General features: G+C 39.7%; 1 protein-coding gene across 6 annotated transcripts; it reads right to left on the minus strand.

Moving 5' to 3' along the window:
- Positions 1-2,416: 2,416 nt before the first annotated feature.
- On the minus strand, positions 2,417-99,133 carry LOC126213262 (uncharacterized). Of its 6 annotated transcripts, XM_049940920.1 has the most exons (6): positions 98,369-98,509; positions 97,901-98,021; positions 97,321-97,409; positions 80,345-80,407; positions 56,759-56,836; positions 6,794-6,975 (listed from the first exon to the last, which is right to left on the minus strand). In XM_049940920.1, the coding sequence occupies exons 3-6, from the start codon at positions 97,390-97,392 to the stop codon at positions 6,847-6,849; spliced, it is 342 nt and encodes a 113-aa protein (XP_049796877.1). In that variant the 5' UTR covers positions 97,393-97,409; positions 97,901-98,021; positions 98,369-98,509; the 3' UTR covers positions 6,794-6,846. The 6 variants fall into 6 exon arrangements, with proteins under 6 accessions (XP_049796881.1, XP_049796877.1, XP_049796876.1 ...); XM_049940924.1 differs by lacking the exons at positions 6,794-6,975; positions 97,901-98,021; positions 98,369-98,509 and adding exons at positions 2,417-5,193; positions 99,018-99,133; XM_049940919.1 differs by lacking the exons at positions 97,901-98,021; positions 98,369-98,509 and adding an exon at positions 99,018-99,133.
- Positions 99,134-144,179: the final 45,046 nt, after the last annotated feature.

Below are 144,179 nucleotides of genomic sequence, written 5' to 3' on the forward strand. Positions count from 1 at the left end.
TTGCTGGCCAGGGTAGTTGACTTACACCTTCTAGAGCACGTTGGGTGGCACGGGATACATGCGGACGTGCATTGTCCTGTTGGAACAGCAAGTTCCGTTGCCGGTCTAGGAATGGTAGAACGATGGGTTCGATGACGGTTTGGATGTACCGTGCACTATTCAGTGTCCCCTCGACGATCACCAGTGGTGTACGGCCAGTATAGGAGATCGCTCCCCACACCATGATGCCGGGTGTTGGCCCTGTGTGCCTCGGTCGTATGCAGTCCTGATTGTGGCGCTCACCTGCACGGCGCCAAACACGCATACGACCATCATTGGCACCAAGGCAGAAGCGACTCTCATCGCTGAAGACGACACGTCCCCATTCGTCCCTCCATTCACGCCTGTCGCGACACCACTGGAGGCGGGCTGCACGATGTTGGGGCGTGAGCGGAAGACGGCCTAACGGTGTGCAGGACCGTAGCCCAGCTTCATGGAGACGGTTGCGAATGGTCCTCGCTGATACCCCAGGAGCAACAGTGTCCCTAATTTGCTGGGAAGTGGCGGTGCGGTCCCCTACGGCACTGCGTAGGATCCTACGGTCTTGGCGTGCATCCGTGCGTCGCTCCGGTCCGGTCCCAGGTCGACGGGCACGTGCACCTTCCGCCGACCACTGGCGACAACATCGATGTACTGTGGAGACCTCACGCCCCACGTGTTGAGCAATTCGGCGGTACGTCCACCCGGCCTCCCGCATGCCCACTATACGCCCTCGCTCAAAGTCCGTCAACTGCACATACGGTTCACGTCCACGCTGTCGCGGCATGCTACCAGTGTTAAAGACTGCGATGGAGCTCCGTATGCCACGGCAAACTGGCTGACACTGATGGCGGCGGTGCACAAATGCTGCGCAGCTAGCGCCATTCGACGGCCAACACCGCGGTTCCTGGTGTGTCCGCTGTGCCGTGCGTGTGATCATTGCTTGTACAGCCCTCTCGCAGTGTCCGGAGCAAGTATGGTGGGTCTGACACATCGGTGTCAATGTGTTCTTTTTTCAATTTCCAGGAGTGTATATGAGGGAAATTGGGAGACTTTGTAGAACCTATTGTAGCCATAAACATCCAACCTGGTTTGAGCACATTCGAAATTTTGAAGATATTATGAATAGCCTACAACATAATTCCACAGGATTTTCACCGTATGAGATTATGTTTAATATTAGGCCTCCAAATCTTATATCAGAACTTATTGAATTTCCTAAATGTACACCTTTAACTATGCAAGAGAGAGAAGATATTGTCAGGGAAACTATGAAGAAACAAGGGGAAAAGAGGAATAAAAGACATCACAATAGGGTAAAATTAACCACTCTCAAAGTTGGGGATCTTGTTCTGGTCAGATCTCATGAAAAATCAAAAATGTTAACTTCAGAAATTAAAAAATTCTTTGATATCTATATTGGGCCTTTTGAAGTCATAGAAAATCCACACCCTAATGCTTATCGTTTGATGTATCCTAAGTCAAAGAAATTATTTGGTCTCAGGAATGTTGCCTCTTTGAAACTATTTAAACAGAAATCGTAATTTCAAAATTTAAATAACCTATTATCATCTAAAACAAAAGTCCTCCACTGGAATATGCTTGTTAGAACAAAACTACCTGTACAACCAAGTATGTATATTTGCATGTATAAATTAATAATTTGAAGTCACATGTTAATTGAAACTGATGAAAAAACACTGTTGTAACAAAGAATGAGAGAAAGATTTATTTTTACTTTTTTACAAAAAAGAAAAAGTCTCCCTAGTGAGCATTTCTGAGTTTTTCTAATTTTTGGAAGCTAAGTCTTCCATGTGGGTGAAGGCATGCATGTGAGGACATGCATGACAGGTATACGTTTCAAAACCAATTTTAGATAAAGCCTCATGATATATGAGCAATTTATTGTTGTTTATACTGATGTTGTCGGGAGCGAAAGTACTCCTCACAAGAATGTGACTTGTAGTAATATTGTAGTAGAGAGGCAAGTGTACATAAATAATTGCAAAAAATTTAGATAATACTGATGTATCTTTAGCTGTACTAAAAGAAGAAAATCATAAGAAAAAAATAAAAAAAAACATGAGTAAAAAAATTTAAAAAGAAAATCACAAGCAAAAAATATACAAAAAACATGAGTAAAAAATTTTTTAAAAATCAAAGTAAAAAAATATATATATAAAAGGCAAATATATAGAAAAAACAACTACACTATATATGACCAGTATCATTTTTACTGTACAATACGTAAGCATAATGAAATTAACATTAATATAAAAAAAAAATTTAATCTTATTCTAGGAAATGAGTTTTACTTATCTATTATTTTCAATCTGTATGCTGTATGTTAGAATATTTCTCATGTATGTTTTATACCATGTATATTTGTCATGTCAAATAATTTCTTTACTTGAATTTTTTTGTGTATGAGATTGATGGGGAAGTATCATTGCAACAACAGCCAGTAACAAGTCCACAGATTCAAAGAGTCCAAATTTGGAAGAGGTTATCAGACTGCATCATTAATGTACTAATTGTGTAATACAGATCCATTACTTAGTGTGGTCGGGATTTTGTTGTATATGTCCATAACAACAAAAGCCCTAGGGAGCAGTTGTAATGGGTCTGGGAGATGTTATTTTTTTACCGTATTTGTCGATACCAAATTGTAAATGTTTTCTTATATTTTTGTCAGAATTTTTTTATTATAATTTGTCTTATTATATGTTAATTTACTTATATTTTTGAGAGTGAAAGCATATTGTTTACTATTAGTAAATGTATCGAAGAATAGCAAAGAGACTGATTACAAGTGAAAGCTTGTGTGTTGTGTAAAATATTTTTGACCTTGGAGTCGTCTTTGACTATACTGTCGGCAGTTAACTCTTGGTGTGTGTTGACGGAAGAAGAGTGTGCAGGTCGCCGTCATAAATAATTTTGAATTATGTTACTTTTTTTTATATAAACTATAAGAAGAAACTACATTTGAAGAAATGGTATTTGAAACACCAAAAATCTGGCAAACACATTGAACCAGGTCATTTCTGCAACCGACAAAGATGCATAGTGGAATCATACTTCATTAGACAACGGAAACCAAGACTAATATTGCCTTGCAAATGACTAACGGAAAAGGTACTGTCACGAAATGTGGCAAATTTAAGTAAATAAAAAATAGTGAGCATATTTCAACTTTGTGTCTCAGCCGGGATACCATAACTTGTACAAAAAAGAGCCACCACTTATAAAAAACTATTAATTGGTGGGATACCCAGTTAAAAGAGACTGTCAGTTTGTTGATGAACCATGTTCTGGTAGGCATTCACTATGCCCCGAGTCCGTAGAAGCTGTACAAGTTAGCTAACTAATGAGAACCAAAAAATCTGGTGTGTCTAGCATTGATAATTAGACCTAAAAAAAAAAAGATCAGTTCATAAGGTCTGAAAAAAAAAGGATCATATTTTTAGGGTTACAAATTGTGGTTGTTGCACAGTATCAAACTGATTGATAGGTCCAAACGATTGAAGTTAATTACAGAATGCTTGATGAGATCATTTATGATGAACAATTTATGAAGGAGATTGTGTACAGCAATGAGGCACATTTCATTTCATGTCTGTCATATTCATCACTGTTCATCAGAATATGGGCTTCAGAAAATCCTTGTGCCTATGCTGAACACAAGGTCAACACACGGTGTGACCTGATGCGTAAGTTTTAGGCCAATTTTTCTATGTGGAGCAGACTATGATGTCAACAACTACCTTGATGTGTTGCATTGAATGAAGTTGCAGTGCCACAATTTCCAGAAGGTATCATTTCTATTTACCAAATTTAATATCACTTTTCCATTATAGTACTCCCTGCACAAAGTCACTTCATTTAATGTGTAGCAAACATCAACAATTAATTTCTTTACTCTATTCACCAAAACAAACAAATTTACCTTAAAATATATTAACCACAGCCCACCCTAAGATAAGAACTGTGTGCTGGTGATGAGTTGTGTGCTGGTGTGCTACAGACATATCACATCAAGCAACTGTCACAGGCTGCTGTTGTAGCGTGGCTGGCAACCAAAAACTGTGTGATGCCGTAGTGTGCATGCTGAGTCGAGAGGCGCACACAATGTTTGTAGACTGCCATTCTGTCACCATTCTTCTTCTTGGAACTCACCACAACATCTTCCTTATCGTAACACCAACTGTATAAGGATTGTAGACCTTTTTCTTTTGTCACACATTTACAATCCTTAGCGATGGACTTTTGTTACTATGATCAACTGTGGTCTTCTGTTTAACCTTTATTAGCACCGTTCTTTTACTTCCCAAATTCTTGGCAATTTATTATCCCCTATTTCTTTACCAATTCTTCTTATCTGTTTATACTACGTGTCTACAGCTAGATGCTCCACTGTTGATGTCAGTTGCCCTTGGCAACTGTACTTCTCCTTGAATATAAAAGGAAAATCTTTCTTAAATTGATGTTCTTTTTCGATTTTCCACTCTCCTACTACCATATTTCCTTTCTCCTGGCCTATATTGTCAACATATGCAACTTGGTTTGGGTCTTAGTTTGTCCTCAGACTGGATGTGTGAGTATCATGTTCACACACAGGGAGGTTCACACACAAAGGCTGTAGTACTTTCTTTACTCCTTGAATTCCATATATGCCCACACAACAAAACTTCTCTGAATATACAGTCACCTATATTATTTATTACAGGATCCACACTGGTCCTGCTATTCACTTCCAGCTTCTCTTCTTCTTTGTGCCTTGATGGGGACCCCTACTTCGACAATTTAAGAAATACACTGAAAGAGAGGTCAATTCTGATCTAGCACCTCAAACGCCTCTTTCCACTTAAAACATGCATTCTCTCATCTGTTAAGAATACAACTTGGTCATATTACATCATCCAGTCTTGCAGACCTCAATTTAAATATTTGCCTCCACCTCAAGTACTTGTTCCATAGCAAGATCAACAACAAGAAGAACAAGAACAACTGGAGAAGATATCAAAGATACATTTTTACGTTTTTAATGCAAGTCTTATGTCTTCTCCATGAACATTTCTCATGACACTTTCCACTTGTGGCTGCACAGAACAACATACGCCCACTACAGCAGATGGAGACATGCGCTGACTATCCACTTCCACCAGACGGGCAGCTCTGCACAAACAGAAAGCCAAGCGGCAGTCTACAGCTCTCATTCATTCTCCCTTAATTTAAAACTTTTCTCTTTATTCACATGGATATTTTCATCTCTTGCATAGCCTAAGAGATGTACATTGGCATTTTCCATTCTAAATGACACGTAACACTAACAGTACCACTATCTCCATTTGCCTACATGTTCTTTTTTATTATTTCTTTTTTTGTGCCATTATTAATTGCAACTGGGAAAGAGATCAGTACATGTCAAGCACGTCTGACAAACATATCACTAACAAAACATTTCATTGAGACCTGTAAAGATAAACCAGGCAGCCCGAAATGGCTAACATGTACTAATATTTTTCCTAGTTGCATTTGGTAATGGCTCAAAGGCCTAAATTTGGGAAATAATAAAAAAAACACACAGGCAGATGGTGGCAGTGTCATCATTTTAAAACTTTATTATGACTTTGGTACAAGAGTTGAAAACTGAACAACAATAAGCTATTTGTGTGTTCCAAGAAGAACCAAAAGTAACAGAAGTGGTTTGTTTGCAAAGCACTTTCACTTTCAAGAAAACAGTCGCTTACTCCTTTGGTTACAGTGTAAATATTGTAACCTTTGCATTCTAGAAACAATTAATGCTGAATATCACCACTGCAGAAAAAAACAAATTGCTACTTACCATAAAGAACACACATTAACTTGCATATTAATTATGCCTGTCTGCAACTTAATGTGTCTCCTTTACAGTGAGTAGCAATCTACCTTTTCCTAAATTGTTGATATTCCTACCTGGAGTTTCCATTCTTTAATTCGTTCCAAATGGAATACAAGAACTTATATGCCACAAGTCATCAGAGAAATCAGGAAAAACCACACAATAATAGCCAGAAATATTTTAATAATTGTGGCATTTCAGCTGTGAAATTGATAATTCAATACTTTTTACATCACCAAACGTCGTTAATATTAAATATGCAAGACCAAAGGGAATTAAAAACACCATGAAGTTGCTAAAAGCAGCAACATTTTTCTATGACAGTGTTTCTAGCAGATTAGTAAAATCTTGTGAAAGGCTGATACAATTAACCTTGAGCCGTATTCATAATCAGTCCTTAACTCAAAAAAAATTTGCTAAATACTTTTCAGTTTCACATGTAGCAGCCACCATATACCCTTATGAATGAAAACCTAGCAGAACTAAAAACAACCAAAATAATCCTGCTGGTATATTTTGTGATCTTACTGAAGCCTTTTACATAACTAAATGGTTCAATTTTGTTGAACAAATCTGCAAATTTACTTCACAATGAACAGCTAACTGCATGTTCAAAAATGGTTCAAATGGCTCTAAGCATTATGGGACTTGACATCTGAGCTCATCAGACCCCTACACTTAGAACTACTTAAACCTAACTAACCTAAGGACATCACACACATCCATGCCTGAGGCAGGATTCAAACCTGCGACCATAGCAGCTGCGTGGTTCCGGACTGAAGCACCTAGAACCACTCGGTCACAACGGGTGGCCTACATGTTCTAAGGTGAGTTTTCAGCTTCAAAGGACCTGATGACAAGTCATATACTACTTAATCACAAAAAAGAGAAATATAAAATCAGTTAAATATCAATGTAATCTACATTTTGAACGTGACAAAAGGCAGTCATTGTAAGCAACATGTCAGAAACAAGTGAAATTTCAAACATGCTTTCTTGTTCTCCACAGATCCCTGAATGCAGAGATCAAGTTCATCTGTTAAAACACACCACCATCTTTCAAAGGTCATCACTTTCTGGAAATAGAGGAAAGATAAATCTTAATTATTGCATAAAGTATATCATTGATCTAAGTTTTATTTATACAGTGATCATTTCTTACTCGTGCAATTACACTCCTGGAAATTGAAATAAGAACACCGTGAATTCATTGTCCCAGGAAGGGGAAACTTTATTGACACATTCCTGGGGTCAGATACATCACATGATCACACTGACAGAACCACAGGCACATAGAGACAGGCAACAGAGCATGCACAATGTCGGCACTAGTACAGTGTATATCCACCTTTCGCAGCAATGCAGGCTGCTATTCTCCCATGGAGACGATCGTAGAGATGCTGGATGTAGTCCTGTGGAATGGCTTGCCATGCCATTTCCACCTGGCGCCTCAGTTGGACCAGCGTTCGTGCTGGACGTGCAGACCGCGTGAGACGACGCTTCATCCAGTCCCAAACATGCTCAATGGGGGACAGATCCGGAGATCTTGCTGGCCAGGGTAGTTGACTTACACCTTCTAGAGCACGTTGGGTGGCACGGGATACATGCGGACGTGCATTGTCCTGTTGGAACAGCAAGTTCCGTTGCCGGTCTAGGAATGGTAGAACGATGGGTTCGATGACGGTTTGGATGTACCGTGCACTATGCAGTGTCCCCTCGACGATCACCAGTGGTGTACGGCCAGTGTAGGAGATCGCTCCCCACACCATGATGCCTGGTGTTGGCCCTGTGTGCCTCGGTCGTATGCAGTCCTGATTGTGGCGCTCACCTGCACGGCGCCAAACACGCATACGACCATCATTGGCACCAAGGCAGAAGCGACTCTCATCGCTGAAGACGACACGTCTCCATTCGTCCCTCCATTCACGCCTGTCGCGACACCACTGGAGGCGGGCTGCACGATGTTGGGGCGTGAGCGGAAGACGGCCTAACGGTGTGCGGGACCGTAGCCCAGCTTCATGGAGACGGTTGCGAATGGTCCTCGCCGATACCCCAGGAGCAACAGTGTCCCTAATTTGCTGGGAAGTGGCGGTGCGGTCCCCTACGGCACTGCGTAGGATCCAACGGTCTTGGCGTGCATCCATGCGTCACTGCGGTCCGGTCCCAGGTTGACGGGCACGTTCACCTTCCGCCGACCACTGGCGACAACATCGATGTACTGTGGAGACCTCACGCCCCACGTGTTGAGCAATTCGGCGGTACATCCACCCGGCCTCCCGCATGCCCACTATACGCCCTCGCTCAAAGTCCGTCAACTGCACATACGGTTCACGTCCACGCTGTCGCGGCATGCTACCAGTGTTAAAGACTGCGATGGAGCTCCGTATGCCACGGCAAACTGGCTGACACTGACGGCGGCGGTGCACAAATGCTGCGCAGCTAGCGCCATTCGACGGCCAACACCGCGGTTCCTGGTGTGTCCGCTGTGCCGTGCGTGTGATCATTGCTTGTACAGCCCTCTCTCAGTGTCCGGAGCAAGTATGGTGGGTCTGACAGACTGGTGTCAATGTGTTCTTTTTTCCATTTCCAGGAGTGTAGTTGCACAACCAAGTCTCTTTTCTTTGCTGCACTAAATGGATGGGATAATTGTACTGAGATAATCAGAGTTGGTTTAAGGCCAAAGTGACTCAAGTGACCATTTGCAGCACTGTTGGTGCTGGTCATCCAAAATTTGTAAACAAGGTGTCTCATAATAAGTAGCAAAAATAATCAGTTTCTATGCTCACTAGATTTAGATTTAGATTTAAAGGTCTTACAAAGCTATGGTAAGTAATGTACGAGGCAAGAAGTGAAAGGAAGAGGGGTGATACAAGGTGAGGAAGGGGGGGGGGTGCTAAATGTTATGCCACTTGTGTGGGAAAATGTTTTTGAAATAGCACTGGAGATAACACATATGACATATGAATAAACAATACTGGAGCATTATTTTACAATGTTTTCATTGCAGTGCTCCCCCCCCCCCCCCCCACACACACACACACTTTTTCACTAGCACCCCCCCCCTCTCCCCCCCCCCCCCCCACACACACACACAAACACACACACACTTTTTCACTAGCACACAATATTTTGTATAAATGAATTTTCGTACCGGAATACAACAAATTGAAAAAAAAAATGTTATGTCTTCTTCTTCTTAAAACATTTAAACAAAAAATGGTCTATTTACTAACACACTCCTTTACTTTTATCTTGTACACTCAGGGTGGCTACATAAACATGCTATTTACAGAACTCTTTTTTTTAACTATGACATCCCTCGGATATTGACTGTAACCTGCATAGGACTGAGAGCTTCATAAGAAACAGATGGTGTTCTCCCAAGTTCCAACCAGTTACTAAACTGCTGAACAGGTGATTGTATGAAGCACGAAGGCTTTCTGCTACAACTGTGGGGAACGTGCAAATAAAAAAAGAAAAAAACACACAACATAGCTACAATTAAATTGCAAAATAAGTAAGTCTCTTTTATAGCAAATTGTTTGCCTTTTAAGCAAACTTAGTCTAAATCAATCACAATGGCACACACATTGACGTATGAATAGCCACATAAAGCAACAAAATTACTATCCTAGCAGCTGTCCTGTTTTGGAAACCATTAACAACGAGCTACCTCAATAAAAGCAATTTTCCTTGTGGCAATCAGCATAGGATGATTTTTGAAAGTAGTGATAAAATAATCTGGTATTTGTGATCAAACAATTTGGTATGTGGAACATCAACTCCTACAGAAACTGTGTACCTCTTTTTACAGAAAACACCACAATTGCAACCACAAAAGCAACGGGGTAAATTTTGTCTTGGTGCTATCTTACAAGATTCAGGAGTGGGTCAAGAGGCAGGAAACTGCTTGATAAACAGGAAGAAAATAACATCTAAGGCCTAAGATGTAACTTCCAAATGCTTCAGGATAATGTGTCAGACTTAGTTACATTTTATATGAACAATGAATAACATGCGAAGGCTATATTGCTATTCATCATATAGAGGCAGCATTGAGCTACATTTTTTACAAACAATGAATAACATTAATATGGAAATAATACATTGCTATTCATCACATAGAGGCTGTGTTGAGCCACAGAGAGGCAAAATGAGAAGCCTGCTAAGATATTAAAGATTTCAGACAAAGTCCTTCTGCATTAAAAAAAACACACACACACACACACACACCCTAGCACAGCTCATTGCTCGCACACACATGACCACTGCCTCAGAGCACTAGAGTTCAACTGCGACTGTGACTGCATCTGCGTCTGATGAAACAGCAATCTGCTCGGATGGGGCGGTGTATGGAGATGTAGGTTGTGGAAGGGAGAGGGTGGAGTATCAGGTTACGGGTGGGGGATGATGCTGGTGCTGCCTGTGAGACTATCCAAGTGGGTTGCTTGGAGCAGCATCAAGAGACTGTGCTGGAAGAGTGTGGAAATGGGGAGGAGGAAAGGGAGGGTACAGAAGTACAGAAGAGGGAAAGAACTTCTAGGTGCATTGGCAAGATAGGTATTGCAGTGGGAGTTGGGAAGGGGATAGGCAGGTGGAAGAATGGAAGGTGGAGGCGAGGGGGGATTCAGGAACAATGGATATATTGTAGGAAGATTTCCCTGCTTGTTAGCCTGTTAGTAGTCATGCCCATGTAGAATGCGGCACAGTGGTTGTAACTAAGTTTGTAGAGCTCACAGCTGCTTACACAGGTGGTCCTGCCTCAGATGGGGTAAGAGAGGCCAGTGATATGATTGTAGTAGGTGGTAACAGAAGGATGTATGGGACAGGTCTTGCATCTGAGTCTATTGCATAGATATGAGGCATGTACCAAGGAGTTGGGGACTGGGGCGGACTAGGGATGGACAAGTATATTTCATATGTTGGGTGGGTGGTGGAATATCACTGTGGGAGGGATGGGGAGGATATTTGTCATTTCAGTTTTGACTGTCTCCCGACCTGTCCTGAAATATCCTCACTACTGTCTTACTCAACCCTCCCATAATGATATCTTTTTGCCCACCAGTCCTAGACAATACTCTTATCCATCACTACTCCTCTCTTGCTCCTAGCCCCTTGCCTCAAGGCTTATATCTCTGCAACAGACCCAGAAGCCATATCTACTCCAGTCCTATCACTGGCATCTCCTATTTGATCAAAGACAGAGCCACCTGTGGAAACAGCCATACAATCTACCAAATAAGCGGTAACATCTGTAGCACATTCTATGTGGGCACGACCACTAACAAGCTATCTGTTTGCAGGAAAAAGCTACTTTGTAAAAGGGGAGAAAGGGATAATGTGACCAATTTTAGACCTATTTCTATGCCAACAGTGTTTGCTTAAGTTATTGAAAAGGCTGTTTATGTAAGGATAATTGATCATTTTATTTCATATAATTTGCTATCAAATGTCCAGATCAGTTTTAGAAGTGGTTTAACAACTGAAAATGCTATATTCTCTTTTCTCTGTGAGGTACTGGATGGATTAAACAAATGGTTTTGAGCACTAGCCATCTTTTTTTAATCAACTAAGGTGTTCAGTTGTGTTGATCACAAAATATTGATATGGAAGTTAGACCATTAGAGAATACAGGTAGTAGCTCACAGTTGGTTCACTTCTTCCCCAACCCCTACCCTACTATCCCTCCCACTCCTCAACCTGTGCCGCCTCCTTTTTTTTTTACCTGTCACTCACTTTAGCAGTTGTTGCTCATGTCAAACACAGTCACAGTCGGGCCTTAATAGCCACAGACAGTAGCCGTGTGTGTGTGTGTGTGTGTGTGTGTGTGTGTGTGTGTGTGTGAGAGAGAGAGAGAGAGAGAGAGAGAGAGAGAGAGAGAGAGAGAGAGTGAGTTCTACTTCTGAGGAAGAACTTTGTCGGAGATTGTGCATACTTCCAGTGTCCTTTTCATTGTGCCGGCCCGCAACTCGATGACTCTTCTACGTTACGAGTAGAAATCTATCCTCTATATTATTGTTCTTACATCCTGGACCTTCCATTGATCAATCAATAATATTTATAACTATACAAGCTCTCAGGTAATGTAGTTACCATTAACAAAAAGTTATATCAAATGAGTATGTGAAGCAACTACCAGACCACATTAAATGAAACAACTGAACACATACACTTGACAGCACAAAAAGTTCCCCACCCCTACGAATTCTAAGCCTTGTCATATTCATGATTTGACAACACAGGATGCAGAAACTGTAAGATGTAGACATTGTCTTTCGCTTGAGTTGTTAGAGTGTTGTACCACTCGTGGTCTAGCGGTAAATGTCATGCAATGTAGATGCAAAGTTGTATGCTCCAGTCTATTCATTCCTTTATTTTTTAACTGCAGTTCGACTGCCTGCTAAAAATGTGAACCTGATGAAACCTCAAAGGTAATCTGCTTCACTTTCTAATCACACAGTAATAACAAAAGAGCCTTTGGCTGCATCAAGATCACAACCGTTTATGCTTAAACGTTTCCTCACCCTACATAACTACTGCAACCCAGCTGCTCGCCACCAGGCATCTGACACTGATTGTAGTCTGAACAGATGAATGTGGTGCATCTGCGTTTGGAGTACATTTATGCTCTCACACTGATAAGCATGAAATTATTTATTAGCATAGTTGGATTTTCTGCAGTAAATAACTTTAGTAAACCAAGTGAAAATGGAGCTACACAAAAGGTATGAGTGTACTTATCAACTGTCATTTTCTAATTTAAAATTCTAGTATTTGACTTGCAGTTATGAATTGGATTTTTCATAATTTGATCTTTTTAACATTGTTTATGCATTATAAACTAAGTAGCACGAGGAAGATGTCTAATATATGCGACATACTGTTTTCTGTGGGTTTAACAGAGGGGTGAACGCACCTTGAAGCATTTGTGTGAAGTGTGGAACGAGTGATATTAGGAAAACCACATCAGAAAAGGATTTTCTTGTTTCTTTCATTCTGGCATGAATGAATTTCCACATTCATGAAGTTTCAATAACTGACATATGTGATGAACTGTTACCATTTAACTGTCGTGCAACATTTGCATTCAACTGCCAAAGTTAATAAGTCAATAGCAGAAGTACAACATGCCACAATTAACAGCAACAAAAATCAAACTGGTGTCTATTACCGCATTTTGGTTTCAGTGTCATCAGTTCACTCATAGAGCTTCCCTATGCCATAGCTATCAACATTGAGAAGATGCTGTTAGTAAAGACATGGCAAATATGGAGGCTCCTTCACATGTCAGTAAATCCCAAAATGAAAAATATGTCAGAAGTGTTAGACCCTTTCCTCTTGCATCTATTTCATAACACTTAAACAATATTCATAAGATTCAACTACACACAATCCAGTTCATAACTACACATCAAATATTGGAAGTTCAAATAATAAAATGGCAACTGATAAATATATTCACAATAACCTACACATGTGTAACTGCATGGTGTCCACCCCATTTATCAAAGTTATTTCATGCGGAGAATCAAACTGCACAAAGAAACAATTTAAATGCGAGAGCAGCAAGGTGCCAAAAATACGTCGCAATGAGCTCAACTGGTCAGATTGTGGCTGGCATCAAGAAACCAGTGGCAGATGGCTGGTTGCTGCTCCATGGAAAGAAAACTCTCGACTATAATATATTCCGATCTTGATGCAGCCATGAGCTCTTGCACAGAAGATTAGAAAGTGAAGCAAATTATCCCTGAGTTTCCATCTGACTGATACATTAAGTACACAGCCGAAATGTGGTTAAAAAATAAAAGAATGAGAGGACTTAAACTCTCAACTATGCATCTACATTGCACGACATTTACTACCAGATACAATACTGTAACAGCTCGAGTGGAAGACAACATTTCCTCCAGACACATACACATACGATAGTGTTGCCAGATTGTGCAGACGGCCAGACTTAGAATTCTTAGAGGACAACTAATTTTTGTGCAGTCAAATGTAAACAATAGGTTTATCTGGGCTTGCCCAACTTATACAATACAGTATTACAGAAAAAGTATTCAGTACTATATTTACAGTTGCAAGAATGAAAAACATAAGCAAGATGTAGACAACATTTTAAAAACCCGATATGTCTGATAATGTTAGTAATCTTCCAAGGTGTTGAGATGCCTCAGATCACCAGTTATTTTGGCAACAGAGAATGTTTCTGTCTTCAGCTGATTTCTGTGGGATGGACTGTTACACAACTGAGTTCACTTGGTAAAAATTTAGCTGTCTATTGTGTTGAAACTAAATGATGGAGGAGGAGGAGGAGGATATTAGTGTTTAACGTCCCGTCGACAACGAGGTCATTAGAGACGGAGCGCAAGCTCGGGTGAGGGAAGGATGGGGAAGGAAATCGGCCGTGCCCTTTCAAAGGAACCATCCCGGCATTTGCCTGAAGCGATTTAGGGAAATCACGGAAAACCCAAATCAGGATGGCCGGAGACGGGATTGAACCGTCGTCCTCCCGAATGCGAGTCCAGTGTGCTAACCACTCCGCCACCTCGCTCGGTGAAACTAAATGAAACAGCACGCATCTGCAGGATATGTGCAACAAGGAGTGGGAACCAACTGCTGATTGAAAACTACCTCAGTATGAAAGCCATCTTGAAATACAAACTGTGGTTGGTTAGGTATCCCATAATGAAGGAAAGAAAAAAAAAAGTTCGTGTCCTGGCAGAGAGTTGACAATGATATGAAGAAAAGTTTGTTTTAGTTATGCTGAATAAAATTTGTGTGAATAGTTCTATGTTCTAGATTTGACCAATTTATTTTTACTTGGTGAGTTAATTGTGAGCAAGTTTTACCATGCATTCATACTATTGATTCACCTCAATAGGTAATTAATTTACTACCTTTAGTGTGGATGTACAGTTACATTCGACCTCCAGTGTGAATATAAAATCAGCGAGAAAGTAGGACATTGACAGAGTCTGCAGATAAGTGCCACTGGGTGGCAGTGTGAGTCTGCTCGGGAGCACGATGAGATAGTCTGCATTTTTGCAATAAACACTGTGTCCAGGTGACATTGCGGTTAATGTGACTGCCTAGTAACCAGAAGATCACGAGTTTGAGTCCCTCTACAGCACGCATTTTCACTCATCGCTGCTGACTCTGTGTAAAGTCTCGATACAGCTAATATCATTAGTCCCTTCCCTTTCTCTGCCTTCCTCTCCTTCCAACTACAATTGCTGTCATAGCTGCGGATTCAGTGTGGTGTGTGTTCTTCCAGAAATGTCCAAAACAATAAACACCATGCTCATATAATAACTGAAAGTACTTCCTCAGGCTTCACTACTTCGGAAAAACCAGAAGAAGAAGAAAATGAACGTTATATTTTTAGGTAATGCCTGCTGAAATGGTTATCAGGGGGATGACACACAATCCCCATGTGTGGCATTTTCTTTATTTTACACTGACAGTACCATATTAAGTGGTGTTGGCCATTATGACATATTTTTTGATTTAGGAGATTTCCTTCTGGCGGCACACAGTCCACCTGGTTTCATTTTGAATGATCCTCTGTTTATGTGGTTTGTTCTTCTTCAGTATTCTAGTGAGACAGTACTTAATCTTAACATCTACATTTGTCAAACCATTGGTCATACTTGCATAACCAGTTGATATTATCATTCACAGACTCAGTAGTTGTAGCTGACAAGCTATGGAAGAAATACATTTGTGCAGATGCTTCAGCTGTTGATCTGCACCTTCCCCAACATGCTGTGGTTGTCCACAACAAAGTCTCCATAACTATTGTTGTCCTCCCCAACCACGCCATCTGCACAGCAGCTATGGTCTAGGTTATTTTGTGTACACTGAGCAAGACTTCAGGATGTATTGTAAGCTATTAGAACAAAGGTGACTGACTTGTTTATCCAATGAACCTTCAGTACCTTCAAAGCCACCATAAGGGTAACTCTTCAAATTATGGACCAATTTCATACACTTTCCTGCTTAAGGAAGTACCAAGATCATTGTGAAACGTAGAAGAGACCATTCTCACCTAAGGGAAGAATGCAGTTTTCAACATGTGATTTGATCACATAGTGTAAATATTTGAACAAACTATCTGTTGAGGATATAAATCATACATAAGCTTCAGCATATACACATGTAAGAAATAAGCAATTCAATCTAGGCTCAATGCTTCAATGAGGAGTATTCAAAGGAACATTAATTGCTGTGTAACAAATGAAAAGTATACAAACAGCTTTAAGGTATTCCAAACAATGTCTGAAATTTATTTAATCATCCTGTGAGATGCAGTAGTCATCTTACACTGTCAAAATGTAAGCATATGACAAAGCAAGCCGGGATCTTCTTACTTCCTCTTGTTTTGTTATCTGCCTCTTTAAATTCATTTTTTTTATTTTTGACTAATTACCATCAAAATATGTAAGTATAATCTGCAGAATTCATAAAAGAGAAAGGTTGGCCCTCAGTTTTAAAGAATATAGCACCAGATCTAAATTTGTGCTCCATTTTATGTCTGTAATTGATTTTCTAATTTATTTGGACAATTTATTGTTAATATCTTTTGTTATAGGATGAAATCAGTAATTGTTTTGTGGCTTAGATTCTATTGCTGACTTACAAACAAACATAAATTCTGTACTAATTATAAACATTTGGAAAAAGAATCACTAGGATTCTTGAAGTATTTATTTGGCTCTATTTGAAAATATATTAACAAACCCAGCCCTTCATTAATTCAAAAGTAATTAACAGGTTTGTGAAAAGTATTGTTTCTATATCTATATCTGTTAATTTCATAATTTAAACAAATAATTCAGCTTAACCCCTGTGTAGAACAAAATGTTAAAAAGAACCAATTTTTCAATGTATTCAGTTAATTTAATGATTTATGTTTTAATTTTAACTTCTGCAACTTAAACACTAAACAATGTGTAGTTTCAGTGCCTATTACTGAGATGATGTATAAAGGCCCAATTTTTTGTCCTGAGACAATCAGCCCACGGGCGATTTTCAGACGAGAAACCAGTGCTGGTTAGGTCAACAACAATGCATCAACGTAACTGTGAAATACGTGTAATAGGTCATGTGTTAAAACAATGACAGTGTTTATTCAATATGTAGCATATTATTCTGCAATAACTGTGTGATCAGGTTTTTACTGCTCATAGGTGTTCAACAGTAAACTACGGTAGCAGTATGCTGATGTTTGCCTGAATACTATTAATGAGGTTCATTCAAAGTTAAACAATAGTGCACTGGCCATATTAACTGTGTTTATTGGCAGGTCGTGAACAGTGAAAGTAAAGAACTAGGAACGCAACTGTGCACCTGTTGGCTACATTATTTACAGTAGTCAGTGTTGAAATTCCACTCCCCATTTTTCAGTCAGTAACACAACGCAATATGTTGACACCAAGGACCATCAACAAACAAATAAAGCAGGTGAACATCATGTATGGTTCCCTTCTGGGTGATGATTATCGTAATTGGGCACAATAAACTAGGACTCACGAACTATGAACACTAACTCAAGAACAGTTTACAATACAGTGAATATAATGAAGGAAGTGCAACAGCAAATCAGCGAATGGGTTTCATGGCCACAGTATGACAGCAGCCAATCAGCTAGTGGGTTCTACGGAAGCAGCCATTGAGTACAGGAGCAGCAAATCAGCACGCACATAGACGCAGCTGTGCAGACGATGAATCAAGATGATGATTACTGCTGCTGCAGCAGCAGCAGCCGCAGAAGGCGAGTGAATAAGAATAAGGTAATTTCATAAAAAAAGTCATTTTATATTAAATTATGCATAATGAGTGGCCTTAACGAACAAGACAGTGTGATGAGAGAGAAGGGACAACAGGGAACTGTTTCTGTAAATGACATGCATGTAACTTTGAATGATGGGGACGAAAGCCCTATTGCAGATGAAACGATAAAAGTGTCATGTACACTGCATGGTGATGGAAGTGAAATGGATGAAAACATCACTGAAGTGGATGAAATCATTAAGGTTAAGGGGGAGTAGTGAAAGACAGTGAGGACAACAGGTTAGGACTGACGAAAAATTGGAATCAATGTTAAAAGAAAATATGAGTAGTATGTGTACGAAAGAAGACATTATTAAGGTGGAAAAGAAAACTCATAGCATTAGAACTGACATGGGCTTCAAGGATGAATTGGAGAAATAAATTAAAAAGGAGATTAAGGTAGTCAGCTCTAATCTTTCAGAATTAATTAAGAAGGTTGAGGCAGTAGCTAACGATTGTGATGAAAAGATAAAGAAAGTAGCACATAACACTAATGAGAAATTAACATTAATTAGTAGTCAATGTGTAGAAGACAGAAAGAAGCTTTGTGATGACTATAGTAGGAGGGTGCATGCTTCCGAAAAACAGCGTAAAGATGAAGTCAAAGCAGCCAGGAAATTTTGTGCTGAAAACAGGGTTAAACTTGAACCAATTCAATCAGATTAAAAATGATTTAGAAACAGAAGTGGAAACCAAGTGTGCTGTAGTGGTAGAGGAAAAACTGGTAAAAGTAAATAATAATGTAGATTCCAAATTGGCTGATATGGAAAAAAAGATGGAAGAAATACAAAATCTAAAGTATAGAATATGTAGTGTCCCAAACAGAACTTCATTTGTTAGTTGTAACAAATTTAATAATTTTGAACCATATGTTCAAGTGCATCCATAGGATCTCATTAGAAAATTTAATAATTTACTTGAAACATGCTATCACAAGGGGAAAATGTCATTTGTGAGAGATTTTTTTAAAGGGGTAGCTCACGGGTGGGCAGCTCAGGTAGCTGATAGTTGTACTTCAGGCATAGTACATAACAATACAGGCAGGGTAGGAAAAAATGTTGTCTTCATAGTCTCAGATGTTATTGAATTTAGTTTATATTTCTGCTCCAAAAATGACACTGTGCATACCATTTTGAAGATGTGAATTTTTGATAAAATTTTAAAATCTCTGGAACATCTCTAGATATCTTATTGATTTTTTTATTGGAAAGCTAATTGCTTTATGATTACAAAGAAATTCTCCATTTGGACTTATCTGACAAAGTTCTTTTAGTATAGCATTCTGAACTTTTTTTATTTAATTTATGGAATTTTTTTTTCAGAAATTCCAATCCGTAAAACTTTGATTTTTTTCTGTTGATTAGTACCATATTATTTTACATTCCCTGAAAAGGGGAGCCTCCACTTTTCAGTTGAACAGGTTTCACAAACAATTGAAATTTTTTCCATACATAAAGCATGCTCTATTATCACATTATATCATAACAGGCTCATAAAAATCAAAAACTACACTTATTTAACAAAATTTTAGTAAAATGTGATTTGAGACTTTCTCGGCATATTCCATTCCTGAAATCTTCTCGGGTGATCAGCCGAGTAAAGGCGTCGTCTTCTCGCAACGTTTCGAAGGGTTTCGTACCCATCATCGCTTGAAGATGATGGGTACGAAACCCTTCGAAACGTTGCGAGAAGACGACGCCTTTACTCGGCTGATCACCCGAGAAGATTTCACGAAAATTTTAGTAGTTTGAAAGATGAGTAAGAGACACATTTTTCAAGCATTTTAAATGATTCCAAAACGTATGTGAAAAATCCAAAGACTTAAAAGCTTCAATTTATATAACTTATGTGTACTCTGTTTTGTACCGAAATTAGCCAGTTAATGAACCAAAAATGTGTTCCAGTGCTTCAGTATCTTCCTTTAAGATAGAGTGATGCCTTCCTGTTGAACCAATAGGAACTGGAGAACTTGAGAACATTGTGAACAGAAGGTGAGCACTGATGGCATTGTTGCTGTCCTTCAGCTGGAAACTTACATCCAGCAACTGGTCCATGTGGTAGCATAAATTTCACTACAATTTCGTTTAACTCATAACTGGTGTCTATAAATCTCTGCAATCCCAGTCACACACACATGCCACAGACATCCCCCTTCTCAGGTTGTGAACCTGAATATTATCCTACTGTTTCTGAGGTGTTGGCTGAATGAATGAAATGTCTTCTTTCTTGCTCTTTAAAGTGAGTCCTAAAATGTGTCTTCTGAATTTCTTTCACAGGAGTAATTTTTTTGGACCATTCTTCTTTTTTCTGCTCACAGAATTCCTTGATTTCCTCTTTGGACAAAAGAATGAGGGCTGTGGATGTGTAAGATTTCACAACTCTCATAAAATCCTTAGCATTCTGTATTGCAGCTGTATTTGGAATGGAAAGATTATGTTTTGTAGCATGGTGCTTCATCAGGCCTCCTACAACACAAGACCCCTTCCCGAGACCAGTAGCACTGTGTACCCAATCAGCTGGCACAAGTGACTAACTCAATTCAAACAGCTGGTAATGATTTTTAAAATGATTAGGAGCACCATCAGAAATAAAAACAATCTTCTCTGTTTGCATCATCATCATCATCATCATCATCATCATCATCATCATTTAAGACTGATTATGCCTTTCAGCGTTCAGTCTGGAGCATAGCCCCCTTATAAAATTCCTCTATGATCCCCTATTCAGTGCTAACATTGGTGCCTCTTCTGATGTTAAACCTATTATTTCAAAATCATTCTTAACCGAATCCAGGTACCTTCTCCTTGGTCTGCCCCAACTCCTCCTACCCTCTACTGCTGAACCCATGAGTCTCTTGGGTAACCTTGCTTCTCCCATGCGTTGAACATGACCCCACCTTCTAAGCCTGTTCGCCCTGACTGCTACATCTATAGAGTTCATTCCCAGTTTTTCTTTGATTTACTCATTATGGACACCCTCCTGCCATTGTTCCCATCTACTAGTACCTGCAATCATCCTAGCTACTTTCATATCCGTAACCTCAACCTTGTTGATAAGGTAACCTGAATCCACCCAGCTTTCGCTTCCATACAACAAAGTTGGTCGAAAGATTGAACGGTGCACAGATAACTTAGTCTTGGTACTGACTTCCTTCTTGCAGAAGAGAGTAGATCGTAGCTGAGCGCTCACTGCATTAGCTTTGCTACACCTCGCTTCCAGTTCTTTCATTATGATGCCATCCTGTGAGAATATGCATCCTAAGTACTTGAAACCGTCCACCTGTTCTAACTTTGTTCCTCCTATTTGGCACTCAATCCGTTTATATTTCTTTCCCACTGACATTACTTTCGTTTTGGAGATGCTAATCTTCATACCATAGTCCTTACATTTCTGATCTAGCTCTGAAATATTACTTTGCAAGCTTTCAATCGAATCTGCCATCACAACTAAGTCATCCGCATATGCAAGACTATTTATTTTGAGTTCACATATCTTAATCTCACCCAGCCAGTCTATTGTTTTCAACATATGATCCATAAATAATATGAACAACAGTGGAGACAGGTTGCAGCCTTGTCTTACCCCTGAAACTACTCTGAACCATGAACTCAATTTACCGTTAACTCTAACTGCTGCCTGACTATCCATGTAAAGACCTTTAATTGCTTGCAAAAGTTTGCCTCCTATTCCATAATCTCGTAGAACAGACAATAACTTCCTCCTAGGAACCCGGTCATATGCCTTTTCTAGATCTATAAAGCATAGATACAATTCCCTGTTCCACTCATAACACTTCTCCATTATTTGCCGTAAGCTAAAGATCTGGTCCTGACAACCTCTAAGAGGCCTAAACCCACACTGATTTTCATCCAATTGGTCCTCAACTAATACTCGCACTTTCCTTTCAACAATACCTGAGAAGATTTTACCCACAACGCTGATTAAAGAGATACCTCTGTAGTTGTTACAATCTTTTCTGTTTCCATGTTTAAAGTTTGGTGTGATTACTGCTTTTGTCCAGTCTGATGGAACCTGTCCCGACTCCCAGGCCATCTCAATTATTCTGTGTAGCCATTTAAGACCTGACATTCCACTGTATTTGATGAGTTCCGACTTAATTTCATCCACCCCAGCTGCTTTATTGCACTGCAATCTATTGACCATTTTCTCCACTTCCTCAATTGTGATCCTACTTCCATCATCATTCCTATCCCATTCTACCTCGAAATCTGAAACATTACTGATCGTATTTTCACCTACATTGAGCAACTCTTCAAAATATTCCCTCCATCTGCCCAAGGCATCCACAGGATTCACCAGCAGTTTTCCTGACCTGTCCAAAATATTTGTCATTTCCTTCTTACCTCCCTTTTGAAGACTGCTAATTACACTTCAGAATGGTTTTCCAGCAGCTTGACCCATAGTCTCCAACCTGTTTCCAAAGTCTTCCCAAGATTTCTTCTTGGATGCTGCAATTATCTGTTTGGCTTTGTTTCTTTCTTCAACATAACTTTCTCTGTCTACCTGAGTTCTAGTATGTAGCCATTTTTGATACGCCTTCTTTTTCCTTTTACAGGCTGCCTTGACTGTGTCATTCCACCAAGCTGTTTGCTTCATCCTACTTTTACACACTACTGTTCCAAGACATTCTTTAGCCACTTCTAGTACTGTGTCCCTGTACCTTGTCCATTCCTTTTCCAATGACTGTAATTGACTACATTCAACTAACTGGTACCTTTCTGAGATCGCTGCTATGTACTTGTGCCTGATTTCCTTATCCTGAAGTTTCTCCACTCTTATCCTCCTACATATGGACCTGACCACCTGCACTTTCGGCCTCACAATCCCAATTTCACTCCAGATTAAATAATGATCAGTGTCATCAAAGAATCCCCTGAATACACGTGTGTCCCTCACAGCCTTCCTGAATTCGTGATCTGTTATTATATAGTCAATGACAGATCTGGTTCCCCTGCCTTCCCAAGTATATCGGAGAATGTTCTTATGTTTAAAAAAGGAGTTTGTGATTACTAAGCCCATACTGGCACAGAAATCCAAGAGTTGCTTCCCGTTCCTGTTGGCCTCCATATCCTCTCCAAATTTTCCCATAACCTTTTCATACCCTTCTGTTCGATTTCCAATCCTTGAATTAAAATCACCCATGAGCAGAACACTGTCCTTGTCCTTTACTCTAAGAACTACGTCACTGAGTGCCTCATAAAAACTATCCATCTTATCTTGATCTGTCCCTTCACAATGCGAATATACTGACACAATCCTAATTTTCTTGCTAGACACCGTCAAATCTATCCACATCAGTCGTTCGTTTACATACCTTATTGCAACTACACTGGGTTCCATTTCTTTCCTGATGTAAAGCCCTACACCCCATTGTGCTACTCCTGCTTTGACTCCTGACAGGTAGACCTTGTATTCTCCCACTTCCTCTTCCTTCTCACCCCTTACCCGAATGTCACTAACAGCTAAAACGTCCAGCCCCATCTTACTTGCAGCCTCTGCCAGCTCTACCTTCTTCCCAGAGTAGCCCCCATTGATATTAATAGCTCCCCATCTCATTACCATTTGTTTGCCAAGTCGTATCTTAGGAGTCCGTGGTTTGTCAGTTAGAGGTGGGACTCCGTCACCTCCAAAGGTCCGAGGCATTTTGCTCTGATTGTTGCCAGCATCATATTTAAAGTACCAGGGAAGCAGGTTGCTAGCCTTACTTGCCCCAAGTCCCATTGGGTTATACTCATAACGGTTTTGGGACTAACCGGCAGATTTGGTAGTCTTTGCCACATGAGCACAAAGGTGACCACAACTCAGAATATGTCCGAGATGCCCAGCCTTATTCCAAAGTAACTGGTATCCTGACTGTCGGGACCACTTACTTGGCCACTCATACGTTGCCCGTGGTTCATGAACTAGGACATGACTACAGGAACCCACACCATGAAGTAGAAGAATTTTGCTCACTGCTAGCAAAGCATGTGCTGAGTCACATCCTGTGTCATCACTTATAACTGTAAAACTTGTGGTCTTGTTTTGAAAATGTCACTCCTGTAAAAACTGAAACCTGGTCATTACACCAATGGTACCCTTGTTTTATGTTACAGACTACTAATGAGTTCACACGCCTAACAGAGGCGTCATATGTCATGTGCTCCAGTAAGTTCTTCAAAGTTACCACACAAAGTTCAAAATTCATGCTGTACACACATAAATAGACATCTCTGAGGTGGGTTGGAACTACCCACTTAAGTCGTAGTGCATAAAATTTTGATCTTCCGATATGTGAAGTTGTATTGTTGCTCTTATAAATTGCAAAAGTTTCTTTAATACTGTAAGTCATGTACCTCTACACTTTCACAACTTTTTGACCTTCACCTGTTAGTGTTATAGTGTCTTTTTTGTTGGCACTCTGACAAGAAGAGTCCCATTTATCTTCCAGATAAAATGACTGCACTATAAGAACCTGAGCTGCTTCTACAGGATGACAATAATAGGGATCTGGTCTTCCAAAGATTCCTTTTACAGACTTCACATTTCTTGATTTGTCTACCATGTACTTTGATACTGATGGAAAGTGGTTCAAAATTGTTTTCTTTAAAAATGTCTCTGGAATAATAGTTAAAACTTGCGCCTTTTCACTGTAGGATGCACAGTATACAACAGCTGAATTGATATTTGTGAAAAATTCCTGGCTAGAGGTGCAAGAGGGCTTTGATTCATTTTCTTCTGAATTTCTACTTTCGAGAGTATGGTCAGTTTTGCTGTAGTGTATTCATCCATAGCTTTAGTAATTTTTCTGCACTTTCTTGATGCATAGAACTGCTGATTCGACTTCACTGACCACGGTTTCTTAACATGACAAACATCTACCTCTGTAGTTGACTGATTCAGGGTATTTAATTTTTCCTTTACTGATACAAAATTTGCATCATCTGCACCATGGGAGGCTTCACATTGTTCAGATACTATCATTGTTGTTATTCTGTCAAAACATTTAGAACACAAAAAGTCATCGCTGGAAACATCTTTACTTTGAATAAGAGTCTTGAAATGAGAACACTTATTCCCAACCTGAACAAAGTCTGCTTTTTTTGTTTGTCTTATATTTCACTCTTTTATGAATATCCAAATAGTCAGCACACTTCACTCTCCTGTGGCCCCAGTCAGAAGACATTTCAAACAGTCAATTTCAAAAAACACGCTGCAGCTGTGTCGACTGGCAAATTCCTCATGAAAACACAGAACGCACTGGATGGTCTCAGATTTCGTAGAAGCCTCTTCAGTAAACAAATTAGCACTGAACAACTACAATACAGAAACCTGCAATAAACACCCACAACAAAGAAACTGACAAGAAACTACCACCAAGTGTAAGAAATATCTTCAACAATGAAAGTGAAAAGAAGTAAATGCAAAGAAGAAAGCGATAAAAAATAACTGCAACAAAGACAATAGAAATAAACATTGTAACAAAGAAATTAGTAAGAAACAACTTCAGTGGAGTCATACATTACCCATGAAAATTGAAAAAAAATGATTTTTTAAAATAAAACCTGTCCAACTTAAAAGTGGAAGCTATCCTTTACAGAGAATACTACATAGTACTAATCAACCAAAAATATCTAACTTTTCTGGATTAGCATTTTTGAAAAAAAATAATCCGAAAATTATTAAAAAAATAAAATTCAAAAGGCGACAGTAAAAGAACTTTGACAGATATGTCCAAATGGAGGATATCATTGTAATCATAAAGCAATTATCTTTTAATTAAAAAAAAATCTCTTAAAATGTCTAGAACAGTTACAGAGATAAAGCGTTTCTAAAATTTTTCGTAATTCGCATCTTCAAAATGGTGTTCGCAGTCTCATCTTCGGAGGCCTGTATCTCGGGGCAGGAATTTTTTTTGGAGAAAACAAAAAATTATTGGTTCTTTACTTACTCCTGAATTTTAGCAGATGCTAAATTCAATAACATCTGAGCCTATGAAGCAATACAGATCATGCCTTCATGGCACAGCTTTGAAAAGCCAATTCTAGACGAATATTGGTCCAAAGAGAAGCAGCAGAGAATTTTGAGTGAATTTTGTGGAGGAAAGAGATTTGCCTGTAGGAAGGGTACTATGGAAGGATTCTGTCAGCTTTGGATAAAAAAAAAACGAAATATTTGGACAAAGACCTAGCTAGTGGGTTTAGAAACTAAGTTGCCTCAGAAAGTTAGAGAATTGCTTGTACCTGCCCCTACAGGTAATATTAGTGATATCTGAGTCATATTGATAAAGTGGAGAGGGTGAAGCCCTCAGTGGAAGATCGTAGGAGGAATTTTGATGACAATAATCAATTAGGGAGATTATTTCAGGTAAATAGGATGAACAGGACTAATTACAGTAGAAATTCAAGGAATGGTTGGGTGGAAGATAGCCAGAATGGACACGGAAATAGTAGGAGAAATTCAAGTAAAAGAAATGGAGCAGATTATTTTAATTCTGGATCAAACCATTTAAACTAGATAATGCTTCAGTTTTGGCTCGCACTAGAGCAGGTAGTGATGAAGAACCATGTGTATATAAATGTGCTGTAATCACAGGTAAGGGTAATGTAAATGATAGTAGTAAGATGAGTGTAATTTCTAATTCTAGTGAGATGTTGAATGATGGTGTGGGTAGCAATATTTATCCCATAAAAGTAGAGGAATGTACTATAATAAAATCAAGTGATGAAACACAGTGTGTTGCTATTGCCCAGGATGTCCAAAGTGTCCAGACAGTTGGTAAATTTTTAAGAGAACATAAGGAATTCAGGTGTATTGCTTTATGGTCTAATACTGGAAACAATAATCAACTAATAAGCCAAGTATTTGATGACAATGAAAGAGACAGCGGGTCTGATTCTGACAGTAGCTGTAATGATGATAGCAGTGACAAATTCAGTAGTGACGAGGATGAGGTATTTAAATTTATAATTGATAATGATGACAATGTGTTACGTAAAGAAAGAATAAAGGAAGATAATGTTAGGTGTAATGAAGAGTTGGAGTTTGAGAGTGGTAATGAGGAAGAGAACCATGCTATTTGTCATTTGACTGTGTTTGGTAATTAATTTGGTAATCTGGATTATTGTCTTTCCAGGCAAAGGATTAATGAGGATTTGTTGTATGAAGAAGATCAAATGGTAAGTAAAAAGGAAGTGTGGCACCCTGTAACAAAAGCAAGTGATGGTAAGTGTTTACTGCACAATGGTAGCGATCTGAATGGCATCTCACAGGCATTTTTTGAAGCTATTAAGAACACAGAGGGTATAGTGGTGATGCATGTTTCTGGAATAAGAATTATTGGTGCTACTGGTAAGCTACCAAAGTGTGTTAAACAAGAGGTATTATTAACTGTGAAATACGTGTAATAGGTCACGTGTTAAAACAATGACAGTGTTTATTCAATATGTAGCATATTATTCTGCAATAACTGTGTGATCAGTTTTCTACTGCTAATAGATGTTCAACAGTAAACTATGGTAGCAGTATGCTGATGTTTGCCTGAGAACTACACTCCTGGAAATGGAAAAAAGAACACATTGACACCGGTGTGTCAGACCCACCATACTTGCTCCGGACACTGCGAGAGGGCTGTACAAGCAATGATCACACGCACGGCACAGCGGACACACCAGGAACCGCGGTGTTGGCCGTCGAATGGCGCTAGCTGCGCAGCATTTGTGCACCGCCGCCGTCAGTGTCAGCCAGTTTGCCGTGGCATACGGAGCTCCATCGCAGTCTTTAACACTGGTAGCATGCCGCGACAGCGTGGACGTGAACCGTATGTGCAGTTGACGGACTTTGAGCGAGGGCGTATAGTGGGCATGCGGGAGGCCTGGTGGACGTACCGCCGAATTGCTCAACACGTGGGGCATGAGGTCTCCACAGTACATCGATGTTGTCGCCAGTGGTCGGCGGAAGGTGCACGTGCCCGTCAACCTGGGACCGGACCGCAGCGACGCACGGATGCACGCCAAGACCGTAGGATCCTACGCAGTGCCGTAGGGGACCGCACCGCCACTTCCCAGCAAATTAGGGACACTGTTGCTCCTGGGGTATCGGGGAGGACCATTCGCTACCGTCTCCATGAAGCTGGGCTACGGTCCCGCACACCGTTAGGCCGTCTTCCGCTCATGCCCCAACATCGTGCAGCCCGCCTCCAGTGGTGTCGCGACAGGCGTGAATGGAGGGACGAATGGAGACGTGTCGTCTTCAGCGATGAGAGTCGCTTCTGCCTTGGTGCCAATGATGGTCGTGTGCGTGTTTGGCGCCGTGTAGGTGAGCGCCACAATCAGGACTGCATACGACCGAGGCACACAGGGCCAACACCCGGCATCATGGTGTGGGGAGCGATCTCCTACACTGGCCGTACACCACTGGTGATCGTCGAGGGGACACTGAATAGTGCACGGTACATCCAAACCGTCATCGAACCCATCGTTCAACCATTCCTAGACCGGTAAGGGAACTTGCTGTTCCAACAGGACAATGCACGTCCGCATGTATCCCGTGCCACCCAACGTGCTCTAGAAGGTGTAAGTCAACTACCCTGGCCAGCAAGATCTCCGGATCTGTCCCCCATTGAGCATGTTTGGGACTGGATGAAGCGTCGTCTCACGCGGTCTGCACGTCCAGCACAAACGCTGGTCCTACTGAGGCGCCAGGGGGAAATGGCATGGCAAGCCATTCCACAGGACTACATCCAGCATCTCTACGATCGTCTCCATGGGAGAATAGCAGCCTGCATTGCTGCGAAAGGTGGATATACACTGTACTAGTGCCGACATTGTGCATGCTCTGTTGCCTGTGTCTATGTGCCTGTGGTTCTGTCAGTGTGATCATGTGATGTATCTGACCCCAGGAATGTGTCAATAAAGTTTCCCCTTCCTGGGACAATGAATTCACGGTGTTCTTATTTCAATTTCCAGGAGTGTATTAACGAGGCTTATCGAAAGTTAAACAATAGTGCACTGGCCATATTAACTGTGTATATTGTGGGGTTGTGAACAGTGAAAGTAAAGAACTGGGAACGCAACTGTGCACCTGTCGGCTACATTATTTCCAGTTCAATCCCGCGTCCGGCCATCCTGATTTAGGTTTTCCGTGATTTCCCTAAATCGCTCCAGGCAAATGCCGGGATGGTTCCTTTCAAAGGGCACGGCCAACTTCCTTCCCCGTCCTTCCCTAATCCGATGAGACCGATGACCTCGCTGTCTGGTCTCCTTCCCCAAACCAACCAACCAACCATTATTTACAGTAGTCAATGTTGAAATTCCACCACCCATTTTTCAGCCAGTATCACAATACAGTACGTCAACACTGAGGACCATCAGTGAAGAAATAAAGTAGGCAAACGTCACAAGCTGACACATTCATTTCCAGCTGGTACAAACCCATTCAAAAAAATATGCTTGTTCTTCACTTCACTAAATTAGGTTGCCTTAGATACACTGTTCAATGAATAGATCAATAGTGAGGAGGTCCTAATGGATGTAAAGTATGTCAGAACACAAAGAAACAAGGAAAAACAATTTTCAGACCAGCCCATGATTGATTAGAAATTCACTTAGAATACCACTCCAAAAGTACCACCATGCTTTGTAGCCTACTGGATCCCTTTAATAGAACCTGCCCTTGATGTACCAGCTGTTTGTCATTATCAGTACTAGTTATATATGTGTGTGTGAAATGTGTTCCAGAACAACTGGGATATACTAATAAAATCTTCTAGGTTTCCAGAGCAGGACAAACAAGAGTTAAAACTCAAGTTTTCAAAGATAATCACCATCTTCTTCATCTGGGGATGTGCACATATGACATCTAAAGCATTCAGTGTGAGCATAGGCCATGTTACACGGAGCAGACACAATGTCGTATTCAGCAGTACTGCCTGGAGCACATCAGCTCTGGGGCAGAGAGACAAATTGGCAGTCACTGAGCAAGGTTTGGAAGAAAGCTGCATGTTATATTCTGAATGAGCAAGAGTGCTTTGTAATGCAATGTAGTTTGGGACAGCATGATAAAGGAATCCATCAAATTTAGGGCTAATAACGGCCTCAGAAACCCTCATCTGCTCCAATCTGTGCTGGGTCAAGGGGAAGGACAACTCAACTCGCTGCAGTACCTGTATAAGATCAAGCAAGATGACATTTCAACACTTTACCATAAGACGATGGTAGCAACACTCATGGAACTGTCGCATCTGGAAACCCGAGAACTTTATATTAGTTCAACACACAAGAAAGATGACGATGTTTTACATATACATGTTGACACCAATGACATTTCTTTGGTTTTACTATTTTGTCATGTATTTGGTATAATATGTGGTTCTTTAATACAGGATGTCACAATCCCTTCGGGTCAAAATAATACCAAAAGTAAAGGACACTAAAATGAGTATTTTGAGAAAAGAAACAAATGGTTGGAAGTGTGTATTTCAGGTAGTATAAGGTCTTGAATGTACAACATTTTTGAAGTAAATGTGTGTAAACTGCTTATGCTTAGTAGTAAAGCAACTGCCTTCAAACTGACAACCGTAACACTATCTTGAAAAATAATGCACTATTGGCTACACTCTGTTCACAGAGGAGTTGACTGACTGTAAAAGGTATAACATTTCTCATTACAACAAACTAAAGACGTGCATTTAATGTATGATGTTGCAGCATGCAGTGCCCAGAAAGACATACAAATGTAGCGAGAAAAGATTCATAGTACATATCTTGTCAACTGGAAAAAAAATTATCATCACAGACAGAAAATTACAAGAAATTGGATTAGTCATGCCACAGACAGTCGGCAAATGTTCTCAACAAAGATTTGTTTACAGAGTAGAATTTGAAGAGATGGTGTTGGATCCTGTGACAGGACATTAATCAAGCACTAGGGTCATTCCATTTCAAATGTATCAGATTTAAAGATGGTCCTCACTTGACCATTTCTGAATCCAATGGCTTTTTTGGAGTAGGTTCAACGATGTCTTGGATGAACATGTACAAAGTTTCAGTTTGATATTTCTTTTCGTTCCAGTTCTTCAGCTTCTCATAGACTGGGGTCTCAGTTTCCACAACCTACATGCATGCCAGAACGTTAACTGGATAACATTCATGAAAGGTGCTCTTAGCTTATAAGATCCTGCTTTTCTATACTAAACAATATTTTGTGCTGAATAAGAATACATTACAAATCACATGGAGAGCTGCATCAAACCAGTCTCAGGACTGAAGACCACAACAACTAATTACATCTTTAAATACAGAGTTGGCCAGAAAAATGTATACACAGTTTAAGGAACCATGGTTACTGTACATGTTCAAAATGTTCACCATTGGCAGCTATGCACATAACAGAATGATGAGCAGTCGCCACAACTACATCAGTCAATGTTGCAGTGGAGATCGCTGCACATGTTGATGTAATCTCCTGGCAAAGTACCTCCAGCATGTGTGGCTTCCTTTGATAGACATTATCTTTCACACTTCCCCACAAGTAAAAGTCCATAGATGTTAGATCTGATGACCATGGAGGGAACTTAATGGGCCTCTTCATCCAGTACAACGCCCCAGAAAATTGTCATACAGGAAAGCTCATGCGGCTAGGTGGTGCACCATCCTGTTGGTAGAAGACCTCTTCATCATCTCTATAAAGTGCATGTATATCTGGCAAAATTAATGTGCATAACATTTCCAGGTACACTTCACCAGTGACAGTAGCATCAAAGAAAAAGGGTCCTACAAAGATCCTAGATGATAGTCCATACCGCACATGAACCCCTCGTAGATTGACTGCTTTATCCACTTAAACATGCAGATTTTCTGGTGCCCAGTACACACTGTTATGCTGATTCATGGTTCCCTTAAGTTTAAATTGTGCCACATCATTCCACACTACCTTGATCACAAATTTTTCGTCATCTGTTACCATTCGCTGATAGGTTTCAAAAAATTGCATTCGGCGATCAGGATCATCATCATTAACCACGTGCAGTAATTGTGGAATGTAAACTTTCCAATTTGCAACTTTCAGAATTCAATTAACACTTGTATTGCTAACCCCCACTTCACGTGCACATTGCGTAGCAGACTTCTGTGGAGAATTAACAAATGCCAACGAAGCAGGAATTGTAGCTGTATGCTGTCTTCCTGATCATCCTTTGTGAATATCACAATTTGTTCCATGCAAGTAAAACTTGACAATGATGCTTTTAATTGCTAGGTGGGTTGGTGGTTCTGTTTCCAACTACTGCCTCCACTGATGTCGCACTTCAAAGTTGAAAAACAATTTCACAATAAATCTTCATTGCTCGGATGTCATGTGTGCTCCAGCCATCTTGTTTTATCAATACTGAGATGAATGTGCTAACATCTCTTGAGCCAAAGAACATACTACAACACACTCATAACTCAAATGGAACAACAATATTGATATCACGATAGAGCCTGACAAAAGAGTGTATAGATTTTTCTGGCAGACTCTGTACATGTGTTGACAGCTGTAAAACTTCAAAAATAGTAGAAAATTCACTTTGCGTCTATGAGAGTCCCTCTTTAATCAGCCATAATTCAAAATTTAATGGGCGGATTCAGCCAAGAATTGGTAATATGATGCGCAACCATGCTGTCTTCTTGTGCCTTTCTGCAATAGCCTCAGTTCCTCTCAAAGAAAATATATGCACCTGCCAGTTTAATGAAAATATTTTGGGTGCCAAATTTTGGATAATTATGGAGGTCTATATCTCAGCTGTATGTTCTTTGAACTTTTTTGTCTTGCTGTCCCTGCAAAGTGCAGAACAATTCCAACACTTCAGGTTGGACATTTGTCCTAGTATTTTTGTGTTTTACATTTAGGAATCTTAAGTTTTTGAAGCCACATTACTGTTTTAAGCAATAAAATAACTCTTTTAATTCTAACAAATACAGTTTTCAGATATACATACTAAATTGTCTGCAAAATAATAAATAAAACTAATGCATTTCAACATTTTCTGAAATCCTTTCCTTGGGAACATAAATCATTCCAGTTGACTTCATGCAGTGTCTGGCATAATGAGCAAGGTTCCCTGTAGTTCGTACACTGAAACTCTTCCTGCAGCACATCTCGTACGCTACCACTTTCACTAACAGCCGAAACACACACCTCTCGTTCTTTCTATTGCTTCCAACATACTTCCTCATACACGTCACTGTCATCTATAACATTAATTAGCCTGGGATCACTGGCTTTAACTTACAATTAATAGAATTTTGTGCCACTCTCTTTTCTTTGCCTGTACTACAAACCAATGCTTTGGTAGTATTACGGAAATTTGGAAATTCATCACTTAAACATTTAATAAGAAACTCCATATTTGCATGGTACCTTCAGGTACAGATATTACGTGGCATTTCAGATGTCAGTAAAACATTAGTGGGTATAGGATCAAAAAATTATGTTTTTTCACCGCAGTTGTAAAATGTGGAAATTCAGATTTAAAAAGTTCATATGCTTCCATTACTGTTGTCAACATTATTCGCTGCTGCACCTTATACATTTTTTGGTAATTATATCTCTATGAACCAAACAATCTCTCTTTCCTGAAAGATTTCTTGAGAAAAAATTTTGGACTTTTGAAATAAGTCCTTTAGTATAAATTTTACGCCCATGCAGTGGTATTTCCGTTCTGGAAGAAGAAGAAGCACCTTCAGTTTCTGGATACTGTGATAACAGCTTCTTCACCACAGCACTTCTTCTATTGGGGCTCTTAGGCAATGCTTCTTTGTCCACTGACTGCCTTTCCTAGTGAGTTTGCTGGCTTGTACGGTTGAACTAATGAGTTACCGGACTGTTCTTTCGTCCTCATTCTAAAGCGTTGTTTTTGTTCTCTCTTTTGTTTTCTTTAATTTATGAAGTGCTAGATTGTCATTCACTGTTTTTCTTATCATTTGGTTTCTTTTCTTATCATTTGGTTTCTTTTCTTATCATGCTTCTTTTTGTTTGCTAGAAGTAGCTGACATGCATCCTCATTGTTCAACTTTTCTCTGAACTTTTGGACTCTAGTCTTTGATGCCATTACTGCTATGTATTGTAATTTGAAATTTAGTTAAAAATATCTATTATTATGTTATTTGGCAAAATAAGTGCCCAAAACATGTACCTTCATTCTAAAACAATATTCTTCTTAACCCATTTTCTGACAAAGCTTCAAACATTGGAGAGAAAACAGTGCGTAAAGTCCCACCCATAAAATGCAAATGTTATTCTTAACATACTTTAATTTTACCAGCTGAATCCTACACGCAAACTAGCTTGCTTACACAGTGTTCTCTTGTACAACTTAATGATGTTCTGTGTTACAGGTGGGACAATTCATATTGAAATTAAAATTAATTAATTTTGAAACAATACTCATATCAAATGAACTTCTAATGCACAAATATACTTCTTTTTGACTTGGTTTTTAAGAATCTGTCTTCTGCTCTCAAGAATGGCAAACGGGGTTGCAATAATACACTGTTCTAGTGTTTTGTTCAGCAGAGAAAAGGAAATAACGGATGGTCAAATTTGTGTGTTCTACAATGAATGTTTTGTAAAGGGCTAATTACAATATAAAATATGTACTTTCAGCTTTAATTTGCCCAGTTTTGAAACTTATATTTCAATAAATATATTTTCAATGAAGTGTCCCCTGTTTTCTGGACCAGTTCAGCAGTCTTTCAGCTTCAGCAGCTGACCCGTGTCTGCTTACAGCTGTAAAACCTTGTTCAAAGTTGTAGGTTTTCATAAAGAGTGTATATGCTCAAATGTAGCATTAATGAATAAATAGAAAGTAAAATGAGAGAAAACAGCTTTTAAGCAACAAAAATATAAGTGTAGTTATGTACAATCAACTTCAAGCAATAAGCAGCAATAAAACAGCTTTTAAGCCACAAAAATACAAGTGTAGTTATGTACAATCAACTTCAAGCAATAAGCAGCAATAAAACAAATGAAAATCCAGAGAGACAGAACTTTAAACACACTGTATGACAGGAATAATGTCTTTGCACTTCAGACTAAATAAATTGCAAATGCTGTCTTATTTAGATTCTGAACAAGTATATTGCCTTCCTGATGCTACTGGTGGTGCTTTTGATTTTAAATATGTGATGATCCGGAATCCATTAAGTACCTTAGGTAGATGGACAATGGAAGGAACGGACGTGGCCACTGGGATGCAAAAAGCTGATAAGTGCTGGAATTTCTTCACCGACTTTAAACGCTTTGACTTTGAATACTACAAAATCATTCTAACCTCTGTTTCCCCTAATATTGTTTACAACAATGGGCTTGAACTGTTGATTTTCTCTTATCCTAGCAACTCTGTGGACTTCAGCAAACCTTTCTTGATCAAATTCCATTTCTTTAATTTCTTTCTCTGTAACGTAAGACAATATGATGCTTGAAATATTGTCCTTGAATTTAAATAGATCAAGACTACAGTGTAACCTATCACTTTGTTAAAGTAATGTATTGCACAGGGTATTTAGGACTGATGAATGATGACCATCAACTACTGGAGCACATTTATTTAAAATAGTTTGGATAGTGGGACATTCATGTTGACCACTGGGTTTTTCTGCATGTGTATATTGACTGAATGGTGAGGTAGACTATGTTGCTACTGGACAGAGCAACACTGGAGGTGGCTTCTGTTTGGCCACACTTGCTGTTCTTAATGTTTTCTCTGTGCAGCAGATCCCTGCTTCAGATATGTGCCAGGCTCCTAGGATGAAGACACTTGTGACAATGCATCAGACATACACAGAACCAAGAAATGCTATGGACTGTAACTTGGTTTGTTGCAAATGATGTTGAAATATACTAGCCAAGCAAACAGAACAGCTTGATATCTTTCCTGTGTGTAATAAGCTATAATAATATATGTGGTTTACAGAAGAAGAAAATTCTCTCATGTAGTAGTGTGCACAGTAGTAGTCTGTTGTTGAGTCTTCAGCACTCAGCAGCATGCCAAAAAGGAGACACAGTCAGAAATACAAGGCAAAAGGTGTTTTGACAATAGTAGCTAATGTACTGCCCTCATCAGAGAAAATTGTCATGTAGGTATCCAGGAAAAATTTCGTTTGTGGTGAATGCCTCACAGAATGGCGAATCTGCAAAAATTTGTTAAGATACTTGAAAGAAATTAGTATTTTTGTCATAATGAGTTCCAGAAGAAAAGGACACTGTCCATGAAAATGTGGTCAACTGTGAAGGTTACTCAATGCAGCAATCATTAATAATACTTTATTCAAGAAAAGTTTATGAAGAATTGAGCTGTTGAGGAGAAAACTTTATAGACTTCTCAGTGATACAGAAAGAACAGAAGGAATTTAGTTGTCAATACAAGAATATTAAGTTACTCAACAATAATTACAACACAGAATAAAATACATGTCTACAATCCAGAAGATCGAGAATTCGAGCCGGTGGCTGTTTTCTAGTCTTCAGTTCCTTGTCATCACACACCAGTTAACTGCAGTTACATTGGCGGCATATCAAACACCAGAGTTGGTCACTGCTGCAGCAATTTGTATTGTAGCCTTCCCACCATGACGGTCCCACTTCGCACTGGCAGTTCGCCGTGCCTACTGAAAGTCGTAAGTGAGCTGTATTTGAATCAAAATAATGTGCCTTCAAGTGGTACTATGTGTTGTGAGAAATTTGAAGTCAGTGGCTGGCCAAAAAGTTGTGTGTTATTGGGCTTAGAATACTGAGTCAACAGACAACTCATTAGCATTTTTACATTAATAAATTTTAGGCAACAAATGGTGGAAGACCGAATGAGGATTTAAGTGCAAAAGTAGATATCACAAATATCACAAATGGTAGCCTCCAACAGCATATTCAGGAATCTAACGAAGAGGAAAAAAAAGGAGATAAATACAAAAATAACTAACTTGCTAACATTTTACCCACTTTACAAGGGTAGTTAAGTACTAAGATAAACGAACTATGTGATCTTGTAAGAAATGCTGGTTTTGAACCATTAAAGGAGGTAGGTCAGAATGTAAAACATATGAAAGAATTAACTAAACAAATGTTTACAAAAGTAAATGAACAATTCTTAAGACACGCAAATGTGGTTCCATGTGTTAGAGCAGGGTAAAAACTTGGACATAACAGCTTTACCAGGCTCCACTTTCAGAACTTTGGAGGCATGAGTAAGTGAATTAATTACTCAAAAGGTACAAGAAACAGCAGATTTGTCAGTCAGTACACTATGGTTCACAGTTGATTTAGGAAAAACAGAAGGGGAACTAGGTAAGCTCTGGGATGGACTTAATAAAACCAGAGATAAATTAAGTAAATGGAAATTTTATGAAAGCAATCGCCTTTCACCAGAACTATCGGGAGAATTAAATTTAGATGGAGAAGATTTAAGATTTATTTACACTCTCAACCTAGGAGGTGGTGCTAGTATTTCATCTGGAGGGCATCATAAAACACTACTGACACAATGTCTCTCACATGGCCTGGTGTAGAATTATTTAGTTAATAAGAGTATACAAGGATTTTATTTACACTGGTATTAATTATAGCCACACTACTTATTTATTTATCTGTTATTTAAAAATACCAGGTGACAAGAAAAGTGGAACTCAGAATATTGGGGACAGATTAACAAACTATGCAAGGAAGAGATTGCACCAATAATAATCAAGACCCTCTTGAACAGAAAAGGAGGCCTCTACAATATCGACACTGTAAAGAAGAATATTACATAAAAACGAAGTACTAGGCTAGATGAACAACTGCTTGTCACATTCTGGGATTCTTATATACCCAACAGGTATTGCAAGTATCTTCAGATTTCGTACAAACAGTAGCTCGAGTAGCTACTGGTCTCAAATAGATTACTAATTGGTATGAAGATCATTAGGCCACTTGCTGTACTTGATGTTTTCCCTGTGCAGCAGATTCCCACCTCAGAGTTGTGACAGGCTCCTTGGAAGAAGACATTCTTGACAGTGCTGAAAAAAGTCACGGAACAAAAGAAACATGAGAGTAGGGTGTGTTCTAATCTGTAACTCTGTTCATTGCAAATGCTGTCAAAATGTGCTTATCAAGCAGACAGAATTATTTGAAGTCTTTCTTGTGTGTAAAAAGCATTACAATATTTGTCATTTACAAAAGAAGAAATTTCTCTCATTTAGTAGGGTGCACAGAAGCAGCCTGCTGTAGAGTTTCCAGCACTCAGCAAAAATGAAAGCATACACGGTATACCCAGATGTCAATTTGGGAGAGGGGGGGGGGGAGGGGGACAGCAAGGGGAGCGGTAGAGAGATAGAGAGAGAGAGAGAGAGGGGGGGGAGGGGGACAGCAGGGGGAGTGGTAGAGAGAGAGAGAGAGAGGGGGGGAGGGGGACAGCAGGGGGAGTGGTAGAGAAAGAGAGAGAGAGAGAGAGAGAGAGAGAGAGAGAGAGAGAGAGAGAGAGAGAATGGTAGCTTGTCAGACCATGACTTTTTTTTATTTATTTTCTTTTTTAAAGAACCAGTTTCTCTATGAACTCTTCTACAGTTGATTGATGCATTTCTACAACATTCTTATTAGTATAAACCCCTGTTTGTACTGTATAATTTCTTCTGGGTCATATGCTTTTAAAAACACATACTGAATAAGACTCTAGGTCAGGTTATCCATGCCATGGTTCACAATATTGCAGCATGCATTCTTTGATTCCAAATGGCACACAGTTTTCTTGATTAATTCCTCATAGTTACCATCCTTGATAGCTGCTGCAGCCAACACCAGTTGGCCATTTTGATGTATTATACATACATGAACTGAGTGTACCAGCCAGGATTAGGGAGAAAATAAAAATGGGTTTATAAAAGGAAAGAAAAATAGTTGAAATTGGATTTTATTGCTTTCTTTTCAGATTGATGATTAAACAATTCAATATAAATTCCTATTACTACTCTATTCAAAACAATAACCCATTCTTACAACTACTTTATTAGTGCCTCTTTTCATGCCCTGCCAGCAATGCACCTGAAAGAATCTTGTCCATCTGCCAGTTCATTTGGGCAAAATTAATAAAAAATTTAGGAGACAAAAGAACTGAGAAATTAGTGAAGATCTACAAATTTCTGCATGCTTCCAAAAAGTAGTTAATTGTACTTTACTCTCATGACAATTCTACATCAAGTAAGTTTCTTTTTGCTGGGAGTGTAAATGTTATTTTAGTTGCATGTCTTAAATTGCAAGAAAAGTTAAAACACAATATTAATAAAATAAATTCTTGTGACGCTACATATTTGCCTTCAGTAAATATGATGGCTCTCTTTAGTTCGTGTAAGGCTAACTATGTAACATTTTGTATGTTAATTGAATTTTCATATTAGATATAGTTGGGTTTTATTGATTTTTTTCTTTACAATGGGTTTAAAAACGCAATGTTTTTGGGTAAGATTAAATTACAACAACTCTGGTACCAGCAGCACTACTTTGGTCTGAGTTCACAAAATTTTGAGAAGACCAATTCCGGAACAATACATGTCTAAAAGTCATAAACACAACAAAACATCAGGAATCCAATATATTTACTCAGAATATGAACAAGACAGTAATAGCAATTTATTCATTCTGATGTGAAAAAGAATTATTCCAGCTGTGTTTAGAGTTCTAACATTCTGAATTTTCATTTGCTTTATTGCTGCTTATTGCTTGAAGTTGATTCGTACATAACTACACTTGTATTTTTATGGACAGAAAAAAGGTTTCACTGATTTTTCTTTCTGTTTATTCATTAAAATCATGCTTGAGCATAAAAATGTGTGTGAAAAGTAATAACTGTGAGCAATTTTTTTTTTTCAGTCATAAGTAGGCAAGAGTCAAAAATTAAACTACAGTGCCTCTGAAGTTGAAAGGCTTCTCTTTTTAGATACAGAAAGATTATAAAGTTTAAAGAACATACAGTTGAGATACAGACTCCAAAACCTACACAAATTTGGCACCCATAACATTTACACCAAATTGGTAGGAGCATATAATTTGACAGAAAAGGCCCAAGGCTATCGAACAAAAAGCACAAGAAGACAGCACAGTTGTTGACCAAATCTGTTGATTAAATTGTGAATTGTGACTGGTTAAAGATGGGCTCTCAAAGTCACACAATGAATTTTCTGTCATTTTGTAGTCTTACGGCTCTTACAGTTTGCATTTAAAAATGTCAATGATAATGTCTTCTAATTCAGCACAAAAAGTTGTTTAAGTGTACAAAAGCAAGGGCTTGTAAACTGAAAGTACCTTTCACAAAAGTTATCCAAAGTTCACACTTTGGCACGTGTGTAGGTGGTGCAAACTCGGGAACCCTATTCACGAGAGGTTGTAGAAATGAACCAAAGGAGATATGGAGCTGAATATTAGTACATGTCCATTCAAGACATTGTGGAACCTTCCAATAAAATTTCATTATATTCACAAATGGTCCAGCAGAGACTCCCGTTACACTTGAAATGGAATGAGGCAATTATCAAACTGTCCATGTACTCCACACCCTAACAAGGACTGTACAGGTGGAGCAGAAAGTGCGCTGCAGTCACAAACAATATTCTTTATTTATTCAGAAATGTATTCCGTTAGAAGTGATTTTAAGGTGGAAATCAGTTTTTAAGCACCAGACTGTGCTTCTCTCTGCGTATGTGAGTTCGGAGAAATGATGGTGAGACAAGAATTGAGGTTACAGGATGATCCAGGAAGTGGGGTGGGGGGAGTGAAGGTGGAGGGGAGGGATGTATTGTAGCATCACAGTTAGATAGAAGAGTATACCAAGTAAGGCTGGGTTCAGTACTAGTTTTGAGTTGGTAGCAAAAAAGTGTTTCCACTTTAGGGAGGAGGTCTTTAACAAGCTCAGAATGACTGAATTTGTGAATGTGGCAAAGGATAAGCCCCTTTGAAATGAGTCTTTTGGAGGAGAGGTTCACTACTATGTTACAGGACTGTTTAGGTGCTGGGTTCAGTAGGATGGTGGGCGGGAGCTTGTGAGATTGTAGCATATGTAGTTCTCTGTAGTTCTGCAAGATGGGGTCAGACATCTATTAACTGATGTAAAGGAGGTTTGACAGAGGTTTTTGTAGTGGTGCTGGATTGTGGTAGTCCAATATAAGTGTACAAAGTGAATAGACTTTACAGTTTTTAAGGTGGCACTGTGCATGCTGCTCTTGTTCCTGCAGTACGTGGGTTTCAAATTTGGCAATGTGATGTGGTAATTGGTACAGCAGAGTGGAAATATTTTACAGGCAGTGATGAGGTAGTGACAAAATGTTTAGGACTTAGTTATATATTGTGTAGGGCTGAGTTGGTGAGGGCTGTGGAATGACAGAATTATAACATAGAATCACTGTGGAAAGCTATTTGGGAGCAATTCCACAAACTAAGCAGCAACACAGAAACAGTTATGTGGGAGTGGGTTCGGTATAGGGGTAGGGGAACTTTTCTGTATTTAAACAGATGGAAGGAACAAAAAAAATTTGTAGAGAAAAAAAATAGTAACATAGCATTAAAACATATGGGAATATTCTGAAAACTGGAAAAAGACAAAACCAGATTAAGTATAGCGAAGGAAGGATAAAGCTACATGAAGCACAGTAGTAAGACATCAAGATGTAAATAAGACCAATAAGAAAACTGGATGAGATTAAAATGAAGACAGGAATAGAAATAAATAATAATACAATAACAGTGTGAGATGCATGTTGGTATGTAGGTATGAGTGAAGCAGGCAGCAGTTGTAAATGGGTTGGGCATGGTCAGTATCTTGCCTTTTCGTTATGATGCACTGTTAAGCCTGTCACACAGCATAAAAGGTAAGAAGACACAGTGCTGCCAATATACTACCAATTCACACGAGTCCATACTGTAGCCTATAGCAAACAAAAAGTGAGATACTAACTGACCTGAATTAGGAGTTAACATAAGACTAATTTCAATTAAAGTCAGTGGCTTAACAGAAAGGTTCATTTTCTTCTACCATAAAACAAAGAATGAAAATAGTCATCTACAAGCATCACGGCAGTAAAAATATTCCTCAGGATGGACGTATTTATGTGTGACATAATGTGGAATTCACAAACTGATTTAGTAACTGATTTGAAGTTTTATTTTTCCCAGAGTATTTTAATGCACTGGAGGCCACTGACGCCAATAATTTTTGGACTGGTTGCATACCAGTCTCTGCCCACCAGGTCTGTTGGGTGCTACGAAGGTCACAACTGATGCTGTGGCAGAACACTGACATTTCCTTGAAAGTGAAGGTTTCATTCTTATTTTTGCCCTCGCTAGTTTCAACACTATCTGATTTTTAACAATTAAAATCTTAATTTCAATATAAGATGAATAAAAGCCAGTTGTCATGCCATTTCCTTTTTTCATTTATTATTAATACAACAAAATACCAGTCATCGTACAGTGCAATAAGTTAAGTCTTCATGAATTTCCTTCTTTTACTTGTAGTACATTTACTAAATTTAGCATATGCTGCTCTATTTAAAAGGTTTAATTTCACATTTTTGTAAGAAAAAAAATCCTTCAGCCTGTAGCACAGAATTTCTCACTGAACAGCTAGCTAATTAATGCATCAATACCCATTTGTGACACATCAGGAGGGTAACAAGTTGTGTATCTGGGATTCTATCTGCTTTTATAGTTTGCTTCTCAGTTGGTCTTACTAGGATGATTAGGGTGTGTGCATCCTGTATGTGGATGCACGAGGAGTTGGCTGTGGTCCGCGAACAGCTTGAGGCGCTTCTGGCTACAATCGGTCACCTTCAGACTGCTGCCTCAGGGTACAGTGGTAGTGGAGAATCTGGCATGTTGTGTGGGACACTTCAGGTGTCACTTGTTCTGCCCATGGGCTCTGCTAACCAGGCACCTCCTAGTGTACATGATGCGGTGGATTCACCCTCACCGCAGGGTGAGTATAGGGAGGTAATGCATTTGCATCAGTCAAGGCGGAGAGCCAATGAGGAGACTGGTCGCTTGGACTCACCCATTCACCCTTTAAGTAAATATGTGGCTGCTGCTTCAGTAGGATATGGGCAGGCACACAGGAGGAGGGGTTTACTAGTTATTGGGAACTCCAAAATTAGGTGTGTTGTGGAGCCCCTTAGACAGACACTGTTCAGGGCTGGAAAGAAAGACAATGTGCATTCGGTAGTGTCTCGGTGAGCCTCATCCAAGATGTGGAGGCTGCTCTGCCTGCAGCTATCGAGCATGCAGGGTGCAGTAGTCTGCAAGTTGTGGCTCACATCGGCACCAATGATTTCTGTCACCATCCTCAGTTCATACAGGTGGCAGGGGAGGGGGGGGGAGGGGGAGGAGGAGGAGGAAGTGGTGGTGGTGGTGAAGACTGCTAGCCTCAGTGTGGGGTGCAGGCAGAGCTCGCAATTTGCTGCATTGTTCCCAGGGGTGATTGGGTCCTTTGGTTTGGAGCCGAGTGGAGGGTCTCAACCAAAGGCTTCGTTGATTCTGTGATTGTCTTGACTGCAGATTTCTAGACTTCCATTATCTGGTGGGGATTTGTAAGACTCCCATTGTCAGGTCAGGGGGTGGACTACATGAAGGAAGCAGCTACTCAGGTAGCAGAGTGCTTATGAAGTGCACATGAGGGTTTTTTAGACTAGACAGTAGTTTGAAGTACTCTGAAGAACACTCCCCAGTCAATACACAGCAAAGGATGTCAGACCACTTTAGATCTAAAGAAACTTCGACTGTCAAAATTTTATCAGTAAACCGTCAAAGAATTCATAACCAAATTTCTTGAATTTCCTGCCCTACAGGAAAACTCTCATGCTCAAAATATTCTTGAGACCCACAACTCACTGCAACCTAAAGTGGAAAGATCTGAGAGATTTAGAAAGTCAGGGAACATATGTCGTAAAGACAGATTAGACTCCAAGGCAGGGGGAGTGTTTACTGCAGCTGACAAAAATATTACCTCTATTGAGGTTGAAGTGGAATGCTACAGTGAAGTTATCTGGTCCCGTATAACAGATGGATGTTTTTAGTGGTGACCCGATTCCACTGTGACAGTTCTTAAATCTTCAAAGAAAGACCACAGCCAGTTGCGCATAAATTCCCAGACCATGCAATACTAGTTGGAGGTGACTTTCACCTATTGAGTATCGACTGGTATATCTATGGATTCATTGCAGAGGATACTGACAGACAGACGGCCAAAATAATTTTGAAAACATTTTCTGAAAACTCTTTTGAGCAGTTAGCTTGGCAGCCCATATGCAATGGAAATATCTTAGATCTGGTAGCTACAAACATGCCAGATCTTACTGACAATATCAGTATAGAAATGGGGATTAGCAATCATAACTAGCAATTAACCACGGTTATGAAAGATATTACATCAAGTAAGAAGGCTAGGAGAGTGTTTCTTGTAGATAAGAGTAGATAAGCAGTTGTTAGCATCTCACTTGGCTAGCGAATTAACGTCACTTAGTTCCAGTAAGATGCAAATAGAGGAGTTACAGGTAAAGTTTAAACAGATTGTAAATCACGGTCTGGAGAGTTATGCACCTTGTAAGTGGATAAAGGATGGAAAAGCCTCTCCATGGTTTAATAATGAAATTTGGAAGATGCTGAGGAAGCAGAGGTTATTGCACCCTCAGTTCGAAAGAGACCGCAAAAATGACAACAACAAAAGGTTAATAGAGATTCATATGTTTGCGAAAAGATCTATGCGCAAAGCATACAACAACTACCACCGTGATACCTTAGCAAAATATCTTGCAGAGAATCTGAGAAAATTCTGGTCCTATGTAAAATCCCTAAGTGTGTCTTATGCTTCTGCTCAGTCCCTTGTTGAATAGTTGGGTGTGGCAGTTGAAGACAGCAAAACAAAAGCCAAAGTTTTAAATTTCATATCCAAGAAATCATTCACGCAGCAAAATCATATAAATATACAGTCATATGACCATCGGACAGGCTCCTGGCACAGAGAAACAACTGAAAGATTTAAAAGCAAATAAGGCACTAGGTCCGGATGAACTCCCAATTTGGTTTTACAAAGAATACTCCACAGCATTATCCCTTATTTAGCTTGCATTTATTGTGAATCTCTCATCCAGCACAAAGTCCCAAGTGGCAGAAGGGTAAAGGAACACGCCTGCAAAATTACAGACGAATATCAGTAACTTCAGTTTGTTGCAGAATCCTTGAACATATTCCCAGTCTGAATATAATAAATTTTCTTGAGACTGAGAAGATTATGTCCACAAATCAGCTTAAGAGAGCATTGCTTGTGTGAAACTCAGATCAACCTTTTCTCACATGATATACTGTGAACTATATATGAAGGGCAACAGGCAGAGTCCATAGATTTCTGAAACACATTTGACTGGTGCCCCACTGCAGGCTCTGAACGAAGGTACAAGCAAATGGAATAAGTTCACAGATATGTGAATTGCTCGAAGACTTCTTAAGTAATAGAACCCAGTATCAGGGACAATGGTATCATCAGGAGTGCTCCAGGTACGTGTGATAAGATCACTGTTGTTCTCTATATACAGATAAATGATTTAGAGGTGGTGGTGGTGTTGGGATGTTTAAGGGGGACTAAACAGCTAAGGTCATCAGTCCCCCATTCCAAAAACAGGCGAGACAGGGTCACGAAGCAGGTAAAACCCCAAGGGGAAGGAGACTCCCCCCAGGCACTAAAAGAACACAAATGCAGCAACCAACACTACAGACAAGAAGAGGACAGACAAACACCAGACAGAAATAAACAGAAGAAAAGAAGATGGCCGGAAACTAGTTGACTGACCGCGAGACAAAAAAAAGGGAAAGAGTCAACCAGCAGACTATACACCAAAACAGCAACAAATTTGGAGAGACGCGAGGACAAAAGACACAGAGTGGGAAAGGTGCAGGACCTCCCTAAATAGAACCATAAAAAGGACTACCACGGATAAAATTTAAAACATTGTCAGCCATGGAGGCATCGTCGCATAAAATCAAAGGCAAAGTGCCCGGGAGATTAAAAGTCCGCCGGAGAGTGCACAGTCGGGGACACTCCAATAAAATGTGGGCGACCGTCAGCCGGGACCCACACTGACACAGGGGGGGGATCCTCCTGACGCAAAAGATGGCCGTGCGTCAGGTAGGTATGGCCGATGCGCAGCCGACACAGGATTACAGAGTCCCTGCGAGAAGCCCGCAGGGAGGAGCGCCACACATCGGTCGTCACCTTAACAGCCCGCAGTTTATTCGGGGATGTCAGGCCACGCCACTCAGCAGCCCACATCCCAAGCACCTTACGGCGCAACACCAACTGCTGATCTCGAGCTGGGAGGCCGATCTCCAAAGCTGGGGCGTCGATCGCCCCTTTGGCCAACCTGTCGACACGTTCGTTCCCCGGGATGCCAACGTGACCTGGCGTCCAAACAAAGACCACCGAACGTCCAGAGCGGGTAATGGTGGAAACAGACTCCTGAACAGAGGACACCAGAGGAGATGAGGGATAGCAGCGGTCGATGGCCTGGAGGCTGCTCAGGGAGTCGCTGCAGATGACAATGGACGTACCTGAGCAGGAACGCATATGCTCAAGAGCGCGCGATATGGCTACCAGCTCTGCAGTAAAAATACTGCAGCCAGCCGGAAAGGAGCGCTGTTCAACATGGGCAGCGTGAGCAAAAGCGTAGGCAGTGCGACCATCAACCAGGGAACCATCGGTGTAGACAGTCTCACAGTCCGAAAATGAGGCGAGGAGCGCAAGAAAACGGCGACGGAGGGCCACAGGCGGAACCGAGTCCTTGGGTCCCTGTGCCAAGTCCAGACGGACGGACGGACGGGACAAGCACCAGGGAGGCGTAGGTGCACGGACCCGGAAGGGAGGCAGAAGAGGGAATGACCCCAGTTCGGACAGCAGGGACTGGACGCGGACAGCTACAGAAAGCCCAGACCTAGGTCGCCGTTCGGGCAGATGGAGGACCATGGCAGGGAAAAGCAGGCGATGATTGGGATGGCCGGGCGAGCAATGCACGTGGACAGCATAGTCGGCGAGCAGTCGATGGCGGCGAATCCACAGCGGGGGAACCCCGGCCTCCACCAGTAGACTATCCACGGGGCTCGTACGGAAAGCGCCAGTTGCAAGCCGAACCCCACAGTGATGTATGGGGTCTAACAACTTCAACACTGAGGGTGATGCAGACCCATAGGCCAGGCTCCCATAATCAAGCCTGGACTGCACAAGGCCTCTGTACAATAGCAACAGCGCGCGGCGATCCGCACCCCAAGATGTGTGGCTGAGGCAGCGGAGGGCGTTGAGGTGCCGCCAGCACTTTTGCTTCAGCTGAGTAATATGAGGAACCCATGTGAGCTGGGCATCAAACACGAGTCCCAAGAAGCGGCAAGTGTCCACCACTTCAAGCAGGTGGCCGTCGAGGTAAAGTTCAGGATGAGGGTGGACCGTCCGACGCCTGCAGAAGTGCATAACTCGAGTCTTGGCTGCAGAGAACTGAAAATCGTGAGTCAGAGCCCACGTTTCTGCCTTGCGAACGGCTACTTGCAGCCTGCGTTCGGCGACTCCCGTAGTCGTGGAGCTAAAGGAGATGCAGAAGTCGTCGGCATACAAAGAAGGAGACACCGACGACCCCACGGCTGCAGCCAGACCATTAATGGCCACTAGAAATAACGAGACGCTCAACACCGAGCCCTGCGGGACCCCATTCTCCTGTGTATAGGATGAACTAGAGGCGGCACCGACTTGTACCCGGAAAGAGCGGTGCAATAGAAAGGTTTGAAGAAAAGCCAGGAGCCGACCACGAAGACCCCACTCATCCAATGTAGCAAGGATGTGATGCCTCCATGTGGTGTCATACGCCTTCCGCAGATCGAAGAATACGGCAACGAGATGCTGACGTCGGGCAAAGGCCGTACGGATAGCAGATTCCAGCCGCACCAAATTGTCCGCTGCAGACCGGCCCCGACGGAAGCCACCCTGGGATGGAGTGAGGAGACCGCGCGACTCACGGACCCAACACAAACGCCACCCCACCATACGTTCGAGCAATTTGCACAAAACGTTGGTGAGGGTAATGGGACGATAGCTGTCCACCGCCAGTGGGTCCGCACCGGGCTTCAAGATGGGGACAATAAGACCCTCACGCCATTGCGACGGGAACACGCCCTCGCTCCAAATGCGGTTGAAGATGGTGAGGATGTGTCGCTGGCAGTCCCTGGAAAGATGCTTCAGCATCTGCGCGTGTATACAGTCTGGTCCTGGTGCTGTATCAGGGCAATCGGCGAGGGCAGCGAGGAATTCCCGCTCACTGAAAGGAGCATTGTATTCCTCAGAACGACGCGTGTGGAACGATAACGGCGTCCGCTCGGCTCGCTCCTTGAGAGAGCGAAAGGCGGGGGGATAACTTGCAGTCGCAGAGCTCTTAGCAAAGTGCGCAGCAAGGTGTTCAGCAATGGCGGCAGCGTCCGTGCAGACAGCGCCGTCCAAGGAGATCCCAGGGACACCCATAGGGGTCTGGTGTCCATAAATCCGCCGTATCCGGGACCACACCAGCGAGGGGGAGACACGGGAGCCCAAGGATGAGACATACCGCTCCCAGCACTCCTGCTTACACCGTGTAATAAGACGACGGGCGAAGGCACGGAGCCTCTTAAACGCGATGAAGGTCTCGAGAGACGGGTGCCGCCTATGACGCTGGAGGGCCCGCCTACGTACCCTCCGCCACACACCGTCTGGTGGCTTGCGGAGTATGGATGTAGATGTAGATGTACGGTCGCGAATAGCCTCAGCAATCTCCGGCGACCACCAGGGTACAGCCTTCCTCCGAGGGAGTCCAGTAGAGCGGGGGATGGCAGCCTCGGCCGCCGAAATGATGGACGTAGTGAAGACACATACCACCTCGTCAATGTCACCCTGCGGGGGAGACTCAACGGTTGCCGCAGAAGTAAAACGCGGCCAGTCAGCCCTGTGGAGAGCCCAGCGGGGCAGGCGCCCAGAAGAATGACACTGGGGCAGTGACAAATAGATGGGAAAATGGTCACTACCACACAGGTCAGGATGCACTCTCCAGTGGAGGGATGGGACAAGTCCGGGGGTGCAAAGAGAGAGATTGATGGCCGAGAACGAGCCATGGGTCACACTGAAATGCGTGGGAGCACCGGTGTTCAAGAGGCTAAGGTCGAGCTGAGCCAACAAATGCTCCACGGCACGACTGCGGTCATCGGAGACTGTCCCACCCCATAGAGGGTTGTGGGCATTGAAATCGCCCAGCAACAAGAAAGGTGGCGGCAGCTGGGCTATCAGAGCAGCCAGGACGTGCTGCCTGACAGCACCATCCGGTGGAAGGTAAATACTGCAGATGGTAAGAGCCTGTGGCATCCACACCCGTACAGCGACAGCCTCTAAAGGCGTCTGGAGATAGACAGACTCGCTGTGCAGAGTGTGAAGGACATATATGCAGACGCCACCAGACACCCTTTCATAAGCTGCCCGGTTCTTAAAATAACCCCGATAGCCACAGAGGGCGGGGGTTCGCATTGCTGGAAACCAAGTTTCCTGCAGAGCAATGCAAAGGAAAGGATGTAGGCTGATAAGTTGGCGGAGCTCAGCTAGATGGCGGAAGAAACCGCTGCAGTTCCATTGGAGGATGGTATTAGCCATGGATGGGAAAGGCTTGAAGGGACTGGGGAGGCAGATTACGCCTCCAGGGCCACTGCTGCTACTGAGTCACCACCTGGACAACAGCCATCTAGTGCGTCCGAGGGACTGGCGAGATCCATGTCCTCAGCGGACGCCAGAATCTCCACCTCGTCCTCTGAGGCGGAGCTTGTAGTAAGCGGTGGGACGGGTGCCACCGCAATGTTGGTATTCTTGGGGACTTTCTTCTGGTTCTGTTTCTGTTTCTCCCGTTGTGCCTTCGGTGGGTCAGGCTTGGAGGGCTTAGAGGGCTTCACAGGGTCAGTCTCAGGGACGGAGGACGACCGGGAGGCCCTACGACCAGGGACTGGTGGTTGTTTGAGCCACTTGCCGGTGTCTGCTGTGCCGCTGGTCGGAACTTCCGAAGGGAGGTCCCCAAGGGACCCCTTCCTTGCGAGGGTAGCCGAAGAAGGCGGACGCTTCTCCGGCTGTGAAGGGGGAACTGAAGTCCCCGATCGGTGGGGGGGTGTTGCTCCCGAAGTAGATGGAGCAGGAGCAATAGGTTGTGAAGTGCCCCCCACAAGCAAGGGGGCTGGTGGATGCTGACCGATCTTAGAGCCGATTCGTGATGACGGGAGAACCGTCGTTGCAGCAGCGGCGTAGGTGGACGTCATTGCGACAGGACGGAGTCTCTCATATTTCCGTCTAGCCTCGGGATAGGTCAGGCGGTCCAAGGTCTTATATTCCATTATCTTCCTTTCTTTCTGCAATATCCTACAGTCCGGCGAGCAGGGGGAATGGTGTTCTCCGCAGTTAACACAGATAGGAGGCGGGGCACATGGAGTATCGGGATGCGAAGGACGTCCACAATCCCGACACATGAGGCTGGAAGTACAGCGAGATGACATGTGCCCGAACTTCCAGCGTTTAAAACACCGCATTGGTGGAGGGATATATGGCTTCACATCACAACGGTAAACCATCACCTTGACCTTTTCGGGTAATACATCACCTTCAAAGGCCAAGATGAAGGCACCGGTGGCTACCTGATTATCCCTCAGACCCCGATGGACGCGCCGGACGAAGTGAACACCTCGTCGTTCGAGGTTGGCGCGTAATTCATCGTCGGACTGCAGAAGAAGATCCCTGTGGAATATAATACCCTGGACCATGTTGAGACTCTTATGCGGCGTGATGCTAACGGAAACATCCCCCAACTTGTCACAATTGAGCAACCTCCGTGACTGGGCAGAGAATGCCGTTTTGATGAGCACAGAACCAGAGCGCATCTTGGACAAGCCCTCCACCTCCCCGAACTTGTCCTCTAAATGCTCCACAAAAAACTGGGGCTTGGTCGACATGAACGATTCTCCATCAACCCGCGTACACACGAGGTACCGGGGTGAATATTCTCCACCGCCTTCTTTAGCAAGACGTTCCTCCCATGGAGTAGCTAGGGAGGGAAACGATCTCTGATCAAATTTTTTCCCGTTGAGGTTAGACCTCGATCGCTTAGAGACTGCTGGTGGAGGCCCACCAGCGAGAGATGATGTACCACGCTTCATTGCGGGTCATCCGCCCTGATGCCACCTACTCCGACCAAGGGCCCTCCCCACGGGCGCCACCCAGCCGCAGCAATAGCCACCTGGCAGGACGGCCATTGCCGGGAGTCCCGATGCCCCAGGTAGATGGGCACCCACTCCTTGGCATACGTGGGGAGTTAACGGCGCAGGCATCAGTAGAGCGATCCCTGTGTTGTCAGGGGGCTACAACCAAGAGGGTACATGGCGGCCCCACCACAACGGACTGGCTACCGTGCTGGATCTTAGGTGCAAGAAAGGTCGTCGTCGCAGTTAAAAGCAACACTGCATAGTGCAGCGTGGTAATCGTACCCAAGAGATGGAAAACGAGCGGGACACCATTGCAACGACGAAAATGCCGGCGAAAGGTTGCAATGCACGACGGATACAGTGGACCATGTAAGGCGCCCATCCCCAATTGGCTAGCTCTTCGGAATAATTTAGAAAGATGGAGGTCAAACCCGAGAGGGGACCATCACATAAGGCCGAAACATTTGAGACTCCTTTTAGTCGCCTCTTACGACAGGCAGGAATTCCGCGGGCCTATTCTAAACCCCGAACCCGCAGGGGGGAATGATTTAGAGGACAGGATGGGCAGCAATCTGGGGTTGTTTGCTGATGATGCTGTGGTGCATGGTACTGTACTAATTAAAAGTTATCATCTGAAAACTTCACTATTATACGAGATAGGAAATTTAGAATAAGCTGAGTGGAATAATCTGAAGCAGTGACACCACTCACCGGAAAGCACTCATTCCAGTCTCTGTGAGAAGATATTTTAATTCACTGGAAAATAATTCAATTAAAATATATACATACTTAAAGTTTGGAACCAGGCACACTGTTTACTTCTGAAGATCACCTATGTATTATCATAGACATTATTTTTGTGGACTGAATGGCATCCTTTATTAATATGTAAAGTAATTAATTAAAAACTTAATAAAATTAACATAAGGCATTATACATTGAAATATGACTGCCAAACTTTTAGCTAGGGTGTTCCTAACATGGATGAATAAAGTGGTTGCATGAATTTTTCTAATGTAATAATCCACAACATATTTCATAAACCCAATTTTGGTCTGAGTATACAGCCCATCCAAAGTAGTAAATCTTAACCTAGTCATTTTCAAATAATTACAGGATTCCGAATGCAGCAAAAATTTTTACATCACCCTTTATAAGACCAATCCTACACAAAGTAGTCAGTCAGTGGCAATCTCTCACATGATTAACCTATCTGCATTCATATTATCAAAAGTCAGTCCACCTAACATCTTCATTAACATCTTCCGTTTCTTTTTCTACAGTCTTTGCAGTGACATGCATTACCTTTAACTTTTTGGAAACATTCAGTAGGCAGCATATGGGTTGTGTAATTGTGTCAACATTATGAAAGACAGTGTACATGGGTTACATTCCTGGAAACTGGATGTATCAAACTGTATGCAGCAGGAATACTGTGGTTATGTTAATACGTCACTCTTCATCTGATGAAATGCTCTGTGTTTACATCAACACTGTCACACTACTGTTTCGGATTGTGGTTTTTTTTTCACCGGTAATAAACATTTATCAAAGATCTGAGAGTGGTCATCAATTTGACTTCAAGGAATAGATACTCAAAATCAATTATAGTATTTATTTTGGCATACATTACAGGACAACTTTCCACAGAATTGTTCACTAATAGTGCGATCTTCTGTCAATGAGAGAGCAAATGCAGAATACAAAGTTGCAGCTAAGCAATGTCCCCAGATGGTTGTCACAGCAACTGGAAACTGTGTCACAAACAAAATTTAGTTTCTGTGTCATTATCAAAAAATAGGAAATGAAAGTCATTAGCCATTTGTGAGCAGAGGCTTCAAGCAATTCTTTTTGTGCTACACAGTTCTGTTTCTTTTCTTTCTAATCAGATTTTTTCAAGATTCTAAATAATACATGATCAAAATAATGTCTTTGCAGTATTTGCTTTCAATTCAGCACATTAAGGCCATAAATGCATTTTTCTTTGTAGTAGCATACACACAGTGGGCAATATGTGGCAAAGTAACATAAGAATGATAAGGACAGGATATGAACAACTGACTTTTGCTTTTGTTGATCTATATTGTTAACTGTTCACAAACTGTGCTCTGAGTTGTTGCTTCAGATCATCATACGTGTTTGTATTACATCTGAACATTCTATCATATAATTGTCATTAATTATTTAGATAAAAACTTTAATTTTTTTATCACTCACCTGCAGCAGTAAAGGATCACTATTCACTGTCAACATTTTTAGTTGTTGGTATTAATGTACGGGGACTATAAACAGAAAGTAGGAATTGTTATATCCTAGCCAGTAATGCCACCCGAGCCCGCTGCCAAAAGGTTGGCAGCATCCAAGTCCGGACGCCGTCCGCATAAGCAGCGCCAGCGATAAAGGAAATCGCCGCAAGTCTGCGCGCGCCACCGCTGGCTTCTGGCTTCTTAAGCGCTGGAGTCGCGAGCACTAGTTCAGTTCCGGACTCTGCCGCTCACTTGTATACTCGCCACCGCATTGTGTACTTGCTAGTCAGTGTGGGTACATCGCAGCAGAGTTGTTGTTTGTCGTCAGGCGACGCTGACCTAGCCGCCCCGGCTCGAACTAGACAGATTTCTGTAGACACAATGTTCACCACTGTGTTTCTGTATCATCGTTAATAAAGATAAGTACCGACTTTCATTCAATCCGAGTGTTTGGGTTTTCATCTTTCTGTTCACTGTTCCAGCGGACCGGTCGGCCCGCTATTAAAAGTGTGGTGGTGTTTGTCGCTACGAAGGCCGCCACAAAAGGAATGACGTGACAGCTAGCTTATATTCATCTTACATTTAAAATAATATTTTAATTGTTATGTCTATCACAGTTTTGAAACTAGTAGAGGTGACAAAAAGAATGAAATCTTCACCTCTCAAGAAAACGATCAGTGTTACGCCCACCAAACAGTAGTCACTTTCCTGGCACCTGGCAGGGCCGATGGGTGAACACTGTCACACAGCCGGTACGAGAATGGTTGGCCTCAGTGGCATCTAGTACTTCGTAATAAAGGGTGTAAAACAGGATCACACTAGTCCAGCCCATCAACACAGAAACGCTGTTATTACTAGACCAAATGGTTAGTGGTTTTTGTTTTACTTAAATGTTTGACAGTTGGAAACAATAGGAAAAATTATATGGATCTTAGTGCAGCTACAAAGACTACCTTAATACACAACATATTTCTCATATAGACATAAAATCATGTTAATACTGAGAAACAAATATGCTTTCAGTTTGTGTCTTATCCTTGTCTGGAGATGCAATTTTCAGCTCCTTAGATACTCACTGAACATCCCTCAGAAAAGTCTAATACATTCGAACTGTGGCATCTCAACTCTTGTTTGTATTATCTCCATTCACTAATACTACTTTGACATGCATGTAGAAATGCAAGTGTCAGTTGTGAAAAGCTTAAAACGCTGTAGGAGGGACAAATAAAATTGCAGATCAGTTACTAAATCCATTTACAACTCCACATCATGTCATACAAAAAGTGCAAATCAGGAGCAATGTTTTTACTGGCTGTGATTCTTGTGAATTGCTCATTTCCTTCCTTGTTTTATGGTGTAGACATATAGTTGTAAACATATAGTATGTTGACAGCACTGTCTCTCCTTTCCTGTTATGCTGTGTGACACTTTACAGTTCAGCATATCAAAAGGCAAGGGATCTTGCAACTTATGCCACTGAAAATGTGAGAAAATATGTGTGGTGGAGACAGGAGCAGGAAAATACAATGATGGTGAAGAGAAGTGGTGAGATTGGTTTGAAGATCCAGAAATAAACATATCACTCTGAGCATGCGGAGATGATAGTCGCTTTTGTGGTGTGTGTGTGTGTGTGTGTGTGTATGTGTGTGTGTGTGTGTGTGTGTGTGTGTGTGTGAGGGGGGGGGGGGGGGGGAGGAGGGCGCGCGCGCGTGCCATCACATATCTCTTTTGTGTATCTGGAGGTGGATTCTCTCAAAAAATTTAATTTAGTATTACATACACGTCAATCAAAAATAAATATAAAATTAGACTTTATTACAAATCATATAACACTGTTCCCTGATTACATAAACATTGCATTGGATTACTCAAATTTAAAGAACTTTTTTATGAATTATACAACATAGAATGCATTATTAATCATGTACAAACAAAACCAGAAAGACATAACTTGAACAAATCAGACTACAATCCAAATTTTTCTGCCTTAAAAATTAATTACGACAATAATATGATTATTACACAAAATTTTCTTCTTCTTACTTTCAAATAACGTGTTATTATCTCTTAGGAATCTTTATTACTTCCAAGCAAGTTAAAAGATTTCAGTGCTCGTTCTATTTCACACATTTCTGTACTACAGAAAAATTCATCAGATCATAATGTGGGTCACATTTTCTTCTTGTATTGTGGTTGTGGTACATTTGATTGTGAGAAAGTTATGATTGAAGAGAGAGAATGTTTGGTTGTGGTCAATGTCCCCACTTTCTTAAAAAGGCTAAGATAGGAGATTTCTCGGGTGACAAGACACATGTAACTCTTTAATAATCTCATTTTGGGTGTAGACATTTTTCATTGCCCATTAACTGCCTTAGAAAACATTCACAATTCCACAAGTAAATGAAAATATTTCATTCATATTAGGAATTATTCTGATGGCAAGTGTTGCAGAGCACATACTTTTAATTTTCTAAATTAGGAGCATGTGCAACTCCCAATTTTGCTACAATCAACACAACACATCACTATAATCCACCTATACTATACGGCTTGATGATGGCATCCCCTTTGGGGCAATATTCTGGAGGAGAAATGCTTTCCCTTTTGGATTTCCCAGTTGGTGAATACTAAGGAGGAGGTCACCAGAAAAACATTTCAATTTTGTAATGGAGGGAAGTTGGAGGGGAGGGGGCAGGGGTAACATTATAAAGGGAGAACAATTTTTGACAACAGCACACAGAGCCAAATGGATGTAGATTGCAGCAGTTATACGAAAACAAAAAGATCTGTACAGAAAAGACAAACAAGAATAGATGCACCAAATAAGTCTTGGCCTTCAAAGTAACCACTGTTAGCTACAACACACTTCTGGCATCAGTTGTAAAGCTGTTGGAAATTGTCAAAAAATTTTCTTGTGCAATCACTCAAAGCACTGTGGTCACACACCGTTGCATATCTGTGGCATAGCAGGTGATGAGACCTGGTGCTACCAATAAGATCCTGAGACCGAGTGACAGTCCGTGGCACAATGTTTGTTGTCTTCTCCATCTCCCAAAAAGAGTCTTCTGTCAAAATCCAAGATTAAAGGATGTCAATTGCTTTTTTCAAAAGCAAAGTCTTGATCAATCATGAATTTCTATCTGAGGGAGGTGAGGGAAATGTCTGTCGCTCAGTCTCCGGATCGCACTGGTAGCACCCGGTCTCACCTCCTGTAATGATGCGATAAATCCAACAACGCATGACCACGTTACTTAAAACTATTCCACAAGAAGTGTTTATGAACAGTTTTCAATAGCTTTACAATTAGTGTCACAAATGTGTTGTAGCTAATGGTGATTACTTTGTAACTCTCATTTTCTTTATTTTCTGAGACCATTCATCGAACTTTTTGGATGTACCTTGTATCTTTCGGAGTATAATAGCATACTGTAATGCATAATGGTGATAGGTTTTCATTATCATGTTCTTGTGTTTAAAAAGATGGTTTATGCCACCTTACCTTATGTAAACTGCCTTTCAAAAGAGCTGCCCTGTCTTTCATTCTCTTGTACTTCTGAACAAATCCTTCAATCTGCCACTAGAACAAAACAAGAAAGAAAATTGTTGTGAACAAAACCACAGGAATTTGCCCAAGTATTCAATCTGCAGTAAAATTAACTTGAGGAAGCTGCTTGGTCCAAAACTACTTGTAACCACCTGTCAAAAGCCCAAATAGCCATCTTTCACAGTGAGGACATGCATGGAGAGTGTCAGTGAGGTTCCAGAAGGTACCAACAGGGATGTGGACCCACTCCAGTTCCACTATCGTGGCCAAGTGTGCTATGTTTCACAGCCGAGGGCCAAAGATTCATGGCAAAAACAGTATCAAAGTAGTCACCGCATATTCTCAACTGGGTTTTGAATTCAGCCTTAGGGTAGAGGAGGGTGCAGGGAGGGGGTAGGGGGAGGCAGGGGAGCATGAGCACAGTGAACTCCCTCTGGTGCTCATGGTACTACACACTTACACTACGAAGTGTGTGACATACTCCATTGTTCTGCTGGTAGACGTTATCTTGCCAAGGGAAAATAAATTGCACGTATGAGTGGAACTGGTCCCCAAGGACTGATGCTTACTTTTGTTGAACCACTGTGCTTTCCAGAATGATGAAATCACCCAGGGAAAACCACAAAAATATTTGCAACACCATAAACCCCCTCCACCGGCCTGAACACTTCAACAATTGTTGCAGTGCCATACATGCCAAAAGCCATCTGTCTGATGGACCATAAAACACGATTCATTTGAAAAGGCCATCTTTTGCCACTCAGTGGCATGCAAATTCCTGCCTTTCTCGATGATGGACAACAGCCAGAATACATGCATGAACCAAACCATTGATGCAGAGGCCCATATGCATCAACATTTGTTGAACGGTCATTGAGGAGACACGGTTGGTAGCCCCTTGGTTCATCTGGCCGGTCAGTTGCTCAACAGTTGCATATTCATTCACCCACACATGTCTTTGCACCACAGTTGCCTGCATGCTGGTTTTGGATGGCACTAATTCGCCATGCACAGTATACTTTCACCACGGTGGCATGTAAACAGTTTACAATCTTAGCCTTTTTGGAAATGCTTCTACACTTGGCCCAAAAACCAATGATGTCCGATAAATAGCTCTGTTTCAGCATTACGACAACATCTGTACTGTTTTCTGCATCACCCCTCGACCCACTTTATATATACTCCAATGCTAATGCTGGCATCTGCCTTCTGTGAGTGGTTACTGCATGTTGATATAAAACATAGGCAGTGCTCACATTAATGTGACTGAACTGTGTATAAAATTACAAAGAGATAGATGGGGTGGGCAGTACTTACCTTTAGAAGGTGGAATTTCAAGTACTGCTGATGGACACTTGTAAGTGCATTGGGTGTGGGGGGGGGAAAAAAAAAAGAAAATTCGAATTCACTAGTTTCCTGATGTCTGAGGGACCTCTTCCAATCATCCCCAAGCTATCAATCTTTCCTCCTTGGGGAACAAACAAAGTTATGAGATATCTCCCTTCCTCAGTCCCCCTCATTTTGTGAGTGACAATCAGCAGCACTGGCAATTTCACCTCCTAAATATAAGTAGTGGTCGGCCATAGTGTATCACTGGAATTAAATATTTTTCTGCTAGCAAAAATTACACCCCATACAGAATTGCAGTCAAATAGCATTAGATGTAATTTTTATTTACCAAGCAGCTGCAGATACAGGCATACACAGTGAAGTATAACAGCGCTATTTTTCAGGTTCTTTCCGATGAAGAAAGTACAGAAGCAGGAATAGTAACTGAAATTAAATGGAAAGAATGAAAGGAAAAGCAAGTGCTCTTACTGTGTTGTTCACCTCCTCCTTGCTCCAGGAACTCTTGAGAACTTTTTCTATTTAATCTCAGTATGCATTGTTTCATCCAACCTGTCTTATCTTTTCAAATAAGGAAAATCCAGGATGGAATATAACAATATTATGGAAATACAAGTCACCACTCACCGTATGGTAGAGATGCTGAGTCACAGATAGGCACAACAGAAAGACTGTCACAAATAAGAAGCTTCCGGCCACTAAGGCCTTACTGGCCAAACCTTCTTGTTTGTGACAGGCTTTTAGTTGTGCCTATCTATGACTTAGCATCTCTGCTTTATAGTGAGTGGTAACTTTCCTTTTTTCTCTTTTGGAAGATTAATATAACTCCAGTTTCAAAAAAACAATTATGTTTTTCTTGACTAGGTTTTCCTCGTCTGTGTTAATGTCTTCCTTGATGCTTGGTAAGCAGTTTCTATCAATATTTTATATAACAATTATATGTTTGCAACTCAGGAGATTTAAAAATACAGGGTGTACATAAAGTCTAGGAACAGTTTCAATTATTTATTGCACAGAAACCAAACACTGTGCAGATATCACACATATGTCATATCGAAGAGAAACACTGAAAGTTTTTTTTCCCCCTATGTTTAGAACCAAGTATGGTAAGAAGCCAACAACAAGAAAGGCCATGTACCACTGCCACAACAAATTCGTTATGACAGGTAGCTTGTGCCTGGCGAAGAGAAGCGGACATCCTAGTGTGAGTGCAGTGAATGTGGAGCACTTACGAGAGATATTCATAAGGAGTCCTAGGAAATCGGCGCATCATGCATCCTGTGAACTGGAAATTACTCCAATGACAGTGTGGAAAGTCCTGCTACAGAAGCTGTCTATGAAACCATTAAAATTGGAGCTAGTGCAGAAGCTCAATGGCAACGACAAAGACAAGCATTCTGAGATTTGTTCACAGTGATAACAAGTGAATGGGGTGGGTATGGCATTGTTGAACACTTCATTTTTAGTGACCAAGTAACTTTTCACAGTACTGTGAAAGTGAACAGGCACAACTGTCGAATCTACGGTATGAAGCATCCACACAAATGCACTGAATTTAAGCGTATTCCCCAAACACAGGTGCCAATGCTAAGGAAAAGGTAATGAGGGTTAGAGGGCAGAAGGAAGAAGTAGTAAACCAGTTCATTCAGAAACTCGGAGATATTAAGTGGGACTGTATATATAACTGTCAAGTGGGAATAAATAAAACTGAAACTGCTTTTAAGAACTTCCTTAAAAATTATTTAAATTTGTGGTATTCTTGTTCTCCTCTTATAAAGATCAATCTTAAAAGCCAACCTATAAAGAAAAACATTAAGTGGTACACAGATAAACTTACCAATATGAGGGAAAATACACTCCTGGAAATTGAAATAAGAACACCGTGAATTCATTGTCCCAGGAAGGGGAAACTTTATTGACACATTCCTGGGGTCAGATACATCACATGACCACACTGACAGAACCACAGGCACATAGACACAGGCAACAGAGCATGCACAATGTCGGCACTAGTACAGTGTATATCCACCTTTCGCAGCAATGCAGGCTGCTATTCTCCCATGGAGACGATCGTAGAGATGCTGGATGTAGTCCTGTGGAACGGCTTGCCATGCCATTTCCACCTGGCGCCTCAGTTGGATCAGCGTTCGTGCTGGACGTGCAGACCGCGTGAGACGACGCTTCATCCAGTCCCAAACATGCTCAATGGGGGACAGATCCGGAGATCTTGCTGGCCAGGGTAGTTGACTTACACCTTCTAGAGCACGTTGGGTGGCACGGGATACATGCGGACGTGCATTGTCCTGTTGGAACGGCAAGTTCCCTTACCGGTCTAGGAATGGTAGAACGATGGGTTCGATGACGGTTTGGATGTACCATGCACTATTCAGTGTCCCCTCGACGATCACCAGTGGTGTACGGCCAGTGTAGGAGATCGCTCCCCACACCATGATGCCGGGTGTTGGCCCTGTGTGCCTCGGTCGTATGCAGTCCTGATTGTGGCGCTCACCTGCACGGCGCCAAACACGCATACGACCATCATTGGCACCAAGGCAGAAGCGACTCTCATCGCTGAAGACGACATGTCTCCATTTGTCCCTCCATTCACGCCTGTCGCGATACCACTGGAGGCGGGCTGCACGATGTTGGGGCGTGAGCGGAAGACGGCCTAACGGTGTGCGGGACCGTAGCCCAGCTTCATGGAGACGGTTGCAAATGGTCCTCGCCGATACCCCAGGAGCAACAGTGTCCCTAATTTGCTGGGAAGTGGCGGTGCGGTCCCCTACGGCACTGCGTAGGATCCTACGGTCTTGGCGTGCATCCGTGCGTCGCTGCGGTCCGGTCCCAGGTCGACGGGCACGTGCACCTTCCGCCGACCACTGGCGACAACATCGATGTACTGTGGAGACCTCACGCCCCACGTGTTGAGCAATTCGGCGGTACGTCCACCCGGCCTCCCGCATGCCCACTATACGCTCTCGCTCAAAGTCCGTCAACTGCACATACGGTTCACGTCCACGCTGTCGCGGCATGCTACCAGTGTTAAAGACTGCGATGGAGCTCCGCATGCCACAGCAAAATGGCTGACACTGACGGCGGCGGTGCACAAATGCTGCGCAGCTAGCGCCATTCGACGGCCAACACCGCGGTTCCTGGTGTGTCCGCTGTGCCGTGCGTGTGATCATTGCTTGTACAGCCCTCTCGCAGTGTCCGGAGCAAGTATGGTGGGTCTGACACAGCGGTGTCAATGTGTTCTTTTTTCCATTTCCAGGAGTGTATGTTATCGTTGTACCACATGTATAAAAATTCTCTGAAAGGTGGAACGGAGCAGAAAGATGATTTGTACAAAGCATATCTTGAATGTAAGAGAACCTACAGAACTAAGCTTAGAATGGTAAAAAGAACAGCATACGAAAGATACATTGAAGGGGCTCCTAATAAGAGCAAAGCTGCATGGAATGCTGTTGCACAAGAGCATTGCAGGAATGATGAACATCGCATAGCTCTTGACCCAGATAAAGTTAATCACTTTTTCATGGACTCTGTAAGTTATATTAGGAACAAAATTGAAACAACAACCACTAATGCAAGTGATCTACTTAAGCAACAACAACCTAAAAATAATACATTTAAATGGAGGACAATCGCACCCACTGAGATTACAAAGGTAGTGGAAAAGTTCTCAAACTCCAAGAGCATGGACTGCTCTTGGTTGTCCAATTACATAATTAAAAAAACAGTGCATATAATTAGTGAACCATTGGCCTCTCTGTTTAATAAGTGTTGAAAGTTTGGAGTCTATCCTACAACTCTAAAAATATCGAAAGTTATCCCAGTGTATAAAAAAGGGGACAAACATGATCTCAAAAATTACCGACCAGTTTCAATAGTTCCCATTTTCTCGAAAATGCTTGAATCTCTTATTTATAACCAACTGAACCACTACTTTGAGTTGCATAACTTACTCTCTAATAGTCAATTTGGCTTCCGCGATGGAAAAAATACCACCACTACTGTTCTTCCAATTGTGAATGAAGTAATAACAGCCACTGAGAATAAAAATAAAGCCTCACTTCTTTTATGTGATTTAAGTAAGGCATTAGACTGGATTTCTCATTATATCTTAATTGCTAAACTCAAATTCTATGGCATACAAGATTCTGCATTGGCAGTAATTGAATCATACCTAAAAATTGGAAGCAGTTTGCCTATGTCAGAAACAGAGACTCACAATTGCTAGAAGTTAAGACAGGAGTGCCACAAGGTTCTGTCCTTAGGCCCTTCTTTTTTATAACTGGAGTCAATGATTTACCTCATTGTATCCCCACTACTGTTATTTGGTTATGCTGATGCCACAACTTTGCTTGCTCAGCACGAGAACATATGAGTTCTGCAAGATATGATGCAAGATGGTATGGAAGCAGCACTAAATTGGTTCTCACCAAATACACTGCTTTGCAATCCTTATAAAAACCAACAGATTACACTGGGATTGTCAAAAGAGGTATAGGTGAAAGCAGTTAAAATTCTAGGAATGCATGTAGACTAAGTTAATGTGGGAAACACACATCAACTATACCTGCGCAAAATTGTCTCGAGATACGTATTTAATGTGGAAACTGAGGAGCCTGGTGACAAAAGAATATTTAAAAGTTATTTATTTTGGACTCTTTCAGTCACAGATAGAGTATGGACTGCTGATATGGGGACTCTCTCTTCACATCACTGAAGTTCTAAAAATTCAGAAAAAAGTGATAAGGCCAATGAGCAATTCTGGTAGATCAGAGCACTGCCAACCACTCTTCATTCAGCTGAAAATATTAACCATTATTAATCTTTATATATACGCCTCAGCATTGTATGCAAAAAACAATATAGCAGATTTTGAAATGGGGGAAAACATGCACCACCATAATACCAGAGGCAAAACAAAATTAGACATACCTAGGCACAGGCTGACAAGAACAGGGAATTCCCATCGAATCAATAGTCTAAAAATATTTAATAAACTTCCATTTTCTTCTCGGTCGGATTACATAAAGAGCTTCAAGAGCAAGCTATTAAATTGGTTACTAATCAATCCTTTTTACAATGTAACAGAATTTATGAATATAAAATCAATCAACATTAATTTTTAAGGATTTCATTATGTGATGTCAGTGAATGTATTTATCTTATGTTATGGTGTATGTTATCATCTATGGGCACTATTTGCAAAGCTCATTTAGCTTTAAGGTACTATTCAAGGAAAATGTTATATGATATCCATTTAAATTGCCTATTTCACCTCAGGTGGTCAATGGTGAACAAAGAATCTGAATCTGTACTGCAAAGGTAAATTCTTTTGTGTCTTGTCACGTCAAAAATTGTATGGGCCATTCTTCTTCGCCAAGAGCACTGTCACTGGAAATTCCTACTTGCACATGTTGCAGCAATGGCTGATGCCTCAAATGAGATTGGACTCTCTGTTCATCTTTCAGCAGGATGGGGCTCCACCCCATTTTCATCGTGAAGTTCGTGGGTACCTGAACACGGAGCTGTCACATCGATGGCTCGGCCATGCTACAGAAGGGGAAATCTGTTTCATGAAATGGCCCTCCCAATCTTCAGATCTCACTCTGTGTGACTCTTTTGTGTATGTACTACCTCCACCATATTATGTAGCAGAGCTCCGGGAGTGAATACGGGAAGTGACTGCCACAGTCAACGATGCCATGCTCGGATGGGTAAGGCAAGAATTCGATTACCGTATTGTCATCTACCTGATCACTCATGGTTCGCATATCAAATGTTTGTAGACAAAAATAAACTTTCAAAAAGTTTCTCTTCGAAATGCAGTATGTATGGCATCTGTACAATGTTTTGTTCTTGTGCAATAAATAATTGAAAGTGTTCCTCGATTTTATGTACACGCAGTACTTAAACGTACACTGTATGGCAGCACATTCAAGATAAGAGAATCAGGTGTAAATAATAGTGTACAACTGCGAAGAACACAATCTCAAAGAAATAAGTATTATGTTGTGGAAATAATGTCTGTCTGTCTAACAAACAGTAAGCAGAGACAGGAAAAATCCATTATATTTTATGGCCAATATCAGAGTTATTTTTGCCTATTTGTTGCTGTTTTCTGTCAATTCTGGTATTACTTTCTGCCAGTTTTGATGGTATTTTTGAGGAGTTTGGTATTACTTTCCAATAGCTTATTTTTGAAGTATCAAATGGCTTATATCACTGTTCCAGCACTATGAAAACGAAATGGCATCACAGAAGAAAAAGGAAATCATTTATATGAAACCCATTAAATGTAATCAATTAAAGAAACCATACACTGTCAAAAGGTTTTCAAATTAAAGCACTATTATAGCTTCAATGGTTTCTTTGAAACCTTTTACCACCAATTGATCAGTACTTCACAACAATGCAAAAGTAGCAGCCTAATGTGCAAATTTTTAACATGGGCAAGGAGAAGGCCACAAATGCAGTTAACCAATTCAGCTCATATTTGGCAGCCTGCTTCTATACAACATAAAATGAAGATCAGTTTTGAGAACACCATCCCTACAGTTCAGTTCATGATGTGAATTTGATTCAAAACTGACCAGATCGATATACAATTGAAAATAGAACACTTTTAATCATCATAGGTGGTGTCCAGAAGCAAACTTTTTTCCTAGGGATTTGCGAAAGAAACTATTACAACTGCCACTTATGTACCAGTAAAGTAAATGCTATTCAATGAAAGTACTGCTGATGCAACAATCAAGGCATCTGGCTGGGGAGCAGAGAACCTGTGTTCAATTCTGAAATGCATTCTGCTGGATTTTTTGTCATCTTTCTTTTCCTTATTAAAATTAGTAACAATAGGAGGGTTAATATGGCAGTTATTAAGGAATAACAACAAGGAGGTAAATAAATTTCTCAAACAACTTGGATTGGTGAAAAATTAAAATTTGAAGCCTCATATGAAAACAAATGTCACGAGGGACCACAGACAGCTGAATATGCTATGCTAGTTTACAATGAGCCGTGGTACAGAACTTTATTTTGAGGTTTCAAAACTGCAATGTACATTTGGAAATCCAGCAGGAATTTCACAACTATCCACATTCCACAACAATTCATAGCATAATTCATGATCAATTTTCAGCACCAATTTTTTAGGTGTGTTGCAAGCATGGTGTGCATTAGAATTACACTGGAGATCCAAAGAAACTGGCACACCTGCCTAATATCATGTAGGGGCCCACAAGCACGCAGAAGTGCTGCAACATGACATGGCATGGACTTGACTGATGTCTGAAATAGTGCTAGAGGGAACTGACACCATGAATCCTGCAGGGCTGTCCATAAATCAGTAAGAACACAAGGGTGTGGAGACATCATCTGAACAGCACATTGCAAGGCATCCCAGATACACTCAATAATGTTCATGTCTGGTGGGTTGGAGACCAGTGAAGTGTTTAAACTCAGAAGAGTGTTTCTGGAGCCACTCTGTAGCAATTCTGGATGTGTGGGGTGTCACATTGTCCTGCTGGAATTGCCCAAGTTCTTCAGAATGCACAATGGCCGTGAATGGATACAGGTAATCTAGAAAGAATGGTTACATAAGTGTTCCCTATCAGAGTCGTATACAGACATATCATGGGTCCTGTATCAGTCCAACTGCGCACATCCCACACCATTACAGAGCATCCACCAGCTTGAACAAGTCCCCTGCTGACAAGCAGTGTCCATGGACTCATGAGGTCAGTTCCATACCCATACACATCTATACACTTGATACAATTTGAAATGAGACTCATCCGGCCAGGCAACATGTTTCCAGTCATCAACAGTCCAATGTCGGTGTTGACGGATCCAGACGAGGTGTAAAGCTTTGTGTCATGCAGTCATCAAGGATACACGAGTGGGCCTCAGCTCCAAAAGTCCATATTGATGATGTATCGTTGAATGATTTGCATGCTGATACTTGTTGATAGCCCAGTACTGAAATGTATGGCAATCTGAGGAAAGGTTGCACTTCTGTCACATTGAACAATTCTCTTGTCGTCATTGGTCATGTTCTTGCAGAATATTTTTCCGGCCACAGCGATGTCAGAGATCTGATGTTTTACCAGATTCCTGATATTCAAGGTACACTTGTGGGATGGTCAAATGGAAAAACCTCACTTTATCACTACCTCAGAGATACTGTGTCCCATCACTAATGCACCGACTATAGCAACACGTTCCAACTCATTTAAATCTTGATAATCTGCCATTGCAGCAGCAGTAACCGAGCTAACAACTGCGGCAGACACTTGTTATCTTATACAGGCACTGATGACCGAAGTGCCATATTCTGTCTGTTTACATCTCTCTGTATTTTAATACACATGCCTATACCAGTTTCTTTGGCACTTCAGTGTAATTCCCAAAAACGAAATACACTACTGGCCATTAAAATTGCTACACCAGGAAGATGACGTGCTACAGATGCGAAATTTAACCGTCAGGATGAATATGCTGTGATATGCAAATGATTAGCTCTTTAGAGCATTCACACAAGGTTGGCGCCGGTGGCGACAACTAAAACGTGCTGACATGAGGCAAGTTTCCAACCGATTTCTCATACACAAACAGCAGTTGACCGGCATTGCCTGATGAAACGTTGTTGTGATGCCTCGTGTAAGGAGGAGAAATGCGTACATCACGTTTCCGACTTTAATATAGGTCAGATTGTAGCCTATAGCGAAAGCGGTTTATTGTGTCGCAACATTGGTGTTCGCATTAGTCGAGATCCAATGACTGTTAGCAGAATAAGGAATCGGTGGGTTCAGGAGGGTAATACGGAACGCTGTGCTTGATCCAAATGGCCTCGTATCACTAGCAGTCGAGATGACAGACATCTTATCCGCATGGCTGAACCAGATTGTGCAGCCACGTCTCTATCCCTGACTCAACAGATGGGGACGTTTGCAAGACAACAACCATCTGCACTAACAGTTCGACGACATTTGCAGCAGCGTGGACTATCAGCTTGGAGACCGTGGCTGCGGTTACCCTTGACGCTGCATCACAGACAGGAGCACCTGCGATGGTCTACTCAACGACGAACCTGGGTGCACGAATGGCAAAACGTCATTTTTTCGGATGAATCCACGTTCTGTTTACAGCATCATGATGGTTGCATCCGTGTTTGGCGACATCGTGGTGAATGCATATTGGAAGCGTGTATTCATCATCGCCATACTGGCGTGTCACCCGGCGTGATGGTATGGGGTGCCATTGGTTACACGTCTCTGTCACCTCTTGTTTGCACTGACAGCACTTTGAACAGTAGACATTACATTTCAGATGTGTTACGACCCGTGGCTCTACCCTTCATTCGATCCCTACGAAACCCTACATTTCAGCAGGATAATGCACGGCCGCATGTTGCAGGTCCTGTACGGGCCTTTCTGGATACAGAAAATGTTCGACTGCTGCCCTGGGTAGCACATTCTCCAGAACTTTCGCCAATTGGAAACGTCTGGTCAATGGTGGCCGAGCAACTGGCTCGTCACAATACGCCAGCCGCTACTCTTGATGAACTGTGGTATTGTGTTGAAGCTGCATGGGCAGCTGCACCTGTACACGCTATCCAAGCTCTGTTTGACTCAATGCCCCGGCGTATCAAGGCCGTTATTATGGCCAGAGGTGGTTGTTCTGGGTACTGATTTCTCAGGATCTCTGCACCCAAATTGCGTGAAAATGTAATCACATGTCAGTTCTAGTATAATATATTTGTCCAATGAATACCCGTTTATCATCTGCATTTCTTCTTGGTGTAGCAATTTTAATGGCCAGTAGTGTATTTTTAAATGTAAGCCAAGTCAGTTTTCTGACAAATCTTCAGAATGAATGATGTAGTTGTGCAAAAGCTGCTTTCATTACATGTTCTTGGTGCCACAAACATATTTGCTTCAAATGTTTATACGACAAGTACCACCCATGTAGATGTTCAAAGGTAAGTGAAGGCATGTAACAGTGAGTGAAAGAGCCTTTGTAGGGCAACCAGGATCAAAATTATAATTCTTTCTAATCCAAGTCATTAAAGAAATTTATTTCCCTACCATGTTATTATTTTTCACTGATTACCTTTTGACTTTCCTATTCCTACTATATTCAATACAGCAAAAATACTAATGAAAAAACTGCAGAATGCATTTGGAAATTGAACATATGTTCTCTTCCCCTCAGCCACATGCCTTGATCACTACATCAGTGGCAGTTCTTTTGAACAGTGTTTACTATAGGCATACTCAGTTTCTTTCTTCGATTCTACGAAATGGGCATATGCAGCATCCCCCCCCCCCTCCCCCAATGATGAAAACACCCAATTTTCAATTACCTATAGATTTTGTCAAATTTGAATCAATCGCATGTCATGAACTTTAGGAGTGGTTTCCTCAAATATAAGGATGGGGGAGCTTCTTGAGCCAAAATATCTCAGTCCTCTGTTTTACGTTTATACAAGCACCCTGCCAAATATGACTCAAATTGGTTGGCCATTCCGAGACCTTCCCCTTGTGAGGACCAAATGTCTTCAGCACAACACCAGATATCTGACAATGTCCACATATCCTGCTTGTATGGGAAGTTGCGTCCCATCAAATTATAAATGTATTGCTACCCCTTCAACCTCATCTGCCTCCTCTATCGTGGTCGCACAAGGCCACATCATGATTATGATGTCCCGATGCCACCTTGACACCGGGCATCGCCACTGCATTGCTGCCCAATCAATTGTCAATGAACAATTTAATTGTAACAATCAAAATAATCGATTTCTGGCAGTATACTGTAATTTTATAGCTAAAAAATCCATTCACCAAGCTTTCCTTATCATCCCATCTGTTAAGTCTCCCCTGACCTTGCATTCTGGGTGACTTTTCAGAACCCCACCCCTTTCCCTAGACGTCTCAAGTTCCCTTCCCTTCACCCCTCTTCCTACCCATTCAATCTTTATGCTGGAAGGAGGGGCCACTGGCTTCAAAAGCTTGCATAAGTAAAACCTTTCTCCAGCCATCACTTGGTGACTGGATTGTTTAATCTATCCAATTACTACATATTAAATGTGCAAGCTTCACTTGTAGGGGGAAATGCCTCTGGACCATTGCTGCCACTGACATCATCGACTGTGATCAAATTTGTGTGTGAGTGTGTGTGTGTGTGTGTGTGTGTGTGTGTGTGTGTGTGTGTGTGTAGTTTACAGCAATTCCCTCAACCATGTCACAGAGGCAACTAGAGATGGATCCAACATATTGCAAACACGGGTGGAGCAACTCCGTGTGAAAAATGATGATCTGCAAAGGCACCTTAGTGAGGCATTACTAAATGTGATGCTGCGAAACAACACTGTGCCTGGAGCTAGCCAACTTCCCTATTTCTGTGTTCCCATAGGCGGTTCTAAACTAGGTCTAAACGTTGACACAGTAGTACAAAATGTAATGGATACAGAGAAACTGTCCCCATCGACTGATGAAAAGTTCACAGCAGTACCAGCACGAAGTTGCAAGGAGTGGCTCACGCTTATGTAGATTCAAGGAAGGGCTGAGAAATACCAAGGCATTTGACATCCTTGCAGAATGCCTTGAGGATATGTACAGAGATAAATATCGTCAGCTACTGTAAGGACAATCTTTCCATCAAATATCAAAATTCTGGAGAGGATTTCGAGTGATTTTCTGACCGAACAAGAGTTGTGTCTTGTCGAACATATGTACCAACAGAAAGTAATGAAAGGAATGAGATACCACTCAGGAAATCAGAAACTTGTTGTGCAGATTCACTCATTCACAGGATTGACCCCACAGGTGCGTGACAAGGTGAAGTACACCGAGTACACTAAGATAGGCTACACAACTCACAAAGGAGGTGCAACAATTCGTCTAACCATCCACTGGGATAAAGCCCACTTGATGTGCATTTGTTGTCGAAGTGTGCTGCACTCGTTGCAAATGACAAAAAGTTACACGGCTCCTTAGTGTTTGGCACCAGCATGTGCTTGTTTTAGAAAAATCAGACACGAGAGAGAAAACTGTCCATCTCTACAGTACTGGTCAGCTAACCAAGTAGGTCAATGAGGTGCTCGAAGGAATGTGAATACGCGAAATGTGAATGGGAGCAGTTCTGCCACTGCTCCTTGCTCCCCTTCTGCAAAGCCAATCCGGTAAGAGAGATAGGAATTGCTCAGGTGGTAAGCGTAAGTTTGCAAGATAAAATGAACAGCAGAATGTCTACCTTCCTCATCAATACAGGCATACTAATAAATGTTTTGTTTGTTAGATATACTCACTGTCAACTGTACCCCATTCTAGCTGACTTTGCAACTTCATCTGAAGAAAAGAAACAACTTCTGTCAAACTTCTTAATGTACCACAAGATTCCTACACATGATACCAAGCCAATAGCCTGGAAACCTTATTGCATATCCTATCACTTGCAGCCTGCAGTAGACAAAAATACCTCAGATTTACTAACAGCTGGAGTAATTAAACCTTCTTTCAGTTCCTGGTTGTCACATACAGGGTGTACATAAAGTCCGGGAACACTTTCAATAATCATTTATTGCAAAAGAACTAAACATTGTACAGGTCTCATACATATTGCACTTTGAAGAGAGACTGTGAAAGTTTTTTTTTTTTTTTTTTTTTACAAACATTTGATATGCGAACCATGAGAGACCCAGTACATGTCAGTATGGTAATTGATACCTTGCCATACCCATCCCAGCATGGCATCGTCGACTGTGGCAGTCACTTCCCGTACTCTCTCCCGGACCTCTGCTGTATCACGTGGTAGAGGTGGTACATACACCAGATCTTTAATGTGTTCCCACAGAAAAGACTCACATGGAGTGAGGTCTGGTGATCAGGAAGGCCATTTCATGAAACAGCTGTCCCCTTTTGTAGCACGGCCAATCCACCAATGCAGCAGCTCCGTGTTCAGGTACCCACAAACTTCAAGATGGAAGTGGGGTGGAGCCCCATTCTGCTGAAACATGTCCAAGTAGGAACACCCAGTGACAGTGCTTTCGACACAGAAGAATGACCTGTACAGTTTTCGACGTGACAAGGCACAAAAAATATTTACCTTTGGGGAACCACGCTCAAATTCAATGCATTTGTGTGGATGCTTTGTATCCCATATTCGACATGTATGCCTGTTCACTTTCCCATTTGTCAAACTACAACATACCTCAACACACCATGCTTGTGACTAGCACCGACTATCGGCAAATTACCAAAATACGCTGTGGCAGTTTTAATGCCAATGTAAATATAATACTGCCATTAATCTGTATATTTTAAATTTTTTGTTCCGTAATAATTTTGAAAAATTAAGCAAATACTATAATGAGAGTAAGCTTTTGTTAAGTGTAGTTTATCTGTTAAAAATAACCTCTTTGATGTAGGTGGAATAAACGTATTAAAACATATTTTGTAAATAATTATGTAATATTTCAAGTACAACTGTAATTAATTATGTCAATTTTGTATGTATGTTCTGTCATGCAATTGTAGATGGTTCATACTTAGGGTTTTTGTAAGCAGAAGTGTAAAATGAAAATGTGTAGGGATCATAGGTAGAACGGAACTCCGTTCTGTGGTGGAATGGGAAAGGTGGTGGGGCGCGCGAGTGAGAATTGGCGCACAAGTGACACACACAGTCGGTAGCTGCCCTGCAAGTGGTGAACATGCTCAGACGTGTTCTACATGATTGGCACAGTACAGCAATAAATTAATAGCTCAGAAATTTGCCATTTTATCGTCGCCACCAGGAGGAAGATAGAGCTATGTACATCAAGAGCCGTACCTGTGCAATGTTACTATGCAGCACCGCCTCATGCCACCTTCGACATCAGTAACAGGCAAAGTACTTTATTTAGAAGTGTATCACAGTATGAACCATCCTTCTTCAATCAGTGGAATATAAGTGTTAGATGTACCTTTGTGTTTAACCATAATTTTCCAATTTCATTTACATCAGTAGGGTCCTTACCTAAACGAATTTATTCCGAGTATGCTGATGTTTATTGAAGCTTGAATAATAGTAAATTACTGGCAATAGTATTGTTTTGGTAGTAAATTCTGAAAATCATTATTAAATACTAAAGTTTGCACATATCGGTTTAAGAACCACCGCTTTGCAAGACCATGAGGATAAGTTTTCAATAGCATTTTTGAAAGTAAGGTGACATAGTTGTTTAACTGCAACAATCTTAACAGTATTTGTTCGTGTCGCTTCTCCATGTCAAAGAAAGCTAGACAAATATTGGTGTTAGTTAAATGTTAACAAATAAAAGTCCTAAAGAAATGAAATCTAGTCGTGTTAAATAATAGTTTTGGTCATATGAATAATAGCTATAATTTTAATCTTTTTTTATATCCTTGTTGAAACATGTGTGTGTCTTCTTTAAATAATTACTGAAGTATAGTGATAAATTCCATAAGTAACAGAAAGTGGGATTAATAGTACTTACTGCCAAGTGACCCAAGTAAATGGAAATTAAGTGGTTGTGTTTCAGTTACATAGTAAGTGAAAGTAGTTATTTATTCAGTGTCGAAAACTGACTTCATCTTTTTGTGTGGACACTGTGCCCGATTTGCGCTGGCGGCCGTTTTGTTAAGCGAAACAGTTTATTGTTATAACAGGCTTTGTCTGATAAAAGGTTTCCAAAAGTAATTATTCTCACTGCTTTTCCCACAAACTGTATGATTCGGAGAAAAATAGTTTGATAATTTACCATTAGGTTGAACACGGTTAAAATCACTCTCCGAGAGTCGATGGTTTGGAGTGTGCCTGTCGCTACTTGCTACACAGTTCTGACATTCCGAATCGCGGATCTTCCATCTTTACAGTGGTAGAATTTAAACGTTCTGGTACCGTACTGACGAGAAAGCGAAAGAACCGTTGCACGGTACACATGAAAAAAGAACTTTCAGGGTTTCTCTTCAAAATGACATACGTATGATATCTGTACAATGTTTTGTTCTTGTGCAATAAATAATTGAAAGTATTCCTGGACTTTTATCAGGGTGTATACGCGGACAAGGAAAAAAAATTCCCAGATTTTTCACGGATAAAAATACACGTTCGCCCAGGTGAAAACAAGCTTTCTCCGTGTTAAGTGACAGTATATTTTCCCTTATCAGTCCTTTGAATGGTTATGGTTTTATACATGGGCATAGAATTTCCTGGCACTATAGAAAACGAAACTCAGGGAAAAAGACAAGATTTGGAAATATCTTTCATGTGCAGCAACATGCATGCTGCGTATTTTCGTATTACAAAAGTATACATTGGAATTCCACCAAACACCACATGTTACTTTCCAAATCATTGAAATCAAGAATGCGATGCGCTTTTGTAAGCCAGTCATAGCTCATGTCACGTGATCTCGCCAGCCGATGACAGCAGATATTCAGAGCATAGGACACGTGATGTAGTCAGCCAGCAGCAACATCACTGTTAAGTAGCACGAACACACAAACAGGCTCTGAGCACTATGGGACTTAACATCTGTGGTCATCAGTCCCCTAGAACTTAGAACTACTTAAACCTAACTAACCTAAGGACATCACACACATCCATGCCCGAGGCAGGATTCGAACCTGCGACCGGAGCGGTCACGCGGTTCCAGACTGAAGCGCCTTTAACCGCACGGCCACACCGGCCTGCTCACACAAACAGGGAAAGTTAATAGTTTAAATTAATATATATGGTGTTGCTACAAGAAAAGCAAAGCTGTCACATATAATATTGGTCTCTAAGGTTAATATGCTGCAAGAGAAGCTAAGCTTTCGCATATAATGTTGATCTTTTTAGTGTGTGTTGCACTTTGAGATACATCACACAAATGTGCCAGTAAAATTTTCAATAATGAGATAAATGTCTGATCTTCAGGGTTCCAAATTCTTCTAAATGACTCATCATCAAAGAGTTGATTTTTAAATGAGTCAAACGCTCTTTAATTTAATAAATACGTGGCACATTCTTGCACATAGTTCAACTTACATAGAAGGATATTTACTTTGAAAGTAACGCTTTTCAAACCACTAGTCGCAATATTTTCCTGCAACCTGTCAGAAATAGGTTTGTTACAGCAGTTGCCATACAGCGCAAATAACAGACGACACAGCTATCATAACATAGGAAGCCCATATGTGCCTACGTGTTAAACACTGAAAGATCATACATTATGTCACAAAAGAAACAAGACATTAGAAGATACTCCATGAGCATCGGAATTTCGTGAACCATATTAAAATGTGCACATTTAAAGTGCACACTCGTATGTCCAGATTCCCAATGAAGTAGACCTCAACTTGATATTAAGCTTTTCAGTGTGGTTTTCGCGATGTAAATTTTCTTGGAGCACCAGTATTGTATTATATCATATTTGGTTCTTAATTATGGCATAATGCCATATGTGCTAGGGGGGGGGGGGGGGGGGGGACATGCACGTGAAATGCAGCGAACAGTTGAAACTAGCCAGCACTGTGGAATTAAACATTTTGTTTCAAATACATTGACTGCCACTGCAGAAAAGGTTAATAAAAGCCAAATTTCTTTAGCAAACAGACAAAAATAACTTCATTGTTCCACAAGGCGATTAATGCTTGACTGTCAGAAAGGTAGAAATAAAATAAAATCTGAAACTAATGCCATATTTTAGCCTTCTATAATTATGTGAATGTATTTTAATTCACTTGATAGCTCCCGGCCACAGACATCCATTTTGTTTTCATTTGACGTGAGAGTACACGAAGGAGAAACAGCAAAATCACTAAATGTAGACACGGATCACGTGGACACTACCCACTACAACTCTACTCTGACTGCTCTGCGCATCAGCTCCAGATCTACGATATTTGCGGACCGGATCAATACTAAAAAAATCGAATTTTCAAAAATATGTTCATCTTGTAGCGCACATCTTTCTGAAAAGTCAGAAACATAAAACATGTGTGTTCGAGGAAATGTAAGACATATTATTTGGTCTTAAGTATGCCAAAGTGCAGTGCCACGCCTCTTGATAAATCATTCTTCTAACGCATATCACTGTATTTCGCTCTGTGGAATTGAAACGTGTATATTTTGTAATGGATGCCATCAAACTATATTCAGGACAGTGGAAATTGACATCTCCTGTGGGGCCTCGCCTGTTCCCAGTCAACCAGTTTGACAGCCTGCCCCTTTCCAAAAACAAAATCTCACAATTAATAGCGGATGGGATTTTTTGTAATCAGGAGAACAAGAACTCTTCAGAAAATCTGAACTCTTTATTGCCTATTGGCTAATAACTTGCTGTTTTGTGTGACAAAATTAAATATAGGATACATAAAACCAATAGAGACAAGAGCTAATCAAGAAATTATGCATTTCTTCAATCCTTAGCTCTAGCATTTTTTTCTCTCTAATCTCACTACAGCTTTACATGGTGTGCTTTACTTTCTTGGAAAGGATCTACGGTATTACCTCATCAAAGTTCGTCAAATGTTTTGCTACATGAAAAATCGAAATGTCGTTATGTAATAGTGAAAAAGCTGTCAACAAAAATAATACCCAAGACTGGAGTGGTTTCTCGATCTGATTACATCTATTTTGTCACTGTCTGCTAGATAAAACAAAATAGGCCTTTCTAATATGTCAGCAGTTTTGCAACACACACCAAATAAACAAGACTGTTTTGGCACCAATGGCCATTTTTATAACACTACAGAATATAATTCACGATCTACCAATATCAAATGCCTATTAGGCCTAATACAAACAAAAAAACTTAATGTTAGGAAATAGTTTCACTTTCATTCATATGCACCAGTTTCCCAAGCATGAGACCGAAAAGTAGTATTACGAAATGTTTATATAAATTTGGGATCGTCTTATTCTCCCATAATTTGTCCCCATTTCTTCTCCTTCCTCGTTCCACAAACAATCTTATCACCACCAATTTTGTAGCTATTCGTGCCATTGTCAAAATTTGTTCGCTGATTAACTTCTCTAACCCTGCCAGAATCACAGGTTAGGTTATCCCGCAATTATTTTCCAGTTAGGCGTTTTAAGTTTTTGTGCAACACGTTTTCCACGTTACTTCCTGAATAGAACTTAAGCGGCTGCTAGACGAGAACTGTACTACTGGTCCTTACTAGTGTAGCGATATGGCCAAAAATTTTCTGTCAAAATTTCATTTCCTTGGATACACAGAGAAGATAATACATAATCTTTCTCACCTGTTATTCCTGACAGTTGTTTATTTCCACTCTGGTAGTCTGAATCTATGGATTTCGCTAGTAATTATAACAACACTGATCATTCACAAACCCAATCAACCACACAATCAGACAGCGATTGGCATACATCCGTTTGGCTTTAGTACGCTCAACTCGTATAGCCCTGTCCCGTCTACGGGAAGTTTATTTCTAGATGCGATGAGACACCACATACACTATGCACGCATTCAAAAATCAACTTATGATTCAGTCAGAAATCAACTTAAAATGTGTTCAAAAATGTTCAAAATCCAATAGGGATGCGTTTCAAAATCATATGAATAATTTCAAGATTTTAAACATGGCTGCAGCAGCAACTGTTAAAATTCTTCACAATAAAGGATGACAGCCAAAAACAGTTGCAGGATAGAATTTTTTATTAAAATTCTTGACCAAGGTTTCGGTACATATAAATATACCTTCATCAGAAGTAAAACTTCCTGAACAGAAAGACACATTCATTAGAAAAGCCATATCAACGAAGGTGAGAAACAGAAGCTTAAGTAACAGTGAAATTACTAAAGTAATACAGGCACAAAATCTTTAGTACTTACTAAAATTACATCATGCAATGGAGAATAATAAAACAATTATGCCAAAGGCGTCGTCAGTAATTAAAACATCATCTCCATTTGTACAACATGTGTAATGGGCACAGGATCAAAGCGAACAGTTTAACACCGTTACTTCGCCTATGAACTATTGAGACACGAGTGTGAAAGCACTAAGGCAGATTGTTTCGCCGAGAGAGGGCACTTGCATGTGTCAGACTCGCGCATATTAAAATCCATAAATACATACATAAGCGCATCAAAAATTATTAAACGTTGTGTTAATTCAAACTCTGTCTTAATAAATAAAACTTATCAGGCCAATTAAAGACATTTATGTAAAATAGAAATATAGAACCAAATTTACCTGTGTCCTAGTGTCAAACGGATAAAGCTTGCGCTTGGAACATCTAACGAGAGAGGGCACTAGTGTAATGCGTGAGAGTCTCGCGTAACATTGGCAGTGAAATACATACTAGCGAAACAACCAAAATGTTATAATAAAACGAAACCATCTGTCATTATGAATAAAACATAGTAGTCATTTAACCACACATACACATTGAAATTCATAACTAACAAACATCACAATACGTAGAACCCCAACAAGACAGGAAAAGCGCATTTCACCGGCATCAACAAGCAAGAAAATAACTACTAGTCAGCCAGACTATATTACATTAAGGCAATGAGGGGTTTGAAACTGTCTAAAAAATTTTTGTTTCGAAGCTGCACCTGTTCATTAAGAACAAAACCATCTTTTAGAGACAGATGCTTGAAAATCTCTAATTCTTTGAGCAAGTCTAGTTTGTAACCTTTATTAGCTTCATGAAGCAGCTCTACGTCGTCCAGTTCACTTGGCGTGTGCCGTAAGAGCCATAGATGTTCAGCAAAGGTGGAATTATATACGTTTTCCCCATTTTTACCTAACATGTGTTCTTTATACCTAACTTTAATGGGTCTACCTGTCTGCCCTATGTAATAGTTTGGGCAGTCGTTACAAGTAATTTTGTATACACCGGACTTAGTGCTGAGTTCTTCTCGTGCTCCAATATTATGAATTACTCTACGTTTCAGGCTATTATTTACGGAAAAAGCAAGACTATAACCGTATTGTTTCTGTAAAAGTCTTCTTATCTTATATGACACGTTCCCTAAAAATGGAATAGAAATAAAGTTATTACTCTCATACTTTTTTGCCCTGTTATCTCCTAAAGTAGAAAATTTTACAGTTGTTTTTTTCTTAGCAATTTGGTCAATTAATTTAGGGTCGTATCCATTGTTAGTAGCTATTGATTTTAATAAAGATATTTCATTTTCAAAACAATTCTGTGCTAAAGGTGTGCTCACAGCGCGATGAACTGCAGAATGAAAAAAGGCGATCTTGTAAGTTTGAGGATGACAGGAATCTGCTGGAATAATATTATCAGAAAAAGTTTCTTTAGGGAAAATGTCGACGCTAATAGTGTTACCCGATAACTTAAGTTTCAAATCAAGAAAATGGAGTTCTCTCTCGTTATTTTGTATCTCTTTTGTGAATTTCATTTTCTCGTGGAAACTGTTGAAAACATGAAACAGTTTTTGTAGGTCTTGGTCACACCCTTGAAATAGTATGAGTATATCATCAACATAACGAGCATAAAAAGAAATCTTATTGCCTAACGTAGGATTGTTTTTGAAGAAATTTTCTTCTAGTGCATTCATAAAGATGTCAGCTAAGATGCCAGCTAACAGGCAACCCATGGCTAAGCCGAATGGTTGCTCATACATTTTTCCATTAAACTGAAAGTAATTGTAATCTAGTACAATCTGCAGTAGTGACATAAGTTCCGATAACTGTAGCTCACTTAGAGTTCTATGTTGTCGAATGTTACCTTCAATAATCTTAAGAGTGATATCCACTGGAACATTAGTGTATAAACTTATGACGTCAAAAGAGACCAAACGAGAGGAAGAAGTGATCTCTATCGGTTTTAGCTTGTTTATTACCTCAGCACTAATTTTAACAGAGTAATTGTTTCCAAAAACAAAGGCTTCTTTAATTTTAGTGTGTAAAAATCTCGCTAATTTATGATGTGGGCTCTTTATTCCGTTAACGATGGGACGAACTGGGTGTTGACTTTTGTGTACCTTAAACTGACTTCTAAGCGTAGGTGCTCTAGGGTTCATATTAATTAAGGTTTTCTTTTGAAACTCTTTCATAAGATGTTTACTTCTTCTTAACGTGTCCCTAATTTGCTTTTGTAACGTAGGGGTGTGATCCTGCTCAATTTCAAATATACCATTTTCTTCGAAAAAAGCCAAAGTTTTAGCAATATATTCACTTTTATAGGCTACAACAACCGAATTTCCTTTGTCTGATTTAGTGATGAGAGCTTCATTATTTTTTAATTTACGGTTAATACTAGTAATAATGTTATCCCCTCTCTGTTTTAAATCACTGTTTTTTACCGACTTGACCTCTCTTTCTATAATTGCGCTACATTCATGAGCTATCCTATTTTGTTGGGATTTTTAAGTTATTATGGAGTCAAGACCAACTTTAAGGTCAACAATAAAATGATCTACCACTTTGGGATCGTTAATATTAGGCATGAGATTGTATTTAAAACCTCTCGCTACCATGGCGCTTTCTTGAGGGGTAAAGCTTATAGAAGTTTTGTTTAGTACTCTGTCGAAAAATTGGTGTTCACAATTGACAGTTCTTTTTGCATGAACGACATTAGATTTTGGGGTAACATTTTCCACTTTATGAAGTTTAAAATCATGCCTACACTGAATTTCAACCTTACGATTGTGTAACCACTCATTAACACTATGCCAAATACTGTCTACGTGAAAGTTAAAATAATCTTTAAAAGTTCTAGTAATACAGAGATACAAAGAGTAAGCTTCTTCATTTAGTTTATCTTTCTTCTTATAAAGGTCACTGATTCTGTCACTCATGATTTGTTTCACCAGTTTAGAGAGACGCCATTTGACACCGAATTACGTGAAGGCTTTTATCAATGTGAAACAGTGTAAGAAGTTTCCATCTACTAAAGCTCTACTTGTGCTCATAACGTAAAGAAGCAATTCTAACAACTCACAAGCTAAACTACTTCACCTGCTCAAAGATAATGTTTAAATCCATATGGGTAAAGTGTAACAAAATATTTTATTTTTTCTGTTTCCTCGTTTCCAACCTGGAGCGTACTGTAATACTGTAACACTGTCATCTTTACCCTAAAGTAAAAACAGGACTGCTAAAGTGAATACACACACAATTGATTACTATCTGATTATTTTCACCACAGCTCAGCAAGATAACTTCTATGTAGTCATATAAATTCTAAAATTACCTCTTTATTCACACCCTTCTCCAACTCTTCTTTTACATTCATGCTGCATGGGTAAACTTGGGCCTGTGGCAAAAATAACAGACTGTAATAAGTACTTTTAAGCAGTCACAGTCCTCCCATATTATATAAAATGTATCACACAGATAAACCCCAACCGTCACACTACTTTATAACTAAATAGTAGTTACTGTTAAGTGTTCTCTTTCGAGTTCAAAATTCTCAGTGAGGAGTTCACTATGGTATACTTCACTTGGAGGCAGCAAAAAATTGTAAGACTGATTAATAACATTGCCTTTGAAAATTCATTATGATCTTCCATTTCAGCCTTCTCCCTATACTATTGTTTTCAATCATATTTTCTAGCTTCATTATACTACCATAATATTTATATATAATGGTAGTATAACCAAGTAAAATAACACAGCTACTACCTGAAACAATGACTTCAATGTTGTTCATAAAATCGATGTTGTTCATATCAAATTACAATACAGTTTACACCAACTGTGTGGGGGAGCAGAAACTGGACTGTCAAGAGCCACATCACTCATACTATTTGTACGATCAGAATCATAAAATGTCTAGAACGGTTACACCAAAACCTTGTTGCACTGAACGCTTATTTATGATAAAATTATAAAGCACACACACACACACACACACACACACACACACACACACACACACACACTACCTTGGCACACTACTTAATACTATTCTAACTTCATGAATTCCTTTTGGTGGGACAAGCATATTTCTAACAATACAAAAAGAGAGTAGGCTACAGGCTACACCAGTCCTATTCTGTGGATCTGAACTATGGGTTTACTTGCTGATCTCAAAAGAAGACAAATTTCTGGAAAGATTATTTATGGAACAGCACCAGCATATGAAGACTGAAAAACCCATAATGTCAAAGGAAGTGCTGGAATGGGAACAAATGAAACAGTAATAGCATAGGAAGAAAATCATTAAACTGATATTGGGATCTGTTGAGGATGTTAGATAATTAGCAGCCAAAGAATAATTTTTTATTGGAAATCATCTTACTCATAGAAACAAAGAAGACTACTTAACTTTCAGAAAGAACATATCGACAAAATAATGAAGCAAAATGGCGTACGCAAAGAAGATGCCTTGAAGAGAGATGCTGAGCAGAAGACAGAAAGAATACAGCAACATGCTATTAATTGATCTTTGTATTAATTAACTGCCTACAATAATACTAATATACTAGTACAAATAATGATGATTATGATTTTATTATTATTACTATCTGAGGCATGGCGGGCTACCTCTTTGAATTCCCATCCTGCACCTGGTGATGTCACTTCTTTGGCTTGGAGCTTGTGGTGGCATGGGGCACGATAGAGCCACACAGGGTACGTCGACAGTATTTGCCATTTAGCCAAAATTGACAGAATGGAGTGACTAGTAGCCCTTCAAAAGTTATGTCAAGTTAATAATTGCAGGCACAGGTGTTAACAAAAGACAGTACATTGGTGTGGTCTTGGCTATCTGTATTTGCTATTTGTTCTTCTCTGTGGAAGTCACATTATGCAACAAGCTTTCTCATCTGAAAAACTGCCCAATTTCAGTTGTGTTGCATGACTTAATACCTTGTGGTATTGCCTTTGAAGGGGTTAGGGTAGTGTCTAGCAACTAGACAAGCTTGTTATTGCTATTCAATTCCCCATGTTCAGCAGTGGATTCGATGATTTGGTAATCCTGAATACTGTTTTAAGTGTGACCATGTTTAGCCTTAGACCGAATTTTTGATGAGAATCATCTGACGAGTCCATTGATCTACCCAACTATCGTGGCCGTGCAGTTGTATTAAGTGAGAATGACAGTGGAATTTAGATGCTCCTTAGTCTGCTCCAGTTTTCTACTGTTGTGGCACACTTTGATTCTTTTGGACTTGGACTCAGGGCATGCTAATCATGCTGTGGCTCTTAACATTGCCTCTGTACATCAGCCTCATGGAATTCACCACTGCCAGCTACCGATGGGCTGCCTTCACTCAAGTTACGTAAATCACTATTCGAAATTTGTACTAAAATTTTGTACATTTTGATTTTTGGGGGTCTGTTGGGTCGAGTGCTTTTGTTGTACGTACTGTCGAGCACTGTTAGAATGGTCACATGCTGATCATCTCTATGTGAATCACATGTCACATTCAGATGTCATCCAGACTTGTGAAAATATAGGCTGTTGGTAAGTAACAGGCACATTTGATGCTCACAGACTGGAACAAGCAAAAGTGTGTAAAACCATCAAGTGTTACTGAGCACTGAATGTTTTTCGTGTTCGTTCACTGGCCATATGTGAGGTGGAGAGTGAAAGAAATTTATTCCATCTCAGGGCAAGTTACTGATTACCAGATTTAATTGTTCAATTGTTTGTTATTTTAAAGTTGTCATGGAGTGACCTTTTCTCACCTGTTATTTATCTACTGCTACAAGTTGGTTCTGACTACTAATTACTGGTTTTCCTTTTTAAAGGGTGTTCTTGAGCTGCTATGCATGCACGTTCACATACTGAATCACTTTCGGATTTTCTACAGTATGCCTTAATAGAATTTTCACTGTGTCTGAAACCAGTTATATCGATCTGTGCATGCTCATTCTCTTGTTAATTACTTAACTGCTCACTGGTGCAAGATTTAAAGAGACTTGCTCTGTCTGTCTGCCTGAAGGTAGCTCTAGAAATCAGTGCACCTGTTTACTTTATTAAATTATCTAGATGCACTTGGAGGTGTATTTTAAGAATTTCCTTTTTCTAGGGGTCCCGAGGCAGCTATAAATTGCTCTGTCTTTCAGTATAGCTTTGAGATGAGTTAGGCTTCTGTGTTGTCTTAAAGAGACATCTGTTTCCAGATAATTATTTGTTCATTTGTTGAAGCATTTTCTCAGTTGCGGTTTTCCCCTTTTCCTGCTGGATGTTTGGTTGGTAACAGAGGATAGTTATTTTCCTGGAAGTAAAGGGGGAAGGTGTCATACTGTCATTCACCATGAGGTGTGTGTTTGCAGGTATCCACTGCTGAACATGGGGTCCCACAACTGTCCCAGTTTGTCCTCATTGAAAAATCAACAGTTTATCTACGAAATAAAAGTTTGTCAGCTTCCATGTAAGGGCAGTGTTGCCGGACTTGTGGACGACCCCTTGGTGATTAGTACCAACTGCACCATGGAGGTATATGTAGCACTAGCTGCCTGAGCTCCGGCCATGACACCATGACAATCTTGTATCAGAATGTAGTGTGTTTAGAAAGTAGTCAGCCCCATCATAAGCAAATACATACAATTCAGGCACAATTGATCCACTGGGATAATCACTTGTGCAGTATTGCACAATGTAATCTCTATTCAGAGCAGATTACATTAGCTTTGCAATTACAGGGACAGCTGCCTTGATTTAGACAAATTAGGAGCAATAGGTGGTGAACAAGATTCTCCCACCAACATATAACTGCTGGAAGTAGTAGGAATGCTACGGACACCTTTAAGGACCTCAGGAGAATTCATTTGGGAAATTACCGTACCAAATAATGTTACTGCTGCAAGCTATAATGGAACTTTCAATGTAGAATTTAAAGACAGGTGAAATCCATCATATGGATCATGGTCAAATTTATGTTTCATGCTGACACTTTGGCCATCACTGACAATGTTGTTGTTCAGACGCTGGACCCCCTATGTTACGCCATGTTTTCAATCAAATTTTACATGAAAGTGCAACATCAAGGGATTTGTAAAAATCAATTATTGGCCTGAAATTGTCACCTCATATTAAGAGGCTACTCAGGCATAAACATTTTTGGCTATTGCAGTTTCCTCATGAACTTTTTCCTAGGTTCATAGATGAATGCATATGACCATTCCATCCCTGGAATTGCAAGTCACAGAGATACAAATACTCAATAATATATTACAGAAAATGCAGTCACAGGACTGTTCATGGATTACCTTCGCTAATAATTGCACATCTTTTACTGAATTAGAGGCTTTGGTGTCTGCTATTGAAGTCCAAGTTTCACAGACCAGCAGTGATGGGGGTTTAAGTGTCATTATCAGGATGGGGATCGAGATTACAAGCAATTTAAAAGGGGGCCACCCATAAGGAAAAAGTGTAGGATGTGTTTCCAGTGTAACAAAGAGGGGTATTTTGTATGGCGATGTCTGCTTACATGGAAGGAGAATCAAACAGCTGACGTCACACGGCATGGAAGAGGCACGGTAGTGTTCTACTGCCTAAGGGCTGGATCTGTGCCAAGTCCAAGGTACGGGAACCTCTGCCTTGTCTTTGGGTACAACTTAACCAGGAACGAATGTGTGCCCTCCTCAACTCTGGTAGTTCAGTTTCTCAGTTAGATTATCTGTGGCAGTTGAAGTTCCGCCATACCTGTAAATTGCCTTGTTTGCATCCGTCCTCCCAATGTTGAGCTCTCACTGGGCACATGTTGCCTCTGAGTATTGGAAAATTTTCTTGGCCTGTGAAGTGGATAGTAACTAAAAATCTTTCAGTGAACTTAATTTTGCAGTGTGTTTTTGTAAGTGGTAGTGGGTTTGTGCTAGTTTGTCAAGGCAGGGTTGTTTATTTTAAATTTAACCCAGCTGAAACATTCACATTGTGCTCCTGTCAGGTTGCCACAGGAATTCATAGTGTGTTACGGCAATGTTTGCCATTTCAGCTCAGTCACCTTCATCCAGTAGAGGTGATGCTGGTACTGGAAGTTTTTGATCGATTACCAAAGATCTTAACTAACAGATTGGACATCACCGATAAAATCCAGTACAAGATTTGCCTTACAAATGACATTCCAGAGAGTTTTTCTCCATCAAAGATGAAATGTATATGTGCTTTGATTAATAATGTGTTGTTCAATGGGGTCATCAGGCCCTCAACTTCAGCCTATGCTTCTACCATATTCTCAGTATCTATGGGCAGCAGTGGGGTGTTTCATCCTGTTGTGGGTTGTCGTGCAGTTAATGAGAACATAGTTTTGGAATCTGTGCCACTTCCCAATCTGCATAATTCTTTTACTTGGTTCAGTCAGGCTCAGTATTTTGCTGTCCTGGATCTCAATCTCGCATATTATCAGATCATGTTAACAGAGGATTCCAAGTATATTACTGCCTGCTGTACAGATTGGAACCTCCACAATTTTAACAGGGTGCCCTTTGGTTTTTCAACGGGAGTTACCATTATGTCTTGCCTTCTAGATTGTGTTTTGGGTGATTTCACATTCAAGTGTGTGTCTAATTATCTAGATGGCATGATTGTTTACAGTTCTAGTCTGTCTGAACACCTGCAACATCTTGAGGCAGTTCTGGTTTACCAGAGGGAGGTGGGACTTACTGTGAAACCATCTAAAATACACTGGCACATAGTTTTCATCCTTGAGACATCTTAGTTTCACTGATTGGATTGAAATTGACCAGGAGCATACTAGTGATTTGCGAAAATTTCCAGCTCCTAGAAATAAGAAAGGTGTGGCACGGTTCATAGGCATGACAATTTTTTTTCAAAAGTCTGTGCCGAATTTTATTAAATTAGTGGGGTTCCTTAATGATTTAAGAAATTTCATATGGGATGAAAGTCATCCAGAATCTTCTGAAGCCATTAAGGTGGTGCTTAGTAACCCACTAGTATTAGACATACCCAACTCTGAGGTCATGTTCTTCTTGCAGACAGACACCTAATTCTCCTGGAGTAGAAACTGGTAGCTGTCCTCCTGCAGGAACAGAATGGCAGGGGAGGTGTTGTATGCTGATGCCCTATAGCAATGCACCTTAGGAACTTTCACCTGCAGAGATGAAATATTCTAAGTATGAATGGGAAGCGTTGGCAGTTCTGTTTGCCGTTAAGAAATTCAGATTTTATTTTGAACACCAGGAGTTTTGTTTAGAGACTGACAATCAAGCTCTTAGGTTTTGGCTCATTATTTCCATAACACCCTCTTAGGCATTTATAAAACTATTGTCAAGATCAGACAACACATCACCTGGTCCTCCCTGTATAAGCAAGCCTGGAGGTTGGTGGGGTCAAGATCACTCAACATGTCACCTGGTCACCCCTGAATAAGGCTGTCCAGAGGTTGGTGGAGGAGTGTGAGAGCCGTAAGGGAGCTGAGCCCAACCTGAATTCACTCAAGGGGCTTTTAGAGTCCACCTGTTAGGAATGCCTGATGAATTAACTTTGTATGGATTACATAGGTCCACTTCCTCGTGTGTGTGTGTGTGTGTGTGTGTGTGTGTGTGTATTAGGCACCTACTAGTTATCATGGATGACTTTTCTCGTTTTTTTTTGACACATTCCGAGCAGAGAAATGACCATCCTGGTAGTTAGCCAGCATTTGTTATGAATTTTTTGTTTCCAGGCCACCAAGGATGCTTGATAGCTTCTGTTTCCCAGCTATTTGTGAGGTTCTGCTTTGACAATGGAATTAAAGATGTGACCACAAATCCTTTTACCAGCATACTTTGCTGACCAGGTGAACTGCAAGTTGAAGGCTGTGCTTATCTTTCACAACAAGGCTCAGACAACGTGGCTCAATTTTATCTTTAACACTGCACAACCCAAGTCCCTGGAGGTTGTTCCATTATCCCTTATGTTAGCACATCCGGTCAATTCTCCTCTTGTCAACCTGTAGTCAATCAATGATTTGCTTCAAGAACAAGTCACCCTAGTAGTAACACAGCACAACTGGAGCCAGGCTAGACATAATACCAAAATTGTCCGTCACAGGTTATCCATCTGTTACAATCAGGGGCTAAAAGGTTCAATGGAAAGGCTGGGGACAGAGTGTTAGTCCGAAACCCTAATATTGCTGAAAAGGGGGAGTTAGGGTTCGATAGCAAGCTATCTCCTCAGTTGTTGGGACCCTGTCAGCATGGTGAGCTCGGCAAACCATCTGGTTCTGAATTTATGGACGAGTAAAGCCTCACACATGCACATTACTCATATCAAGGAGAGGCATATGTAAAGGGCTCCTTAATGGTGGGGAATGGGGATTTTGGTTTGGTGGAGGAGGCTGAACCATGGTGGGCTCCCTCTTTGAATTCGAGCCCCATGTGCCTGGCAGATGTCACTTCTCACAGCTCAGAGCTCGTGGCAGAAGTGGGCATTGTGGAGCAACAATGGGTGTAGAGGAACAGCAGTGGATCTCACGGGCAGTCGGTGTCTTGAAGCTGGACTGGAGGGTGAGCCATGCAGGGCTCTCTTTGGCTGAGCTTTATGTGGCAGTATCATTATACCATCACAATCATTACAATAAAACAACTGTCTTTCAATAATGGTAACTGCCATAGGCTGATCAGCCCAAGATTATCATCACTCATCTAAAAGCTGGTATGTACACCTCTGGCACAGACAACAGTAGGGAGACATAGTGGCATGGAAGCAATGAGGCCTTCCTAGATCACTGGAGGAAGTTGGAACCATATTTATACAATCAGGTCACCTCATTCCCATAAATTCTGGAAGGGGGCATGATCTCTGACGTTATGTTAAATCACATCCCATATCTGTTCGACCAGGTTCAGGGCTGGTGAGTTGGGTGGCCAACACATCAATTGGAACTCACCACTGTGTTGCTGAAACCACTCTATCACACTCATGGCCTTGTGAAATGGTGCATTGTTTTCATAAAAAATGCCACTGCCAGTGGGAAACATGATCGTCATGAAGGAGTGGACCTAACATGAACCATGGACCGTGGCACTGGTAGCGAGGCTTGCGTGCCTCAGCGATACAGATAGTCGTTCTTTAAGTGCAACCCCAACGGAGGGGTATCTGTTGTGGGACCAGACACATATGTGGTCCATTAAGAGGGGCAGCAGTCTTTTCAGTAGTTGCAGGGGCAACATTCAGGATGAATGACTGATCTGGTCTTGTAACATTAACCAAAACAGCCTTGCTGTGCTGGTACTGTAAACGGATGAAAGCAAGGGGAAACTATAGCCGTAATTTTTCACGAGGGGATGCAGCTTTACTGTTGATTAAATGATGATGGTGTCCTCTTGGGTAAAATATTCCGGAAGTCAAATAGTCCCCCATTCAGATCTCCAGGATGACATCGTTATCAGGAGACAGAAAACTTATGTTCTACAAATTGGAACATGGAATGTCAGACCCTTTAATCAGGCAGGTAGGTTAGAAAATATAAAAAGGGAAATGGATAGCGTAAAGATAAATATGGTGGGAATTGGTTAAGTTTGATGGCATGAAGAATAAGACTTCTGGTCAGATGAATACAGGATTATAAATACAAAATCATATAGGGGTAATGGAGGAGTAGGTTTAAAAATGAATAAAAAACAGGAGTGCGAGTAAGCAACTATGAACAGCATAGTGAATGCAGTATTGTAGCCAAGATAGACACGAAGCCCACACTTACCACAGTATTACAAGTTCATATGCCAACTAGGTCCCCAGGTGATGAAGAGATTAAAGAAATGTATGATGAGGTAAAAGAAATTATTCAGATAATGAAGGGAGACGAAAATTTAATAGTCAGAGGGGAGTGAAACTCAATAATAGGAAAAGGAAGAGCAGGAAAAGTAGGAGGTGAATATGGAGTGTGGGTAAGGAATGAAAGAGGAAGCTGTCTGGTAGAATTTTGCACAAAGCACAACTTCATCATACACTATGTGCTCAAAAGCATCGGGACACCCCCAAAAACTTACTTTTTCATATTTGGGGCATTTTGCTGCCACCTGCTCCAAATCAGAGACCTCAGTAGTGATTATACATCGTGAGAGAGCAAAATGGGGCGCTCCGCGGAACTCACTGACTTTGAATGTGGTCAGGTGATAGGGTGTCATTGGTGTCACATGTCTATATGCGAGCTTTCCATACTCCTGAACATCCCTAGGTCCACTGTTTCAGATGAGATAGTAAAGTGGAAGCATGAAGGGACACATGCAGCACAAAAGCATACAGGCCAATCTTGTCTGCTGACTGAAAGATACTGCCGACATTTGGAGATGGTTGTAATGTGTAATACGCAGATATCTAAACAGACCTGAAAGAACTGCAAAAACGTAGGAATTGTAAGAGACGGGATCTGGATAAAGTGAAAGGATCAGAGGTTGTAGAGAGTTTCAGAGAGCATTAGGGAACCATTGACAAGGACATGGGTAAGAGATACAGCACAAGAGGGAAGGGTAGCTTTGAGAGATTACTACTGAAAGTAGCAGAGGATCAAGTAGGTAAAAAGATGATGCTAGTAGAAATCCTTGGGTAACAGAGGAGATACTGAATTTAATAGATGAATGGTGAAAATATAAAAATACAGTAAATGAAGCAGGCTGAAAGGAATACAAACGTCTCAAAAATGAGATCAACAGGAAGTGCAAAATGGCTCAGCAAGGATGGTAACAGGACAAATTTAAGGATGTAGAGGCATATATGACTAGGGGTAAGACAGACACTGCCTACTGGAATACTGAAGAGACCTATAGAGGGTCTACACAAAGGCGATGCACTTGCGGGCAATATTTTGAAAATGGAAGAGAACATAGATGAGGTTGAAATGGGAGATACGATACTGCGTGAAGAATTTGACAGTGCTGAAAGACATAAGTTGAAACAAGGCCCTGGGAGAAGACAACATCCATTAAAACTACTGATAGCCTTGGGACAGCCAGCCTTGAAAAAACTCTGCCATCTGGTCAGAAAAATGTATGAGACAGGCAAAATACCCCCAGACTTCAAGAAGAATATAATAATTGCAATCCCAAAGAAAGAAAACGTTGACAGGCGTGAAAATTACCGATCTATCAGTTTAATAAGTCATGGCTGTAGAATACTAACATGAATTCTTTACAGTAGAATGGAAAAACTGGTAGGTGCCGACCGCAGGGAAGATTAGTTTGGATTCCGTAGAAACGTTGGAACATGTGAGGCAATACCAACCCTATGATTTATCTTACCAGGTGCATTCAAGTTCTAAGGCCTCCGATTTTTTTTTTCTACTTAACTACTCACCGGAAATCGATGAAACTGGCGTTACTTCTCGACGTAATCGCCTTGCAGATGTACACATTTTTCACAACACTGACGCCATGATTCAATGGCAGCGGCGAAGGCTTCTTTAGGAGTCTTTTTTGACCACTGGAAAATTGCTGAGGCAATAGCAGCACGGCTGGTGAATGTGCAGCCACGGAGAGTGTCTTTCATTGTTGGAAAAAGCAAAAAGTCACTAGGAGCCAGGTCAGGTGAGTAGGGAGCATGAGGAATCACTTCAAAGTTGTTATCACGAAGAAACTGTTGCATAACGTTAGCCCGATGTGCGGGTGCGTTGTCTTTGTGAAACTGCACACGCGCAGCCCTTCCCAGACGTTTTTGTTGCAGTGCAGGAAGGAATTTGTTCTTCAAAACATTTTCGTAGGATGCACCTGTTACCGTAGTGCCCTTTGGAATGCAATGGGTAAGGATTACACCCTCGCTGTCCCAGAACATGGACACCATCATTTTTTGAGCACTGGCGGTTACCCGAAATTTTTTTGGGTGCGGTGAATCTGTGTGCTTCCATTGAGCTGACTGGCGCTTTGTTTCTGGATTGAAAAATGGCATCCACGTCTCATCCATTGTCACAACCGACGAAAAGAAAGTGCGACTCATGCTGTCATTGCGCGTCAACATTGCTTGGCAACATGCCACACGGGCAGCCATGTGGTCGTCCGTCAGCATTCGTGGCACCCACCTGGATGACACTTTTCGCATTTTCAGGTCGTCATGCAGGATTGTGTGCACAGAACCCACAGAAATGCCAACTCTGGAGGCGATCTGTTCAACAGTCATTCGGCGATCCCCCAACACAATTCTCTCCACTTTCTCAATCATGTCGTCAGACCGGCTGGTGCGAGCCCCAGGTTGTTTCAGTTTGTTGTCACACGATGTTCTGCCTTCATTAAACTGTCGCACCCACGAACTCAGTTTTGACACACCCATAACTCCATCACCACATGTCTCCTTCAACTGTCGATGAATTTCAATTGGTTTCACACCACGCAAATTCAGAAAACGAATTATTGCACGCTGTTCAAGTAAGGAAAATGTCGTCATTTTAAGTATTTAAAACAGTTCTCATTCTCGCCGCTGGCGGTAAAATTCCATCTGCCGTACGGTGCTGTGATCTCTGGGCCGTATTGACAATGAACGCAGACTCATTTTAAAACAATGCGCATGTTTCTATCTCTTTCCAGTCCAGAGAAAAAAAATCGGAGGCCTTGAATGCACCTCGTAGATGATAGATGAAGGAAAGGCAAACCTACATTTCTAGTATTTGTAAACTTAGAGAAAGCTTTCGGAAATGTTGACTAGCATAATCTCTTTCAATTCTGAAGGTGGCAGTCGTCAAATGCAGGGAGTGAAAGGCTATTTACAATTTGTACAGAATCCAGATGGCAGTTATAATAGGGGAGGAGCGATAGGAAAGCAGCGGTTGGGAAGGGAGTGAGACAGGGTTCTAGCCTATTCCTCGTGTCGCTCAGTCTGTATATTGAGCAAGCAAATCCAGAGAGAAGAAATAAAAACTTTGAGGTTAGGCAATGACATTGTAATTCTGTCAGAGACATTAAAGGGCCTGGAAGATCAGTTGAACAGAATGGGCAGTGCATTCAAAGAGGGATATAAGACGAACATCAACAAAAGCCAAACAAGGATAATGGAACGTAGTCTAATTAAATTGGGTGATGATGACAGAATTACATTATGAAATAAGACAATTAAGGTAGTAGATAAGTTTTGCTATTTGGGGAGCAAAATAACTGATGATTGTTGAAATAGAGAGAATATAAAATGTAGTCTGGCAATGCCAAGGAAAGCATTTCTGAAGAAGAGAAATTTGTTCACATTGAGTATACATTTAAGTGTCAGGAAGTCTTTTCTGAAAGTATTTGCATTGAGTGTATCCATGTATGGAAGTGAAACATGGATGATAAATATTTTAGACGAGAAGAGAAGAGAAGCTTTCGAAACGTGGTGCTACAGAAGAATGCTGAAGATTAGATGGGTAGATTATGTGACTAATGAGGAGATAGTGAATAGAATTGGGGAGAAGAGGAATTTGTGGCACAACTTAACTATAGGGTGGCATACAAAATGTGTTACCAATTGTTTCTTTTACAATTTACACCACACATTAGATACTCCGCTGCGATCTCTACAGCAGTACCAGCAGAGCTTGGAAAAACAAATGAGTTACGAAATGACATGTAATTCACGATACTGCCACCAGGAGACTAGTAACCAGCAATGGCCGACAATGGAAGACTGACGACACAGCAATGATCGGCAATTGTGTTACTTTTTCATGAAACGAAAAGCCTTGTTGCGACTCGGAGGCGTTTTCGACAACAGTTTAACACACGATGGGTCCCTTGCACGAAGACCATTCACGGGTTGTACGATAAATTTGTACAGGAAGGAACAGTATTGGATCCAAAGCGACCTCGGCCTAAGCCTGTTTGTTCGTCGGAGAATATTGAAGCAGTACGAGTTGCTGTACAGAGAAGTCCTGGGAAATTGTGTAGAAAGGCAGCAGTGCAACCGGGAATATCCAATCGCTCCATTCAATGCATTCTTAAAAGTGACCTCCATATGTATCCATACAAGATGACCTGTGCACAAAAGCTCACTGAAGAACACAAGCAGCAGAGACTATTGTTTGCTCAGTGGGTGGAGGATAGGGAAGAAACTCTCAACAACGTTTGGTTTCCAGATGAGGTGCATTTTCATTTATATGGTGTGGTTAACAAACAAAACGTACGCTTTTGGGCCACAGAAAACCCACAAGTGCTTCATGAACAACATTATGCTCCGAGGATTACAGCATGGGCAGCAATTTCCAGTCACGGACTTACTGGACTCTTTTTCTTTGAAGAAACTGAACAGCGAACATTATTTGAGCATGCTTCGCAATAGATTCATTCCACAGCTTCTTGCTACTGCCTTGCCCTTCAAAACACACACTGATTCATGCAAGGTGGAGCAAGGCCACATACTGCAAACACTGTGTTGGAGTTTTTACACGAGCATTTCGACATGCGGATCATTTCACTCAGGTTTCCAGGTCGCTTCAATGACGGACAAAATTGGCCCCCCCAATAGTTCAGACCTCAATCCATGTGACTCTTTCCGTTGGGGGTACCTAAAGGAAAAAACTTCCTGAAACGTCCACATGATTCAATGGAGCTCAGAAGACTTATTCTTTAAGCTTGCAGTGAAATTATGGAAGACATGTGCTGTGGGGTACTCACTTACTTCAGTGTTCATTTGAAGGAAGTTAGGAAACGAAATGGTGGACATATTGAGCATGTACTGAGTTAGATCAAATCTCCATGGACGGCTCTTCATTGTAGTATATGTTCCTTTCAGATTGTATTAACAATAAAGTTTATATTCAAAATCAAAATGGTGACACATTTCGTGCGCCACCCTATAGAAGAAGGGACTGGTTGGTAGGACAAGTTCTGAGCCATCAAGGGATCATCAATTTAGTATTGGAGGGAAGGGTGGAGGGTGAAAATCATAGAGGACGACCAAGGCATGAATACACTAAACAGATTGAGGAGGATGTGGGTTGCAGTAGTTACTCGGGGATGAAGAAGCTTGCACAGGATAGAGTAGCATGGAGAGCTGCATCAATCCAGTCTCGGCACTGAAGAGCACAACAACAACAGAAGGGGTGGATGTGCTTTGCAACCAGTTTACGATACTTCTTTGGTGACAAAGTGCCTTGCACAAGCTCCACTGGCCTCATGGGTGCCCACGTGGTTGTTTCCCAGAGTATAATGGAGGCCCCGACAGTACAGGAGTCAAGGGGTTGTTCCCCTTGTGGGTGACGGAAATGCACCCTCCCAAAGGCACGATGAAGGTATCAGGATTCATCAGACCACGCAGTACTCTGCCATTGTGCCAACATCCAGCGCCAAAGGTTACATGCCTATTTCAGTTGTTGTCAATGTCATGGCGTGGGTCATCAGCTGCACAGACTCATCATTAGGAGTGTTTGGAGCAGTGTGCATTCAGACACAATTATACTCTGCCCAGCATTAATGTCTGATGTTAGTTACACCACAGTTTGTGGCCTGTCTTGTTTTACCAGTCTGCCCAGCCTATGATGTCTACCATCTGTGATGAGGAGTACTTGCCCAACCCTATAACGTCTGGCCATGGTCTCACCTTTGTTTTGCCATGTGTTGAAGACAACTGCCACAGTACTACTTCAACACCCGGCAAGCTGTGCAGCCTCCAAAATGCTCATACCAAGCCTTCGGGCCATCAAAATCTGCTATCAGTCAAACTCAGATTGTGCGCATTCCCTATTTTACAAGACAAGATGCTCACTGATACTCCATGCAACGTGCGTGTGTCTGACTAGAAGACAAGGTGAGATGCTATTGCCTGGATGAGTTTATACTGATAGTAGATCAGTGATAATGTTTTGGCTGCTGTGTATATGGATTTATTATTATGACTTCCAAGTGGATGCTGGGCAATGCCAAGGGAACCATTCTGCAACATTTTAGGCAATTGTCAAATACATCAATTTATTACAAGGGTGTACCAGAAAATAATGCCTCCAAAATTTAGATTCTGTTCTTAATATCAGTTGTCATGCATATTACACTGTTGATGTTACCACTTTGCTGACACAGTATGCAGCACCCTCCTAATGAACAGTTCTGAACTGCAGGTTGTAACATGGGTGTGTGTGTGTGTGTGTATGTGTGTGTGTGTGTGTGTGTGTGTGTTATTTAACTGTGTCAGCACGTGAGAAAACCCTCAGACAACAGAGCACCAATTCAAATAGTTCATCCACATGTGGAGCACCCTCTCCTTCAGCATGACAATGCCAGACCATACACAACTTTTTTTTGCACCTGCAACAGTCTGACGCCTTTGATTCATTATCATTGATCATCCTCCATACTGACCCGGTTTGAGCCAATGAATTTTCAACTGTTTGCAAAATCCAAAGAACACCTTCAAGGACTTAACTTTGATAGTGATGAATTAGTGTGAGCATAGGTGAGGCTGTGGGTCTGCCAACGAAGTCAAGCATTCTACAGTGACGACACCAACAACCTGGTGTCTCACTGGGAGAAAGGTGTTCAGTGCCACGGTGACTATGTTTGAAATAAACATACAAACATGAAGAATAAATATGTTAAATGTTAATTTTTTAATTAAAATACTTCAATAATTTCTGAATAAAAATTTTGTGTCATTACTTTCCAGCATGTGCTCATGCCCAAAATATACACTAATTAAAAATTAACGTTTAATTAATTTGGCAAAGAAGGTGGCTTTCAACTGATACAATGTTAAGGTCATAGGGAAGTTCAGTCCATCAACTAACACAGCACACAGTGTATGAGAAGACTTCTTGTAGGTAAAAGTTACGTTATGGGCACCATTTGGATGTTTTGGTTAACATTAGGCTGTGCTACTGACCAATTTGTTACCATATCCTTTACTTAGCTTTCACATTTCTAGACTTTGTCAACTCACAGCAACACTGCCACTTTTGAACATAGGCTAAACCTTGAGATGCACTATGAATCAGACTCCCACTACAACTAATGTTACAAGGGGGGAGTGGGTCTAGAACCACATTTTAACCTTGTAGCCTTTGAATAGTTCTCCAGTTTAGGTCCAAAGTCAATGGCTTTTCAAACTGCTTTTCATTTACATGATGTGTGTTGCGCATACATATCATTCTGAATGCCAAACCATCATTACATCAGGGGTCAAAGCCAAAGCCTGAACTGTGTTTACTGTATTTAATAAAATCTAGTATTTTTATTTTCTTATCATTTCCTCACAGTGATTGTTTAGGATTACTGTTGTGATAATGCTCGTCAAATGAATTGCAAGCTGTTCACATAGTTTGTATAATCTATAATGAAGTACTCACATATATTCAAATGCAAATGCTGCATTAATGCTATCACAGTACTTCTGCAGTGCACTCAAGATGGATGTTGAAACAGATCTTTTCAGCACAGATAGTTCACAAGCAGTTTGAATGATTGTGTCGGTACGCTCAATTCTCGTTTGCAGGATAAAAATACTAGTGGCACCAAGTGAATTTGTTTGCTGCTGATAGGTGAATACCCTACAACGGTTTGCACTGCATCAGATTTCAAGTGACATGCATATGTAAGATTATTTACACCAGTAACTGTAACATTGTGACAGTTTCACAAACAATATGCGTAACAATATGCAGCAAATGCAGAAAGTGGTTATGAACAAACCTGTCAATATTTGATGTGTAGCCCCATGGCTTCATCAAAACTTTGCTGCCAACATACAAATTCATTCTGCTGTGTAACAATTTATGCTTCCATGTGATATTTGTCTGAAATTTAACTTTACTGCTGAGAGTTCTACTTACATATGGTTCACATATTCAAAGTAAACAAAATGTACTTCTCAGATTAGCGGCCATGCGAGTGTCACTTCAAAATTATTTATAAATAATTTATTTTACATTACCAGTAAATAAATTACAATTCTCATTCCATACCACGATACACTGCAATAATGCATTAAATGCAGCGATACCATTTATAAATTTAATGGCACTGCTAAGATTCACTACAGTCATAATTATTCTTAAGTTGCACATTAAGGTTGTCATTCAAAAGAAGTGTATCAGAGCAGAATATACCCACGTTATGGCAACCAGTTTATCAGTATAATTTGGTTGTGCATTAAAGTTTTCCAGGTTACTAAACATTAAATTGAAACTCTTGCTCAATTCTATGTGAGGTTTAATACAAGGCTTATTTCAATGCACTGTGCAAAATGTGATATTTAAGACTGAAATTTCATCAGTTTAGTAAACCGAATTATTCATGTTTCCAGCTGAATGACATCAATTGTATGTATTCACGCATCACACTGCACACAGAAATTAATGAAACCTTGTTAAGAAATACAAGTAAGCCACTTACCATGAAGTGTATCTCAGTTTGTAATTCATCAGTTTCCTCTTTTTTTATCCACTTACTTGGCTCCTGGTCCATCGCTTCAGTTCTACAGTCTGAAAAGAAAAAAACAATCAAATAAGAAAAGTTTTTGGCCCACTCAGTTTCTGTTTTTACCATGAGGTATAGCTCAAAGGCAGTATTTTCACTCATATATTGCGTGCAGTAAATGGGTGAGTACACAGGAAACAGATTCAAAGTGGCTGAGGAAAAGTGTGTTCATTGATATAAACTCATTCACATTTTGCAGGTCATGAAGAGTGACAACAATCATAAAATAACATGCAATGGAAACTGAGCATTTAAAGTTGCTACTGCTTCTTTGCATCACTGGCTCATGGATACCGTCCTGTTGTGGCAATTATGGAAGATGTGTAATTTTGTGTGCATGCATTAACTTCAGTGTTACAAACAATCACAGCAGTCAATACATTGCAGCGATATTACTTAATAACATCAAATATTTCATTCTATACTTGGTTCATGATGAAAATTCAGACACACAGATTGTTTATCAGTGAATATGCATTTTCAACACAGGCATTACCTTGAAACTTACTTCATCTGTATTCATTCACGGATGTATGCTCAATTTACAAGAAGCATCATCATTTTAGAATCTTTACCTGCGATTAAAGGAAACCAATACCTGCACCATAGACTGCACCCTGCAATGCGGAAGTTCTCATTCTTGATTACCATCAAGATTAAACATTGGTTAGCATTTTCTAACAAAACTGATTTACTGAAACGACTTCATACTAACTGTAACTAAGATGAATGATCTATTGAGTTCAGATGACATGCAATGCTTTATGTTAGATAAATTATAGTTAATCTGTACCTTGTATTTCGCCAGTTCGTAAATAATGTTACAGTACTCTTATACAGAACTCAATTAAAACACACACACTACAACAAACTGGTATTTACATATTTACTACACGAATACTAAAGACACGAATAATCAAAACACAGTGAAAACTAACAAAATGCAACAGAATTACAGCATTACCTTTCTTGCGAACATACTCAAACCATGAAATTATGTAGTACCTGTGGGCACTTGAAAAAATGCTTACGTTAGCCCTAAAATCTGGAGCCGCTATATGTCTACATCAAATCACAGAAAATTATCATCGCAATCATTATTACTGCTAAGTAAGTCAAAATAGCCGTACTAACATAGACAACCTTTGAACTTCACTGTCCGCCTTTTCTCGTAAGCCACGAAGTATATGAGGAGATCACTTCGTAGACAAACTACTCCTGACAGCACGTCAGAAACTCAGCTGTTTCTTTTACGAAGATACACTTAGCGATTTTACCGGTCAGGCCAAAAACAAGCACTAACAACTCAGGTATTTAGTAGTTATGAACATAACCTGAAAAATTACAACATTCACACACCGTCACCAAGCACACTATAGGTGATGTGATCACAATTAAATACAGAATAAAATCTCGTCCTTATGCAACCATTAAAAATTAAAACATAAAGACAGCAGCCTCAAACAGCAGAGTCATCACAAGATATTCGGGAACTATTACACTCATCAAACTCAACTGTTACTGTGATAGAAATTAAGTACCATGTTAATTTACTTCCGAAACACATTTATTCACTTATTCTTGTTTGCAGTTTATAAACGCTTATAAATTACCTGGAGAATGTCACACACAAATTTCCACAACACCATGAGGTTGCTGCTGACTACACAGTACACGAAGGGTGACAGTATCGCAGAACCAGCATGAGCAGATGCATTCAAAACCAGCGCGAATCTTGTCGATCGTGTGGCCAACAGCAGAATTTTACGTCTTCTTCAGTGAGTGTTACGAGATATGCAATTAATAGTTTTTTCTGTATTTTCTATAGTATTTGCGTGCATTAGTGTGAAATAGACCTGATAAATTGAAGACTTCAGTTTTTATTTGCGTCTGAATAGGAAAAGAGAAGTTTCTGTTAAGGACAGTTTCGTGTGTACGCAAACGTTTGTTTACATTCGTAATTTACATTGTTAAATGCGCGGGATCATCAATTAAGTAGAGCACAATACTCAGTATTTACGTATATTAGTGTCATTTAGACTCGATACATTGAAGATAGCAGTTTTTATACATTTTATTAGGTCATTTTTCGCGTGTACGTGAACGTTTGTTTACATTATAAATACGAGGGTTAATCAGTTTAAGTTAGTGTTGAATGCTCAGTATTCACGTCATTTAGGCTCGTTACATTGAAGGTAGCAGTTTTTATACGTTGTATTAGGAAAAGTGATACTGACAGTGAATTCTAACGTCACTTGCATACGTTTGACTAGCGCAGCCTGCGAGCCTTAACAGTTAAGTAGACGTAACATACGGGGTAAATTAGTGTTACACTAAAATGTCTGAGTAAATCAATGTTACAATAAAACTTCTGTGCCCTTCTTACATACGTTTTAGTTAGCAGAAAGCTAATACTCTCCTCGCCGTCTGCTTATTTTCCTTAGCTTGTTGTGGGCATTAGTGATCGTGTACTCTGAGCCTATGGGTTCCTATAAAGTAGAGTTCGTATTTGTGCTTTTCATTCTGAACTCTTATTGTTAGCTAAAGGTTTTGTTTTGTACCTGCATCTGTCAGTTACAATACTCAGTATTTACGTTTATTTGTGTCATTTCGACTCGATACATTGAAGGTAGCCGTTTTTATAGTTTTGTTAGGTCATTTTCGCGTGTACGTAAACGTTTGTTTACACTGTAAATGCGAGGGATAACCAGTAGGTGTAGTTTACCGCCGGTTACTGTTTAAAAATGTTAAATAACATTCACTAGATAGCCCCTAGCAGTATACTGTAGGTCACTGTTTTTTCCTGTAGTATCCACTTGATAGACCCTAGCAGAAAAATAAGCACCAGATCTAGCTTCTACCTTGAATTTTTATTGTTTGTCATTGTTGAGTGTCCTTCCTGCCACCTAGAGTGTAGTTGTTAACCTTGTGTGGCAGTAGGTTTCCATAAGTTTCTTACAGTAAATCACATATTAGCTAGATGGATAGGGACTGTGTCTGTTGTGTGCGGATGCAGGAGGAGTTAGCCACAGTCCAAATGCAGCTGGAAGCTTTGTTGGCCACAGTCAACTAGCTCCAGAGTGCCACCTTGAGGTGCGGTGGGGATGGGGTGCCTGGGGCAGCCTCTGCTGTACTAGATGAGGGGGGCGGGGGAGAGATGTCACAGCTCTCTGTCACTGAGCCGGCCTACACTAGTAACATAAGACTGTTTATTTGCTGCCATTAATCATCAATGAGGAAAGAAGTCAACAAAGCTAAATCAAAAACTTCATAGAAAGACTGAAGAGTCATTCCATGTCAAATCAACACACCTATTTTACCTCACCCTGTTAAATTTTGCTGAAAGTTGGTATACTTATAGTGGGCAGTGAGACTAAGAAAAATACCAAATTTCAATTTTTTATCTCAAACCATTTCTGAAATATGGCTATGTAAACTTTTCAAAAACCAGCCAAAAATGTGTGAACGGACTTTTTTAAAATTGTCCTAGGAGCTGCCCAAATTGAGCTAGAGAACTGGGAAAGGTGTCATTTTGAATGCTCTTTCCAGGGATATACAACAAAACACAGCTTCTAATTAATAACCTTTTTCAAAATACTAATTAATATTTTGATTTAATTTTAATTTTTTTTACAGAAAGTACATAATTGAAAATTTTCAAAATAAAAACTACTTCATACTATTGTAAATCACATTGCAAAATATAAATCTGGGATGATGATGGGTTAGCTGTTAAAAAAAATTATTCCGGACTCTTGTTTTTCACTAACAGTCCTAGTTTGACCAAATTGACCTTTAACAGGAATTTCTTTAAAATATACTGAAAGGTAAGTAAAAAAAGTATTAGAAATATCAAAACATCACCTTATTAAATCAAAACTAATCAGCATATTTTATAATTAAGTTGGTTGCTTATTTTAATTTCATACAACTTCACTAACAGTATATTAACTGCTATAACAAAAACAAGAAATTGAGCATTTAACTACAAACTGAAGTAAAGTATGAATAAGTACAAGTATTTACATAATAGTTCTGGCCCATGATGTTTGAAATGGAACTATTAAACAAATTAAATATGTAATACTTGTTTTTGAGTAACGGGTATCTATACATAGCTAAATTTAACACAATAGGTACTAACAATAATTCTGAAACAACTTTCTATAAAATATACATTAACACTAACCTGAGACAAAAATTAAGTTTTGAGTTGAAAGCAGTTTCCCAATAAATTGTCTTGGAACTTCACGTATTACATTTTAATAAAGCTGATTGGGTTTGCTTTACATCACTTTCATTAAGAATGTATGTTCTCCCTGTCGGAGTAAATGGATTCACTTTTGTGAGAACATCCACAACTGACACCCACAGGACATCTGCATGTGCAGGATAAGAGAATGACTTAGCTGGTCCACATGGATGAAGAAAAGTTATTTTCACTTCATCAGGTTCTTCGTTTTTTTCTAAAATTTACCCAAGCCACCAGTTTCTGCCATATACAGTGGTGACATAGCCTGATACATCTTGTAACTTCAGTTTGTCTGGTGATGAAGTTACTTCCCTCTCCTAACTCTGCATATCACCTGAGAAGTATTTGACTATTAATTTTGATGTAGTGTTGGGAATGAAAGCGTGAAATTGATGGTTTCCTTTGATTGTCAATGCCTCTTCAAGTCGGCTTTTTAAGAATATTTCTGAAGCAGCTTAGTCTTCTTGAGTGGAATATGCAAAATCAACATTTGTGATATTATCTACTGCCCACTCAAATAGATCTCGTGCGGTTTGAATCTGATTTTGGTATGGCCTTTGCAAACTTGCATGAGCTGCCAGTCTCTTTACTGAACCTCCTACTCCATCACAAAGCCCTTTCCCATGTGCTGTGGCTGAAAAGTGCCACTCAGCTTTTATGTTGAAGTCTTCCTCAGGAAGGCAAAGGTTCAGGAAGTTTTTCTTATTTTTATACTGAGCGGCAGAACCGTCAGAATAATAGTATATCTTTTTTGGAATCTTTTAAAATTTTGTTAGATATGAAATTAGCTTCTTTTGAAAGGTGTAAACCGCAGTTGTATTGTGCTCCAGGCAATCAGAAACAATGACAAAGCTCATATGCTCTATTTTGTCTTCTTGTTTGTAATATATAACAAAAGGATGAATGGTAATCTGTTGTCTTGTCCAGTGGAAACTCTGAGCTTCATCCTGTACAACTATACTATAATTTTCTGAAAAATCACATATGACAACAAATTCAGAGGGTCGACAGAAGTATCCGATCCCATGCGTCGGCTTTGACCCGTGACGTAAGAGTGTTGTCATGTGTGACGTCATGATGGCGCGGAGTTTGGTTTGTGAGTGTGGCGCGTTTGTAGATGTCATTGTGGTTTGTTGTGCCGTCTGGTGGTATGCTGAGGGTTTTCGTTTGTGTGGTATAATGGGCTCAGTTTGCTTTTGCTCATTATCCAGAATTGTTCGAGTGTCAGCTGTGTTTGTTGTGGAATTCGTTTCAGTGGGTTAACGATTTTGTGTGAAGGTTAATTTAGTGTTGTTCACTGTACATAGTGTGGTAATTTTAGTAAAATTAATCGGTTGTTGTTTTTGTTCAGGAATGGATATGACAGACAAAATTAACAGTGCGTATGTCAAGGGAAGTGTTCAATCCCAATGTGTGGCTGTATCTGGAGATGTTTTTGAGCTATATAGGCCAAGGGAAGTGTTTGATCCCAATTTATGGGATCGGGAGCTGCTGTTGAGCTATATAGGTCAAGGGAAGTGTCCGATTCCAGATGATATCGTGTTTAGTGGTATTTGGGGAGTTTTGTGATTTTTTTTTTTTTGTCGTTTTGTGTGGTTTTGTATGGGGGTGGGTGTCTAAATTTGTTTATATTTAGTTTGCCCCCACCCAAAAACACCCCATTTCCCGCACTTGTCCCGTTAATGTCTTTAGGCTTTTTGTGGAAAGTGTGTGTGTGTGTGTGTGTTTATTTTTTTCGATGTATTTTCGTTCTCATAATGTGTACGTACCGACTTTATATGCGCCATATTGGAATCATGGTTTATGGTCGTTTCCGCCATATTTGTGACGTCATGGGTCAAAGCAGACGGGCGGGATCGGACGCTTCTGTATTTCCAATTCAGATTCCATAAGGTTTTCTCTTGTGGAGTTAAGGAATGTTCATTGTTGCTTGGCAATGAAGTCATGCCGAATCAAAGTCGACTTCTTACTACAAAATAAATCTATGAATTCTTCAGAAGTTTTCTGAACAATTTCCAGATTACATCGGTCAACTGACATCCACTGTCGGAACTGAACTTGTTCAATTAAGTTTTCACGAGAAGAGTCTTTTAAAATTTTACGTATGATGGTTTCTCCTGGGCAGTATTCACAGTTTCCCATGTTGCAATCAACTGATGATGGGTTGCTTATAATTGTTTAAGCTGCTGTTTGTTACTGTATTTAGTTTGGCATTTTCTATCCTTAATTTTATGTTTTGGTGAGTTGTGCACACACAGACAATGTGTGTGCCACTCCGGCCAGCTAATACACAATGTTTTGGTCTCAACTCAGCAAATTTAGAGAAACCTATTTTTATGTTAGGAAACTTGTCTTTAAAATGCTTGTAAGCTTCTTTAAGGTTACACAAAATAAGTCTCTTTGATATTTTTGTTTTATTTCCACTTCTTTCTGTAATTGTCACACCATCTTTAATACCTGGTATTGCCCTGCTAAGTTCATCATTTTCATAAAATGAATTTACAGTTTTGACAGTTTCTGTAGGTAAACGCTTCCCTGGTTTTGGGTTTGGACCTTCCATGAATCCTTTCTCTTTCAAAATTTTTTTGGACTGCCGGACAATGTAATTAGGAGCATTAAATTCCTTCATTATTTTCCTGACACTCCACTTTTCAGGTAAACTTGTAAGAATCATTAGTTTTTTTGCTCTACTTATAGAATTTTAAAAGTTTCTTTTAAGATTTACAAGAACGGATTCATCAGTATCAGTAACTGAGGAAGAAGTTTCATGAGCAACAAAAAGTTTACATGTCATTGATGAGATTTTCTTCACTTTTGATTTGGCGTAATGCCTAGATGTTAGTTTTCTCTTGTCAATTGGGGACTCACCTAGTTCTTGAAGTGTTGTGTTAAATGTTTTAACAGCTACTGAAGTTGGAGTGAAGTCAGGGTCTTGGTCTCGGATGATTATCTCTGATCCAGAAGATTCTTCTTCAACACTTTCATCACCGATGGGCTCTGGTGTATTTTTCAATTTGGTTACATCTTTCCTACATTTATCACAAATCTTGCCACCACTTGGTATTTGAGAAAATAATTTGGGCATCCATGTTGTGACATTTCTCATTTTTTTCTGTCTCTAATAAAATGATTTGACTTCTTCAATGGATTACAACACTGCACTCTTACAGCAATGCACTTTTTACTTGGTTCCATATTTATACAAAAACCACTTATACAATGTCCTTCAGCTTATAGATTTACTTGAAAATGAACTATTAAATATAATAGACACAGACTGGTCAACACAGAGGTAACAACTGATTTGCTCTAAAACCACAGTGCACAATAATGTTGTAGGCACACAAAGCCTTAGAAGGTAACAATGCAGACTACATCATCTCAACAATGGCTCCAGTCTCTGAATTATTGTACAGACATCAAGCCCTATGTATATGGTCCTCTACTGACGTACTACCGTAAAGGTCAGTTTGGTCAAAATACGGCCGTTAGTGAAAAACAAGAGTCTGGAATAATTTTTTTTTTTTTTTTTTAACAATGAACCCGTCATGATCCCATATTTATATTTTGCATTGTGATTTAAACCATTATGAAGTAGTTATGGAAATATTTTGAAAATATTGAATTATGTACTTTTTGTAAAAAAATTAAATCAAAATATTAATTACCATTTTGAAAAAGGTTATTAATTAGAAGCTATGGTTTTTTGTCTATAACTGGAAAGAGCATGAAAAATGCTGCAAAATGACACCTTTCCCAGTTCTCTAGCTCAATTAGGGCAGCTCCTAGGGCAATTTAAAAAAATGCCCCTTCACACATTTTTGGCCAGTTTTTTAAAAGTTTACATGACCATATTTCAGGAATGGTTTGAGGTAAAAAATTGAAATTTGGTATTTTTCTTAGTTTCAGCACCCACTATAAGTATACCAACTTTCAGCAAAATCTAAGAGTGTGAGGTAAAATTTTTATTTAAAGTGTGTTGATTTGACATGGAATGACTCTGAAAGCATTACAAAAACACACACATGGATAAATATCCTAAATGTAAAACTAAAATGAACTCCCAACACTGAAAAGATAGTCAACAAAAATGTAATAAAGGAGAAATTTTTAAAAAGAAAATCTGAAACTAAATATAATTTGTCATTTCTTATTATTGTGCTCTATTTGTATGTATACAGTCAATTGAATAAAGTTGAAAAAGGTTCAAGTCATGGCTGTGATACAAATTTTAATTAATTTCTTCACCTTTTATCATTATCAAAGATAAAGCTGAGACTCATACACCTCAAGGAAACTTTAAAACCGTCAGTTCATGAAATGAAAGAAAATGATCTGTTTTATGCCCAACTGTGCAATAAAATCTTCAAAGCAATGTAAGTACAAGGGTATGAAATATCTTTATTGATTAATGAATATTTCAATACCATAAACAGAGGATCATTTATAATTTTTGTCTGTCTGATGCAGTGTATGCGGTACTTTCACTCCTGTGCACTTCACACGTGTAAAACAGACATCAAGGGACCTCAAACCTCCTGTTTGTGTATTAGTCAGTACAGTATCTTCTCTGAAAAATAACATGAAGGATGACAGAGAGGTAGGATCATTCCCTGGCTGATCGCTGTGTCCTCAGGACAAGTCCTCAAATGCGTGATTAAGTGGACTAAAATGTTTTGTTTTTTTTTTAGTCAAATTTGTCACCACCCTTTCTTCCTTGGACAGACTACCAATTACATCTTGTAGACACAAGACTACGTGTTACACTTGTTGAGGTACATAACTTCAAGACTGTCACAGTCAGTATCTGTGGAGGATTTACCACTTGTATGAACATCGAATAATTCATCCCCACTGTCATGCTTCATATCTTCACAATTTCTTCCTCGATAGAAGGGAACAACAGTAACAACATATTCAATAGAAGGGCTGAAGATAAAAAAATTTGGATCAACAGAGGCGTCCGATCCCACCCGTCAGCATTCACCCGTGACGTAAGGATGTTGTGGTGTGTGACGTCATGACGGTGTGGATTTTAGTTTATGAGTGTGTTGTGTTTGTAGCTGTCGTCTTGTTGCAGTTGTAGGTGTCCTCAAGTGGTGTGTGTATGGTCCGCGTATTATGTGGTGTATTGGGTCCATTTGGTTATCACTGCTTGAAGTGTGCATTTATCGGTGATGACTGTTATAGAAGAACAGAAATTGGTTTCAGTGAGTTAAGAATTAAGTTTGTGTTGCGTTTATGTTATTGTGGTGTCGTTTGGTGTTTGTCGAGTGGTAAGTCATTTAATTTAATTTGTGGCTTCTTTTGTTAGGTATGGATATGTCTTCTAAGTTTATTGGGTGAAGGTTGGGAGGGGGGGGGGCATGGTTTGTTTTGGATGTGTTTTTGTTTGTATGTTTGGCGGAGGTGGGGGAATGGGGTTGCTGACCTAGTATGTAGCGCTGGAATTTTTTTTTTTTTTTTGTGGTAAGTAGCCATTTTTTTGGATCTATGGTTTGCATGTTATGATTGGTGGGGTATTTATGTGTTGTTGGGTCGGTGTTATTTACTGCATGTGTTGGTGGTTGGTGTTTTGGTATCAGCACTTGTGGTTGATTTATGTATCTCAGGGGAAGTACTTTATTTCAATTTTTTTGGTATCGTCAGTTGTATTTGAGTTATATAAGTCAAGGGAAGTGTCCGATTCCAATGACGTGCCGTAGCTACGTGTTTTGGTATTGTGAGCTGCTGTTGACCTATATAGGCCAAGTGAAGTGTCAGATTCCAATTTTTGATGGTATGTGTAGTCACAGTGTTGTAATTTTTGGAGATGTCAATTTTTCTTTTGTGGTATCAGCAATTGTGGTTGAGCTATGTAGATGAAGGGAAGTGACAGATTCCTGTGAATATTGTGAATGTAGTGGAATTGGGGAAATTTTGATTGGTTTTATGTTGTCGTCGTGTGTGTGTGTGTGCGTGTGCGTGTGCGTGTGCGTGTGCGTGTGTGTGTGTGTGTGTGTGTGTGTGTGTGTGTGAGTGTGAGTGTGAGTGTGTTTAGTTTGTCTCCACCCAAAAACCCCCATTTCCCACGCTGGTCCCGTTAGTTTGATTATATTTATGGATTAAGACGTGTGTGGTTTTTTTGTGTGTGTATTTTTGTGTTTTTAATCGTGTTTACATAATGACCTTATAGGCGCCATATTGGAGATGTTGTGAATGGTCGTGTCCGCCATATTGATGACTGACGTCATTGGTCAAAGCAGACGGGTGGAATCGGACATTTCCGTAATCCCAAACATTTTTATTCTAATCTTGATGAACAGTAAGAAGAAGTAAAAGTGAATGCAGTGAAATAATATCGTAGTAGACACAGTACTACTACCAACTTAGCAGCCAGAATTGTGAGAAACTGCTAAAAAACAGGTTGAAAGTTCTATTATCCACTTAAATTCATGAACAGTACACAGCTGCCTGCAAAGTTGCACATTTATACTCGTCATTAGTGGTCAGGGGATGGCAGGATGGCTTGAGTTAACTCATCAATAGCACTCAAGGAAAACCCACAAACTGTGCTTAAACTTGTCAAAAGTACCTGGTGACCGGCAGAACATGAAGAGGGTACTCAACAACAACAGTTAAAGGACTAAGGACAGATGAGACAGTGGTTAGCCACAGAAATTTATTTGGAGGATAGGCCCTGAAATTGTCATTTTGTATATAGCTCAGTTGGTCAGTTTCATACTGCATCATGCCACAAAAACAAGTGTGGTCATTCATAGTAGTGAATCATATTTAAAAAAAAACTGTGTTAATAAAAACCAAGTTAAGGAAAAACTGTAGTTCTACGATTTCGAACCTAGCATCACAAGAAGTGAACCGTGTATGGATTATCCCTGGACAATAACAATAATAATAATAATGATGATGATGATGATGATGATGATGTAGTATTCCACATTAATATTAAAGGAAATAATTTTCAACAGACAAAACATCATGCTGCGTTAACTAAACCTGTGTCTTTTGAAGGAATTAATTCATTGTACATGTGCTATGCTAATCAACGTTATCAATTCATTTTGAAATGTGAATTGACCACCTGGTATCTGTTAATGAGAAACTTTGGTGGCAACCACTGAACAACGCAACTAGCTGATAGTAATAATTTGAATCTAAGCTTGCTTGCTAAAGAGACTTGATTTTGTAACCCCAAATACAGACTCACATAAGTGCCAGAGTGGACATTATCAACAAATATTGACTGAAATATCAGACTGTTCTGTGTCGCCTCGCTTTCATGTAGTGAAGAATTCTGCCTGGGCATAGAAGGAGGACATTACAATTTCACTGATATTGGAAGTGCCAGTATGTAGCAGTAGGAGGTTTGACAGCCAGAAACCACAGTTTTGAGAGTAGTTGTCCGCTGATGAGACTTGTGTTCTGGAATAAGTTCATCAGTCTGTTTCCGTTTGATCTTGCAATTTCTCTTATTTTGTGTAGATCTGATTGCCAGTTTTTGGCTGCCGTTTTCACAGGCATTTGTGTGTCTCAAAAGCCATGTGCTCCCTTTGTTAAGTTTGTGGTTTCTGATTCATACGATTGGAGTTTTGTGTGGATTAATTTTTGGCCCTGCAACTTCAAAATTTTGGAGGGCGTCTTGTATTTTTGGAAAGTCTGTCTTGTCTTTATAAAGGATCCTATGTTGTCAGTGTAAGCTTTACATTTCACTGTAGTGCCAGGCAACTTGATTCTGGTGATGGTGTTGGTTTTCCACTGCAGGGGATCCAGGCTTATTGCAAATAATGCCACTGAGAGCAGGCAGCCTTGTCTCACCGACCTCTGAACTTCCATCAGTTTTGTGTTACGGCCGTTTATTTATGTCGTGGAGATGGTGCTCTTAAGTATATTCATTATTATTGAGCTGAAAGAGTATCCAGGCATAGTTTTTCTAGAATCTTGTAAAGATAGCCATGGTTCACTCTAGTGAAGGCCTTATCGAAGTCCACCGGCACAATTGCAGCGTCGGATTTGTTTACTGCTGTAATGCCTATGACTTCTCTATATTCGGCTAAAGCCTCATAGGTGGCCCTTCTGGGCATGGCGCATGTCTGGTGAGGGCGTATCATTTTCTTCATCAGCACTTTTAATTTGTCTGCCATGCATTGTGCTGCTATATTGTAGTCAGTGTGATAGGTCTGTAATCCTCCATTTTTCACACTGCTGCTTTCTTCAACATGAAGATAGTGAGTTACTTTTTGAAATCTTCTGGTATTTTTTTTACCACCAATCACATCATTTATGACTGGTGAAGATGCCCCTGACGATATCCCTGTACAAATGGTAGAATTCAATGGGAATCCCATCCGTCCTGGCGATTTTCCAGCTGCGCTGGATTTAACGGTGGTATGGACATTATGTTTTTCCATACTTCTTTCCAGGTTCAGTTTGTCTTTGTCCGTCAGAATGACATGCAAGATCTGTAGGAGGACATCTGTTGCGACGCCGCTCAATTCCTCTGTCTCGAAAAGTTGGCTAAGGTATGTACCTGCTGCAGGATTTCGGGTGTTGCTATTGTAGTTCTTTTTCGAATTCCTTAATTTCTTTTTTGTCTTGTTTTTGTAATTATCCTGCTGATATCATGCATTGTGGCCAGCAGTTCATCTGTCATCTGCATCTGTTTGCTTCTTGTTTTGATTTCTTCTGCTTCTGCTTTTTGCATGTTGATGAGTTTCACCTTTATTTGCCTTAGATTGTGCAAATGCACTGCCTTGTTGTCTGATGGATCATTTATTTCATCTCACATGCACTGAGATTGAAAGTGACTTTAAATGGCTTGGTGCATGCTGTAATTAGTCTGATTTTCTGTTCATGGGTCCTATGGAAATGAAATGTAGGGAGTTGAAAATATCTCTGGAGTCTTCATGTAACAGTGTTTCTGGAAATTTGTTAAACAGGATTTCATGAGAGAAATTGCAGCTGCCTTCTGGTGTCTGCCACTTCAGGTCTCTCAACATTTCTGACGCACCGTCCTGTGGGTCACACAAACTGTTGCCCATTTGTGCCACTGCCTTCCTTAATTTGTATGTTCAGTTTTCCCTTTTTATCCTATGTGGTATGAGTCCCACACAGATCTAAGCAATGTTCTAAGATGTTATGCATGACTGTCTTGTAAGTGGCCTCCTGTGTAGATTGCTTGCACTTTCCCAGTATTCTGTCAATGGACTGAAATCTGCCACTTGGTTTACCTACAACTGAACCTTTGTGGTCATTCCATTTCATATACTTACAAGTTTTTATACCCAGGAATTTATATATGTTGATTGTTATAAACTTTGATGACACCCATATGTTTGATTTTTTTACTAGATGCAAAAAAGCAAACGCTTAAAAGTACCTACAATACATTTTTTAAATTATAGGATGAATATGGAATACAAATTTTACAAATTCATTATGCAAGACTGTTAAATAGGAACTTTTCAACAGAAATATAAGGCACACAATAAAAGAAACTTATTACTCCTGAGCAGGAACATAAAAATTTCGTGACGTACCTGACATTTATTTGCGATACAGCAATGTGTCATGACACAGTGGTTAAGAAATGCTGTTGTTGTGTGCACCAGAAAGTACTTCTGTTGAAGAGTCTCAATCTAAGATAAAACATGCTGTACCCTGTTTACATAGAAAACATCAACCCAGTCACATATGTTGTGACCTTTTGATAATAAACATTGGTGCAGTATTAACTCGAATTGTTTTTATAAATCAGGAAATATTCCATCTACCTTATTCCCTCAATCTTTGTCTTTGAGGATGGTATGTGGAGTAAAACAAATAAATAAATACAAAAAAAGTGTAGGGGGGTGTTGTGTGATGGAGGTTTTCAGAATTCATGCTTGTTGGTTTGGAGGAGGTCATTCTGCTTGAAATAACTGTAAATATTTGTAGAGGTGTTATACCTCAACAGAATCTGAGTGTTGGTCCATAGGTTCAAGCGATTGCCACAATATATCTCTTTTTTATTTTTAAAACCAGTTCTAATATAATATTTGAGTTTCCTTTAATACCTGTAGTGCCGACCAGAGTGGCCATGAGGTTCTAGGCGCTACAGCCTGGAGCCGAGCGACCGCTACGGTTGCAGGTTTGAATACTGCCTCGGGCATGGATGTGTGTGATGCCCTTAGGTTAGTTAGGTTTAATTAGTTCTAAGTTCTAGGGGACTGATGACCTCAGAAGTTAAGTCGCATAGTGCTCAGAGCCATTTGAACCAATACCTGTAGTATTTTTAATTTTCTTATTTGCTACAAAGACTACACTTGTATTTACTCCCACTCTTTTCATCTGTAATAAAACATACGGCCTGATTTTAATTCCATTTGGTCTGGATTTTTTCAATGCTTCTGATAACCTTTCTACATCTTACTTGGTCTTAATTAACTCCGCTTGCAACTCCACTAACCTAGATCGTGATCCCAGAGTTCTGCAGTTTATTGTCACTGTGTAAGAAGTTGTAGAAACATTTTTGTTTCTAAGGCCCAAGTGATCAGAAGTAGCTGTATGTGCCCTGTGGTAGGAGGCTGTTGCTCGAGTTTCCTAAGGAGAATTTTATATATTCAGCATTACCCATTCTGTATAAGAGTATAACTAGAATGAGATTTTCACTCTGCAGCGGAGTGTGCGCTGATATGAAACTTCCTGGCAGATTAAAACAATTGAAGATGTCGAAATGACAACATCTGCAGCCGACAAGAAGAAGAATACTATTAAATCTGTCGCCGCACACGCACTGCTTGATGGACCCGCTGTATTCTGTGGATGTAGACTTAATTTCAGCATTGATCTCAACGACACATTTTCACATGGTAATGGCTGGTTAACCGTGGCTATTGTACGAGGTGGTACAGGTGTACCCAATGTATCAGGACTTGAAAGTTTTGTAGACAGTTCTGCATGGTTCACAGGAGAGCTTCTGTAAAGTTTGGAAGGTAGGAGACGAGATACTGGCAGAAGTAAAGCTGTGAGGACTGGGCGTGAGTCGTGCTTCGGTAGCTCAGTTGGTAGAGCACTTGCCCGCGAAAGGCAAAGGTCCCGAGTTCGAGTCTCGGTCGGGCACACAGTTTTAATCTGCCAGGAAGTTTCAAGAGTATAACTCTTGATTCTTTAGATACTTCGGAAAGTTGAGGCAAAATTGACTTAAGATAGCACTTATACTGTGCATGCTTTTAGTGATGACATAGCATCACGCTCAAATCTTAACGATTTTTTTCCATTTACGGACTTCTTTTTTACTTTCTGCTCTGTTGTGGTTAATATGAAATTAGTACCAGACCTAAAATTTTGACAGAGTTAAGTCTCTTCTTGGAAAGTTTTGTGTTGAAATTTCAATGCAAGCGAGAAAAAGTTTATTTTCTACCAATTATAAATTTTCTCTAGATTATTTATTAATGTACCATAAACCTTGTTATAATGTTGTATTTGTTATCGTATCTTGTGTCCCGTCTTACATTTGTAACTTATTTTACATATATACTCCTCTACTTCATTGTGTGCAGTAGTCTGTTACAATATCTTACTTATTGATAGTAGTAGTTCCTTTTACCCTATTACTAATTGTTTCACCTCTCCATTCATTTGTTATTTCAAAATAACTTATTTCTTTTATAATCCCATGTTAAGGGTTTCAGAGTCTTACATGCTTACAGATTTGTTTTGTTACATTACTGATTAACAGAAAATTACTTCTGAAATGTTCACTTTCTATACAGAATGATTCATATTTTGTGTACATGGTTTGAGTTACACTAAAACAAACAGAGTAGTGTCAGAAATTTGACCCCATGTTACTTCTAGAGTAGCCTAATTGGATAAAAGGTAGATAAAATATCTAATGTATAAAATTTAATCTGTGAGCTATTGATTGATACTGTTTTTGGAGATAGCAATATTATGTAGATCGAAATATGGTGTGACATACATACCAGGAACATCAATGCTGCCCCTAATGCATTGTGTACGTGCTGTGGTGCCAGTGATGAAAACGAAGTAGTGAGGCACGTCATTATTGAGAAATAGCATCTCATATGAAATGGCAATCAATTAGATACGTTGTCATGATAGTTTTTGAGTCTTAGTAGGCAACCTGACAAGAAAAATATGAATAATTATGCTGGGAAAATCAAAATGGTTATTATACAACCTGCTCTCCTATTGTAAGCCCTTAGTATCATGATTATGGTGATAGTTTTCTGCTTCATATAAAAGGTGAAAAGGAAAGGATTAAAAGGAAAAAAGATAAAAACAAGTCATTCCATGTCAGATAAACACAGAAAAGTACAATTTTCAACCTGACGCATTTCAATATTCATGAAATTTGGTGTGTTGATTGCTCGTGACAAGAGAGTGAAAAATAACAAATTACAGAATTTTAGCACAAGTAAGACAGGAGTAATGGCCACTTGAAGCTCTAAAAATGTGCAAATAATTCGACAAGTACTGCTGACAAAAATGGCTGAAATTTCCATTCTAATAAAGACACAAGAGTGAACCAGGTAATTTTGGAAAGGTCTTGAAACAAGCTTTTCAATTATATGTGAGATTGTCATAGTTGAAGAATGTACACAATTAAGGTCAGTGACCTTGACCTTTGACGTTGAATATTGAAAAACATGCCACCTATGAAACTGATAAAATAATATATATTTTCTTCTTCATGTTACACTGTACAACAGTAAAAAGTCAAGTTGGGGTGACAATTGGATTGGGAGGTATAAATTAACACGTACAGGAATGTGTTGTTAATGCAAAATAAATTGTATTCAGACTGACAATATGACACAAAGCACTGAAAAACATGTTTATCATTAAAAAGGTGGTGGTCTAACAATGCACTGGCGGGCCATTAACAACCTAACAAATATTGGATGGTAGTGTGCCTGCAACATGTACACAGATAGTTGCTGCAAAAGGTCTTGTGTGTTGAAATTATACAAATCCACCTGGAGATGAAGTTTGAGATCATCATGTATTGCTGTAACCCATTCAGGGACGGTGGACACAGCAGATGTAAGAAAAATCTATGTAAAGTGCAAATGCGGATGGTTAGTGGCATAATGATAGATTACAAAATATGTGGTAAATGTAGAAAAAAATTAACTCAGAGACAAGGGTGGGTGGCTGACCCAGTTACATTGAAATACGTGGAAACCACAAACCTGTATTGCTCCTCAGATGAGTCACACATCTGCAGCCCCAAAAGTTGCTTCAGATGCATTAAATGATAGTTTGTTATCTCTTGGCAAATCCCCAGTGAAAAAGAACAGACTGGAAAAGAAAACATATGCGCAGAAAAACATTGAGGAAGTTCTGAGTTATTGCAAAGTAAATACATACCTAGTGTGGAAAAAAATGCAGATTATGAAACAAATGTTGAATCTAAAATGGTAAAGCAATTGAAAGAGAAATTCAGTACCAGCACCGCAGACAATGAGAAGATGCAGATGCTGACACATCGTCTGAAAAGTTGAACCTTTCGAAGGATTGAAAATGAATTTGTATCCTAACTATTTAGTGAGAAAAGCAAAACGAATATGGTATCTTAGATAATCCCAAGCCAAGACTTAAATGTGTCTTAAGTAAACAATTGTGAATGGTGTCATATTCTACAACAGAGACATAATAAGCCACTATTTGCCTGGGAAGAAGGATTTTGTTTCTGTTAATGAGCAGGGTTTCAGGGTTCATAAACAAAAATGACTACTGTTGGGAAACCTGCATTAACTGTATCAGGCATTCAAAGATGAAAACCCAGGACTGAAGATAGTACTATTCAAATTCTGCCAGTTGCGACACAAGAACTGTGGTTTGGCTGCTGCAGGCAGAGTACCATAGCTGGTAGATGCGCAGACAATGGGGCAAGTGTGGGGAGTTCAGTGGTGGTGGGGTTCTGGGCAGGCACTGTAGGGTAAATACTGAGTGCTGGAGGGCAAGTGCCATTCTAAACTGAAGCCTACTCTCACATATTTTGTAAATATTAAGAGAGGCCCCTCATGCCCACATTTGCATGGTGCCTATTCAAAAAGATCTGTCACCTCTTCTGTGGTTAGTATCCAAAAAGAATTCCACCAAAAATACAGCGATTAATTTTCTCCTTGTTTGTTAACCTTTGTAACTCTCAGAGAAGTGTCATGAATGGAGAATTTTGAGGAAAACCTACACATTTCTCTTGTTGCCATGTTAAAATTTGCTTCTTTTGCCAAAACTCATCGGAGTTTACACAGTCTAACCTCACTAACATGTTTTGCAGATGCAGTTGTGAGTGAATCCTGACACAGTAGTTCATTAAGTTTATCAAGAGAGGAACTGGGGAAAACTAAGGTGAGCATTTTATGAAAAAGCACATCCACGGTATGAAATAAACATGTAATGAGTTCATTTATGTTGTTCCAAAGCCCATAGCATTTCTTGCTTCACCAGCTGTTGATGGCTCTTAAAAATAACATTCCTTCACTGGAAATGTCTGTAGTTAGTGGAACAATATGGTAGATAATGAAGAATTACATAATAACCGTATGGCAAAATACTCTCCTGTTTGTGTGCTGTTGTTTGTCAAACTCATTTTGATATCTCAAACCATTTATGAAATATGAGGAATGTTCTGGATATATCACCTTAACTTTATTGCTGGCACTGTGTGACCACAAATGAGTAAGCTACGTCAGCTCAATTTTCTCGAGATTGGTGACAATTACAGACCTCCACCACGTTTAAAGAAAAATTCAATATGTTAGATAAATTTCAATACACAGCAACATATGTAACATGCACTGATCACAAAGTCATAGCGACACCAATTTTTCATTGCAAACTTTTTCGAATTTCGTGCTGTGTCTTACTTCCACGTAAATATCACAACAATTATGACCAGTAATGAAATGCTGGGCACCTCATAATGAACCTGACATATAAAGCTGCAAGTAAAGCAAAAATGATTTTTTTAGCAAATAGTTTCTGTAAAATCATTTAAAAAAGATTGCAGGGCATGTGCCTCGATTCTGTCATCACCGACCGGCTGAAAGATCGACGTAGATTAAAAGTTCTTCCAGTAACTGTCTGCTAAGAGCTTGACCTAAAGCTTGTATAAATACTGAAACAAATGTATTTAGCCCAAATGGTAATACTTTAAAATGAAAGTTTATTCCATCATATAAAAATGCTGAGTATGGTTTTGAATTGTCATTTAATCTCATCTGCCAGTTGCCAAATCCATCAAACTAAAGTACTTCGCTTCCTCAAAATGTACTAATATTTCATTGATATACACTGATATATCTCCTTCAGTCTCTATATGTCTATGGAAAGTAAATGCATGTAGCATGAGGTGAACCCTGTCTGTAACCTTTCGTACTATCAGTAAAGGATTGTTGAAGGCACTTATGCTACATTCTATATCATTATCTGTCATCTTATTAATATCTTCTTGTACTTAAGGTTTTAAACGTATCAGTACTGGTTAGGATTTGCAGAAAAATAGTCCTTTATTCTTAATTTTAAAATTACGTATACGATCGCCTATGACCCCTAGTTTGTCGGAAACATTTTCTCGTGGGTACATAAAACATGGTACAATGCTTCCTTTTGCATATTAGTTAATAAATCAGACTTGTATACCATTTTTATGAATGTAAGTGATGTTTATTGTAGCTGATTAACATTTTCTTTCTCCACTACTTTTGTATTATTTACTAAATGGATGTGAATTAGCCTCACATATTTAGTACTTGCTAAGGTGGTGATGTAAATTGTATTCCGTCATGGTGATTGTCCACATTGCACTTCATTGATGATGCATGGAAATCTAAAATCACTTTGTACTTCTTCAACCAATCTACTCCATATAACGCCTGAATATTTGTAATAAGTCCACTAATAAAATTCATGTAAATGTAAATAGTCCAATTTTGATAGTTGCTCTTGTTTCCCTTTTAATTAATTTACTCTTTGTACCTTTTACTCCGATAATATATACTCCAGTTAATGGTAGTATTGGGAAAAATCTTTCACTGTACTTAAAGATATTAATTCTTGGGTCAGTCCATATCAAGTGGTCCAGCGTTGGTAGCTTGACCATCTCAGAAGAAACTGATATTCAGTGGGTGAATTCCCTTGTGTTTGATGGACTCTAAATGTTTTTTATTCGTTATCATGTAGAAACAGCATTCATTTTGTTTCGGGCTGCAACCATTCTTTTGCATTTAGAAGCATCATGTTTTTTTTTTTTTTTAAATTATACAGTAAACAGTTGCCCCAGACCTTTCAAATAAGCATGTAGTTCAACATACACTGGACTATAAATTAAAACCATGATCATCTAACTAAATGTATTTCTTAATATATTTTTAATGGGTCAGATTTATTGGTTGCAAATTAAAAAAAACTAAATTTTTTAACAGTATTTATTCAAAGAAGGAGTGATTTGTTGGTTGTAATATTTTTGGTGCTATACTACATAGTGTAGTTACTTTTTATGGAGTGTCAATTGTGAGAAGCTTACAGTTAAAAAAGTTCACTATTTAAAAAAAAAAAAATTGAATTTGTTCATTCTCTGGCCAGCAGTATCTTTGTTAGGGGACCATTTAAAAATCTGAAAATTACACACTTGTAGACCTTTATGATGTTGAGCTTCAGTATAAAAATTTTTTCAACCTTGAGATTCAATGGGAAGCTACTAAAAAAAATTACCAGTATGAGATGGAAAGACTTTTCTTATTGTCGCTGGATCTGGACTAATAGATAAAGTATATCAGTTACATAATTTAAGCATATCTGTGATCACTTTTTTAAAAAAATGAGCCAGCTAATTACATTGATCTTGTTCTCACCTTATTTGTTTTTACTACATTGTTCATTGAACAACAGAGAAGTTTCCTCACTCAGTTTTGGCATTAGGTTAAAAGTTCGGCCAGTCGCAGTTGTAAATTCCAAGGGAGACATGTTCTTCAGTACATTTTTAACAGGTGTCCAGGCAAGATCCTTTTCAACTTTATTAAACAAGATCCTTTTTCCTGGTAGGTGTAAAATGAAACATGCACATATTGGTTTTTACAATCAGGATTAACAACTTCACCAATTCATCATTGTTCACCATAGAATCATAAATACAAGCCACTATGTCCTTATTTTAAAGTGTCAGTGGTGCATCTTTTCCACACTGGGGAAGTTCACTATCAGGGAATGTTTATGTGATCTTACACTTCAGCAAGTTGTTTGACTGAAGTATGAAACAATGAAAAGATCAGTTGCCTTTAATCTTCTGACAAGTTTTGAATCTTTCCTCCAAGATATTGGTGTAGAGTTCTTGTGTTTCCGCACATTTTAAAAACCTTGGTAAATCTTTTACCTCTGCTTTGCATAATTTAAACATTTCTTGAGGTATCAAGATTTGGTTCTCTTAGGTCTACTGAAGACTAGATTTTGTGACAGCTTGTTTTGTTGCACCCCCGACACAATCACATGCATTTTTCCTTAAGCATAATGCAAAAATGTGCCGTTCTGCATCAAATCCATGTCCTTCTCTTGCAAAGGAGATGTTAATAATTCTTTTGTTTTATTTTTATATTGACATGCAGCACCATCAGAGAAGTAGATCAGTTTGTTTATGGAAGAGCCGTCCTGTTTTATCTAGTTTGTTAATTGCAGTTGAAAAGCATGCACTGCTGTAGCATTGTGCCCAGGGTAGTCACTTATGACACAAAAACTGTGATTTTATCTTGATCTTTATAATAGAACACAAATGGATGAATTGTGGGTTCTTTGTTTATCCAGTTGTACTCTTGTACTTCATCTTGAACAATAAAGGAATTGTTTTCTGAAAAGTCGGTACGAACTAAGCACTCAACTGCCAAGGTTTGCTTTTTGTCTTTCAGAAATTTGTCCTGAACTTTGGCAATAAAGTGGTGTAATTCAGGTTTTCAAGGTTTGCTGGAAACACTCCAAAAAAACTCGTTGTGTGGTTTTGTAATTGTCACCATTTCCATTTTGTCTTTATCACCCATTGTTTCTATTGTATATTTTCAGGCATCAAATCATCTTCTGATGCTTCACACACGTCAAGGAAAGCTTGTTTGCTTGGACAGTCTTGACATTTTCCCATGACCATACAATTGTAACAGTTAATATTGCAAACCAGAACTTCCAAAAAGTCTTTACAGTCAACTCTTTAAGATTGGCGCCATCTATCATGAACTTTGCATTCTGATGATACAAACAAATGCAAACATTATGGGTATTAGATATTGACTGTAATTAGTACTCTGTGAGATTATAAAGTTGACCTTTTAATCAAATACTCAATACACCATATTGCCAGGAACACACATTTTTAGAGACCATTTATTCAACGATGTACATAACGAAGATCAAGGATAAAACATAAACTACGATACATACAACACATCAAAGAGTAAAGTATGAATGTTCCCAACGCCCCCACAAGTTCTCGAGATGTCAATTCGTGAACCTGAAAGTTTACCTTTAGGCAGTGCCTTTGTCAAAAAATCAGCTTTCTGCTTATCGGTACTTGCAGGTTTCACACTGAATTTTCCTGTTTTAATTAAATGATGAATATAGTGGTGCCTCACGTCAATGTGTTTTGTTTGAGCGTGATGAACATCATTGTGACTCAGTGCAATGGCACCTCTATTGTCACAGCATACACTTACTGGTTTTTCACTATGCGAAACACACAATTCACGAAGCAATCCTTGAAGGTATACCGCTTCTTGTGCTACTGCTGATAGAGCCATATACTCAGCTTCTGTAGTTGATAGAGCGACGGTTTGTTGTCGTTTTGAAGTCCAGGAAACTGCTGTCCCAGCTAACTTGAAGATATAGCCAGTCATTGATAGCCACTGATGGAGGTCTGATGCATAATCAGCATCACAGAAACCTTCAATTTCGGTTGTTCCGCTTTTTCAGAAAGTTATTCCTACATTGACTGTGCCTTTAATGTATCGCATAATTCGTTTGACCGCTTCCCAGTGGATTTTCCGATAATTAGAATTGAATATACTTAGAACCCCCACAGCACATGCAATGTTCGGTCTTGTGCTTTGAGCTAAATACAGTAGTGATACTACAGCTCGCTGATAAGGAATGCGATGTAACACAAGGTTTTCCTCATCTGTCAATGTAGTTTCACATTTTTTGCAGCTTTGAACCAGGTTCAAATGGATATGCAACCGGATTACAATGTTCCATACCAAATTTCTTGAGTATGTTTGCTGCATATTTGCTTTGATCAATACTAATCGTCCCGTGATTCCTGTTGCATTTTATTCTCATGCCAAGACACCAACTAAGTTCACCAAGATCTCTCATCTTAAACTGATTCATTAATCCTTTCTTCAATTCTTTCTTCCGCCTATTATTTCTATTAGAGAAAATGTTCAAGTCGTTTACATAAACAGCTATAATGAGTATATTTTGTTTCTCAATTCTGAAGTAAATGCAAGAATTATATTCTGACTTCTTTAGGTTCATTTTATGTAATGTCACATCTAATTTCATATTCCAAATGCGTGATGCCTGTTTTTGGACCATAAATTGCCTTCTTCAGCATGCAAACCTTCATCTCCTCCCCCTTCTTCACGTAGCCTTCAGGTTGATGAATGTGAACTTGTTCATCGAGATCACCATATAGGAACGCAGTTTGAACATACATATGTTCAATGTCAAGATCAAATTCAGCTGATAAAGCTAACAGGATGCGAAGTGAAGAATGACGAACAACAGGTGAGAACGTTTCATCAAAGTCTATTCCTTGTATTTAGAAATAACCTTTCGCTACGAAACGGTCCTTATAACTTTCAATTTCGCCATTTGATGTTTTTTTCACCTTGAACACCCATTTCGAATTAATTACCTTCCTGTCTGATGGTAAATCAGTCAAAATCCATGTTTCATTTTCAAGTAAAGATTTATATTCATTATCTAAGGCTTCCTTCCATTTTTCACAGTCACCACAATTCATTGCTTCTTCATACGAATTTGGTTCAGAAATACAAGGAAGACAAGCAAAATCATCAGTAAAATATTTAGTATTTGGTTTTCTTTCACGTGATGATTTTCTAATTTCTGGTTGCATTTATTGCTATGCAACTTCCGTGTGACTATGTACGTTGTTATTTACTGTTTTCTCAGTGTCACTTTGTGTTAATTCAAGATAAACTGCATTTCTGTCAACTTCAGCAGGTTGTGTCAGTTCAGTTGCCCCTTCAGTGATGTTAGTTGCTGGCGCTAGTTGATGACTGTCTATACGATTATCGTCAATTGGGTTACTGTTCGGAATACGGTTTCCACAAGTGCACTTTGAGTTTTCGATGAATTGCACATCACGGGCTTTCACAATTGTCTTTGGTGGATTTGGTTCAATCAGACGATATGCTTTAGAATCTTTGCAATATCAAACAGAGATAAGTTCCTTAGATTTGTCTTCTAATTTCGTCCTTTTTTCTTTTGGTATATTGCTCAGGAGTGGCATTCTTAACAGCTTTTTTTGGAGATCGATTCTTCAAATAAATTGCTGTGTTTACAGGTTCAGCCCAAAATTGTCTACTTAGACCTGCATCTGTTAACTTTGATCTTGCTTTTTCAATGATTGTCCGATTTAAGCGTTCTGCAACACCATTCCGTTCTGGCGTGAAAGGAGTTGTCGTTTCATGCTGAATTCCATTCGTCATTCAAAATAACTTCATGCACCGATTGACAAACTCTTCCATTGTCTGTTCAAAGTATTTTGATTTTTCGACTAGCTTCATTTTCTACTCGTGCTTTGAATTCGATGAATGTGTCACTGTTGTTGATTTTAACATATAACCAAAAGATTTTATTGACAGATCATCTGTAAAAGTGAGAAGATATCGTGATCCTTCCCACTAAGCCATGCTCATTGGTCCACAAACGTCAGAATGCACAATGTCAAGTAGATCTTTTACTCTTCTACCTGATGTTTTAGGAAAAGGTTATTACCTTTTATGCGGGAAATACACGGATCTAAATTGATGTTCGACTAGTTCAGTCCATCAGCCATTTTTTTTTTTATAAATGCGTGCTTACACGATTCAAATGTCCCAATCTTCCATGCCACAATTTATAACTGTCAATTTCTACAACATTTGCGTAATGATGCACTTCATCGATACACACCATTTATTTGAGTTGCTGTTGCTACTGGTGTTCCAGAAACAATTACATCACTGATATTGTATACACCCCACTGTGCATTGTCAAACAATACACACAATACACGTCTTGTCATCTGACTAACCAACAGTAGGTTGTATGCAAGGCTTGGAACATACGCAACATCATTAGCAGTTATCTGTTTATTCTTGTCGTCACAAGTAACTCGAAAATTAACATCGCCTTCTCCAATAGCCTGAAGACTGCTATTATCTGCTACTGTCACTTGAGCAGCTGTGGTCGATTGGAAAGTGTTGAACGAGTCTCTTTGATTCGTCATGTGTCATGAAGACCCGAATCCACATACCAGCCATCACTATGATGCGAAGAGGCAGTTAGAGCCATTAACACAGTTTTGTTTTCAGTACTCACTGCATTCACAGAATATGAAAATTTATTTGGTTTCTTCAATGTTCTACACTCATTCGCCCTATGACCAGGTTTCTGACAATAACACTTAAAAGGCTTGATATTTCGAACGGTGTTTACTGTCCTGCTTACTAGCTACCAGTGCCGAATCTGTGGTCTCATTTGTGGATGCAATTTGACGTTTCGTCGATTCTTGAATTAATCACTGACTTACTAAATCACTAGCAATCTTGACACCTGAATTCTCAATTGCCATAATCAAGGGTTGGAAATCTGCTGGGAGCCCACTTAGCATAATTGCAGCTACGAAATCATCGTCCATTTTCTTACCAAATATCAATGCTTCGAATTTGTTGAGAAAGTAACATAGTTTTCGACAAATACGCCTCCATATTTTTCTCAGAAGCTAATCGTACATCCATTGAACATTGTAATAGCCCAATATAACTAGATAAACTCCTATTTTCAAATGCAAATTGGAAATTTTGCCATGAGTCTTTAGCAGTCGTTGCTCCACGAAGTTTTGGATACACAGATGAATTTACATATAAACAGAATTTTGATAATACTTTCTGTACATTCTTCTCATCTTCGTCAGTGCCAGCAATTGTTTCCCATAGTCCCTCATGTTTCAGGTACATTTCCAACATGAATTTCCAGTCGTTGCAGTTTGTCATACTGGTCAACTTTTCAAAATTAAACAGTGATTGTCCACCCAAAGCCATCTTGAATACCCTCAGATAGTTAAACAAACAAATCTTGAAAGTTTCTCAGCAAAAAAATATGATAGCAACACGTTGAACAGACGCGAAAATTATGTAACCTTGATTTATCAGTTTATTCCTTTGGTACAAAAAGTTCACTAATCTCTCCTGGGCCCATAACCTATTAGATATTGACTCTAATTAGTCCTCTGTGAGATTATAAAGTTGACCTTTTAATCAAATACGCAATACACCATATTGCCGGGAACACACATTTTTAGAGACCATTTATTCAACGTTGTACATAATGAAGATCAAGGAGAAAACATAAACTACCATACATATAACACATCAAAGAGTAAAATATGAATGTTCCCAACAATGGGTGCCAGATGCCCCTCCAACAATACACCATTTTGATCTCAACTCAATATTTCGACCTTCCAGTTTTAATGTCAGGATGTTCTATTTTGAGTTCAGTGAATAGTTAATTTAAATTACACAATATCAACCTTTTTTTTATATCTGAACCTTAGTACCATTTTCCTTCACAGAAACAACCTTTTTTGCCATCCATCAAACAGTTGTTGCTTCATTCATAAAATGTAATAGCGTTTTCAGTCGTGTTTTCATCTATGGAATTAGATGCATTTTTATTTTGTAATGCTGGTAAAATTCTGTGTTCTTTTATTAACTGCCGTGTTAATTTAACCAATCACTTTGACACATTAAATTCATTACTAACTTTTGCTCGACTCCAGGAATTTTGTAGTGAACTGATAATCTTAACTTTGTCCTCTTTGAAATACAACACTTAGTTTTTAGCTTTTCTGTTAAATCATCATATTTGATCAGAGAATTCTTAGAACTTCAGTCTGGTTTAGTGCAACTGTTCTTTTGAAATCAAACTTCCAAATTAATGTGACAGTAATTGCCACATTCTCAGTTTTTATATTCAAAACGAAAGGTCTTTTTTCTTCACATAGTTTTCTAATTTTACTAGCAGGCAATACATATAGGATTTCACAATCTCGATCCTTTTTTATAGTTTCTGATAAGTCACAAAATTCCTTACCTAGACCATCACCATCCCTTTCTTTGTTAATAACGAATATCTTAGAATAACGTGTTGGACATAATGACTTCCCTGGTATTATATTGATAAAAAAGTAATTATCAGATGTTATTTCTCTCAGACCTTTTGTTATGATTCTTGAAAGGGTCCGAGCAAGAGTGGTCAAAAAGGTGATTTATGTAAGTATTTAATTTCATGGTACTTGCAGGTTGAGTTAACCTCTGAGCCAATTCCTAAGTAAAGCAACACTTTTTCTTCATCACTATAATTTTCAATTAATGTAATGTCTTTAGGAAACAATCCATACACACCTTTATGCCAAGCTTCATTAATAACAACACCAATAGAACACTGAGACTCCACTGGTAAATGCCACACTTCAAGAGCTCATTGTTAACTAAGTTGAGTAAACAGATGATGGTTGAAGGGGAAGACAATGCCCAGACTTGTACAGGCTCATCTGTGAGCTTGTACAGACTTTCAGATGCTGTCACCTAGCCTGAGATGGTTGAGCAACCAATTATTTTTTTCCTAGACCACTTGGTATGGAATGACCCCGTAAGGTGCCATTCAGTAAACATTTTGTTCATGCCCCAAGAATTGTTGTATTGTTCTGGGTCTAATAATTTTAGTATCAATTTCTCTTGAGTGCTTGGAGACCAGGACTTAGATTTAATACTCTCCTGAAAATCATTCCACGACTTAGTCCTCTGAATGGTTGTTACCCTTCTGCTGAATTTCCCGCTAAGTAATCTAGTGCGAAGTCTACCTTTTTCAAGTCATCTCCCTTACTAGGTAGTGAACATCAGAATACACCTAAGAAATACATTAGTTGAACAAACCCCCCTCCTCCGACCGTCACCCCCAGTTTGCAGTTTAAATTTGGGAAATATGTTTTCACAAGTTCATACTATTTCCTAGTTTTAAATCCTCAAAAAATTCTTTCAGTACTGTCAGACTTTGATGAAATTTTCTATTTTCTAGAGCTCATTTAGTTTCCTCTAACACATCCCAAATCTTTTCAGATTCATTTTTGTGATCAGTACTGCTTTCCACAAAAGTGGTTTTGCTCTAGCAGATTACACCTCACATTCAACAAACATTTGCAATCTTTCCTCTAAGCTGATTAAGGTAGGCTGAGGACTCTACTGTTTCATGTTGCAAGACTCTACGTGCTCTTTCATATTTGAAATATCAGTTTGTACTGGATGAAAATGTGTATTTCCATCTGTGAAATAATGACAAAACTCATTACAAGCAATATTGTGCACCCATGATGGTAAGTTCTCCTCTAGTACGTTAACTTTATATTCTAAGTAATTATTCTGTTATTTTGTTTGACAATTTAGACACAAAGTCAGATTTAAATTTGTCTCCCAGTTTTTAAGGGTCTTGTCTTCTAATACTTCACTGTTATCATCTAGTAACTTTTTGAAATTTTGTACTTATTCTCTTTTATTATTACTCCTGTAATTTATGACATTCCTCCTGTGATCTCAGTCACAGATGTATAATCATGTGCGACACAACAAATAGGAGAAGTAATTGGTCACTTCTCACAAGATTAAGGTGAGAAGTTATGTTGGCGATAACTAGCAACCACAGTGCCAACATCTGCTCGGTGGCTACGGGTGCAATGAATATTGCACTAGGCATGTTAGACATGTAGTCTCATAGTCGACGTATGTGCTGAGATGGTAGATGTTTTGTCCATCAGCTGAAAATAAGTCAGGCTGTCTTCTCTGTCACACCCACCAAATTTTCTTCTAAATCATAGTTGTGTTATATCTGTGTTGCATATCTGTAATGCATCCGTGCTGTTGTTATTCGTGGCTGCCAGTTTTCTACCCTCTATTGTAGTATTTTGTTCACGAATGATGGTATTGTGAACTTTTCAATAATATTTCCCCAGTATCCTTTATTAATTGTCAAAATATTTACCCAGTGTAATGCGTCAAGTAATGTAACTTTGTTAATTCTCAGTTGCCACTTCTCAATATTTCTTGAAAATTGGTATACTTTCTTGAGAAACTTGGAATCTTTCCAGTATAACAGTTTCATCTCCCCTCATGGTTACCAAGTACAGTGTAAAATTTGAGAAATGGCTGTGGTAAAAGCTGTGGGTATGCATTACATAGCTTGAGTATTCCTTGAACACCATTTTAGATTGTTGTCTGTTACCTCATACATCTCTTCTTGATGAATTATTGTCTTGCTAATTCATTCTAGCGGTCTGGATCCTTCAGGCCATGGCCATGCTCAAACATCCAATTCTTTTAGACTTTGTTCCGTCTTGCAGGGAAAACTAAGTGGAAGATAGCAATCTCTGCTCTGAGCCACAAAATGACTTCAAATGAACTCTCATTTCAACTCTTCTATAGTTTAAAGTGCATTACTTCTTGTAAACAGCCGCTCAAATAGGCTATGGGGTAACAGACATCAGTCATTAAAACACTTTGGACTTAAAAGGCTGTACAGACAATCAGTGGTACAGTAAAAACTAATTAATTTGGCATGATGATGAAACTTGTGTTTTCGGTAAGGCGTGTGTTCCAGGCAGTCTGTGACAACTTCAACTGGAGGCATCATAACATGGGCGCCCAGCTGATAGGTGCTGTGTGTTCACTGCCAATGTCTGTGCCAAAACAGAGCAGCACAGAGTGTCTGTAATTTCACATTACACATTATTTGTGCCTATTTCATCTATTGTGATCATCTTTTGCTCGGCTGATTCTTCGTAGTCGACCAGGATACTTGCTAAAACATTCTGATACACTACAAATTGTGGCTGGGAATGTTAGTGTTAAACATAAAAGTGTTCGTGTACTTCAGACTTCAGTTGCTGCCCATGTACCTGTCAATGCTTCTGTCTTGAAACTGAATGTCAGAGTGCCGTGGCACATTTACCTTCATCTACGCGTAGCATTTGAAAGATTTGAACATCCCGTCTATCTAGATGTGGAATTGAATTTGTGTGGGTTATTTATACATTTCTGAGAAATCTTATCATCTTTCATACTGAACCATCCATGTCCAGCTGATTTTGTTGTGGAGTGATGTAGCAGACTAACACAGAGTTCAATGATTTGACGGTCCTTCAATACAACATGAAATATTGACTTATATTGTAAATGTTTTGAAAATGTGAACAGCAACTCCTGTGTCAATATATTTTTGAGTCCCACATATATCTTGTCCTCCTGACACCACCACCCAGCGTACTTCAGTAGGATTATGCCCAGCCACATGTGACAAGGAATGCAGAAAACCTCTTTGAATAATGTCATATGCACAGCGTTCTTTACTGCACTTTCACATGACACGTTAACCGGAAAATGTGTCTTGGATATGTTTTGGTTAGCAACTTGTTTGTCATGGATACTTGATGGAACACTGTAGACTATTTGTAGACTCTCATAGAAACTGTATGGAGAGAGAGTCCCCATAACATGTCCAGTGTCTCCTTGATTGTGTTCCGCAGCATTTGTATTTTCTGATTTCAGTGTGCAGGATCTTCACAATCCTCAAAGCCAGAGATAATATTCAGTGCTGTGATTGTAATCATTTGTGTATAGTAGTGTACATAATTGGTGGTAGAAAATGCAAGCACATGTGACTTTCTTGGGGTTGCAATTTTCACAATTGTTAGTGCAGATGATTTGTGCACAACAGTTCTTTAATTAAGTAGTGATTCTTAAGGCACCAAATCTTGTTTAGTACATTTTCTATGTATCCATAAAATTAGTTTATTAATCATATCAGTTGTTCTGAATTATCCCTATTTTTCTAGTAGACAATTCTTAAAACCTTTATTGAAATTTTCACTTTTTTGTGTTTTTTTTTCTTTTGAGATAAATTCTGCTGTGATTTTTAAAACCAGTTCTAATATAATATTTGAGTTTCCTTTAATACCTGTAGTGCCGACCAGAGTGGCCGTGAGGTTCTAGGCGCTACAGCCTGGAGCCGAGCGACCGCTACGGTTGCAGGTTCGAATACTGCCTCGGGCATGGATGTGTGTGATGCCCTTAGGTTAGTTAGGTTTAAGTAGTTCTAAATTCTAGGGAACTGATGACCTCAGAAGTTAAGTCTCATAGTGCTCAGAGCCATTTTGAAATTACAAGATGACTGTTTGTGGCAGCAGAAAAATAAATCTTATTAACTTGAAGGTGGTGTTTATCCACCTATTGAATTGATCAGTAAATGGTAGATATTATAGTTTTTATGGACGCCTATGATGTGAAGTAATTGTGATTTGGACCTGCTGATCAGATCCAAATAAATGTGCTTCTGTCCTTCTTAGTGGACTTGATTTCCTTTGCAGTTTCTTAAGTGCTAGAAGGTGGAGAGAGATGGAATCTGTGATCAAGAAAATTAAAGCTCCTTTATACATTGAAGATAGCTCCCCTAAGATATGTTTAACACAATCATATTACAATTGTTTGAGTTATAGATGTCTTGTCTCATTAGAGTGCACAACAAAAATACATTTTGACAAAGCAAAATGTCAGATTGAGAAATAATATGAGAATGACAGTTTAAAAGCACATTTGTTTTTGCTCATATGTTGTCTCTATTGTTATTGTGAACACCATTCTTTAATGGTCGCAACACACCTCAAAGTTTGACTTCTAAGAACTAATGGCCCACACCAGGTGGAGACACTGAACTGGTCATCCCATCTTGCAGATGTGCTGCACCCATATACCCCATATTACCTGCAAATATTAATAAACTATTTCTCCCACAATTTGCTGTCTGAAACTTAAGTTTTTTTTTTTTTTTAATGAAATATCTCAATCATATTTCATACATTAGGACAGAGAGTGTAACTCATCATTTTCCCTAAAATGATGTGTTATATCTCAACTTTTCCACTCCACAATGTGTTGGAACTTGCCATGAAACATGATAAGCTGGAGTGGCTGTGTGTGTTCTGCTACATAACTTCGGGTGTGAAACAGCAGTATAGAGTCATGCTGAGTATCACAATAGCAAGCTGGGTGGAAGTCACTACTGGGCCTGTTATGTTAAATAAAATATTGGGCTGGTGGAATCCATAATACATGTGGCAGCTCTATCTAGTGACTTGTTACTGCTCCTGTGTCATCAACTATTTTAAGGACTAGAACAGTTCATTGTTGCTAGTATCTGGAAAAAGTGATGAGACAGGATGTGTACTGAGAGATAAGCTAATTTTTGGAATGGATGACAGGAATGGTTCGATAGCGACATTTCAAATTTCTTTCATTTGTGCTGAGAACAGAAAGTCATGTCCCAGAGTATTGCAACAGGATGCTTTGAATAGAAGTCTACTACTATTCAGTGTCACTTGGTACTTGTGGAGAGCGAAATTCCGATTAGAAAACACAAGTGAAACCAGAACGACATAGGGGTTTGCATATATCTAGTTACTACTTATGCAGTGGAACCAACCTTGGTTAATTCAACTGTCAATCTGGGACCATTCGAGTTAGTTGTGTAAGAGACAAACTGTCTTCAGTATGTTCCAAGAAGAAATGGAATCTACATAAGGTGCTGAATTGTGCCACTCAAGTGTAAGTAAAGATACTACACTGTATCATCAATGTCTACTTGGAGGCCAGGTGTGTGGAGCAGTGCTGGATTGTGCTTCTTGGGCGGTGGTTTAACAATAGGTGTTTTGGTTTCGGAGAGTGGGATCTTATTTCTGCAGACCTTTCCTAACAACACGTTAGTCTTATCCATGATACTGGCTTTTACAATCTGCACTTGTGTGGTAATGCAGATTTTCAAATTTCATAAATTTTAATGTAACTTCGCCACACCAGACAACCTAGACAATTATGTAGTGACAATGTCTCTATGTAGTGAAATAATGCAAACGTGAGAAAACCATTTAGTTGTAGATGCAGGTAATGAAATATAGAAGAATAAATAAGAGTGAAACGGGGCTGAAGAGGCCACGAGGCGAAAACACAGAGCAGAATCATCAGTTGATTGAAATAGATAGTTTCGTCTCCCACGTAAGATAAAAATTGTTTTTAATCCCTAGACTGTAAATTGATGGGGTAACAGAATGTAAATTATACCAACATCTGTTCTAAACATTTCTGAGATTTGCTGGATCCACTACAGTAGATGCTATATATCTTTATACTTGGTCAAGCGATCAAACTGAGCTATAATCTTCTGATCTGTAATTTAACGTTGACAGGCAATGTGAAATACATTATCTGTAATGGTCTAGTGCAGGGACATGTAAATTTCTTAGTTCTGCCCAATTTCATGGCAGTTTGTCATAACATCCCATGATCTCCTAATGGGTATATCAGCATCCTAGCATCCTTTCAACTATGGAGCTGTCTCCATCTTCAGCTGCGTTGTTCTGCTGAATTCTCTTCAAAATAAAGGTTAATCTTTTAGCCAGGTACTTCACTTTGCTGGAATTCATTTCAGATGACAGCTTATAAGTCTTGAAACATGAATAGATTTTGTGGTGATAAACAACCTCAAAGGGAATCGACACTGTGGTTTCATGTACTGTGGTGTTGTATGACGAAATCACATATGGTAATAGACAATCCTAGTCTGAGGGGAAGTTAATCATGTTATAAGATAAGATTTTAGGTACTGTTTTATGAATGTGTTCAACCCTGCCATTACTCTTAGAATGAAATGACGTAGCTCTGAACTTCTTTATTTTAAACAGTCAAGATAACTGTATGATAAGATTGGCCTGTCTGCTATAATGGCCTCTGGACTTCTAGATTGTAGTGCAACGTAAGTTACCAGTGCTCTCATAACCATCTCTGCGGCCATGTGTGCAGTGGGTCACACAATAAGATAATGAGAGAAACAGTCAGTGACAGATAAAATGTATGTTACTTTTTACTGTTAAGGCAAATGGTCCAGTAATATAGAGTGCTAAGACCTTGAAAGGTCCAGCTACCTCAGATATAGTGTGAAGAGGTACATTTTTTTTTTTTTTTTTTTTTTTTTGACCACCAATAATGGCCTGCCATGTGTGCCTGCATGGCACTTTCCCCATTACGATGTGTCTGTATACACTCATGACTTTGTCGCAGTATATACTTGCCAGTGGTCTCGGGATTCTTGTGCCTTCTTTAATTCCTCAGTAAGCACATCATCTACTTGCAGGATCTTAATTTTTGTACTCAAGGCACCTGGATTCTGATTTAACTTTCCAGACTTAAGTCTGGTTATGTAGTCATATTCAAAGAGTTTTTAGGCCAATCTAACAAGTCCTCTGCTGGGATCCTTTAAACTCAAAAGGCACTGTAAAGCAACACGATCTGCAATTACTGTGAACTGTCATGCCTATAGGTAACACTGACAGTAATGGGTGCCAGAAACAAGAAGTTCGTTTTGTGTGGTGGTGTAATTTTGCGCAGCTGATACAGCTGACGTGAAGCATAACCAACTGGTTTTTATTCACCATTTTGTATCTGACTCAAAATGCAACGAGCTGAGACATTGCTAGCATCACACAACAAGATTAAAGGTAGAGCAAAATGCTGATAACCCAAGACAGGTGCACTTGTTAAGAATGTCTTTCAGTTTTAACATGGCCCTCCTGTTATCCATTGTCCAGAAACGAGCAACTCCCTTCGTTAGTAATTTTGCAAGCCATTTCGTGGTGACTGGATAGTTCTCCACAAAACGGCGATAGTAATTTATTAACCTGAGAAATCAGTTGCAATTCTTTTAATGTTCCTCGATGCTGGAAAATCATTCACTGCATTTTTTAATTGTGGTTCCAGTCTTAACCATCTGCTAAAATTATATGGCCTGGATAGTGCACTCATGATAGTGCAAAATCGCAGTTTTTGAATTTCAAATTTAGATTAGCATCACTAAAATGGGTTAGTACGTTTTTTAGTTACTTTGCATGTTGTCTCACTGAATTTGAAAAGAGAATTGTGTTATCCAGGTATACTAGTCACATGGTTGGTTTTAAACCTCCTAAAAGTAAATCAGCAAAATATTAAAATGTTGTGGAGGGGGAGAGGCAGGTGTTGGGGGGGAGGCTTTTTTTTTTATATTCATAATGCCCACAGGGCACAACAAAAGCTGTCTTTTTCTCCATATTTAATAGCTACATGAATCTCATAGTAGCTGGAGCATGGTGAAGAATTTCCATTAGCCAAGGTGATTGAAAATATCATAAATCCTTGCAAAAAATGCTGCAAGCTTTTCCTCTGTAACTGGTTTTGTTGCGGACTACCACTGTAACGAGCGTACATAAACAGGGTGTATACGACCCGGGACAACTGGGAGATCCAGTTAAGACCCGGGAATTTTTTCATCCGGGAGAAAACTGGGAAAACCTTTTTTTTAGAATTCCAGGAATTTTTCATTGTTTTCAGTTAATTTTTTGTAATTTTGACAGGTAAGAACCGATACTCTAACAAAGATATTACTGTACCCCACTACTGCAGAATAATACTTCAACAATAAAGGATAAACGAGAGAAAAAGAACGAAAATTACTTAAATTGCCAAGGAAATGCGCCATATACAACGACGACACACAGTGCTCGTGCAGGTCTCTGCCAAATGCAAAATGTGTCAAAGGCTTTAGGAAGACTATGCAATGCTTCATAACAACAAATTGCCTCCGATGAGCGTGAAGTCACAACTGTCTACATTAGATTCGTTTTAGCAGTTACGAGCGGGCTCATGCGCATGCGCAGTTGAGTTGCTTTTGAGTAGTAGATTCTCCTGATTCTGGCTACAGGAATGTGGATGTTGGCTGTGCAAGCAGTCGCATCAAGCAGCTAGATGCTACTGGGAAAAGGGGGCGCCAAATTCATATTCTTGAGGAAAAAAACTTTTATCACAAAGTGCCTAGCATGCAGCGCATGTTTGTCTATTGATTATTCATATGATTTTGAAACGCATCCCTATTGGATTTTGAACATTATTGAACACATTTTAAGTTGATTTCTGACTGAATCATAAGTTGATTTTTGAATGCATACATAGTGTATGTGATGTCTCATCGCATCTAGAAATATACTTCCCATAGACGGGACAGGGCTATACGAGCTGAGCGGACTAAAGCCAAACGGATGAATGACAATCACCGTCTGATTATGTGGTTGATTGGGTTTGTGAATGATCAATGTTGTTATAATTACTAGTGAAATCCATAGATTCAGACTACCAGAGTGGAAATAAATGACTGTCAGGAATAACAGGTGAGAGATATTACGTATTATCTTCTCGGTGTATCCAAGGAAATGAAATTTTGACAGAAAGTTTTTGGCCATATTGCTACACTAGTAAGGACCAGTAGTACAGTTCTCGTCTAGCAGCCACTTAAGTTCTATTCAGGAAGTAACGTGGAAAATGTGTTGCACAAAAACATAAAACGCCTAAGCGGAAAATAACCGCGGGATAACGTAACCTGTGATTGTGGCAGGGTTAGTGAAGTTAATCAGCGAACAAATTTTGACAATGGCACGAATAGCTACAGAATTGGTGTTGACAAGATTGTTTTTGGAACGAGGAAGGGGAAGAAACGGGGACATTACACAAATTATGGGAGAATAAGACGATCCCAAATTTATATAAAAATTTCATAATACTACTTTTCGATCTCATGCTTGAGAAACTGGTGCGTATGAATGAAAGTGAAACTATTTCCTAACATAAAGTTTTTTGTTTGTAGTAGGCCTAATAGGCATTTGATATTGGTACTTTGTGAATTATATTCTGTAGTGTTATAAAAATGGGCATAGGTGCCAAAACAGTCTTGTTTATTTGGTGTGTGTTAAAAAAACTGCAGACATATTAGAAAGGCCTATTTTGTTTTATCTAGCAGACAGTGACAAAATAGATGTAATCAGATCGAGAAACCACTCCAGTCTTGGGTATTATTTTTGTTGACAGCTTTTTCAGTATTAGATAACGACATTTCGATTTTTCATGTAGCAAAACATTTGACGAACTTTGATGAGGTAATACTGTAGATCCTTTCCCAGAAAGGAAAGCACACCATGTAAAGCTGTAGTGAGATTAGAGAGAGAAAAATGCTAGGAGCTAAGGATTAAAGAAATGCATAATTTCTTGCTTATCTCTTGTCTTTATTGGTTTTATGTATCCTATATTTAATTTCATGTCCCACAAAACAGCAAGTTGTTAGCCAATAGGCAATAAAGAGTTCAGATTTTCTGAAGAGTTCTTGTTCTCTCGATTGCAAAAAATCCCATCTGCTTTTAATTGTGAGATTTTGTTTTTTAAGAGGGGCAGGCTGTCAAACCGGTTGACTGGGTGCAGGTGAGGCACCACAGGACATTTCAGTTTCCGTTGTCCTGAATATAGTTTGATGGCATCCATTACAAAATATACACGTTTCAATTCCACAGAGCGAAATACAGTGATATGCGTTAGAAGAATGATTTATCAAGAGGCGTGGCACTGCACTTTGTCATACTTAAGACCAAATAATATGTCCTACATTTCCTCGAACACATATGTTTTATGTTTCTGACTTTTCAGAAAGATGTGCGCTACAAGATGAACATGTTTTTGAAAATTAAATTTTTTTAGTATTGATCCGGTTCGCCAATATCATAGATCTGTGGCTGATGCGCAGAGCAGTCAGAGTAGAGTTGTAGTGAGTAGTCTCCACGTGATCCGTGTCTACATTTAGTGATTTTGCTGTTTCTCCTTTGTGTACTCTCACGTCAAATGAAAACAAAATGGATGTCTGTGGCCGGGAGCTATCAAGTGAATTAAAATACATTCACATAATTATAGAAGGCTAAAATATGGCATTAGTTTCAGATTTTATTTTATTTCTACCTTTCTGACAGTCAAGCATTAATCGCCTTGTGGAACAATGAAGTTATTTTTGTCTGTTTGCTAAAGAAATTTGGCTTTTATTAACCTTTTCTGCAGTGGCAGTCAATGTATTTGAAACGAAATGTTTAATTCCACAGTGCTGGCTAGTTTCAACTGTTCGCTGCATTTCACGTGCATGTCCCCCCCCCCCCCCCCCCCCTAGCACATGATATGATATAATACAATACTGGTGCTCCAAGAAAATTTACATCGCGAAAACCACACTGAAAAGCTTAATATCAAGTTGAGGTCTACTTCATTGGGAATCTGGACATACGAGTGTGCACTTTAAATGTGCACATTTTAATATGGTTCACGAAATTCCGATGCTCATGGAGTATCTTCTAATGTCTTGTTTCTTTTGTGACATAATGTATGAACTTTCAGTGTTTAACACGTAGGCACATATGGGCTTCCTATGTTATGATAGCTGTGTCGTCTGTTATTTGCGCTGTATGGCAACTGCTGTAACAAACCTATTTCTGACAGGTTGCAGGAAAATATTGCGACTAGTGGTTTGAAAAGCGTTACTTTCAAAGTAAATATCCTTCTATGTAAGTTGAACTATGTGCAAGAATGTGCCACGTATTTATTAAATTAAAGAGCGTTTGACTCATTTAAAAATCAACTCTTTGATGATGAGTCATTTAGAAGAATTTGGAACCCTGAAGATCAGACATTTATCTCATTATTGTAAATTTTACTGGCACATTTGTGTGGTGTATCTCAAAGTGCAACACACACAAAAAAAGATAAACATTATATGCGAAAGCTTAGCTTCTCTTGCAGCATATTAACCTTAGAGACCAATATTATATGTGACAACTTTGCTTTTCTTGTAGCAACACCATATATATTACTTTAAACTATTAACTTTCCCTGTTTGTGTGTTCGTGCTACTTAACAGTGACGTTGTTGCTGGCTGACTACACCACGTGTCCTATGCTCTGAATATCTGCTGTCATCGGCTGGCGAGATCACGTGACATGAGCTATGACTGGCTAACAAAAGCGCATCGAAATCTCGATTTCAATTATTTGGAAAGTAACATGTGGTGTTTGGTAGAATTCCAATGTATACTTTCGTAATATGAAAATATGCAGCATGTGTGTTGCTGCACATGAAAGATATTTCCAAAACTTGTCTTTTTCCCTGAGTTTCATTTTCTAAATTCCATGCCCATGTATAAAACCATAACCATTCAAAGGGTTGATAAGGGAAAATATACTGTCACTTAACACGGAGAAGGCTTGTTTTCACCTGGGAGGAAGTGTATTTATATCCGTGAAAAATCCGGGAATTTTATTCCTTGTCCGCGTATACACCCTGATAAAAGTCCAGGAACACTTTCAGTTATTTATTGCATAAGAACAAAACATTGTACAGATATCATACGTATGTCATTTTGAAGAGAAACCCTGAAAGTTCTTTTTTCATGTGTACCATGCAACGGTTCTTTCGCGTTCTCGTCAATACGGTACCAGAACGTTTAAGTTCTACCACTGTAAAGATGGAAGATCCGCGATTCGGAATGTCAGAACTGTGTAGCAAGTAGCGACAAGCACACTCCAAACCATCGGCTCTTGGAGAGAGATTTTAACGGTGTTCAACCTAATGGTAAATTATGGAACTATTTTTCTCTGAATCATACAGTTTGTGGGAAAAGCAGTGAGAATAATTACTTTTGGAAACCTTTTATCAGACAAAGCCTGTTATAACAATAAACTGTTTCGCTTAATAAAACGGCCGCCAGCCCAAATCAGACACAGTGTCCACACAAAAAGATGAAGTCAATTTTCGACACTGAGTAAATAACTACTTTCACTTACTATGTAATTGAAACACAACCACTTAATTTCCATTTACTTGGGTCACTTGACAGTAAGTTCTATTAATCCCACTTTCTGTTACTTATGGAATTTATCACTATACTTCAGTAATTATTTAAAGAAGACACACATACGTTTCAACAAGGATACAAAAAAATATTAAACTTATAGCAATTATTCATATGACCAAAACTATTATTTAACACGACTAGATTTCATTTCTTTAGGACTTTTATTTGTTAACATTTAACTAACACCAATATTTGTCTGGCTTTCTTTCACATGGAGAAGCAACACGAACAAATACTGTTAAGATTGTGGCGGTTAAACAATTATGTTACCTTACTTTCAGAAATGCTATTGAAAACTTATCCTCATGGTCACGCAATGCGGTGGTCCTTAAACCAATATGTGCAAACTTTAGTATTTAATAATGATTTTCAGAATTTACTACCAAAACAATACTATTGCCAGTAATTTACTATTATTCAAGCTTCAATAAACATCAGAATACTCGGAATAAATTCGTTTAGCTAAGGACGCTACTGAGGTAAATGAAATTGGAAAATTATGGTTAAACACAAAGGTACATTTAACACTTATATTCCACTGATTGAAGAAGGATGGTTCATACTGTGATACACTTCTAAATAAAGTACTTTGCCTGTTACTGATGTCGAAGGTGGCATGAGGCGGTGCTGCATAGTAACATTGCACAGGTACGGCTCTTGATGTACATAGCTCTATCTTCCTCCTGGTGGCGACGATAAAATGGCAAATTTCTGAGCTATTAATTTAATGCCATACTGCGCCAATCATGTAGAACACATCCGAGGCCAGAACCCAATCATGCAGAAAATTCGGGGCCTCTAGTGTTTGACCAACGTAATGCGTGTTCACCACTTTCAGGGCAGCTACCGACTCTGTGTGTCACTTGCGCGCCAATTCTCACTCGCGCGCCCCTCACCTTTCCCATTCCACCACAGAACGGAGTTCCGTTCTACCTATGATCCCTAGTCATTTTCATTTTACACTTCTGCTTACAAAAACCCTAAGTATGAACCACCTACAATTGCATCACAGCACATACATACAAAATTGACATAATTAATTACAGTTGTACTTGAAATATTACATAATTATTTACAATGTTTTAATACATTTATTCCACCTACATCAAAGAGGTTATTTTTAACAGATAAACTACACTTAACAAAAGCTTACTCTCTTTATAGTATTTGCTTAATTTTTCAAAATTATTATGGAACAAAAAATTTAAAATATACAGATTAATGGCAGTATTATATTTACAATAGCATTACAACCGCCACGGAGTATTTTGGTAATTTGGCGATAGTCAGTGCTAGTCACACGCATGGTGAGTTGAGGTATGTTGTAGTTTGACAAATGGGAAAGTGAACGGGCATAATTGTCGAATATGGGATACAAAGCATCCACACAAATGCATTGAATTTGAGCATGATTTTCCAAAGGTAAATATTTTTTGTGCCTTGTCATGTCGAAAACTGTACGGGCCATTCTTCTTTGTCGAAAGCACTGTCACTGGATATTCCTACTTGGACATGTTTCAGCAGAATGGGGCTCCACCCCATTTTCATCTTGAAGTTTGTGGGTACCTGAACACGGAGCTGCTGCATTGATGAATTGGCCGTGTTACAAAAGGGGACAGCTGTTTCATGAAATGGCCTTCCTGATCACCAGACCTCACTCCATGTGAGTTTTTTGTGTGGGTACACATTAAAGATCTGGTGTATGTACCGCCTCTACCACGTGATACAGCAGAGGTCTGGGAGAGAATACGGGAAGCGAATGCCACAGCCGACGATGCCATGCTAGGATGGGTATGGCAAGGTATCAATTACCATATTGACATGTGCTGGGTCTCTCATGGTTCGCATATCAAATGTTTGTAAAAAAACAAAAACTTTCACAGTCTCTCTTCAAAGTGCAATATGTATGACACCTGTACAATGTTTAGTTCTTTTGCAATAAATAATGATTGAAAGTGTTCCCGGACTTTATGTACACCCTGTATGTGACAACCAGGAACTGAAAGAAGGTTTAATTACTCCAGCTTTTAGTAAATCTGAGGTATTTTTGTCTACTGCAGGCTGCAAGTGACAGGATATGCAATATGGTTTCCAGGCTATTGGATTGGTATCATATGTAGGAATCTTGTGGTACATTAAGAAGTTTGTCAGAAGTTGTTTCTTTTCTTCAGATGAAGTTGCAAAGTCAGCTAAAATGGGGTACAGTTGACAGTGAGTATATCTAACAAACAAAACATTTATTAGTAGGCCTGTATTGATGAGGAAGGTAGAAGTTCTGCTGTTCATTTTATCTTGCAAACTTACGTTTACCACCTGAGTAATTCCTATCTCTCTTACCGGATTGGCTTTGCAGAATGGAAGCAAGGAGCAGTGGCAGAACTGCTCCCATTTACATTTCCCGTATTTACATTCCTTCGAGCACCTCGATGACCTACTTGGTTAGCTGAGCAGTGCTGTAGAGATGGACAGTTTTCTCTCTCGTGTCTGATTTTTCTAAAACAAGCACATGCTGGTGCCAAACACTAAGGAGCCGTGTAACTTTTTGTCATTTACAACGAGTACAGCACACTTTGGCAACGAATGCACATCTAGTGGCTAGTGGGCTTTATCCCGGTGGATGATTAGACGAATTGTTGCACCTCCTTTGTGAGTTGTATAGCCTATCTTAGTGTACTTGGTGTACTTCACCTTGTCATGTACCTGTGGGGTCAGTCCTGCGAATGAGTGAATCTGCACAGCAAGTTTCTGATTTCCTGAGTGGTATCTCATTCCTTTCATTACCTTCTGTTAGTACTTAGGTACGACAAGACACAACTCTTATTCAGTCAGAAAATCACTCGAAATCCTCTCCAGAATTTTGATATTTGATGGAAAGATTGTCCTTATAGTAGCTGACGGTATTTATCTTTGTACATATCCTCAAGGCATTCTGCAAGGATGTCAAATGCATTGGTATTTCTCAGCCCTTCCTTGAATCTACATAAGTGTGAGCCACTCCTTGCAACTTCGTGCTGGTACTCCTACGAACTTTTTGTCACTTGATTGGGACAGTTTCCCTGTATCCATTACATTTTGTACTACTGTGTCAACGTTTTTACCTGGTTTAGAACCGCGTATGGGAACACAGAAATAGGGAAGTTAGGCTATCTCCGGGCACAGTGCTGTTTCGCAGCATCACATTTAGTAATGCCTCACTAAGGTGCCTTTGCAGATCATCATTTTTCACACGGAGTTGCTCCACCCATGTTTGCAATATGTTGGATCCATATCTAGTTGTCTCTGTGATGTGGGTGAAGGAATTGCTTTAAACTAGACTCACACAAAAAAATAAAAAATAAAAAAGAAAAAGAAAAATAAAACAAAAATTGGTCACAGATCTCGGTGATGTCAGTGGCAGCATTGGTCCAAAGGCATTTCCCCCTACTAGTGAAGCTTGCACATTTAATATGTAGTAATTGGATAGGTAAAAAATTCCAGTCACCAAGTGATGGCAGGAGAAAGGTTTTACTTATGCAAGCTTTTGAAGCCAGTGGCCCCTTCTTCCAGCATAAAGATTGAATGGGTAGGGAGAGGGGTGAAGGGAAGGGAACTTGAGACGTCTAGGGAAAGGGGTGGGGTTCTGAAAAGTCACCCAGAATCCAAGGTCAGGGGAGACTTAACAGATGGGATGATAAGGAAAGCTTGGTGAATGGATTTTTTAGCTATACAATTACAGTATATTGTCAGAAATCGATTATTTTGATTGTTACAATTAAATTGTTCATTGACAATAGATTGGGCAGCAATGCAGTGGCGATGCCCGGTGTCGAGGTGGCATTGAGACATCATAATCATGATGTGACCTCATGTGATCATGGTAGAGGAGCAGACGAGGTTGAATTTCCTTGCCTAATGGCGGTGATGGAAGCATGGCATTAGGTCTTGGTAGACTGTGCTGGGCAGCTTGGGCTGACTGTGCTAAGCACTTGTCTGTTGCACCGCAGCATTGTGCTGGACTGTCCTGCATGATGGTTCTTACATCTGTTCACGACTTAGTTATTTGTATGGGGCACCTCAAAGCTGAAAGTGGGTCAAATTTGGCATCTCACTTCAGATGCCAGTTCTTACACCCACTTGGGGGTGCCATCAGGATTGGATAGTGATGTGGACTTGTAATTAATATACGTACTCATGTTGGGAAAAGGAAACTGCATCAGTTTATTTGCTCATAGGGATTACATTGTGAGAATTGTCAGGAGGACAACAGAAGGTAGTTCCAGAACCATCTTGGAGCAGAAGGGAAAATGCCAAGGTAAAGAAACTGAGCCATTTAGTGTTTGCTATGGGTGGCGGTTTGGAACATAAGAGAGAGATGTTCTTCAGCTCTGATAGCAGTCAGTGTCTAAAGTCAAGTGATCCTGTGGCATGATTTGGTTGGTAGGTAGGTCTTGACAGTGATGATTTGTCCTAGTCCATCATGAACTGGTCCATTGTTGTATCAGCAGCAAGGCGACAGACTGAATGGGAGCCCATTTGTAAAATGAAGTAATGGTAATTTCTTGCTTACGGAGACTGGAGTAGCACCTTGCAAACAAACTACTTTCCAATAACAGTTTTATCCACGGATGTGACATTTCCTGAGCCTTTTACACAACTATTGTGTAAAAATGGGTGCTTGTGAGACTTTAATATGGTGCATCCTTTAAACTATATATTTTCAAATTACAAAAGTATGAATATGAAAAACACTGAATGTGACACTTAAGTTTTGTAAATATGTAAATTAACATGGCATCTGGTATCTTTTAACATAACGTAGATCCCAGCCTACTTAGGCGTTACATGTTATTTGTCCATATAAACATGTCAAATCTCTTCCTCATGATCAGATAAAGATGTTCATTTAAAAATATTATTTAGCTAGTTAGTATATAAAGAACTCCCCACTGTGTAATATTTGCAGAAATGACAAAAGAATTGTCGGCTTAGGAGATAGTCAAAATGTGACACATATAGAACACCTTCTCCTGCTACAAAGGGGTTATTTACTTATTGGGGTTGCGGCTTGGCAGTTTTTTGGAAGGCAGAGAGGAAGAGGCACTGTCTGCAATTTCAACACCCAGAAAAAGCTTAACAAGGAGGAGCAATGTCACTCTCTTCTGTGGTGTTATGAGATTCAATTTGAAAATGTTGTTCTTGTTAATGAGATCTGTTTACTCAATGTATATGAATGTCACATAAGAGCAACAAAATACAAAAGAGTTGTTTAAAAGGCAGTTATGTTATTTTGTAGCTTGAAGACTAGAGAGCTGTCTTACAGCTCTTAATCCTCTGCAAATGGAAACAAAGTCATGTGACAAGACATGGTGGCAGTACATAGCAGGCCCTTAACATGGAGAAACTACAAGAAGGAAACTGACTCGAGGTAATTGTTTATGAGTAGCATCAGGGTGACAGATCATTGAAATATAATGTCTTCTCAGCTCAGTACAGCCATCCCTCTCTTTTTCACTGTTAAATTTTACTACCAACAGTTCGTGCTTTGACCACAAGCTTCATTCACAAAGTAGTAAAAATAATAAGGAATAACTATTAAAATAAACCAAAAAGTGAGGCACTACATTTTTTCCTTAAGTAATTATTTATTGAACACAACAATAAATACACAAAAGAAGGAATTGTTTATTCTACATTCCCTATACTTCCACACAATTGCTGCCCTGTTCTATGGCCTTCCTCCATCGAGACACAAGGGTGTGTGTACCCTGTCAGTGCCACTCCTTGTTCTGGTATTGAAGCCATTTCTCCACTGTAAGAATCACATCTTTGTCATCCTCAAAATGTCATCTACAAATGTGATGCTTTAATGAGACAAGCAAATGGAAGTTGGAGGTGCGCTAGGTCAGGGCTGTAGGATGGATGAGATAATACTGTCCAACCCCGTTTCTGGTTCTGAAGTCCTCAAACTTGTGTGAGGCCGAAGGTTATCGTATAGAATCAGTCAATCACCTGGGTTATTATGGTGACAAAATCATTGGAAGCCCTTTTTGGGTTTGGTTAATGTGTTCACATCTGCTTAAAAAAATTGGTACTGCGTCTTGGCATCACATCAAAGAGTGAGAAGATTTAGTTTCCTCATGAGATAGTAACCCACTGTGCACAAACCATTGAGTAATTGAGACTATGGACGATTGCATCCACACTTTCCTTCCTGAGTGACAGCTTCATTGCCAAGTGCCAAGTTGTTCTGCATTGGTCTTTGTGAATGAGCACATCAGTAAGCTGTGCCTGGGCAAGTGTGAAAGCTACGGATGGCCTCCCTGAATGAAGCAAATCTTGGAGCTTTGCCGAACCAATGTCTTGCAGTGGCCTCACTCTCTTTGCCCAGTGACTAACAGAACTTCTGTCTATTGCAGATGCTCCATAA

The sequence above is a fragment of the Schistocerca nitens genome, chromosome 11 (genome assembly GCF_023898315.1).
Source record: "Schistocerca nitens isolate TAMUIC-IGC-003100 chromosome 11, iqSchNite1.1, whole genome shotgun sequence".
Classification (NCBI taxonomy): domain Eukaryota; kingdom Metazoa; phylum Arthropoda; class Insecta; order Orthoptera; family Acrididae; genus Schistocerca; species Schistocerca nitens.

What these genes read in the sequence shown, in the direction of transcription:
- LOC126213262 (XM_049940919.1), bottom strand. Translation starts at nt 97,392, where the DNA reads ATGGACCAGGAGCCAAGTAAGTGGATAAAAAAAGAGGAAACTGATGAA. An exon ending in AGAAGGGTGTGAATAAAGAG is followed by an intron (nt 56,837 to 80,344) that starts GTAATTTTAGAA and finishes GTTTTGTTCTAG; the next exon opens with TGGCAGATTGAAGGATTTGT. An exon ending in TGAAAGGCAGTTTACATAAG is followed by an intron (nt 6,976 to 56,758) that starts GTAAGGTGGCAT and finishes CTCTATTTCCAG; the next exon opens with AAAGTGATGACCTTTGAAAG.